This window comes from Biomphalaria glabrata, chromosome 11, assembly GCF_947242115.1.
Source record: "Biomphalaria glabrata chromosome 11, xgBioGlab47.1, whole genome shotgun sequence".
Lineage (NCBI taxonomy): Eukaryota > Metazoa > Mollusca > Gastropoda > Planorbidae > Biomphalaria > Biomphalaria glabrata.
The window spans coordinates 40,194,717-40,305,289 of NC_074721.1; the positions used below are offsets into that span (position 1 = coordinate 40,194,717).

At 35.4% G+C, this 110,573-nt stretch overlaps 2 protein-coding genes across 2 annotated transcripts; both read left to right on the top strand.

Annotated features, from left to right (window-relative positions):
* The first annotated feature begins 4,212 nt into the window (after positions 1 to 4,212).
* On the top strand, positions 4,213 to 14,263 carry LOC106054928 (serine-aspartate repeat-containing protein F-like). Its single transcript, XM_056045598.1, has 8 exons — positions 4,213 to 4,303; positions 6,478 to 6,598; positions 7,292 to 7,494; positions 8,349 to 8,475; positions 9,268 to 9,470; positions 10,439 to 10,565; positions 12,019 to 12,228; positions 13,321 to 14,263. The coding sequence occupies exons 1-8, from the start codon at positions 4,228 to 4,230 to the stop codon at positions 14,261 to 14,263; spliced, it is 2,010 nt and encodes a 669-aa protein (XP_055901573.1). The 5' UTR covers positions 4,213 to 4,227.
* Positions 14,264 to 28,304: 14,041 nt separating this feature from the next.
* On the top strand, positions 28,305 to 108,455 carry LOC106073745 (uncharacterized). The gene is made up of 40 exons (XM_056045599.1): positions 28,305 to 28,484; positions 28,785 to 28,890; positions 35,348 to 35,863; positions 36,867 to 36,937; positions 38,512 to 38,594; positions 45,328 to 45,533; positions 47,212 to 47,287; positions 47,691 to 47,704; positions 48,697 to 48,821; positions 49,727 to 49,879; positions 50,470 to 50,619; positions 54,708 to 54,897; positions 55,336 to 55,431; positions 55,772 to 55,908; positions 57,605 to 57,815; positions 58,295 to 58,416; positions 59,719 to 59,842; positions 69,790 to 69,918; positions 70,212 to 70,406; positions 71,383 to 71,625; positions 79,167 to 79,374; positions 80,353 to 80,516; positions 83,666 to 83,827; positions 84,529 to 84,654; positions 84,772 to 84,900; positions 86,512 to 86,637; positions 87,371 to 87,484; positions 87,591 to 87,842; positions 89,721 to 89,840; positions 91,479 to 91,604; positions 92,750 to 92,872; positions 94,717 to 94,983; positions 95,207 to 95,338; positions 99,792 to 99,913; positions 100,052 to 100,113; positions 101,268 to 101,434; positions 101,953 to 102,063; positions 105,122 to 105,311; positions 106,090 to 106,149; positions 107,327 to 108,455. The coding sequence occupies exons 2-40, from the start codon at positions 28,812 to 28,814 to the stop codon at positions 108,453 to 108,455; spliced, it is 6,810 nt and encodes a 2,269-aa protein (XP_055901574.1). The 5' UTR covers positions 28,305 to 28,484; positions 28,785 to 28,811.
* Positions 108,456 to 110,573: the final 2,118 nt, after the last annotated feature.

A 110,573-nucleotide genomic window follows, 5' to 3' on the forward strand; every position in this document is an offset into this window, starting at 1 on the left:
ACTTGTCACAGCTCCTCAGCTACACGTTCAGTGTGTGATGTGTTACTGCAGTCAGGAGGGAACTATTTTCCGATAATCTATAAAGATGTTCAACACTCACGTTCTCTCTTACTATCTCTCGTTTCCAATTTCTTTTTCTCTCTTTCTCCTATCGCTCTTATTCTCTCTGTCTCTCTCTCTCTCCTATTCTTCCGTTTTTTTTCTCTCTTTTATTTGTTTCTTTCTTTGTATTTTTCTCCTGTTTTTTATTTCTCTTTTTTTTATTCTTTCTCTCTCTTTCGCTCTCTCTCTTTTCCTCCCTCTTCCTTTTTTTCTCTCTTTCTCTTTATCTCTCTGTATCTCTTTTTCTCATGATCTCTTTTCTGTCGTTCTCTTTTCATCATATCTCTTTCTCTCTTTTCTACAACTTTCTCTTTTTAATCTCCTTTTACTTTCTCTTCTTTTTATCAGTGTCTTTCTCCCCCTTTCTCTCTCTCTTTTCTCCCTCTCTTTCTCTATCTCTCTTTTCTCCCTCTCTTTCTCTCTCTCTTTTCTCCCTCTCTTTCTCTCTCTCTTTTCTCCCTCTCTTTCTCTCTCTCTTTTCTCCCTCTCTTTCTCTCTCTCTCTTTTCTCCCTCTCTTTCTCTGTCTCTCTCTTTCTCCCTCTTTCTCTCATTCGGTCTCTCTCTTTCTTTCTCTCATTCGGTCTCTCTCTTTCTTTCTTTCGCTTTCTCCTTTTCTCTCTCTCTCTCTTTCTCTCTCTCCTTTTCTCTCGCTCTATTAATGTCATTTATTAAAGCGACACCCTTCCCGACGAGTGATACTTTTACGACCAGACTCCCTAGCCAACTTGTCAGGTATTGTATGACGGACTACTAACGAAAGAAAACTTCAAAGAAACTGGTCATGAACTAAACTGGGGGTTCTCAGTAACAACACTCAATCATATATGTTTATAGATGTTATTGATTTCGATACTTCAGTGCCTATATAATTAACATTCAAAAAGAGCTAATATCCAGATGTCGGTCAGGAATCTTTGTAAAGGTACATTCCTTAAAAGAAATTTCTATAAATCAAATAAGAACATAAAACTAAAATGTTATTTAACCTTGGTTAGGCCAATAATAGAATATGCATCCTCCGTTAGGGACCCCTCAACTCAAGAAAACATTAAGAAACTGGAACAGACACAAAATAGAGCAGTGCGATTCATAACAAACGAATATTCACATTTGACTAGAGTAACACCTTTGGTAAAATCACTAAATTTAGAAAGCCTTCAGGGCAGAAGGCTCAAAAGTAAAGTAGCAATTATACATAAAACACTGAACCATAATCTTCAAATACAAAAACAAAATTTAATAAAATACTCTGAAAGACACAAAGATAAAGGCACATTCCTCGTCCCATATACTAGGACAAATTTGTACAAATACTCCTTCTTCCCTAGTGCTATTAGAGCATGGAATGGGTTGCCTGAGCTAGCCAGGAAAACCAGTGACTTGCAGAATTTAAGTCATTGGTTAATATGCATGACTAAATGCATGACGCGTAGGACGTAATCATCTTCTTTTTTGAAGTAACGTCTGTATTATATAAGATAAGAAGACAACATTATGGCCAATGTCGTATTGTTATATCAATGTTACCATAAATAAATAAATTATAGCTTTTGTATACCACTACTTTCATGCTTATAGCATGCTCAGAGCGCTCTGGTCCAATCTCATTTGTGGATGCTCAGTAAACACAACTCTGCTCGAGTTAGGTGTCGAACCGTGAGCCCTCTTCATAGGTAGCCAAACCAAGGCAAGTTCAAGCGTACTTAACCTCTCGACCACGCTTCCCATCCTTCTCAACTTCAACCTGGCGCCCGGTGATTTTAGGGGCAACCAGTTTGACAGACTATAAAACAGACAGAGAACGTAAACACTAAAGTAATAAGAACGCACTTTTAAAAAAAAGTAACATTTAAAAAAAAAAAAGTAACATTTAAAAAAAAAAAAAAAAGTAACATTTAAAAAAAAAGTAACATTTAAAAAAAAAAGTAACATTTAAAAAAAAAAAAGTAACATTTAAAAAAAAAAGTAACATTTAAAAAAAAAAAGTAACATTTTAAAAAAATATTTCAAAACAAAGCTTATATTGCGTGAAGGGAGAGAATCATTCAATTGCTGCGATATCTCTCATTATTGCAAGTTTATCTCCCAATTTTTTCTATGTTAAATCAAATTAATTACCACAAGATGATTAACTAATTGTTTTTTTTTTGTTTGTTTGGATAGATTCACGTGTTGTCATCAACAATGAATAATCGTTCAAAGTTTCAACTTGATCCGAGAATGGGAATCGGGAGAAAACTAAAATGTAAATGAATCCACCCAGACAGACAGACAGACAGAGTGAGGTAATTAATATAAGCTTTGTGAAGACATTATAGAGTGTCAAGTTTTGTTGTTGTATCGCATTAGGTCAACAGTAAACTAGGTTACGATTCAATTGTAATAACTTTGTGAGCTGCACATACAAATTAAGAGAGCATGCTGTCTTTAATCAATTGACAAAACTACCTGGCTGTCTTTCATCACGTGACCAAACTTCCAAAAGAGGCTGAGCAAACCAGAAACTCTGTAACGTCATTTCACTTGCATATACAAATTAACAGTAATGTTAACATTATCACCACTACCTTTTTTTTTTCTTTTGGTAGATCAATAACAATAACTTTTTTTTTTGTTGTTCAATATTTGTAACGATAAATTATCGATCTGTTTAAAAAAAAAAGTGTTTTGCAGTCACTATATATGTATATTTGAGTTGAAGGTTCAATCGTCTCGTTAAAGGGATACAAGTAATTATATAAGGTAAAATTACTTTCACCTTTTTTAAAACGATTTTCTTCTAATATAATCCGTAAATGTTCTTAAATGAGTAAACATGCCACACTAGAAAGATTGACGATGTAATTCAGACAAATAATTATCTTTTCATCTTATTTATATATAACAGAAGATAATTATGTCCTACGCATTTCATGTGTCAATCTAGCCTTGCATGTTAATCAATGATTTAAACTCTGCCAAGTCGTTGGTTTTCATGGCTGACTCAGGCAACCCATTCCATTCTCTAATGGCACTAGGGAAGAAGGAGCACTTGTAAGACCATGCTCTATCGTATGGAATAAGGAATGTAACTTTTTCTTTGTGTCTATCTGAGTAATTTATTAGGTTTTGTAAATTATGGTTCAGTTTTTTTTTTTTGTTCTGAAGTGTCTCTATGCTTAGTGATCTTACTAATGGTGCTACTTACAGGCGTCCTAAATACTCTATTATGTAAGTACATACTAAAAGTATGTACCGACTTGTTAGTACTGTGACTCGTTACGTGTTATTTTTACTCTAATTTACGGTTTTATTTACTGGTCAGGACGCGAGACTTACAATGTTGGTATCCTTTTGTAAAGGGACTCACCCAACCATGATGGGTGCCTGAGATTAGTTTGGCAAAGTGGAAGCGGTTGGTCCTTGTGCTTGACTTAAGAGTAGTGACCCTCGTTAGCCGTTGGCCACAGAAATGGAGGATTTTTACATCCTCTTCTCTATAGATCGCTAGGGCTGAAGGAGGAACTTTCCTTTTACTTTACTTAATATTAAATCTACCACAAAAGATGTTGTCACACTATTGGATCTAATTTATTTGTTTCCAGGCTTTATATTACATCCCCCCTCCACCTTTTTGTGTGTTTGAGGTTTCCATAATCGGGTCACATTATAAAGACCCACTCCCCCCAAAGTACTTTTTAGCCCGTTAATTGTTTTATCTGTTGCAGAGAAATGAAACAGCCCGCTCTCTTTCCATCTCTCTCTCTCTTTTGCTGGAACCTCCATTACATCTCTTTTTCTTCCCTGCTTATCGTAATTTCACCGACGCATGTGGAGGGACCCGCTTTATGACCCTACCACCACCACAGCATGCATATACATGAGCTCCAGTATCACTTTTAATTATCCACTCCCTCTCCTCCTCTCTCTGCAAACATAAAAAGGCTAAAGTCCATATGTAATGCTAGAAGCGTATATCAAATATGTGACTATGTAATAATATAATATCTTTACTTTCGGTGTGGTTCTCTGCCATTTCTCCAGGTGTTTGTTTCCAATATATATTTATTAAAAATTTGTTTCACGTTTGATTTTGTTGTTCTGCATATTAATTGTCCCTTTTTTTTTTCAGAAATTAAATAATCATGGAGTTATCCGCTCGTTTGCTTTGGTTCTTAGTACAAGTTCTTTTAGTCGTCTTGGAGACTTTAGCAGGTCAAGGTAGTAGTTACTTGGTGACAATTGCCCCCTAAATGTTGACTTTATCTTTATGTAGTTTTACTTTCTGGCAGCGTCAACTTCAAACATTAGTCCTATCGTGTTACCAATACAGAAATGTTAATTACTGCCCAGTGGCTACTAGCAAAATGGACAAGATAAAGTACATATTTTAGCACGCTTTAAACGCAAAGCTTAGAACAAGGAAAATGAAAAAACAATACATCTAATCGTCCGCAAACTAGGTATAATTATTCTAAATTGATGCCCTTGTTGTCGATATTTATATGTATATAAGTAGCAACACGTTCATGTGTAGGTCTTTCCGATTTCAACATCGGGTTTATACGGACCACAAACACCACTAGAAAGTTACTAGAAATGCTGTTGATACTTAGCACTAACCATAAGCAACAATGTGTCCGGGTAAAAATAACCACAAGCTTAACCGTTTCTTGAAAGCACTACATAATAGTAACTCCGTTTATAGGTAGTATTTAATCTGTAGCCACACTGTAAATGTTTGAACATGTTTTACACTGCTTGCAGGTAGCAATAATAACTAGCAACACCCTTTATAGGTAGAATTATCCAACAGCAGCATCCCTTACATGTAGCTCTAACTAATATAAGAAGCACCTCTAATATTAGAAAATACAGACGTTACTTCAAAAAAAGAAGATGATTACGTCATACGCGTTATGCATTTAGTCATGCATATTAACCAATGACTTAAATTCTGTCAGGTCACTGGTTTTCCTTCTGGTTCTGGCAACCCATTCCATCCTCTATTAGCACTAGGGAAGAAGGTTCATTTCTACAAATTTGTCCTAGTATATGGAACGAGGAATGTGCCTTTACCTTTGTGTCTTTTTGAGTATTTTATTAGATTTTGTTTTTGTATTTGAAGATTATGGTTCAGAGTTTTATTTTTGAGTCTTCTTCCTGAAGGCGTTCTAACTTTACTAAAGATGTTACTCTAGTCAAATGTGAATATTCGTTTGTTATGAATCTCACTGCTCTATTTTGTGTCTGTTCCAGTTTCTTGATGTTTTCTTGAGTTGTGGGGGGTCCCAAACAGATAATGCATATTCTATTATTGGCCTAACCAAGGTTAAGCACTAGCTTCTATTAATAACGTTTATGAGTTGTATTAATCAGTAGCAAATCTGGTTTTAGGTAGCACTAACCAGCATCGATGTGGGTGATAGTAAGCACTAGCCTTTAGAAGCTTTCATTCTCTCTGTCGTTTAAAGGGAAACTCCGATGGTTTTTCAAATTTGCATATTTAAATTCTGCGTAAAAAGTTGTCATAGTAAACATTTTTCCGTTTTTTTATTTCAATGCTTAGAAATATTTATATTTAATAAATTAGTCAGTAAATTCTTGACATCTCCAAACAAAAAAAAATGGGGTTCTATGATATTTTGTTTTTAGGTTAGGCATACGTCACTTCCCTCAACAATACTGAAAAGGGAAACTAGATTAGACCAATCGTATTGCTTCATTCTTACAATAGCTGTTAGGCTTAGTGAAGGCCTAGTCTAGAACTATGGTACAGTTGTATATAGATAGATTTAAAAGCATTAGGACAACCAACTCGAGAAAAAAATTACATTTTCATCTAAGCCCCTCCCTGTCCCAAGAAGTAAATAGATAGCAGGACTGACTGATTTGAACAAACTGGTCAGTGTAAGGCTAGTCTAGACTACGTGTAGTCGGTCATGACAAGACAACCAAGCGATAGTGTTAGTTGTGTGTTGAGTGGTCAGGCGACAAGATACACACTGCCGTGGTTAGTCAAGCATGTAAGTCTACTTTTAACACGCATTTTTTTCTTTGCTTACAAGATCTAGATCTAACTGCATAGACCAAGATATATTTCTTTTACGAGAATGTAAACGTTACTGTATGGTTTTCCGTTATACAGTAAGTCAATAGATTAAATTAATAGGCATGTGTGACGTCACATAGAAACCCGGTGAAAGTCTGACCGTTTTGGATGCGCAGGAAAATTACGTCAGAAAAATATCAATTACTAAGTTATTATTGCAAATAAAAACAAAATAATAATATATTCATTATCTGTAAATCAAAACACATATTATATCAAAAATTGTCAAAACCATCGGAGTTTCCCTTTAATAACATTGTTAGTTTTATTGTTTACCTTTCAGGTTGCCCAATAACGTGTCAAGGGGGCATCATTCAGAGTCCGAATTATCCACACGACTACAACAATAGCCTTAACCTTGAGTGGACACTAACGGCGCCCCCTGGGCAGAACATACTTCTAAAGTAAGTATTAGACAGTCAACTCGGTCCATCATCCGAGCTTTGACATATACATCTTACGACTGAGTTCATGCTTGTTAGGGCACTATTGTTGACTCTGCTATAACTAAGCACCATACTCTCCTAGACTGGTTCATTTTTGTTTATACCCACTGTATCTTGAACAAAGACAATTAGTGTTGAAACACAAACTCTAAATCGGCCCCCGAAGTGGTCTATCCAGGCAGGTAAAAAGGCAGATTTCAATATTTTCAGAAAGAATATCAGAGTGAAATTCTATCAAAAGCGAATGGCAGAGAAGATTGGAGAAAGTAGGTTGACAGATCTTGTGTGGTGCCCCAATGGTCCAGCAGACCAAAAGATAGGTGAAAGTGAAGTTCAATGTGAACCTGACCTAACTAATGTAATATAATGATTAACTAATTGATCTAATTGTTCTGTAAAGGGTAATTCTGTTATTTAAATCCTCAAGCGTTTCGAACATTGAATGAAGTCATGTGAAAAAACCTACTAATGAATGGTCTGTTACAATTTTGTTCTCAAATCACTAAAATCTTATGGTCGGCTAAACGTTTACTATAATCCTCCCGCCCTCCCAAATCTTTGACTTAATATATTTATACTGTGCTTTCATCTTTATTATTGAACTCCTAGTTTACAAAGAGTTATACATTTTGTGTTTGTTCCATTGGTCAGCATCTCCGATCTCTTCCTTGAGTGTGGCTACGACTATCTCGAAGTGTTTGACGGCAACGACTATGACAGTACAAGGATTGCCCGCTACTGTACGCTTGACCACCAGACGGTCATCGCCTCTCCAGGGAACATTCTCTACGTCACATTCACGACAGACGACAGCGTCACTAGATCAGGATTCTCACTGGAATACTTCTGCCTTGGTACGCATATGTTTTTCTACCTAGATCTAGGTTGTGTTAGATTTAATTCATGAGGGAAAATATTTTTAAAAAATAGTGCTGGCAGGGGCTGTGGAGTGATATAGCTCTAGACAGATAATCCAACTCACGCTTGAAGGCGTATTACTTAGAATGATGCAAAATTTAAAAAACGATATAAACTCGCTTCGTTATACACATGAAATTGACTTTAATCAACAAAAGATAACAGCTTCAGAATCAGTTTAGAAATGTAGAAAAACACACCCACAGGGACACCATAAAGTAGAAGTAGATAGACAGACAGACAGACAGACAGACAGACAGATAGATAGATAGATAGATAGATAGATAGATAGATAGATAGATAGATAGATAGATAGACAGACAGACAGACAGACAGACAGATAGATAGATAGATAGATAGATAGATAGATAGATAGATAGATAGATAGATAGATAGATAGATAGATAGATAGATAGATAGATAGATAGACAGACAGACAGACAGACAGACAGATAGACAGACAGACAGACAGACAGATATATATATATATATATATATATATATAGATAGATAGATAGATAGATAGATAAATAGATAGATAGATAGATAGATAGATAGATAGATAGATAGATAGATAGATAGACAGACAGACAGACAGATAGACAGACAGATATACAGACAGATATACAGACAGACAGACAGACAGACAGACAGATAGACAAATAGATAGATAGATAGATAGATAGATAGATAGATAGATAGATAGATAGATAGATAGATAGATAGATAGATAGATAGATTGATAGAATGTGTTATATTTTTTGCAACATACTCTCTGCCACATTCTCAGATTGCAATAAAAACCTCACCAACCCAACTGGTGAAATATCCAGCCCTCTCTACCCAGACAGTTACATGGACGACGCCTCCTGCTCCTGGTATATCAGCGCCCCAGAGGGTCAACAAATTCTTCTCAAGTAAATAAGTAAATACTATTGTATGTCGTTGACGTGCTGTAGCAGACAGACAGCCAGACAGATAGACATTTAATAAATAATAAAGACAATGTCTTCGATTCCGAAGATTAAGGAATAGTATCGTGTTTCGCATGGCTACATGCTAACTGCATGTTCTTCCCCAGCTGATTCAGGCAAAGCCGTTGTCCGCCTGGCCTCTATTTCAGTTTTCTGTCTTCTGTGCCTGTATTCTACAAAGGCTTCCCCCCTTGGCCTCAAATGTTTGTCCCGCGGCCTTCATGAGAGCTATCCAACTGTCTCTTTCAGAGGCCATATGCTGCCGGCTAAATTTCTACATGGCTATGTGCAACTCTCTAGCGCCCTTGATCGTCATGGGAAGTGGTTTCTCTTTGCGACTCATTTGACGTGTTTGGTTTGGGTTCGCATCTCAAGGCACTTTAGAAATTATGTACGTGCACTGAAGAACGAAAAGAATCGATTCCTAATCGATTTTAATAACAACATGTAGTTAATCTAAACTTGGCTAGCTACAAATTGAAGTGAAATCGTGTTTTCAATAGCTTTTCTATATTTTGAGATCTTAACATGACAGACAGACAGACCACAAAAAAACAAATTGTGGTTTTTTGCTAATAATGATAAACATGTTAAAATTTTTATCAGTGTTGTTGCAAGCAAATTTACAGTAAAACTGCATCTCGGTGCATTTTCGCTTGTGATTTAGCTATTTTAAGTTGTTTTTTTTTTCTAAATTGTAACTCCAATATTTATTATTTCTGTTTCGGTATTTAGTTTTACCTACATCAACACTGAATGTGGCTATGACTACGTGACGGGCTACGACGGAAGCAGCGTTGAAGCGAGCCAACTGTTTCACGAATGCACGCTTCCAGACGAGAGAGTCTTCCTGTCGTCTGCTAACCAAATGTTGATTACGTTCACCTCAGACAGCTCCACGGTCTTCCCAGGATTCCTGGCAACCTACACATTCTACAGTAAGATATTCGAATGGGTTTTTAAGGATTCTCGTCTCCTAAATTTGGTCACGTGAAGACAAAATAACTGTTTATAAAATGTTTTACATGTTTTAAATGATTTTTTTAGAGCTAAAGATAGTCTACTTTCTAGTCCAAACTTCCTGCAGGACGACGGGGGATGGCAGCGGCAGGGTATGAACCGGAAACTATGGAGACAACCGAACGACAGCCCAGCGCGCATACTGCACGTGTTTCGTTTTGTACCCTAGTTATAACACGAATTATCAAGAAATAGATGATTAATAACATTAGAATGGAAGATATCTTAGGACGCAATTATCATTTTCTTCCAAGGAATATCTTCTATAATTTATTAGAAAAGACAATATATATTTTGGAAACGTCGCTCGACACTCTTTTCCCTTTGCAACTTCTTGTGTGGCTAAAGAGGCCAATCCTTGATACACAGCTACGGTCACCCTTCTTTCTACTACTGTTGTGTATGACATCTGCAATCCTGGACCCTTTCTTTATGCTTGCTCTCTATGAGGATCTATCCAGTGCCCCTTTTTCAGATGACTTACATAACAGAATTTGCTACCTCTTCCTGCCCGCTAGTGGGCACTGTTAGCCATAACATGAACTGAACTGTGCAACGGATGAACAAATGAGACAATGGTCCGTCCAGCCCTGCGCTATAATACAAGGTTGTTCTTATAACGGGATACATGGTCGAGAGGCTAAGTACGCTTAAACTTGGCTTGGCTAGGCTACCTATGAAAGGGGGCTCAAGGTTCGAGTTGTGTTTACTGAGCGCCTTTAAGAAAGCACAGAAAAACCTTCTCCCAGAAATCCCCCCCCCCCAAAAAAAAAAAAATTGGTCCACAAATGAGATTGGACCATAGCGCTCTGAGCATGCTATAAGCATGAAAGTAGCGCTATATAAAAGTTATAAATTAATTAATAGATTATTGTATTCATTTCAGCTTGCGGTGGAGTACTGAAAGATCCTGAAGGCGTGTTTACCAGCTACAACTATCCTTCTAGCTACTACAACAATCTGAACTGTGAATGGACCATCCTCGCTGGAGACGGTTTTATCATTGAGTTGACGTAATTATTATATTTTTTATGACTGTGTGTGTATACCAAATCTAAATCTAACTTTAAAGAATGTTTGCATGTATGTGATTGTAGAGCATGCATAATGTGCCGATCCAGTGGCGTCGCTAAGGGTTGCAAGGATGGGGACGGCACCGAAAGATTCCTGCGTCGTATATAATGAGAAACATCAAAATGGGAAAAAAAAATAATGATAAAGATAGTTAACATTGAGAAAATATATTTTGGAAAGCTTGAATTGAGTCGGCTTGTCACCGTTGGTAAACCGCACCGATTGACACAAAGCTTAGCAACGCCTCTCCACTGATCATCAGTTTAGCGAGATGTTTGGTTATCCGATTGTCATATTATTTAAAGGCAGACATATTCAAGTTTAATGCTTCCACTTATTTATAGATAATAAAATAACGTCTTCTATTCTATTGCAGACCCCTTGGCTCCCACCAGGGAGGGCAAATTCCACCCATTGAACAGGCTGTAAGTTTTCATCAAGCTCTGGCTATAATTCAAAAAACAGAAATGGAAAAGTGGTTTGAGTGCTGGGACAAGTCCCAAAACGCCCGTGGAGTCTGGGAGCGCATGAGGCGCCCTGACCGCACTTCCCCGTGGTGGAGGCTGTTCAGGCCTGAGCAAGCTATTATAGCACAGTGCAGGACAGGCCATTGTCCTGTTGGCTCATATTTCTCACGGCTATGGCCAAATTTAGATTCATGGTGCCCCCGCTGCGGGGAAGAAGAAGAAACCGTGCCTCATATTCTGTTTGACTGCCCCAGACTTGCTGATCTCCGTCTCGACAGGTCTGGGAAACCACAAATTCTCGACCTGTATGGCGATATTTATGCGCTACGCAAGACAGCAGGGTTTCTGTCGAGGGCTTTTGCAAGAGAGGGTTTGAGCCTCTCAAGGTCTCACTCAAATGGAGTTTGATGATGATGATGATGACGATTCCGAAGATTAAGGATTAGTGCAGTTTTTCACATGACGAAACTAACCTAGATGCGATCTGATGTCGACAAAGCTTTTTCATATATATGGTCAGCACAATGACCAACCGCCTTTATTTTTCCCCAACTTATGTCAGGTACTCTAAAGATCACGAAAAAAAAAACCAGTCTTCACCGAGATTCGATCCCAGGACCCAAGGTTGGGAAGCGAAGCGTCTTACCACTCAACCACCGCGCCTCCGAGTTAATACAATAATAATTATTACTATTATAATCTTTATTGGAAATTTGACTTACAATTTGTGCATTACACCAAACAAAACATTGTAACTAGAAAGAAACAAAATGTACATTCACACCAGACTCACTCATAATTTACATATGAAAAGTTTGTAAGCTTTGTAAGCAAGTGCTGATTGCTATGATTAACCTTTACTTTTAGTGTGAAAATCTAGATATAGAAAATGAATGGATAAAACCCCTTGGTGGTGACATTTCAGACTGGACTTTGTGGACACAGAGTGTCACCGTGACGATGTGACGGTCTACAATGGCAGCACCAAAGAGAGCGGCGTCCTGGGCCGTTACTGCAGGGAGTATCCAGTCACCATCCACACCAACAGCAGTGTGATCCTAGTGACTTTCCACACTGACAGCAGTGTGGTGGCCCAAGGTTTCCATGCCACATATAGCAGTGTCCAGTGTGCCAGGTGAGCCCTAAATAGCCTTAGTTCAAGTTGACCACGTGACATTAACTCTTTCTCTCCTAACTGACGATACCAGCGTTGATTCCAGAATGTGGTAAATGATTACGGAGAGAAAAAGTTAATATATCTTTTTAGTTAGGAATACTATGAGGAGTGATAAAAATAGAAAGGTGCTATTTTAATTCAATAAATGGGATTTTTATGCACGTTTTATTAAATTATTTAAAGTAGATATATTAACTCTCTATGTAGACTTTGTAAACAAATACAATAGCGATATGCATCATTCTCCATTCATAAAACTAATTTACGATTAACCTGTACTTATTACAAGGTATATAAGATAACACAATCGGACCCTAGGGGGCGGGGGGCGCCAATGTGTGGGTACCAGGTCTTCAACAAAATTAGAAGAAGTGGGGCTTTCGAAACAAGTACAACATTATACTCGCACGAACCATAGGGCCTCTCCTTTCGTTTAGTGTAGAATGAATGCTTGGGCTTAATACTTCTGACACCAAATGTAGAAGGCCACTGTGAGTCTACTTCTTCAGCTTCATTAACCTTTGAACCAGAAGATGATAATGAAGTCTAAGCATCGCATTAATGTAAGTCGATTCCGTTCTAGGCACGATTTCTGCCTCTCCTGCGTTAACGCAAAGATTCGAAAGATATCCATAGAGCGTATAGGTATTAACATATCCATGGATGAATAAAATGTCCATGGTTGAATAAGATGTACATGGTTGAATAAGATGTACATGGTTGAAGAACATGTCATTGGATGAAGAACATGTCCATGGTTGAAGAACATGTCCATGGTTGAAGAACATGTCCATGGTTGAAGAACATGTCCATGGTTGAAGAACATGTCCATGGTTGAAGAACATGTCCATGGTTGAAGAACATGTCCATGGTTGAACAACATGCCCATGGCTGTTCCTGGGTTGGAACCTTCATTGACGTCTCAAGTCTCAGGATACGGGGGACAATGGTGGTAGCTGCTAGAGAGGCGAACAGACAAGCTGGGTGCTGTAGTTGAAGTCACATTGAACTAACATGTCACCTTTTTTTTTCTTTTCTTTCCCTTTGCAGCGACGACAATGACGATGGTAGTAAGGACGACGATGATAGCTATGGAAGTGGAAAGGAAAATAAAAATGATGAAGGATATGGCGATGGAGTTAAAGATGATGGTGATGAATATAGTGTCGGAAATGAAGACAACGATGAGGATGACGATAAAGAAGATGATGGTTATGGTGATGGATTCAATGATAGCAATCCAGATGAAGATAAAGATGATGATGGTTTTGGCGATGGAGATAAAGATGATTATAGTTATGGCTTTGGAGAAAAAGATGATGATGGTTATGGTGCTGGAGATAAAGATGATGATGGTTATGGCGTTGGAGATAAAGAAGATGATGGTTATGGCGTTGGAGATAAAGATGATGATGGTTATGGTGTTGAAGATAAAGATGATGATGGTTATGACATTGAAGATAAAGATGATGATGATGGTTATGGCGTGGAAGATAAAGATGATGATGATTATGGCGTTGGAGATAAAGATGATGATGATGGTTATGGCGTGGAAGATAAAGATGATGATGATTATAGCGTTGGAGATAAAGATTATGATGGTTATGGCGCTGAAGATAAAGATGATGATGGTTATGGCGCTGGAGATAAAGATGATGATGGTTATGGCGTTGGAGATAAAGATGATGATGGTTATGGCATTGGAGATATAGAAGATGATGGTTATGACGTTGGAGATAAAAAAGATGATGGTTATGGAGAAAACGTTGACGATAAAGACATCAATAACTACGGCGATGTCATTGATGATGCTGAGAGTAAAAGTGATAATAATTTCGGCAGTGACAGTACAGATAATGATAGCGACGTTGACACCGATGAAGATTACGACAAAGATAGCTATGGAACTGGCGACGATAACAGCAAAGAAGATAACAGAAAAGACGATTATGGAGATGTCAATAACGAATGGATAGACTCGTACAAAAAGTAAGAAAAATAGATACACCATCTCCAGAAAAAAAAATTGGAACAATTAAAAAGAAATTAAATACTTGTTTACTAATTTTTCGAAATAAAAATTAATGTCAGGGCAAGTTGGTTTTGTGTTTTTTTTTTAATTTACAAACTTATATCAACTCTGGTGAAAGGTTTGAACATATTTTTTCTGCCACTAACCATTCTTGGGTTAAGATTTGAAATTTTGCACAATTATACATTCATGACAATACACGAATCAGTCCAAAAATTAACCGATTATCAATTAGTAGTGATAAGTTAAATTTATTTTTAAAATCAGAAAGAGATCTAAACCGTGTCATCTTGAGAAAATGTTAACCGTGGGCCATAGAAACAGATGACCTTTAGATCCTCTGCCCCATAAATCACATTTTTTGAAAGGGGAACTTTACTTTTTTTTTTACTTTACATTTGACCAGCTAAATGAACAAACGCTTTTAGTATTCCCTAACTAATGTCAAATACCCATTAGAGCTAGGTCGGACTCAGAGATATCCCGAAATAGAAAAAAAATCCAGTCTTCACCAGGATTCGAATCCCCAGTTCTGAAGCCAAACGCTTTAGGCTACCACTACACGTGACCAGCTAAATGAACAAACGCCATTAGTATTCCCTAATGTCAAATACCCATTAGAGCTAGGTGGACTCAGAGATATCCCGAAATAAAAAAAAAATCCAGTCTTCACCAGGATTCGAATCCCCAGTTCTGAAGCCAAACGCTTTAGGCTACCACTCGGCCACCGCGTCTCCCTGGTGTGTTGAAGAAGGCTTAAACGTGTTGACCATTGTATGCATCCTCTGAATAATGAAATTCATGATCTACTGCATTCACAAAGGACAAGTATTTAAGTCACAATAAGATTTGAAAGTTAGCACAAAGAAGTTATAATATATTTTTCAGTCAACCTGGACAGAAAACTGAGGCATTTGACGTCTCCAGAGACGATCTTTTCCCTTTGCAAACTTCTTGTGTGACTAAAGAGGCCAATCCTTGATACACAGCTGCGGTTACAGGTTGGGCATCTGTAATCACCAGGCGCCGTTACGTTTTTACCCATCTTTTTGCTACTGTTGGGTGTGGCATCTGCAATCCGGGACCCTTCTTTTTAAGCTCTCTCTTTCTCAATGTGGATCTATCCAGTGCCACTTATTTCCTGTTAGTGGTCGATTTTGAGGAGCTTCATGTCGAGTTTGCGTTCATCGGTATACCTTAAAAGTGGATGAGGAGCGGCTCTCCTGCCTTCTATTAGATCAGAAAAGCTGCCTTTAAATCACGCATACTGTCACTGTCTGAACAATTGATCTTACAGGCTGGCCGAAGATAAAATAGCACAGGCCATGCCTCAAAGGAAGTCGTCATGTGGTCGAGAGGATATGTGCGCTTGAACTTGGCTTGTCTACCTAGAAGGGGGCTCGGGCAGAGTTGTGTATACTGAGCGCCTAAAGGCAGAACGGAAAACCAACTCCTAGATACCCCCTCACCCCCACTGGTCCACAAATGAGATTGTACTATAGCTCTCTGGGCATGCTATAAACATGAAAGTAGCGCTATATGAAAGCTATAAATATATGTAACAGTAGCACGGTAGCCTTGTGAAAGGAAAATCTTATTTGTTAATGGAGAATGGAGATAGCTGAGTTATTTGAGTTAAATGAAAACTAAAAGTGAATTGAAGTTTAGCATCTAGTTATTCAATGTGTATATTGCTTACTGTGTAAATACTACGATACTCAAAAGTATTTAAAAGCAATCATCAAACTCTTTCCCAGCATACATTGTGTCTTTTGGTTATGAGTGCAAAATATTTAGGCATTGTATTAGCGGCACATTACCATCTCTTCTTTGCCGGAAGTGACGTGAAATGTATTTTAGAGATGCAATCTCGATTCAGGTCGGTTCGTACCGAGCAGTTAAGTTCGGAATTTAGTTTGTTTTTGGTTCGACTCCCCGTGCGGAAAGTTTGGTCTAGGATGTAGATAAAAAAAAATTTAGATACATTTTTAACCCTGATGGATCATCCGGAACATGTCAAACATTTTACAAACAAAAGGGAACCTAGAAAAAACGACGATACTTAATTTAATTAATGCATTTTCGAACGTTGACGATGGTACGTTTCGTTTTTGCTTGATTAATACTCATTTATGTATTTAAATGTAAGCTACAATGCAATTAAAAAATATTTTTGTGCTTATAAAAATAATACCGCCTCTTGTCAGTATGTCACACTTGGGGAAGAGGAAGAGTTTGAGAACCACTAGAAATGCTGTAAACTAATCATCTTATCTTATAAAAAGGGCCGTCTTAGGCCACTGCAACTTATGCGGCCGCAGTGGGCCCCGCACTTTCATAGGCCCCGCGCCATGCGAATTCTAGGTGTAAATTATTAGATTAAACCATTTTAACTTATTATTAAAGGGTTCCTGGAATTCTCCTGAAATTATAAAATATAAGAAAAAGTCATGAAAATATTATGAGATTATCAAAATCATCTGAAAACTGATGCAAATCTTAAAACAGACAAAATTGTCATTTCAATATAAGGAAAACGCCAATCCTACTCGCGATTAAAAAAAAAGCATTGTCAGCTTTCATTTAATAAAATTAGCCGAATTTTAACCAAAAACAAGAACTTCAGATACTTAATTTACTTCAATAGTCACTAGCTTACAAATATTAATGTAAATTTATCTTGACCTCTTATATAAAAAACAAAAAGCGATATTTTGCGAGTCGATAGTAAATCTAAAAGGCAGATCTGAATGTTTATCGGCTTTTTGTTGGAAAACTATCCTCTACTGTAGATGGCTCGTAAAGTTAAATTGACAGTGATTAAAGTATGAATAAAATGCAAAGACGAATTTATTTTCTAATACAAAATCTTAATTTTCACTTATTATCCTTATGACAACCAAAATTAGGCCCCGCGCAATCTGTTTCGCATAGGGCCCCGCAACCTGTAGGACTGGCCCTGCTTATAAAATATGAATCTGTAGAAAATAGATGATTACGTTTTAATACCTATTTAACATTTATTTCGTCTTAAACGATAGGTCCTTAGTGATGCCTTCAAAAGTGTAATACGCTTGCATCATTCGTTGCTTCAGCTTCCCATTTGCATTCACGCGTACAGCTTTTGTTGTATTGTTGTTTTCTTACCACAAACACTCATTGTTGAAGCAGGGGGAAATAATAAGAAAATTATCAATTTTGATCTCGACCTTTGTCTTCTCTCCCTTGAGATCTTTGCTAGTACAACTGTTAGGGGGTGGGGGACTTGAAAGATGGTAGACCTTTTGGAAGAGGTAATGATTATTTTACAGGGGCGGACTGGCTATATGGGCAAACGGGCAAATGCCCGGTGGGCCGGTACCAAATGGGCCGGTCTGGTCGCGACCAAAGAAAAAAAAAATTTTCAATGCAGACAACTTTTAAAAAAAAGTGACAGCAGCAAGACACAGAGGCCCGAACACGTTTTCTTGTTGTTGTTTTTTATTTTAAAAATTATTATTGCAATTAATTTTGTTTGAAATTCAACAAGAATATCAAGAAAAATACACTATACACTGTACGTATTATCATTTGCAAAACGTTAGACTGTACTTCTTGCTATGCACAAGCGGCATAGACTGCTTTGGGTCTTCGAGGCTGTGTTTGGCCTAATTGTTTGGCTGGTCGGCATGGACCTCCATGATGGCGCTCCCATTTTTTTTTCTCCTTCCTTCCCCCGTCTTCTGATGGTTCCATTTTCAGTTAACGAAAAAAAGAGGGATGAGAGAGGTTAAGTTAGAAAACATTTGTACAAATACTCCTTCTTCGATAGTGCTATTAGAGCATGGAATGGGTTGCCTGAGCTAGCCAGGAAAACCAGTGACTCGGCATAATTTAACTCATTGGTTAATATGCATGACTAAATGCATGACGCGTAGGACGTAATCATCTTCTTTTTTGAAGTAACGTCTGTATTATATAAGATAAGATAAGATAAGATAACGCAGCAAAAAATAAATTAAAAAAAAACAATAGGCGCTACAATTAGCTCTTTAACAATACTTAATAGAAATTAACCTGAACACATACACACAGCCGCGAAATTGCAAACCGCCCAACTTATTCACAGCTCAATATGGGTATAAAGTTCTACTTTCTGCGATTTGAAAAGAAATAGTAAGTTTCTTTTTGTTTATTTTTAAAAACGTAGATCTCAAACTACTACACTTAAGGCTCACAAAAAAAAATATTTGATTAAAAATAAATCTAGATCTAAATAAATTTCTATACTATTATAATTAATGGCAAATGTATGCTTAGTATGAAGTCATTAATGATGAAAATTATTACAATAATTACAATAATTCATATAGCGCTGTCACATCCGATATTTAATGAAAGGAGATTTAATTTATATTGTAAATAATGGGTTTGGTAAATTCATATATATACAAATCGCGTTTTTGAGAATGTACTGGGACGAAGCAAGAGCTTTTCACATTAAGTAAGTGCCTCTTAAACCGTTCTGCTTTCTCTCATCTTTTAATGGAATGGGTAGCCTGAGTCAGCCAGGAAAAAAATGATTTAATATATTTTAAGTCACAGATCAACATGCATGACTAGACTGACACATGAAATGCGTAGGATGTAACTATCTTATTTTTTTTAAGAAACGTCTGTGTAGTGTAACTGAGATGATTTTCTGCGTGCGTCCAGTGTGTCAGAAGGTCAAGCCCAGTGTGTGTGTTTCATGTCCAGTGTGTGTGTAGTACTGCATCAGTGTGATGCGAGACGTGCTGGTTTCATTCACTGTTTACTGTAGTCTAATTTTGTCGAATAAAGCCATGGTATTGGTAGACTAGTATTTGTTGTTTCATTACAATTAATTCGACAAAATTATGTATATGGATTAGTGTTGGATTCCTTAATCTACAATGGATAAATTACTCAGACCGAAAGAGTTGGACATTGATCCTAATGCTCCTCTGGCCTCAGAAAAATGGACTCACTGGTATGCTTAGTATGCTACGGTTTATATGCTCATCAGTGATGTATCGTCCTATTCGATGGCCATAGACACACTCAAGACTACTTATATTAAGGTAAAGAATGAAATTTTTGCCTCAGACCTAATTGTCTGAAAGGGAAACTTTACTTACAGCCCCAGTGCAGCCAACTTAAGCAAACCGTAGTCATCAAATTTCATGAGCGTAGCCAAAAGGGGTTTTGTGGTTACCCTCCCCTCTCCAATACAAAAACTAAAGCATTTTACCATTTTCTACCAGTCGCTGAACTCCAGTGAATAGCAAATATAGTTTTTGATTTTTTTTTTAGCGGAAGAGTAGCCGGCTAATTGCACTGTATATTATATACCTCAGAATATGCATTTTTTAAAGCTTAAAATAACGGAAATAATGCTTGGTTCCGGCACTGGGGGAGCTCACAGCGCTCCCCCAGACTCCCTAGCTGTCCCTTGGCGGTGTGTACGTTCTTTCCACTAATTATAGGAAGAGAGTATTCTAGGGTAGAAAAAACGTTTGAAAGAATGAAAGATCAGAATGTAATGAAGATTAATTATATACACACACACACACTAATATGTATATATAAATTGCGGAGTGGGGTAAAAAATCCCCACACCGAAAATATATGACAAACTATTTGTGGGCCGGTTTATATGGTAATGCCCGGGTCGATTTTGATACCCAGTCCGCCCCTGCAGCATGTTAGTGTTTTTGAAGTTGTAGACCCTGCCAATCTTTGCTAGAACAATTGTTAGAGGGTGGAGAACTTGGAAGATGGTAGACCTTTTGGAAGAGGTAATGATTATTTTACAGCATGTTAGTGTTTTTGAAGTTGTGGACCCTGCCAATTCAACTCAGTTTCTTGGTCCAGACAGTACCTGACAAAATAGGTAGGGTCATGTCAATTCCTTACACCTCACAGTACCCGATACAGTATATAAAATTATACATTCTCAGTACACAGATTAGCTAACAAACCTTAGCATTACAGAGAACTGGTTGAGACTCTAATCCAGTGTTTCTCAAACTTATGCAGGTGGCGTCCTCCTAAATAAATCTTATATCTTATCTTATATAATACAGACGTTACTTCAAAAAAGAAGATGATTACGTCCTACGTAAATACAGCCAACAAGCTTGTTTTTATGCCCAACAATATTCACTTAGAGCTGAACTAATCAACAAAAAAAAATGTTCCTGTACATCACTCTGTCATTATCACGTTGCGTATAAGTCACGTGTCCTGCGCCATTGTTTACAGGCTGAAAGGTCCAAAGGAAACTTATTACTATGACCTCTTTTTCCAAATCATTAGTAGAGACACCTCCACAAGTTGACAGACTGGTACCGGTGTCCAGATGTTAACTTGTCATCAAACCAAGATTGAAGCTAAACAACACTGTAGGGAGCTCATGAGGAACTTAGAGGACTAGATATAATCTAAGATTAATTAGGCATTCCAGTATGTCTGGTCTGGCGAGAATATTTTCTCCAATGAAGTCCCGGGACAACTGATCTCCACCAGTTGACACCGAGAGGTCCTGGAGTTCTGTTAGAATCCCCACAGGACTGAAAAGATAAAACATAGTATCTGTGAGTAATTATTATTATTATTTAAATAGTCCCCAGTGCAAACAAAGCTACACGAGCCTCTCCAGATTTGATTGTAAATCTCACACAAAGGAAAAGTTTTAAAAAAGCATTACCATGTAAAACCTCCATTGGATCAAACCTTTACTTTACAAAATTATAATAAAAATAATAAAACTTATAATTTAAAAGCAAAGATGTGCTAAATAAATATTGAAACCATCAGAGACAGAAATAGGGTACAAGGATTAGCATATCAACAACTAGCCTAAAGGATAACTAACCAAGAATAAAAGTAAATACGCACCAATATGTACACATTAATATATGCATGATCGTTTGTCTTGCTTTTCTTTTCTGGCGTTTTTCTTCTGCAAGCGTTGTTCTTTTTTCCTCAGCAACCTGTGCGCCAGTTTTCACAGCGCGACGCCATGATGCTCTGTCATGTGCCTCTGTCTCCCAGGTGCCTGCTGAACGCCTTCAGAGAAGCTTTGAGGGTGTTCCTGAAGCGCTTTCTTTGCCCACCTTGCGAGCGCTTTCCTTCGCTTAGTTGGCCATACAAGAGTCGTTTAGGGATGCGGTGGTCTTCCATTCTGTAGACGTGACCTGCCCATCGCAGCTGGGACTGCATCAGGATTGTGTGGATGCTTTGCAGACCACTCTTCGAAGGACTTCTGTATCTGGTATTTTGTCTTGCCATTTGACATTTAGTATTTTTCTCAGACATGTCATGTGGAAGTGGTTTAGTTTCTTTGTATGTTTACTGTACACTGTCCATGTTTCTGAGGCATAGAGCAATGTAGGGAGGATGACGGCTCTATAGACCCCTAGCTTGGTGTTTGTGGTGATACCATATCTGTTCCAGACATTTGTAGACAGTCTGCCATAGGATGCACTGGCCTTGGCGATACACACATGCTAAACATAGATATATACACACAATTACCTTATACATAAACCAGAGAGCTACAAAACAAGGGGTCGAAGACTTCTGAAGGCGCAGTCCATCAAATTAGGTAACTACCCAAAAACGCACACAAATACATCCTAATACAAGCACAACATTTATTTTATGTAAATAATTCCATCATACGTTTGCAATTAGAAAACCACGACCGTAATACTAAAAATACATAAATATATATCACACAAACTATCTTACGGCATACTTCCATATACATAAATACTTATATACATATACCCACAAGCACACATATATATATTCACCAACATACAAAGGAACAAATTTCCCTTTACCATATTAACATTTACTGACATTTACATTCCCCATAAGCTCTCTAGTTGACAGTCTACAATTTGTCTAAACATAATGTCGAGGCCACCAGGAAGGAACTTTTTTTTATTATCTATATCAAATTTCAGTCTAGTGTTCCAAACACGTCTCCTATACCCTGCCAAGATAATGAGATTAAAATTCACAAGAGCTTTATTCCGTAATTTGGGAACCTTGTTTAAAAAGGATCTCAAGATTTACATCCACAGCGGAATCCCAATTAGCATCGAACAGACTTTTAACAGTATTTTTCACCTTAGAAAACAACGGACCATCTAGACACAAATGTTTCTCATCCAATTACACTGACATGCTACAAATTTTACATTTGCAACAGATCTCTACAATATTGACCTTCTTGCACTTAATAGATGTCATGCCAAAAATGAGCCTATAGGTTATTTCCCTAGCCTTGGGCGCAATGTGCTTATAATGAAGGTTTATAAAGGAATCCCTAAACTCTGCTATACCTCTTTTCTATCTCCATTTGATTCTGAGACCCAATTTCTCCTTTAGTGTGCACTTCAGGGCCGTGTACATTTCCTTGAGCTTATTATGTATTATTATTCAAAAGGATTCATGATTCATGAAATCGACCTATAAAATGGGTGAACAAATGCACCAAAAACATGCGGGTATCATTCAGAACTGTAAGTTAACACCCAAATTTATTCTTTAATGATACACTGCCAATAAAGTTTTAAAGGATTTATAACTTTTGACACATCTTGTAATGATTGAAGAACTTCTTCCCTATTAGACAATAAACAATCTGAAAGTAACTGTTTACTTATACTATTGATCAATGTATTTCAACTAGTATACACATACCAGAATATTAAAGAAATAAATAACAATTAAACAATTAAATACATTAGTATTATTATGGAAATGTATTATTATTATGTTAGAAATGAACGAGTAGTTATTATCATTATTATCTAACACGTTTTAGTCACTAAGCATAGGGAGGCACCAGAGTTGACGGACTTTGAACGTGACATTAAGTGGCGTCACTGATTGTCGAGTTTTTGGTTTGTTAAGATTCATTTGTTTTCACTTGGAATTAGGGCTTCAACGTGACGGCAACGACTACCGACAGAGATTCGACTGTGGCCCTTTCGTGTTACACATTGTTCAAGTTATTCAAGAGTCTGGACTCAGTTCTTCACTTGCTATTGTGGTAGAGTTTGTCTGATTCAACAGTCTGGACTTAATTCTTCACTTGTTATTGTGGTAGAGTTTGTCGTGACTTAGTTCTTCACTTGTTATTGTGCTAGAGTTTGTCTGATTCAACAGTCTGGACTTAATTCTTCACTTGTTATTGTGCTAGAGGTTTGTCTGATTCAACAGTCTGGACTTAATTCTTCACTTGTTATTGTGCTAGAGGTTTGTCTGATTCAACAGTCTGGACTTAATTCTTCACTTGTTATTGTGGTAGAGTTTGTCTGATTCAACAGTCTGGACTTAGTTCTTCACTTGTTATCGTGGTAGAGTTTGTCTGATTCAACAGTCTGGACTTAGTTCTTCACTTGTTATTGTGGTAGAGTTTGTCTGATTCAACAGTCTGGACTTAGTTCTTCACTTGTTATTGTGGTAGAGTTTGTCTGATTCAACAGTGTGGACTTAATTCTTCACTTGTTATTGTGCTAGAGTTTGTCGTGACTTAGTTCTTCACTTGTTATTGTGCTAGAGTTTGTCGTGACTTAGTTCTTCACTTGTTATTGTGCTAGAGTTTGTCTGATTCAACAGTCTGGACTTAATTCTTCACTTGTTATTGTGCTAGAGGTTTGTCTGATTCAACAGTCTGGACTTAGTTCTTCACTTGTTATTGTGGTACAGTTTGTCTGGACTTAGTTCTTCACTTGTTATTGTGGTAGAGTTTGTCTGTTACGCCTACACCATTCGTTATAGAGGGCGTGAACACTGACCTGCAACGTCACAACTTGTGGGCCGTTTGGACTAATAGATAGTTGTCACTTCAAATCAAGCACTGAACAGGCTTACATCATGCGAAACTTCTAAGCTCAGAATACCAACAACGGACGAAAATTCATTTTTGGAGATTTAAAAAAAAAGTTTGATAGCGTTTATCGGAATCACTCTCTGGAAAATAGCAAGAGAATAAGGCATCTCAAAACAATTTATCCAGATTCAGCGACATGTCTAAAGCAAATCAATTCTTCAACATCGAGACGGTTATTAGATAAGAATGTATCTTATCCAGTGGCGTAGCTAGGGTGGGGGGAGAAGGGGGGAGAAGTTGAAAATCCCCCCGGGCCCCCACTTTAAAGGGGCCCACAAATGAGTGTTTTTTTACATTAAAAATTTATATTACGCAATATGTAGCTCCCCCCCCCCCAAACGATGGAAAATTCCTAGCTACGCCTCTGATCTTATCCCCATTTCTCTTTTTTTTTGTAGCCATCGACGATGTCATAAAAAGAATACATTAAACAAGCTGCATTCGGGTTTCCACGGCGTAAACCAAACCGAGTTGGATTTAGCAGACGACATAGCATTACTTTGGAATATAATTAAATGTATACACGAGATGATGAATAAAGACGCCCTTAACTCTTTTTCTCCGTAATTATTTATCACATTCTGTTGGAATCAACGCTGGTATCGTCAGTTAGGAGAGAAAGAGTTAAAGTTATGCATCTAGGGTGCAGGTTACCCAGTACCTCCATCATCATTGGTCATAGAGATCTTGAACAAATAGCAAAGTTAACCTGTTTGTTATGGAGATGTATATATTGGTGATGCATGTCGGATTGTAAAGCAGGGGCCGTCTTTCAAAAAGTACGGCCTATCTGAACATACACATCAATTAACTTTTTCTCTCCGTAATTATTTTTTTCACGTTTTCAAGGAATTCTTTATTTTGCTCATTACTATTTCATTACCCTGTTATGATTGGGCTTCAGTAGCTTTGTTGTTTGTTATCAGAAAATGTTGTATTTGGTATAGAATTAAAGGGAAATGAATGCTCTTTTTATATAACACAAAGTCAATTTTAAAAAAATTAAACATTAATTTAATTAATTGAGGTCAAATCAACGATTGTATCGTCGTTTAGAAGAGAAAGAGTTAAGCTGAAGATTAAAATCCACCTACTCAATACAATAATTTCCCCAACGGCCATCTACGCTTCCAGACTATGAAGGCTGCAAAGAGGCAGAGCATTGATGGCTGAGCAGTGATGGCTGAGCTGTGAGGGCTGAGCTGTGATGGCTGAGCAGTGATGGCTGAGCTGTGATGGCTGAGCAGTGATGGCTGAGCAGTGATGGCTGAGCAGTGATGGCTTAGCGGTGATGGCTGAGCAGTGATGGCTGAGCTGTGATGGCTGAGCAGTGATGGCTGGGCGGTGATGTCTGAGCAGTGATGACTGAGCAGTGATGGCTGAGCGGGGATGGCTGAGCAGTGATGGCTGAGCAGTGATGGCTAGGCGGTGATGGCTGAGCAGTGAGTGGCTGAGCAGCGATGGCTACAAATAACATACCGAGATGTTACCAATAGAGAAATCTTTTCGCACACAGACATTCTACGTCTAAGGGAACTGGCGACTGAAGGTGGACATTTGTGAGATATATCGTTAGGCGAGACGAAACCTGTTTACTAAAGTCAGCCTTAACATGAAAGCCGAAGATAGGAAATAAAAAAACATGGCCGCCCACGTCTAACCTGGCGTTACACCTTTTTAGAAGTCCTGAATTTCGTAGGCACTTGCTGAGAAGTGGCTTTGAAAGTCGCATCAGACTGATTTCTGTGGAGAGAGCTTGCAGCCCTATAAGTCGAATGGCGCGCGAGGGGCTTACTTCTATGTGTTTCTCAACATATTGCAATGAAAAAATCTTACGCTCGCCATTCAACTGACCAAATAAGTTGTTTGGGGAGTGCCTCAAATTCGTTCAGAGTTTTCGCCCCGGGCGCCGACTGTTTTTCCACATTTTTGAGCTTCAGAAACACTTTCTCCTGACGTATTCAATGCATAATAAAGTCAAATAGAATAAAATAAAGAAGGTCTGGGACATGTTAATATTACATTGTGAGAGACATTCGAGGTTTTAATTTTAATTTTTAAAAGTTACATTTTGTAAAAGTGCGTTTTTCCCACTTGGGTGTCACCCCCTCACCCCCCCCCCTAGTGACGCTACTGGTTCAGAACCTGTTTATTTTTCCTTAGAGACCTAATTAGGAATTGATAAATATTTAGCTCTGCTATGTCTTTCTGAGTATTTTATTAGATTTTGTATTTGAGATTATGGTTCAGATTATGATTCACAGTTTAATGTATAATTGCTACTTCAGACAGGTCATTAGAAGTTTGAAATGTGTTCATATTTCATTAAATATTCAGAAGGAGTTTATAACTCGTTTATATTATCTTAGAATTAGGAGTTTGCAATTTAGACTATGAAGACAACTTATGTTTTGAATAAACAATGCCATTGATGACCATAACATGTAAAGAAAAAAGCAAATGTTGAATTGAAGATTTGTACTGGTAACTACAGCATGATGGATATACAATGTGGAGATAGCCTTTGACTAACATCTAAAATAAAAAAAATAAAAATTAAAAAAAAAAGAAATTAATTTGAGAAAAACAAAATGTGGGACCAACTAATAAGAATTCGCAGATTTGGCACCCCTCATTCAGTATTTCCTAGTAACTCGGTATCAAAAAAGCTAGGTTGTTAGCTCCTGAAACACTAGAACTAGATTGATTTGAATATTGAAAATTACATTTTGAGGAACTATGACTGAGGAGAGTGCTTGGCCTTCGATCAGTTCATCAGAATAAGCTATGGACTAACTACATTATCACAATTTCCTATTGCTTCGTCCAAAAAAATTTTCCATGTCCTTGTATTTACAGATTTCCTGTTGAAAAGCTGTGGTTGAGTGGTTAAGTACTTTACTTCCAAGCCTTGTATCCTGGGTTCTAACCTTCGTTACTGGGATTTTTAAACTTTTTGATTTATAGAGCACCAATGAGTCCACCTAACTCTAATTGGTACCTGACTTCAGTTAGAGGAAGTAAAGTATGTTGGTCATTGTGCTGGCCACATGACACCCTGGAGTTTGGAATTTGTTAATATAACTTTAGAACGGTCATTGCAAGTTTAGAACTTGTTTATATTTCTATAGAGAGCTAATTATGAGTTTGAAATTGGTTCATATTTCCTAAAAAAGACTCATAAGCACTATCTCTCTGTGGCATTTAACGTTTCGAGAGACGATCTTTTCCCTTTGCAACTTCTTGTGTGACCAAAGAGGCCAATCCTTGATACACAGCTGCGATCGCAGGTTGGGCATATATAATCATCAGGCGACGTTGCATTTTCACCCTTCTTTCTGCTTCTGTTGTGTATGGCATCTGCAATCCGTGACCCTTTCTTTATGTTCTCTCTCCATGTGGATCTGTCCAGTGCCACCTCTTCCCAGTTGCCAGTGTAAGAAGTATAAGCAGTATAATAAGCAGTATAGAACATGTTTATATTACCTAAGACAGCCTATTTTGTGTTTATAATTTTGTTTATATTATCTGAGACATTATGAGTTTGCAATTTAGACATTTTAGACAACTCAGTTTTGTATGAACAGTGCAAGTGATGACTATAGCATGCTAAGGTAAAAACGTGGGGAACTCAGTTAGAGAGATACCAATCGTTATATAAAGCCTCAACACTGACCTACGACGTCGCCAACTCTGGGCAACAAAGATCAAAAGCTCGTTGCCACATTATAGGCCAACAGACCTGTGACTTGGCCACGAGATCTCCACTGCCCACAAGATGCGACGTTACAAGTCAGCTCAGGCCTTCTACGACGATCAGTCTCGGTTGGAGAGAATCACTTAGAACCGAGACGCCCAGACTTTGGCGGGCCTCATTGGTCTTATTGGTTTGTGTGTGTAATTAAACTCTTTGTCATCTTTAGAAACATTTCTCCGCGTGCCACATTTAGAAGGGGTGACACAAGTTAGACCCTACGATATAGCACGTTTTTAATTGTCCGCCGAGACGACCCAGTTCTTGGCAAAGGCTACGGGAATCTAAAAGATTCCCAGGATGTAGCGGAACACAACTGACGTATCCAGAAATATATCTGACGATGCGTTCCGCTTGACTTGTGTTACGTGACTTGTGACTTACTCTATAATACATAACACAGAAATGGTTTAGGACACTATGCTTACATTTTTCTATTTTGATACTAAACGTAAGCTCTCTCATCCCGGATGTATAAACTAAATTGTTCTAGATATGTGTTAAGTCTTATACATGTAAGTTACTTTAAGTTACCTTTTGCATGTTTTATATGAATCTAGAACCATATTTTATAGATGCCAAGAACTGGATTGTCTCGGCTGACAAATAAAAACGTGCAATATCGTAGGGTCTAACTTGTGTCACACCTTGTAAATGTGGCATACAGACTTAATATTTATAAATTATGAATTCGATGTTATTCATATTTTTTACGGACATCTTTCAGTTTTCTTAAGTGAATTTGATTATTTATACCTTTATTGTATTAATGGATATTTTCATAATCATTTTCACAAATATAGTTTTCTATCCAGGGTTGATATAGCTGCGGACCCGGAAGAATGTACTCTGCAAAACACTTAATAATCATTTCACTTTGCCTCAACCAGCTTCTACACATCAGTGCTGAGTCAGTATTTAGTAAGTAACATTGTTTACGTCCAATATGTTTGTTATTTGTAACATTTGTTTTGTTATAAAACGATGTTGTCTATTTACAGTATTCCGTGATCCAGTTAGTATTGTAAGCCTTGCGATCTATGGGGCAGATGATGTAAAGGTCATCTGTTTCTGTGGCCCACGTTTTACGAGGGTGTCATGTGGCTAGCACAACGACCAACCGCTGTAACTTTTCCCTAACTAACGTCAGGTTCCCATTAGAAGGCGCATTGAAGAAATCTAGGAAATTTAAGCACTGGAAATTTAGGCACCGGTATTTTAGGCATCAGATATTTAGGCAAAAGAAACGAGGTCCCACCCCTCCCCTCCCACGAACACATCTTAAGGGTTAAGGTAGATGGGGACAGGGCGATTATATTTATCATCCACACTCCCCGATCAGACAGAGAATCTATCATCATATACTTTTGCTTTATTGTTAATGTGAGGCTTTGGGCTGTTTTGGTAGCATTTACTACCCTCCCCACGGACTTGAACTTACATTTACTAAGGATTTAGAAGTTGCTAAATTTTACATTATAGAGGGGAAGCGATTTAATATATAATAAACTTTTTTAAAATAATATTAACAATTAATCTTAAAGTATTCACATTAGTAGCAAATTATTTACACAAAATGCTTAATTATAAATACCAAATTATCACCAATTAACCTTAAGGGTTCGTGGTGGAGGTGGAGCGATAAGCAAGGAATCATCTCTACCTCCCCTGCCCCGAATCATTTGATGACTACATTATAGTACGACTCTTCATCCGGAGCCATTTTTTTTCCGCTGCATTCTCATGATTGTAATTTTTCCCCGTTTTGTCAGCTATTCGTTTGTATCATGAAAATGCAGTTAAAAATTGTTACTAGTTGGTGTTTCTGGTGTCATCAATATTCCATAGTCTAAGGATAAAATAAAGGCTACCTTAAAAGGTCGCTATTAAGTTAAAGAGTGCCTAATTTTCCAGTGCTAATTTTCCGCCTTGTCAAAAAGTGCCTAAATTTCCGGGTGACTAAATTTCCAGACACTGCCATAAAGATCCCGAAATTAAAAAATCCCAGTCTTTACTAGGATTCAAACTCGGGACCAGAGGCGTAGTGAGGGGAGGGGCAAGGGGGCAAAATGCCCCGGGCGCCAACTTCAGGGGGACGTCTTACACCATCTATGTTTCTAAGAGATTTTCATGGAAGATTGATTGGGGGGGGGGGGTGCGAATAATGTACCTTGATCCGGGCGCACGTTTTGCTCACTACGCCTCTGTAGGTACAGTAGGTAAAAGCCTTTGTTCTCTTCTTTCTGTTCCCCCCCCCCCCACCATACACTCGGCTGTTTATTGAAACGAAGCTGTGTAGATTTAAACCACTAGAACGAATAGGAAGCGTTAGCAGTTCACAGATATGGGCTTGTGACCGCAATACTTAACATGGGTTACATGCATGGTTGGCTGTGTTTGTGTGAGAGCATTGATATGTGACGAATTGTGTCTATCTATCTATCTATCTATCTATCTATCTATCTATCTATCTATCAGTCTATCTACCTATCTATCTGTCTGTCTATCTAACATCTATATATCTATTTAACATCTATCTATCTATCTATCTATCTATCTATCTATCTATCTATCTAACATCTATCTATCTATCTAACATCTATCTATCTATCTATCTATCTATCTATCTATCTATCTATCTATCTATCTATCTATCTAACATCTATATATCTATTTAACATCTATCTATCTATCTATCTATCTATCTATCTATCTATCTATCTATCTATCTATCTATCTATCTATCTATCTATCTATCTATCTATCTAACATCTATATATCTATTTAACATCTATCTATCTATCTATCTATCTATCTATCTATCTATCTATCTATCTATCTAACATCTATCTATCTATCTAACATCTATATATATATATATATATATATATATATATATATATATATATATATATATATATATATATATCTAACATCTATATATCTATTTAACATCTATCTATCTATCTATCTATCTAACATCTATCTATCTATCCATCTATCTATCTAACATCTATCTATCTATCTATCTATCTATCTATCTATCTAGGTCTATCTTTCTATCTATCTATCTATCTATCTAGGTCTATCTATCTATCTATCTATCTATCTATCTATCTATCTATCTATCTATCTATCTATGTATCTAGGTCTATCTTTCTATCTATCTATCTATCTATCTGTCTATCTATTTATCTATCTAGGTCTATCTATCTATCTATCTATCTATCTATCTATCTATCTATCTAGGTCTAACTTTCTATCTATCTATCTATCTATCTATCTATCTATGTATCTAGGTCTATCTTTCTATCTATCTATCTGTCTATCTATCTATCTATCTAGGTCTATCTATCTATCTATCTATCTATCAAGGTCTAACTTTCTATCTATCTATCTATCTATCTATCTATCACAGATAGTTTATCCATACTTATTTTCTAACGCAATTCTCTCTGTGTAAAAGAGACCTATTAAAGTGTCACCATGTCATTCCCTCCCTCTCTCCAGTCATTTGTCTCATCTCACCCTTCTTACTCTTCCAAAATAGTTTTCACTCCAAATTCTCTTCTCTCTGTCTCTTTCTTTCTTTTTCTTTCTTTCTCTATTTCTCTTTCCATTTCTCTCTCTCCTTCTCTTTCGCTCTCTCTCTTTCTCTCTCTCTCTTTCTATCTTTTTATCTCTCTCTGTCTCTCTTTCTCTCTGTCTCTCTCTCTTTCTCTCTCATGTTTGTTTTCTCTCTCTTTTTCTCTCTTTCCCTCTCTCTTTCTCTTCTTTCTTTCTCTATGTTTCTCTCGTTCTCTATCTTTCTCTCTCTCTCTCTCTATCTCTCTCTCTGTTTCTCTCTGTCTTGTTATTTCTCTTTTTTTTCTCTTTCCCTTTCTCTCTCTCTGTTTTCTCTCTTTTTTCTTTCTCTCTCTCTCTCTCTCTCTTTCTCTCTCTCTTTCTCTCTCTCTTTCTCTTTCTATCTCTCTCTTTCCCTATCTCTCTTTCTCTCTCTCTTTCTCTCTCTCTTTCCCTCTCTCTCTTTCTCTCTCTTTCTCTCTCACTCTCTTTCACTGTCTCTCTTTGCTTGTCTCCATGGGAAGAAAGAGTTGAGAAATAAAGAGTCGCAATAAATCTAAAAATAGATCTGGAGTCACAACGTTTATTGCTATTTACGTGTGAATGTGTGTGTGTGTGTGTGTGTGTGTGAGAGAGAGAGAGAGAGGGAGAGAGAGAGAGAACATATCCACTGTTCTGAAATGTTACTATCCAGTTTCATAGTTACAATGTAACAGATCTCTTTGCTGTTGCAATGCAAGCTTGACTCCAAGTCTCCAACAAACAAAACTGGCTACCTCGCAGTTGCTTTCCCTGTCTCTGGTCTTATTTCTTCCATGCACCGTAAAGGATTGCAGACCTTTCGATCGATAGGGCAGATGATGTAAATGTCATCTGTTTCTGTTGCCGACGGACAAAGAGGGCGTTATATGGCCATCTCAACGACCAACACCAACTAATGACATGTATCCATTAGAGTTGGGTCGACCAAGTCCCGAAGTTCAAGATCGAACCCTAGACTCCTCGTTGCGAAAGCCAAGCGCTTCACCATTCAACCAACCCGCCCTCCCCCACCCAATAGTTATTTTGTTTATTGGTAAATATATTTGTGTATAGGCCTACTTGCGTGTGAAAGAGAGAAAGAGAGAGAGAGAGAGAGATAAAGAGAAATAACGATATGAAGTTTATCAGCACCTCAAATCACTTTAGAGAGAAGACTCAAAAGTAAAGTAGCAATTACACATAAAACACTGAACAAGAGGCTAAGTACGCTTGAACTCAACTTGGTTTGGCTATCTATGAAGGGTGCTCGAGGTTCGACACCCGACTCGGGCAGAGTTATGTTTACTGAGCGCCTATAGGCAGCACGGAAAAACCTTCTTTCAGATACCCCCTTCCCCCACTGGTCTACAAATGACATTGGATCACAGCGCTCTGAGCATGCTATAAACATGAAAGTAGCGCTATATAAAAAAAAAGCTATAATAATAATAATAAAAACAAAATCTAATAAAACACTCAGAAAGACACAAAGATAAAGGCACATTCCTCGTCCCATATGCCAGGACACATTTCTACAAATGCTCCTTCTTCCCTAGTGCTATTAGAGCATGGAATTGGTTGCCTGAGCCAGCCAGGAAAACCTATGACTTGGCAAAATAGAAGTCATTGGTTAACATGCATGACTGAATGCATGACGCGTAGTGCGCAATCATCTTTTTTTGAAGTAACGTCTGTATTATATAAGATAAGATAAGAAGATAACAGATTATCAAATGACATTCTTAGCCCGTACACGTATATGTTTTATCAATTTCACATATTTGTTTAAGATCTATGTATCTCAACTCAGTGACATCTTATTATCTTATCTCTTTCTTATCACTGTAGATCAGCCGTGTGGCTACTCTATCGGTCTTGTCCACGTGTTCTCATTTGCTCATACATGTGTTTAAGTTCTGAGACTCTCTTGGATACTCTGATCGCAATCTGTGTCTTAAGTAGGACACTACTCATTGAGTCAATTGTTTCTCCACAATATTCTGGCATATCGGAGGCGGGGTGGCTGAGTATTAACTCTTTCTCTCCGTAATTATTTTCCACGTTTTGATGGAATTCTTCATTTTGTCATTAGTATTTTTTCCCCTGTCATGGTTAAGCTTGAATAACTTTCGCGTTTGTCACAAGAAAGTATTTTTATATAACACAAAGTTAACTCTTTCTCTCCATAATTATTTACCACATTCTGGTAGAATCAACGTTGGTATCGATAGTTAGGAGAGAAAGAGTTAAGTATATAAAATCTAATTTAATTTAATGAGGCCAAATCAACGATGGTATCGTCAATTAAGAGAAAAAAAGAGTTAAATCTCTTGCCCATTACTCTTCCTGGAAAGACTGGGATTCTTAATTTTCTGAATCGTAGGGCCCCTCTGAGTCCACCGATCTAGTGGGTACTTTACATCAGTTGGGGAAACGTCAAGGCCGTTGGGCTTTGTGTTGTCCTATTGAACGCCAGGTCTGAAAGAACTTTACTTACTTTACACAAAGGAGGCGCGGTGGCTGAGTGGTAAGGCGCTAGGCTTCCGAGTCCGTGGTTCGAATCTTGGTGAAGACTGGGATTTTTATTTTGGTTTTTTTTCGGGCGCCTCTGAGTCCATCCAGCTCTAATGGGTACCTGGCATTAGTAAAGGCGGTTTGTCGTTGTGCTGGTCACATGACATCCTCGTTAACCGTAGGCCAAAGAAACAGATGACATTTGCATCTTCTGCCTATAGACCAAAAGGTCTAAAAGGGAAACTTTCCTTTACTTTAGTACACAAAGAAATGAAACAGTGTTTATATATACATATAGTTCATCTATCGTTCTATCGTGGTGCTGAGGGCTTTGCACTGGCTTTTTTTTTCTCTTCATGTGGCTGGTGAGACCAATGTGAGCCCGGAATGTTTTGCTGCACACTGGGCAGGTTATTCCAGCTGGAGCTAGTGTCATTAGAGTTGCTTTTTTTCTCTGAATCTTTTCTTCTGCCAGCTCTGTTTTCTTGTCCTCTGCAATTTGTGCGGCAGTTTTCACAGCGCGACACCATGATGCTCTGTCATGTGCTTCCTTTTCCCAGGTGGCTGGGTCAATGCTGAACGCTTTCAGAGAAGCTTTGAGGGCATCCCTGAGATGTTTTCTTTTTCATCTTTGTGAGCGCTCTCCTTCCCTAAATTAACAGGAGTCGTTTAGGGATGCGGGGGTCTTCCATTCTGCAGATGTGGCCTACCAATCGGAGTTGGGACTGCATCAGGATTGTGCAGATTTCAGAATAACGATGATAATGATGATTAAAGAAACTAACCAACAGTGTACAATGACTCTCTAACTTCACTTTTTCACTAACTTGATTAGCGACGTCCCAACCCTTAAATGTTTCCGTACCTTAAAGCTTTTAAAATATTTTTCTTACTATCTTAGTATCAATCTTGACCTTCACCTTGAACTATATTTTCATGTATCTGCAAAAAAAAATTATTTTCTAGAAGATTCTGTCTGGCATTTATTTCCCGCCTCTTGTAGCATGACCTGAAATGACCTGATTTTAAGGACAGTTTTTCTTGTGCTGTCATACACCAGTGACCGGCCTTGAACTTCTCGTCCATTCTGCACGCGTAAATGTGAACAAGAAAAGTGTCGGAAGAAATAACTTAAGTTTCCTTAAAACGAATCATTTCCCAAACTAAAACAATCGTCCCTTACCATAATTCATGTGTACAAATTGTAAGAGTGACGTCCCCTAAAACCGCCATGTTAAAAATATAAATAACTTTTGTTTCGCTCCATTTTTTTTTAAAGGATTGTTCGCTAACCCAGCAAGCAAGGTCAAGGCCACACAAGGCGCAGAAGATACTGAAGAGCAGAAAGGCAGAGAACAAAACGTAGACAGATTTGGACAAAGTCGTGTAGCAACGATCGAGGTCGCCACTGCGCCCTTTCTAAGATCCACTGAGCCCCCAGAACAAATTTGGTCCAACCATGAACACTACGTGGCGCCCGAGGTCATGTTTGTGCTGCCGACACCGTTGGCATCCTCTAGCTGGCCTCCGCCGGGTAAAGAGCCCGCCGACGAGGATGATCTCCTCCTGGAAGAGCAGCTGAGCGACAGAGAGGGGAATGAGGAGCTCATAAGAGCTTTGACCAACACGAAGACCACCCTGTCACGTGACGCAGCCAATGTCTTGACCACGGAAGAGGCTGACATTGGGTTGGCTGAAACTCTAACCCAGTCAAGTCTAGAGAAGCATGGCAGATTTCGAAGAGAGGTGTGTTCGGGCGAAAGTGGTAGCGGAAGTGGTAGCGGTGATTTGACAGGTAATTTAGTAACTCTCGTGATTCTTTTTTTATGATTATCTTTGTCCGATTAATTTTTATTCATGTACAGGCCTACCAATTAAACTTCAACATTTTTTTCTCTTTCTAATTGTATACATTTTGTTGGTGTGATTGCCACATCGTATATCTCGTAATCATTCATTTTTCTCATTAGCGTGAGATTTAATACCTGAATGATGTATAGGAACTTGTTTTGCGTCGATTAGCCTACTTTGTGGACTTGAAGACAGTTACAATAGGAATTCAAGCTTGTCGGCTGGTAAAGGCTCCTGCAAAATCACTAATATCTAGTGGAAGCTTTGGGCTTTCATAGGAAATAAAGACAGATCCTTCCGAAAGAGTCCCAATGTCAAGGACCTCGTTCGTGCACGTACACTTGTGTCTATGACAGAGGACATTGGACAACCTAGTGGTCGTCAAGTTCGGACAGTTTCGGAACAATGTTGACCATAATTGTTGTGTAAATCGTAAACTTGCGGTTTTTTTTTGTCGTATGTGTTGTTGGCAATGTAATCTCGTCTACTGAAAAAAATGTCATTAGCCAATATTTTATTCCTCTTTCTTTCTTTCTTTCTTTCTCTCTTTATATTTTCCATTGTTACTCTTTTGATCTTTTTCTTCTTCTTTCATTATCTCAATTTGTTTGTCAGATGTTTTTTTTTTGTTTTTTCATAACAAAGCTTAGGCCTATATATCAACTCACTCTGTCTGTCTGGTACACGCGATTTCTCCCACTTCCCATTCTCGGATCAAGTTGAAACTTTGCACAAATTATTCATTGTCCCAACAAAAACACGAATCAATGAAAACATACATTAATTAATTAGTGGCAATGAATTAATTTTGTTTTAGAAATAGATAGGAAATAAATCTTACAGTATTAAGATATATGACTGTAAATGTACAGTTCTTTTCCTTATCTAAGCATTGTTTCTTTGAAAAGAATAATGGATATTGCTTGGTTTTTTTTTTTTCTCTGTAGTATCCATCCAACTGACACTGAACGGAACTGTTGTGCGCACAGATCAGTTCTCTACCAGCTTGGCCAGTGCTGTAAGTTCAAGAAACATAACTCTTGGGGCTCGAATTTATGCCGTACAAATTTTAAAAAAATAATGCATTTAAAAAGTTACCACTTAACCTTCACTCAGATCTCTCTTCTTTCTGCCCCCCCCCCCTTTCAATTTTTCTCCCAACTGGTTCAGATAAGTGATAGGGTGGCTGCTTGGTCGTGCGGTTTGCGCTCTGGACTGTCGCTCGGATTTATCGAGGGTCCCGTGCTCAAACCCTGCCCGGTCCCATCCCCCGTCGTCCTGTGGGAGGTTTGGACTCGGAAGTAAATTATTTTCAACTCTAAAAGAACATTCGATACATGTAAAACATTTTACAAACATTTTATCACATTGAGAAAAAGCTATTAGCATGAAATTGGCTAAAACAAAAACCATTTGTAAGAAAATTCTGATCGCTCAGATTTATTATTGTTAGTCTAGATCTATTACAAATTTAATTACATGACTGATCCAAACAACTACACTTAATGTAAGATTAATTTTTATTAAAAGAATTTTTTTATCAATAGGCCCTATATTTCTCTAGTTGTAAGTACGTGATTAAGGTTTTTATTCAAAAAGTCGTTTACCATGTCGATATACTTATTTAGTCTAAATCAAATGACATTACATTTTACTTAAAATAAACTCCAACCATTGTATTGTACAGAAATGAATTTAATACAAATAGGAAAAAAAAAAGAAAAGTACCCCTTTTAGACCTTGCTATCTGTGGGGCAGATAATGTAAAGGTATTCTGTGGCTCGTGTTTAATAAGCAGGGTGTCATGTGGCCAGCACAACGACCAACCGATTTCACTTTCACAAAGTAGTGTCAGGTACCCATTAGAGCTGGGTGGACTTAGAGGCACCCAAAGATCCCGAAATTCAAAATCCAATTCGTCATGGAGATTCGAACCCTAGACCCCCCTACCACTCAGCCACAATTACGCCGATATCACTTTTACTAATCATTATTACTATTAGTATTTTTAGCAGTAAGATATATAACAAACTAATATTCCAATTTGATTAGATTAACACAAATAGGAAAATCACTAAACTTAGAGACACTTTAGGACAAAAGAATAAAAAGTAAAGTAGCTATAGTACATAAAATATTGAACCATAATTTACAAATATAAGAACAAAACCTAATGAAATTCTCAGAAAGACACTAAAATAGAGGCACATTTCTTATTAGAACAAATTCGTACAAGTGCTCCTTCTTCCCTAGTGCCATTAGAGAATGAAATGGGTTGCCTGAGCTATCCAGGAAAACCAACGACTTGGCAGAGTTTAAGTCATTGATTAACATGCATGATTAGATTGACCATTCGAAATTCATAAGACGTAATTATCTTCTTTTTGAAGTAGCATCTGTAATCTATAAGATAAGATAAGATAAGATGTAGACATGGAATGCATGTATATTTGTGTTTCATAGTTGTTTTTTTCAATTTATTCACTTTGATTTTAAAAGTAGAAATGACATTGCATTAGTTCTTTGCAGGTTCCTCGATCAACCTAAAAATGTTGGCCAAATTTAATTTTTGTCTTTTTTTTCTTTGGCCAGGTAAAACAACGGCTATCAACAACGCTGAAAGCTGAACTATGTGTTGTACCAAACATCCATGCCATCGAGGATATTAAATATATGTAAGTAAGCCATATACACTTGAATAGGAATCAAAGTGTAGGCTAGATTAAGTGCTAAAAGTGAAGACTAGATTAAGTGCTAAAAGTGAAGACTCGATTAAGTGATAAGAGTGAAGACTAGATTAAGAGCTAAAAGTGAAGTATAGACATTAAAGTGCTAAAATTAAAGACTAGATTAAATGCTAAACGGGAAGACTAGATTAAGTGCTAAAAGTGAAGACTAGATTAAGTGCTAAACGTGAAGACTAGATTAAGTGCTAAAAGTGAAGACTAGATTAAGTGCTAAAAGTGAAGACTAGATTAAATGCTAAAAGTGAAGACTAGATTAAGTGATAAAAGTGAAGACTAGCTTAAAAGTGCTAAAAGTGAAGACTAGACAAAGTGCTAAAAGTGAAGACTAGACAAAGTGCTAAAAGTGAAGACTAGATTAAGTGATAAAAGTGAAGACTAGACAAAGTGCTAAAAGTGAAGAATAGATTCAGTGCTAAAAGTGAAGACTAGATTGAAAGTGCTAAAAGTGAAGACTAGACAAAGTGCTAAAAGTGAAGACTAGACAAAGTGCTAAAAGTGAAGACTAGATTCACTGCTAAAAGTGAAGACTAGCTTAAAAGTGATAAAAGTGAAGACTAGACAAAGTGCTAAAAGTGAACACTAGCTTAAGAGCTAAAAGTGAAGACTAGACATTAACTGATAAAAGTGAAGACTAGGTTAAATGCTAAAAGTGAAGACTAGATTAAGGGATAAAAGTGAACACTAGATTAAGTGCTAAAAGTGAATACTTGACTAAGTGCTAAGCTAGATTATTGTCTCCCACTTCTCAGTCTCAGTGTGGCGACCGAATGGAAGTAGTCTTTCAACCTTCACCGATCCCTTAGTCATGGGTTTGGGGCACCACGCGAGACTTGTTATCCATCTTTCCCCATTCCTCTCTGTCTTTTGCCTTGTATAGAACCTCTTTCAATAGCAGGCCTGTCCTTTTTTGTTGTTGTTGTCTGCCCATCGCTTTCTCTGTCTGCCTCTTCTTTTTTTCCCTGGTACAGTTCCCTGAAGGAAGGTATTTGAACACTCAGAAGACATTATAATATGGCCATTAAGTTTTAGTTTCCATATTTTTTAAAAATAAGTTAGCAGGTCATCGTGGGTTCCAATCGCTGTAGTAACCCCCTGTCTCTAGTCTCTTCATTTGTGATGCGGTCTTCAAATGTGATACCTAGGATCTTTCTGTAGCATCTCGATTCCATTGCTAGGATCCTCCTCTCTAGTTCTGTAGTCAGCGTTCAAGACACACAAGCTTACAAAAATTTGGCCATGACCAGGGAGCGCTCCAGTCTGACTTTGGTGTTAAAAGCTATGTTTTTGTCATTTCTTATTGTTTTGAGTTTTCCCAGCGCTGCTGTGGACTGTGCAATTCGGGCCAGTAATTCGCGTTTGGTTCCCTCATCTGAGACAATAGCTCCGAGGTATTTAAAACTACTGACACTTGTCAGCTTTCACCTCAGTGCTGATTCTCCTATTAAAGTCCTGTTGGCTATTGGTCATAATTTGGGTGTTTTCGGCATTGATTTGCACACTATATGCTGTGAAATTTCATTTTGTGGCATCACCAAGTCAGCTAATTCTGCCTCTCTCCCTGTCAGACCATCTATGTCGTCAGCTAAACGAAAGAAAAGAACTCATTAGAGGAGACAATTGGACCAATAGGGAAGCAAAACAGAAGCCTCGATGTGGTGTCTAAAGACCAAGTTTAAAACACTGGTGGGGATGAAAGAGAGGCCAAATAATCATGTCATTATCCACACATCGGTCCTCAATGGACCTCATTCACCAATCGTAAACAAACAACATTTAGTCACGTGATCATATTGATAAAACAAGGGGGGAAAAAAACTGTCACGTGACAGCCATCATGACTTAAACATGATGTCGTAAATTATATAGAAGAGATAGAGCACCACGTGGCTAAATATTGTTTGTTTACGGTTGGTGAATGAGGTCCATTAGCTGATTTATAGTGGAAATCCGCACGTTTAATGTTAGCCTAGCAGAGGGCAAGAATAGGCCTATTGGGGAGTTTCCTTAATGCACTCGTGTAATGAAACAACAAATACTAATATACCAATAGCATGGCTTTATTCGACAAAGTTAGACTACAGTAAGTAATGAACTCTGTGTAATGATACAACAAATACTAGTATACCAATAGCATGGCTTTATTCGACAAAGTTAGACTACAGTAAGTAATGAACTCTGTGTAATGATACAACAAATACTAGTATACCAATAACATGGCTTTATTCGACAAAGTTAGACTACAGTAAGTAATGAACTCTGTGTAATGATACAACAAATACTAGTATACCAATAACATGGCTTTATTCGACAAAATTAGACTACAGTAAACAGTGAATGAAACCAGCACGTCTCGCATAACACTGATGCAGTACTACACACACACACACACACACACACTGGACAAGAAACACACACACTGGACATGAAACACACACACTGGACATAAAACACACACACTGGGCATGAAACACACACACTGAACATGACCTTCTGACACGCTGGACGCACGCAGAAAATCAACTCATTTACACTACACTCTGCCTTCAGCCTTGGCTCTCACCAGAGCGTCCTAGGAAACAAGCCATCGGTCTTAGGGATGTAAAATTAATGTTTGATTTCCTCTCAGACAGAACAGTTAGGGGCTTCTATGGAAATTCCAAAAGTCCTTGACTCAACTCTTGCGACGCTGCATGATTAGATTGACACATGAAACGCGTAGGTCGTAATTATTATTATTATTATTATTATTGAAGTAACTTCTGTAATATATGTTAAGATAAGATAAGACACTTGCAAAGATCATGTCTCTATTGTTAATCAAACTATTTGAAAGGTTGCAGCATTTCATGGTGTGTTGAGTGTTGACCGTAGTGTGTCCGCAGAAAGATTCATGCAATTAAAATAACTTCTTCGTTAAAAGCTAACTTCTTCTTCTTATATAATACAGACGTTACTTCAAAAAAGAAGATGATTACGTCCTACGCGTCATGCATTTAGTCATGCATATTAACCAATGACTTAAATTCTGCCAAGTCACTGGTTTTCCTGGCTAGCTCAGGCAACCCATTCCATGCTCTAATAGCACTAGGGAAGAAGGAGTATTTGTACAAATTTGTCCTAGCATATGGGACGAGGAATGTGCCTTTATCTTTGTGTCTTTCTGAGTATTTTATTAAATTTTGTTTTTGTATTTGAAGATTATGGTTCAGTGTTTTATGTATGATTGCTACTTTACTTTTGAGCCTTCTGTCCTGAAGGCTTTCTAAAAATATAATACAGACGTTACTTCAAAATAGAAGAAGATTACGTCCTACGCGTCATGCATTTAGTCATGCATATTAACCAATGACTTAAATTCTGCCAAGTCACTGGTTTTCCTGGCTAGCTCAGCATAGAGCCAATCTTATTACACTCGGAAAATCTTATCAAACTTATCCAAGTCATTAATTTAAAAAAAATGTTTTTTAAAACCAAAGTTATACTTTCTTTAAACACTCCCCTAACAAAATGTTGTTGTTGTTTTTTCGATTTGTAACTTATATAGGCCTAATATGCATTTATGTAGGTTTTTTTTATAGGCCTACTTATTGGTCCGTGGGTAAATCCCGACTACATAAAGGGGTCCCCTGATCAAAAACGTTTGAGAACCACTGGTTTATTTAATTTAAATGTGGGTTTTTAGTTGATTTTTATTTAAATGGTAGCTTTTGAATGGCTGACTGGTCAGTGGTATGCTCTCTGGACTGTCATATTGATGGTCCCGAGTTCGTATCCTGCCAGCCACCACCCCAAGCCGTCCTGCCGAGGTTAGGGCTAGGATTAACTAATCATCAATTGACTTCATAGGATGTAGGCTACTAATCATCAATTGACCTCATATGATGTACTAATCATCAATTGACTTCCTAGGATGTACTAATCATCAATAGACTTCATAAGATGTACTAATCATCAATTGACTTCGTAGGATGTACTAATCATCAATTGACTTCATAGGATGTACTAATCATCAATTGACTTCATAAGATGTACTAATCATCAATTGACTTCCTAGGATGTACTAATCATCAATAGACTTCATAAGATGTACTAATCATCAATTGACTTCGTAGGATGTACTAATCATCAATTGACCTCATAGGATGTACTAATCATCAATTGACCTCATAGGATGTACTAATCATCAATTGACCTCATAGGATGTAATAACCATCAATTGACTTCGTAGGATGTACTAATCATCAATTGACTTCATAGGATGTACTAATCATCAATTGACCTCATAGGATGTAATAACCATCAATTGACTTCGTAGGATGTACTAATCATCAATTGACTTCATAGGATGTACTAATCATCAATTGACCTCATAGGATGTACTAATCATCAATTGACCTCATAGGATGTAATAACCATCAATTGACTTCGTAGGATGTACTAATCATCAATTGACTTCATAGGATGTACTAACCATCAATTGACTTCGTAGGATGTACTAATCATCAATAGACTTCATAAGATGTACTAATCATCAATTGACTTCGTAGGATGTACTAATCATCAATTGACTTCATAGGATGTACTAATCATCAATTGACTTCGTAGGATGTACTAATCATCAATAGACTTCATAAGATGTACTAATCATCAATTGACTTCGTAGGATGTACTAATCATCAATTGACTTCATAGGATGTACTAATCATTAATTGACTTCCTAGGATGTACTAATCATCAATAGACTTCATAAGATGTACTAATCATCAATTGACTTCGTAGGATGTACTAATCATCAATTGACTTCCTAGGATGTACTAATCATCAATTGACTTCATAAGATGTACTAATCATCAATTGACTTCCTAGGATGTACTAATCATCAATAGACTTCATAAGATGTACTAATCATCAATTGACTTCATAGGATGTACTAATCATCAATTGACTTCATAAGATGTACTAATCATCAATTGACTTCATAAGATGTACTAATCATCAATTGACTTCATAGGATGTACTAATCATCAATTGACTTCAATATTGAAGGACAGTTCGAAATATACGTAAAACGAACAAGTCAAAAGCCTCCACTTTAAACCTTATCTTAAAAATTTTTAAGTAAACTTTTTTTTTCCTTATTCAAACTTCCATGGCGTTTCACAAACAATGCCCTGCAGGACAAGATTTGTTTATTAATATTGAGAGCCATGAGAGTCACTGCTGTTGTTAAAGTAAGGTGACCAGACGTCCAGCCTTAGGCGTGACAGTCCCGCTTTGGACCTTCTGTCACGCTTTTCATAAAATGCTCGGGCTGGACGACCAATGTCCCGCTTTCGTAAAAAAAAGTCGATCAATGTCACGCTTTAATTTTAAAATATTTCTTAATCTTTAAACTATATAACTTTTAACGCTACCACCTTTCTTCTTGGTCTTTACTTCATGTTCACTTCCTAACAAACTTTTTTTTAATGCGGCCCTCGATACAAAAATGTTGCCCACTCCTGTGCTAGAGGAATGGGATTTACTTTACATTGTGGTGTATTGTAATAACGTCCAGGATGTTGAAAAAAAATATTGCTCGAAAAAAATCTGTTTTTCTTTTAAAGTCCCATAATCAACATGTGTCCCGCTTTGGCTCCCTAAATATCTGGTCACCTTAGAGCAGGGGTTCTCAACCTATGGGTCGCGACCCCTTTGGGGGTCACATGCCCATTTGTTAGGGGTCGCCTAAGACAATCTGAAATTTTTTATTTTTTTTTGTCTATTTATCATTGGAATTTATTTATTTATTTATTTTTGTCGTTTTCAACAAGCATATCTCTACCATAGTTGGTATACATTTTCATTTCTAATTTTAAAAAAGGGGGTGGGGGACATTCCGCTATAAATATAAGTTTCATAAACTATGAAACGGCCGTGAAATATAAATTTAATAAAATTAAAAAATGAGGATGACATATTAAGGAAGACTGATATTTATTTTGCTAGAGTTAGAGGATACATAGGGCACTTTGAGTTAGTGTAACATCATTGTTTGGAGGTAGACATGTTTTGTTTCATCGATAGTTACTTCTTCGAAATGAGCTTGACGCGTTCAATCTGTTCTTCTAGTTCACACTGATGTGACAAGGTTGTCGAGAGGGAAGGTTCTAAAAAGTTTTTTTTTTAATCTTCGTGAAATAGTTTTTTTTTTTTAATCAGTAAGCAAAAAATACACAGAAAATAGCCGACGTAGTAGATATTTGTGTCGCCTTGAATAATTAAATTTGTCAATGCAAGGATCAAGTAAATTATGCCTCGATGAAATTCATACGCCATACATCAGGTATAGAAATTACGGTAACGATATAATAACATTAGCCAATGTCCATTTACCTAGGCGGCACTAAGCCCACGAACGAGACAAAATTACGGTTGGGGGTCGCTGCTTAGTGGGGAATCGTAATAGGGGGTCGCGGCACTAAAAAGGTTGAGAACCGCTGCCTTAGAGGGTTTTGCTAGAAGAGGTGCTTTATTTTCTCTGGGAATAGTAGCCTGGCAATTAGTCTATTTGTTCCGATTATCTCCTAAACTAGTGTTGTTTTTAATTTTCCATAGTAAATCTTTTGCTCCTCGTTTAAAAAACTATAGAAACACAAAGTCTGCTTCGTGTATTCCCCAGTTCCAATGATACAGTCCAGTTAGATTTGACGTTTGATGGCAACAGCAGCCAGGCCTGTCACAGTCTCCAGATCACCAGCTTATTAATATCTCTGGCCAAGTCTCTAGTACAGCTTGATGCAGAGGACCACCTCTTAGTGGACAGTGTTATGTATTCAGTCAGTAATCCACAAGTTGAGGACAGCGCGAGTATTCCAGCCCGGTTTCGTGAGTATAATAATTATAAATAATAGACAAATAAGACATGCATAGTGCAGCATAGTAATTAAGTAAATAATAAGTATAGTCATTATTAATCATTATTATAGACCTAGACTCTAGATTCGATACTAGACTAGGAGTAGATGTATTATAATAGTAGCCTATATAATATAGGCCTATACAAATAAAGTTTATCTTATCTTCTTATCTTATATAATACAGACGTTACTTCAAAAAAGAAGATGATTACGTCCTACGCGTCATGCATTTAGTCATGCATATTAACCAATGACTTAAATTCTGCCAAGTCACTGGTTTTCCTGGCTAGCTCAGGCAACCCATTCCATGCTCTAATAGCACTAGGGAAGAAGGAGTATTTGTACAAATTTGTCCTAGCATATGGGACGAGGAATGTGCCTTTATCTTTGTGTCTTTCAGAGTATTTTATTAAATTTTGTTTTTGTATTTGAAGATTATGGTTCAGTGTTTTATGTATGATTGCTACTTTACTTTTGAGCCTTCTGTCCTGAAGGCTTTCTAAATTTAGTGATTTTACTAAAGGTGTTACTCTAGTCAAATGTGAATATTCGTTTGTTATGAATCGCACTGCTCTATTTTGTGTCTGTTCTAGTTTCTTAATGTTTTCTTGAGTTGAGGGGTCCCAAACAGAGGATGCATATTCTATTATTGGCCTAACCAAGGTTAAATAACATTTTAGTTTTATGTTCTTATTTGATTTATAGAAATTTCTTTTAATAAATCCTAATGCTTTGTTTGATTTTTTTGTAGTTTCATCAATATGTGGATTCCATGACAGTTTTTCATTTATTATAACACCTAGGTATTTTGCGTTTTTAGTCTGTGTTACAGGTTTGCCATGAATAAGATAAGTGGAATTAATTTGTTTTAGTTTTTTTGTTACTCTTAACAACTGACATTTTTCTGGGTGGAAATTTAAGACATGCTCCAATTTGATTCCCATTTCTGTAATTCATCTAATTCTCTTTGTAAAATATCTGTATATTATGCAATCGTCTGCAAATAATCTGACTTTTGTTCCTGAACTAATGCAATTTGGTAAATCATTTATGTAAATTATAAAGTCGATCATTTCCGCTTTTACTTTAGATATGACAGTTCAGATTCTAAACTAATTCAAGTTTTTTTTTTTACAGAAATACAGATTTGGTTAATTATATTTTTAGACACTGGGTCAGACTAAAGTAAAAGGATTAATTATAGGGGGATTAACCCATTTCTAGTAGTTAATTTAAATAGCTGACTAATTGGTACATACTACTGAAAGGAACGTAGATCTAGGATGAATAGATTATATGGTGGTAGAGACAATTATCCAGATTTTTATTGCATATGAAGATTTATGCACTCACTGCATTCTGTGAATGCAAATAGATCTATACTTAAGATTAGAATCTATATAGACTATAGTCAATATAGTATTGACCTATTATTGATTCAAAGAGTCTAGAGCTAGATTTAAATATTGTCAGATGTAGACTTCTCAGACTCCAACTTGTTTGACTTGCCTAATATCTTGATATTAATTGGCTCCAGATCTGGTTGAGATTTAATGCTGTTCTGTTAAAATCAATATCTGCCAAAAAGTTTATGATTGTATACCCTCTCCAATGTAGGTTTGTTACTTTCTCTCCTGTCTAAATAGAGCCAGCAGTGTGTATTCTGTGTTCTTATAATCATCATAGATGTGTGGAAAGCTCAACCAAAGAATGGATTTGCGAGTAAGTCATTTGATAAATTAGTATTAAAATCACTTAAAATATGTGTAGATCTAAATGAAGGTAACTAGATCTAAGCTTTAGAGAGATGTTTTATCATTTAGTTACTAAATCAACTTCAAGGCTTATTGTTTTGTTTTAGTATATAGCTGTTTTTTTTTTTTAGGTCTTACACATCTAAATCTATATATTTCTGCAAGCTAAAAAAAATCCCTAGCTGAAAAAATGCACAATGTCCAAATATCATCATCTTTACTTTGCGTATCTCTTGGAACATGATTTCAGTAAAAAACATGCCACTCTCCTCGGTCTCTTGCTAGTTTTTTAATGGTTTTCCAGCTCTTTCCTGTCCTCTCGGCTCCCAGATAGCTTACTCTATTTACTAATTGCTCTTTTTCTTTTTCAGGTTTTTCAATGAATGTAAGTATTTTTTTTTTCAATTTTTAATTTAGATTATTGATATTAAATTTATTAAAACTTGTTTCTTAAAGCATTCAGTCATAATATTTATGTTTTAATTCTTATATAATACTGTTATGTATTTCTCTGGTTCTGGCTTAATCTACTTGTAGACACACAAGTAAAATCAATGCAAAGAGCTTCACAACTCCAATTTTAGTTTTATCTAGCTTTATTTACTATAAAATCTAGCGATCTGTCACTGTATACAGGTGGTGTAGAAGTCTGTACAATATCTTGACTTCATTTTTATTCTCTGCATTCCACTTGACCATACCAAGCACCACTACCACACTACTGAACTGTTCCCAGTTGTACTAAACTGTATCCAAATCTCTACTCAACCATACTCATCACTCTTCAACTTGCATCAAGCTATTTGCAGTAAAGTACTCTCGGGGGGGGGGGGTCAATAAAGTTCAACAAAGACACCCTTAAGAGCTCCTTCAAGGAGTGTGAGATTGACATTCATGGCTGGGAGACACTAGCTCTTGATCGCTCCTCATGACATGAAGCAGTGGGTGTCAGAGTCTCAAGAAATGAGGAAAGGCAATGGACCTTTATGAAAGGATGCACATCTAAAAAAAAAAAAGGCTGAGAAAAGAAGACAGCTTCTTATAGTGAGAATTTGAGTTCCTAGGAAATGAGAAATGTGCTTTTCTTTGACTGTGAAGGAGAGAAGCTATACTGCACTTTTTAGCCAGGTGCATAGGATAGGAATATCTAAAAGTTACAAGTTAAAAGTTTCCCTTTAGCCAGAGTCTAATTAAATAATTTTATTCAGCTAGAGTTTCAATTACTAAATTTTAATTAAATAAGGGATTTATCAACTGGCTAAATAGCACTAGCCTTTCACTTATGAAGTTTTGTGTTGTAAAGGTTATTGATGAAAACATTATATCATCACAGTCGACAAATAGGATGATAATTAAAACGTGGATCTTTTATTTCAGATTTCTATCCCTTTGGCATCCAACAGTCAGATCAGACTATGCCAAGAGATGTAGAGTTAGCCTCTGTACAAATTAATATTCCATATTCTCTGCCTTTTGATAATGAACTCTATGATACATTATGGGTAAGTACTATGTATTGAAACTTAGGATGAGTTAATGGTATAAAAGGTGGAAATAAAAAACGAAGTTCCGTGAGTTTAAAGTAAGAAATTTTTTATTTATTTTGTAAGATTAGCTTTCATTAAGCATTCAGTTTTTGCAAAGCTTATATCAAATCACTTTGTCTGTCTGTTTGGTAAAAATTTTAAACATTCTCTGATCAAGTTGAAACTTTGCATTATTATGCATTAGAGAAGGCAATAATACATGAATCAATAAAAAAAAACAACTACTATTAGTCAATTAATTACTTCTAATTAATTTTTTTGCTTGATTCCAACAATGGAAATTAATCCTTCTGTAATCCTTCAGTATTCACAGTTATGGCTTAACTCTTTCTCTCCTAACTGACGATACCAATGTTGATTCTATCAGAATGTGTTAAATAATAACGGAGAGAAAGAGTTAATATGTGCATTTTTGACCCCCTTAGATAACTGAACCTGTCATTTCTCCCACACGTAGAAAATTTATTCATTGTACCTAACAAAAAATAAATTAGTTTTAAAATTAAAAATTAGTATATTATTGGTAATTCATTATTTTTGTTTGACATTGAAAAAAAGGGAAATTTTGACATTACTGATAGATAAGTTGTAAGTGTGGAGTTCCTCCTCTTAGATAAGCTTTGTTTTGCTTTTTCTAAAGTATTTTTATACTTCACTTGTTGTCTGAATGCACCAACATCGGCTTGGAAGGCGGAATAAAGGATGCCAAAACTTTTTTTACTATTAAATCTAGAGAGTGTAAGATTTGTAAAATAACATTTCTTTAAATCAATTTTCTTTTTGTCTTATTCATGAATGTTAATGAATTGACTTATAAGGTATGAACTATTACTTTATAGTTTTACAATGTTTTTTTCTAGATATCAATCAACGGCCTAATTAGTTTTGGCCAAGACAATTCCAGTTTCTCACCAAAACAGCTTCCTGTGGACACACATTCCAAACTGCTAGCAGTTTATTGGTCTGATCTAGATCTTTTATCTGCAGATAAACAAGCAGAAATATATTATCAGGTAAATTACTTAATATTAAGAGGTTAACATATAGTCAGGTCAATGTCTTCTCATTATTTTGTTTTCATTAAAGATAAATGTTCCTAATATCATTGAAATATATCACTTATCATGTTAGAAGTTTCAGATAACTAACCCAATATCAGACATGAATAGCACAGTGGTGTCCAGATCAGGAAGCTCTCCATGTAGTTTTTCTTGGCCAGAAGAAAACTGATTGAATTGTTTAGTTTTAAAACATAAGCATTACTTTCAGACAGTCACAACTGAACAAATTATTTTATAAAGTTAGTTTTTTTTTTCTAGGGCTTCATTTTTGCTGTTAATTTAGGGTGGCCACTACATTATAATTGTCATGAATAACATCTGCTTAGAGTCGTCCTCTAACTTCCTGTTGGTGGGAATCTTAAACTTTGTAATTATTAATATTTTATTCTTACTGCCAACATTTTTTCCTACATATCTCTGTTAAACAGAAAACAGGTCTACATTGACATAAATTAGAGATTAAGTTAAAACACTTCTTGGAGATCCATTTCTTTGTTTTTTAAATGTAAACTACAAATTTCTTTCTATTTAATTATCCATAGATATACAATAAAAGTCAGTTGAACCAAAAGATTCTGGACCAAGCAAACTCTGATGTGGTGCAGAATATTGAAGGGCTGAAGTCTTATGATGCAACTAGTGTTGTTGTAGTGACTTGGGTAGAGGTTCCAGCTCACAGAAGCACTGTGGAGGTGGGCACTTTTAGACTCTAATTGCTAAATAAAAATGGGTTTGACGCTGACAACTTAGACCGTTTTTAACATGCTTAAAACATCACAATTCCTGAACAAAAACTAATACAACCTACATGATACATGGGCTAACCTAGTCATGCATGTATTTTAGAGACCTGAAAACTTATAAGTCTTTTTGTTTTTTGTCGGTTGTTTTCATGCTTTAATAATATTTAACAAGATTACAAAGAGAGTTTGTGTTACACAAACTCAGAGGCGGCCCCCGTCGAAGTCGGATCCCTGTCGGATCTGCATATTCGCAAATAATATTCAAGAGGTGATTTAATTTTGATGTAAAATGTTTTACACGTTTCGGATGTTCCTTCAGAGTTGAAGATAATTACTTCCTAGTCCAAACCTCCCGCAGGACGACGGGGGATGGGAGCGGGCAGGGTTTGAACCCTGGGCCATCCATAAATCTGAACGACAGTCCAGCGCGCAAACCGCACGACCAGGCAGCCATCCGATGGTCAAAAGTAATAATGTTTCAAAGATTCATTTGCCGTAAATTTAAATTTAAATTTAATAAAAAAATAGTAGATTAGTTTTAGTATATTAAAACATTACAATATTGATCAAAACGTTTGGAAATGAAAATCTACACTTTTTTTTTACACTTTAAGTTTAGAAATTTAAATTCTACATCTTAATCTAGTCTATTTTAGTCTAAACTAGATCTAGAAATTCTAGATCTAGACTCTAAAATAATTTTAATTAGAATATAAATCCAAATCTAGATATACTGTAATAAAAATCTAGATCTAGTTTAAAAAATCTAGATTAGATCTAAATCAAGATATCATTCCTTTTTTAAACGCGAGTCACATAACGAGGCTTAATAAACATTACTATACCGAGTTCTTTTTTTCATTTCATTTGAAGAATTAATTCCATATAACGTCAGAGGGAAAAAAACCACTACGTCACACGGCCTAGCTAGACTAAAAATCGCCTTCATTTATAAGAGCCATTTATCGAGTGTTCATAGACTTTGGTGCACCGAGTGCGTTCTTTAAGCATTTCATTTAAAGAATTCATTCCATATGACGTCAAAGGAAAAAAAAACACTACGTCACACGGCCTAGCTAGAATAAAAATCGCCTTCATCATTACGAGCCTTTTATCGAGTGTTCATAGACATTGGTGCACCGAGTGCGTTCTTTTAGCATTTCATTTAAAGAATTCATTCCATATGACGTCAAAGGAAAAAAAAACACTACGTCACAAGGCCTAGCTAGACTAAAAATCACCTTTATCAACACGAGCCATTTCTCGAGTGTTCATAGACATTGGTGCACCGAGTGCGTTCTTTTAGCATTTCATTTAAAGAATTCATTCCATGTGACGTCAAAGGAAAAAAAAACACTACGTCACACGGCTTAGTTAGACTAAAATATGTTTTCATTAATACAAGCAATTTTTTCGAGGGTTAATAGACATTGGTGCACTGAGTGCGTTCTTTTAACATTACATTTAAAGAGTCCATTCATATGACGTTCATAAGAAAAAAAATTCCATTACCTCACAATAGGCTAGTACCGGTACCATAAAAAAAATGTCTTTATTTACACGAGATATTTAACGAGGGTTCATAGACATTGGTGCACTGAGTTCTAATAGATATTATTTAAAAAGGATCAAAGCCACATTGTTTTTGCGTTTTGTCTGTCAGTCGGTCTGTCCGTTATCTTGATATAAAAAAAACAACTAAAAATTATTAAAAATTGATTAACCTTTATTTTACGTTTCAAAACATCGCAATAATTTTTAGGTATGAACACAATTGAAAAGTTTATATAATAGATTGTTCCGGATGTTTGTATAAATAGTAAAAGAAAAAGAGAATTTCAGATAAATGTAATACCGTTAATTAAATTTTTTGGATGGTCTCGTATAAAAATTAGATGTACTACAGCCACGTGGAGAGATTTTCATACCTAACTTTGATGTTTGGATTCTGTTTTCCTTAAAAATCGGAACATAATATTAACGATAATTAGATTTCTTAATGTTTTAGGTAGAAAGTTAAATGTACTGTAAGAGAGTAGTGAGTTAAAATATTTTTCATAAAAATCCGTAAAAACATTATTTCGTAAATGAGAAGATTATTTGTTTATTAATTAGAAGAGGGAGTTCAAACAATTATTTGGCGTTAGTAGATTTTTAAATAAATTCGGAAATTTCTGGCGACGATTTGTAAGAAACAAAATCCGGAACTTTCTTTATCGATTACAAAACTTCTATGTTATGTTTTACAAGAAAATTAAATGTCTAAAAAGTAATTTTCAGTAATCAATTCTAGTAAATTACTTTTTTTAAAAGCCTTATGCGATTTCAAACAAACATTAGGCATAATTCATATTTTATAAAACAATATCCAGAACATTTTTACACTTAATGAAATATAAGTCAGTATAGAGATTATGATTTAGCATTAATATGCTATTTACATAAAAAACGGAACAACATATTATTGATAATGTGTTTTTGCAACGTTTAAGCATGGAAATTGAATGTAATATAAGTTAGAAGAGCAAACAAACATTTGTTGGCGTTGATTAGTTTTGCACAAAAAAATCCGGAACAATCAATTTTAGATACTTAAAACTATTGAGATGTTATGGGAGGAACATTAAAGGGTAAATCAGATTTTCAATAGCTTTTAGAGTTCTAGTTTTTTAAATCTAATCGTGACGGACAGACCGACCACTAGACAAAACGCACAAAAATAAGCTTCTTTTATTCGGATGGGGACACTAAACAAAAAATAAATAAAATCTGATTTTTAAAAAAAGTTTAAGGAATTGGTTTAGCACCTGATCATGTTGCGACGTTACGCTACTGCACGAAAATCGCTGCATAAAAAGTCCATTTAAAAAAATGTGCGTGATATTTACATACAAAGTGCATTATTAGCCTTTATAAACAAACAGAAATGTTTTCTTTCAATTTTAGCAGCTAGTTGACCAGAAAAAACGTCTTTAACTATTATTTGTATTTGTTGTAAACATTTCCTGTACATTTTTAAAATATATTTGACTTAGTGATACTGAAAATACACAAAAATTGTCCATCTTTGTTAGCATATTGTAACATTGCCTCCCTTACATTTACGTAATTGTTTTAGAATTGGTGTATTTTTATGAAAAAATCGCTTGCATAATTAATTTTATAAATTAAACGGTTTGCTTTTAGAAAACCAAAAGTAGCCGTTGCACCTAAACTTTTCAAGCCGGATTTAATGATGAAATAATATTTTTCATATCTCTTCTAGTTTTCGAGATCTGAGTGTGACAGACGGACAGACGGACATTTTGCACAAACCTAATAGCGGCTTTTTCCCCTTACGGGGGCCGCTAAAAAGTGCTGTTGACCCTTAATTATCTGACATGAAATAATCTGACACACTTTCAGTATCCAATGCGGCCTCAGTATAAAATTATATAATTAATTAATATCTTTTTAAAATGTTCTTTATTGCAGTATGTCAAGGCTGAAATTATGTTTTTTGGTATTTTTAGATCAATAAATGTTTCTATCTTTGTCACTTGTTGATTTTATACCCTTTAAAGTCTAAGAGAAAATCTTATTACAATTACAGAATAAATAGAATTTCCTTCACACATAAGTTTAAATTCATTAAGGTACAGATAACCTTTTATAATCCATTTTTGGTAATCAACACTCCTCCAAGTCCACTGTACTTATAATAACTTTTCCTAGCATTTGGAATAAGAAATGTGCCTTTATCAGTCTGTCTTTCTGAGCATGTTATGAGGTTTTGTTTTTTTGCACTTCTAAGTTATGGTTAAGTGTTGTATGTATTATTTTTATTAAACTTTTTAGTTCTGGCGTATTATTTGTGATACAAATCTTGTCTCTATTTTGTGTCTGTTAACGTTTCTTTATTATTTCATGAGAATACAACTATTATTTGTCATCAAAGCACCTTAAGCTTATCTGATGGTTGACAAAAGCGATATATACATTAAATTTTGGTTATTATTATAATATGAAATCAATTATCCATTACCCTTTGATTTCAGAGAGTCTCTTTTCAATGTGTGATCATCACTGATGGCTTCACAACATTTGCCCAGTACAGATACACTAATGGAGGGATGAAATTTAACCCTGCTCTGGCCAGACCTCTAGTGGTTGGATGGGGAGACACAAACTTTGATACTCAAATCTCAAACTATTACGTATTTGATACCGTTCTAGGCAACAGCAAAAGTATGTCACGTTGTGTCATTTTAGTTCTGTTCAAGTACTGATTCTTTTTAAGAACAATGTGTGGCCAAAAGGCAAGGCTAATTACGCTTGAACTTGGCTTGGCTGCCTCTCAAGGGGGCTCAAAGTAGTTGTGTTGACTGAGTGCATAATGGAAGCATGGAAAACCTTCTCCCAGATAACCCCCTCTGGTCTACAAATGAGATTGAACCATAGCACTCTGAGCATGCTACAAGCATGAAAGTTGCGCTATATAAAGACTATTTTAAAATCTACATACATTTTCATATCTAATTGATTAATGTTTGTTAAAAAATAATTTAATCATTTTAAGGGTGGTCCTAATCATTAGTAAGGAAGTGTTTACCTTGTACTGTGCTCAAAACTTAGAGCTATGTTTTCAGTAAGCTAACATTTGATGAATGTCTTTTTGTATTTCAGATAGCACAGTTGGTTTTTGGTTTTTTAAAGTTGGAGAATCTGAAAATTTTAACAGCAAATGTCAGAATTGGTATCTGAGAAATGTAAATGAAACAAGTATGTAATATGTTAGGTAACCATGCATTAAACTAGCTACTAGTGTTTCAAAAATAACATTCACAGTTGACAGTTATCGCAAGTTTCTTTGAACAAAAATATATCATTTTCAGACTATTGATTTTCCAAAATTAAACCAACCAAGTTAAACTTTATAAATTCTAAACTTATATACAGCGATATTGATAATGAATAAATACAGATTTATCAACCTTTTTATTTAGTATATATATATTATTTTCTTTTGTTTTGAATTAAACAGTTATATGTTATCATAAAACTTTGTTACATCTTTTCTCTTAATCTATGATTAATGTTAAGCTAATCTTAATCTTGACAGTAACTGTACAGCAGTGGATGAATGTCTTACCTCCCTGTCCATGTCATGAACTGATTGTGACATCCAGTGCTCTATGGAAGAAAACTTCACAGGGCCACTGTTATGACACAGTACCCAATTATGGAGATGTTGGATTGGTAAGGTTTTGAAAACAATTATGTACTGGGAATTATTTTGTTTTTTCATTTTCTGTTTCCTTCTAGAACAGACTTTTTCAGAAGATGTGAAAGTACCATAGTATCATTTTCACACTTTAACCCTTAAAACGCATGTGGTAGGTTAGCATCTAAACATCAGAGTTGTAATTCCATTTTGTATGCACTCAATGTAAAACAGCTCAGCACTTTAAGGGTTAATGAAGTTGGAATGAAGTTTCTCTGAGTGATATGAATTTATGTTTTTATTCCCTTGCAGTCTAAAAGCTTTATATATTTGTAAAACAAATTTCCATACAGATAATAAAGATTATTATTATGTTAGAAATGAACGGGTAGTCATTCTCTGGCGCTGCCAGGGTAGACTTTCGCTAAAGAAAAACAAAATTCATCGTAGTCCCTTTAACAGTTTCCACTGAGGAATTTTCTGGTGATGTGGCAGGTCTGCAGCAGTACCGCCCTCTGACAGGCAACGAAGATGTTCCTAGGAATGTTAAGGGCCTTGAAGGTGTCTGTGAGGTCAGTTGTTATTATCCCCTCGGTTGATATAACAATGGGGTATATTGTTATTTTGGACAATTTCCATAGACCCTTAATCTCCAAGCCTAGGAGATTATTATTATTATTATTATTATTTAGTAACAAAGGAAACCGGAGAGTGCCTATAAACCAGAGCAGATTGACAATTATGGTATTATGTAAAGGTAACTGTGAAGAAACAAGTCCCTTTACGTTTAAAGTGCCTTTTAATTGTGAAGCATTTCAACATAACATATATACACGGCAACCATTATATCCAGAGAACCAACTCCACTAGATGACTTCCTCTCTTCTTGTTTACACACTCGTCACTTCCCGCAAGTCCCCTAACTCTCCGATACCCAACACTTGACCGTGTGTCACGGTTGACCACACACAGTAACCGTGTCGCAACAGTAACAAACCATAAAATTTTATCTGCTCAGGAAAGTTGATATCAGGAAGTTCTTCAAGCTGCTATCTTCAACAGTATTTTTGTATTTGATCACTTTTAAAGTTGTTGCGTTTTGTTATAAAAAGAAGCAACCAAGTTTCTTCCCTTTTTACACAAGTAAAAATCATTTCCAGGGAAACTTAAGGCAACCTAAAGAATATTTTTTATTTAAAATAAATGGTGATTGTCGTCATTATAACTATTGGGTCAAGATTACTGAAGCATTATTTTGAGAGTTTAGTCCGTTGTATAGCTTATCATTTCGTACAAATTTGCCTGTTGAAACCCAAATAGATTCTTTTGGTCCAGTACTTAATAAATTTTTATAAAATATGACATTTAAAAATAAAGTGTAGGCTAAGTGTTGAGGCACTTGGGTTTTAAACCAAGTTGGGTTTTAAACCAAGGGTCCTTATGCTCAAATTATGTCTGCAATATTAATTTTTGAATGGTAAGATGATTCAAATGGGTAGCAAACATTTGTTGGGTAGTGTTAAGGTGCTTGTGCTAGCTATTGGGCATCCTTCTAATCTATTGGTCACAGAACCAGCTAAGCTTTGCATCCTCTGTCCAAAAAACTGCTAATTCCCAATGAAAAATGTTGATACCTTAAATAAAAACAATGTCATCTTTATATATTTACACCTCTTTTTAGAAACTACCATTGTTTAAAATGACATTTCAATTTTCTAACATACTTTCTAGCAATGTTGCTATAGGGATGGAGGTTTCTTTGAAAACCGACCCCATCTAGCTGGCTCATTTCAAAGGTACAATGCTCTTGGAACAAATCTCTATGGACATGCTTTGAACGATGTCCTACCTTATTCTTGGTGTTGTGAACAGTCAAACATGTGTGAGAAATATTACCAACTTAGACCAATCAGCACTTGTAATTCAGACTCATTTCAAAGAGGTAAGCTGAGCAGTTTTTAGTTGTCAATACAGAAGTTAAAACTACCTAAAGTAAATTATTTACTAATTTAACTTGCTGCCATATGCACTAAATGCCATTGGAGGACCTAAGTCTTAGTAAGTCCTAGTATCCCTCTCATGTTGGCATAACTTTTTTATATTCTTTAACAATGTTTTTCATTGAAGTTGATTTCTTGGTAGTTGGAAACAAATCTCTTATCTAATGAAGAATTGTGTAATTGTACTAGATGCTCTATCTTCTACTCTTCAGTTTTTTCATTTACATACAGGGGGAAAAAAATTATTATAAAAAGAAATTTTTAGTCTACACAGTTTGAAAATAAATACAATATTTCTAAATGTCATCCATATCTTGTTGAAGTTAGACCATAACATTACAGTTTAGCTGACAATTTTTAGGGCTTGGTTTCTATTTGAATCAATCCATCTAATAATGTTTTAATTATATTTTTTTTAAAGCCCTTTTGTTTGGTGATCCACACATTATTACACTAGATCAAAGTTTGTTTACTTTCAATGGGCTTGGGGAATACAGACTTCTGGAAGTTGTTGTATCACAGGAAAATTATTTTATCATGCAGGTATGTGTTGAAGTTACATTTAGAATAATTGTTGGCTCATTTATGTTATTGCATGTTCAGTGTCTTGCTTACTTGAATAATCATATTCCATTGGAGTCTAAAAGCTTTATATTTTGAGTATAAATCAATCAGATAATTGTTACAGAAGGGTACCTTATAGTAGATTGTACTTTGTCTTGTGTGAGGCTTGAGCCCTAGACCTTCTTGTATTATTGGTTTGTGAGTAGCTTGAAACATACGTCCATTTTCTTGTGAACTTTTTGTAAGGCCTGAAACATAAGACCTTCTCTTTATGTTCTCTTTGTAGTCTTGCCTTGTGTGAGGTCTGAAGCAATAGACCTTCTTATGAACTTAATGTGATTTCTGAAATGTGATCCTATTGTAGTCTTGATTTGTGTGAGGTCTGTATGATAGCCTCATATAAAAGACCAGAAAACGTGAACTAGAATGACAATACAGTTCCAAGCAGTTTTAACATGCATGTCGAGATTGACAACTGAAATATGTAGTAAAAAATTATCTTCTCTTTTGAAGTAATGTCTGTAATCTATAAGACATAAACAACACAGTACACACACACAGATGGCTGCCTGGTCCTGCGGTTTGCACACTGGACTGTCGTTGGGACTTAACGATGGTCCCGGGTTCAAACCCTGCCTGCTCCCATCCCCCATTGTCCTGCAGGAGATTAGGACTAGGAGACTAGGAAGTAAATTATCTTCAACTTTGAAGGAACATCCGAAACATGTAAAACATTTTTACAAACAAACAAACAACATTTTACAAACAGATATGAAGCAAGCTTGACTGACCAGTACAAACTAGTTGACAATACAAAAGATAAAATAAAATTATAGTTTTTATATAGTGGTACTTTCATGCTTATAGCAGCATGATCAGAGCGCTATGGTCCAACCTTATACCATTGGGGGGAGGGGGTATTAAGGAGAAGGTTTTCCATGCTGCTTTAAGGCGCTCTGTAAACACAACTCTGCTTGAGTTGGGTGTCAAACCTCAAGCCCCTTTCATAGGTGGCCAAGACAAGCCAAGTTGAAGCGTACTTAGCCCCTTGACCACGGTTCCCACGCTTCCAAAGATAAAGTATAAATATACAATAATGCCTGAAACATGCTATTCTTCTTGCCCTAAATTCTTATTTCCTTGTCATGTATGCTCTCAGTTTATTTATTTAGGCTATTTTTTAACTGTCATTGTAATGTTAAATAAAGTTGTTTTCTACTATCCTCCAGTGTGGTGTATAATTCAAAACAATGACTATGTTTGTATATATTGTCTTTGAAGGGTCGTACCTGTAGAGCCCAACACCTTAATGGAACATTTACATCCGCTACAGTTTGGTGTGCCTTGGTTTTTAGAACTACAAATGGAGATAAAGTCAGTGCGGAGTTAAACACAAACAAAACATGTGGGTCTTTTTTTATATAGAATATTTAAACTAGCAATTTATTTATTTTTATTTACGCCATATAAATGATGCCTTGGTTTTATAATGGCGGACCACAGTAGGCCTACTCATCTTTTTAAAAGTATTGATGAATGTGTTTGTAGTAAAAATTTCTAACAATTTTTTTGCTATAACATTTTCAAAAATCATAAAAAACAAATGATCTTTGTTGACCTAATTACAGTGTATCAATATCTTAAAAAATTACGTTGGACAACATAATATTAATGAAGTTTTTCTTAAACATATTTAACAACAATCAGTAAAAACTATTCTGCCGTTGAGATATTAGCTCTTAAATCTTGGCAATGATATGTAATAAAAATTGGAACAAATAAATGAATTAGGCTGGGAGATCTCATTTAAATCTAAACATATTGTTAGGTCGTGGCTTGAAACAATAATAAAAAAAAAAGAACTCACTAATTCCACGGACGCTGCTATCACTCTGATAGCAGACCTATCGCCGAAGCACAATACAGTTGTAATGAGTAAATAATCCCAGTAAAAGAAATACTTTACACTACTCCAAATTAAATTTACATACATTTATCGACAAACACACACAAAAAAAAAGAAAACATTCCTCAATATATCAATTAAGAAAATCCAAAACTAATGTGCCGTAACAGTAACATACTCCAGAGATCAGTTTAAGCCCTCCAGTGTAAAGAAAAAAATTACACTAGTTTACATGTGGAATAAATTTGTTAGTCATGGGTGTCACAGTCCAGTTTTAGAACCTCTGTGACATGAAGTGATACTCAGTCACCTATTGTAATATTCCGTGCGGGCAAGCACGAAGTCATGTGAATAAGTTAAAGGACTCTAAAATAAGGGTCAAAAGTTAGTTAGTGAAGAACTCCAGCAGAGAGTGGATGTACGATTTTCTCTGTCTGTAATATGTACCTTAATGAATTTGATTTAATGTTAACTTGAGAGTTTTCTTCGGACTTATATTTTGAACATTTCATTGATGTGCTCACTTATTCTACGTGGCAGGAACAGCCAGTATTTATTTGTGTATATTTTGTGACGGCTGAAGTCGCCAGTATTTTCTGTAATTTATCCTATATATAATAAACGTTCCGTCTGCTACCAGTGTGTTCATCAGTAATTCTAAATGTTGTCGTTGGAGACCTTAGTATATTAGTAATGTTGCGCACTTGCAAATCTAGTGCGTCTAATAAAGTACATCGCTAAGAGGAGCATTATAGCCGTACCAGAAGAGGTACCTACAACACACGGACGCACCCACGCCGCTACGCCTACAGCCAAAACCAGGTAGCGACATTTGGTGGCCAGTATGTCTTAAATGACAGAACGAACCTACACTCTTTAACAAGTAAATCGTCGATCGTCTACATTCCATCTGGCGTAGAAGTACAAGGACTATTTTTCTTTCACCATGGCAGCGAAAACAATTCAACGAACTTAGAGGGCTAATAAACTTTTCTTCAATAAGAAATCAACTCAGGTGGCCTTGCTACAACATGATCTCAGAGCGATTCCTAGATCTTAATATGCTATCTTAGATCGGGAAGTTGAAACAACCAGAAACCAAGATCTGATGCAGATTGATGATAAACAACAGTCAACAAAACAGGTCAAGGCCCACTCATCTCAACTCTGAGATCCACTACCTTAACATCATCATACACATAAGAGTCGATTTAATTAGTATGTATGAAACTGAATACAGCCATGCCTGATGAGCCGCAATATGGGTGAAAACAATTACTGAAGAAAAGCCGAAGCCGGAGTACAGCTACCTGTCTGTACTAATCAATTCCGACGTCATTCAAGTCGACGATTCATCGTGGTGTACGTCTTTTGAGACTCACCTAATCATTTGTTCACTGTTCCAGTAGCAAATTGTGGTACACTGGGGCACGTGATACCACCATATCGTCCTAACTGAAGAGAATCTTCTCCACAACATCTTCTGAAGAGAATCTTCTCCATAACATCTTCTGTGAAGAACTTCTCCTGTCTTATATTGCTAATTAAGTCAGTCATAGACTATTGGATTATCTTCTAAAAGATCAAGTACTTTGGATTATATATACATATACTATTTGTCATCTTAGTCATCGTTGCCCATACTATTTGTACTAAACCGTTATTGGATCACTAGCTACCAGTATAATTAATTCTGTTTGGATTATTGAGCTCGTTATTGGATATATTATATATTTGTGACTGGACTATTGGATATATTACCTTATTTCACTGATTTATTCTATGATTCGATTATAACTGGACTATGGATCTACACTAAGAGTATCGAGCTTATCTACATCAGACTACACTAGAAAGCCCCTGTAAGTTTTGATCAATTATTGAATATATTTGTTATACATTGATATAATTTAAAGCATCCAACTAAGTATTGTTGAATTTAAAGTATCCAATTAAGTATTGTTGACTATTGAAGATAGTCACTAGTGAATAAATATTTTCATTTTTCTAAGTGTCTTTTAAGGGTGGCTGGAGAGGGACTATTGCATGAACTATCAAAACAATAGGATCTATTAGGGTTATCCTATTTGTTCTTTAACCTCTATAAGGCCCAATGCGTTTGAGGCTCTCCTTGTTGGTACGGAGGTCATAGAATATAGTGGGAAAATATTTATTTAGCTGTTGAGTCTTGTTTGTATTTCTGTCAGTGTACTCAATCTGTATCTATATTGTTGTTTGTTTAAAAGTCTTGTATCCATATATCTGTATTTCTCCTGTCACATTTCTACTTTTTATTAATTTCTTTAAAGGCAGACTGTGTTGTTCTCTATATTGTTTCTGTGTTTGTCTCTTTACTTATACTGTACATATATTTTTCTTTCTTTTATTAATTTACATTTTTTTACTATTTTACTTTGGCATAACAGCACACTTGTATAATATATATTGAAATTTATGACTATTGAATTTGAATTGTTCATAATTGAGTAACTGAGTAAATTTTGATCTAGATCTATACATTTGTTTCACAATTATCACTACATTCTTTCATTACATTGTAACCATTGATTGAATTTTTTATATTATTGTGTAATATACACATGTTAAATAATTGACACACACTGTATTGACAAGTATAACACAGTACATTTTTTCTTTTCTCACTTAATTAACTACACAAAGCATTAAACATGTCTTCCTATGACAAAATTTTAGAGCTAGTGAAAGTCATGGAACTAGAAGGGGATGAGAAAAAGGAATTTATCAAAAAAGAACTAGAAAAGGCTGAAAAGAAAGAAAGGGAGGAAAGAGATAGGGCTGAAAAAGAAAAAGATAGAATAGAAAAGAAAGAAAGGGAAGAAAAAGATAGAATAGAAAGGAAAGAAAGGGAAGAAAGGGAAGAAAAGAAACAAATTAGAGATAGGGAAGAAAGAGCTGCTGAAAGAGCTCATCAGAAAACATTAAAAGAACTAGAAACTAGACAAAAAGAACTAGAACTAGAAGCTGCCAAAACAAATCCCAACATTAATACCCAACAGTCCACAACAAAGCCATTCATCTCCAAATTCCATAAATATAATTCAAAAGATGAAACACTTGAAAACTATTTAGTCCAATTTGAGCATATAGCCTCAACCTATAGTCTTAACAATGAGGACATGGCCAAACACCTACTAGCAAATTTGTCGGGAGAACCCCTCAACATCATTTCCACTCTAACAATAGACCAAAAGAAAGACTATGCAGCAGTAAAGACTAGATTATTAGAACACTTTGGAAAAAACTCAGATTTCTATCGTAAGCTATTCAGGGACACTAAATTAAAAAAAGATGGGGACTTCAACAGAATAATATTCGACATGAGGACTAACATGATAAAATGGTTAGAGCTAGCAAAATGTGACATCAAGGACCCGACACAAATCCTAGACATGCTACTCATTGACAATGTCCTCAACAACGTGACAGACCTAGTATTTACTTTCCTTAAAGAAAAAAAGATCAAGACAGAGACTGAACTGATAACGAATCTAAATCTATTTAAAGACAGTCACCCTGGACACACGATTGACAAAAGAGACCTACACCAACTAGTAGCCACAGCAACAACATTCAATAACAACAACAATGACAAATTCAAATGGTCCAACACCAAGACTTGTTTCAATTGTGGGAGAAAAGGTCACGTGAAAAACCAATGCAAAGCTCCTATAAACTACAATAACAATCACAGATACAGAAGTTACACTAGTTTCTATAACCCAAACAGCTACAAACAAAACAACAATAATTACAATAATAGACCATATAGACTACACCAGAGTGCAAGTCCCAATGAAAGAAGAAATTTTGCAAACAGTTACCAACACAATAATTATAATAGAAACAACAGGCAATCTAGAAGGGACCAATATAACTACCACACAAACAACCACCCAAACAACTACAATAGAGGAAACAATAGAAACAACAGTGGCAATAACACCAACACCCATAGAGAGGAAAATGTAGCCTACATGCAAGCAAATAAGTCCAAAATAAAAGTCTTTCCATCCTATGTTAATTCTAAAGAAGTAGGATCAATTCGCGACAGTGGAGCCACGGCAATAATAGTTAAAGCCTCTTTAGTCGAACCAGGACAGTATCTAGAAGATACAGTAAAAGTGACCTATGCAAATATACAAAAATTCGATATTTGCAAGACCGCTAAAGTCCTAATAGAATCACCCTGGATTACAGGAGAACTAGAAGCCATAGTCATGGACACCCCAGCACAAGATCTAATAATAGGCAATGTAGATGGTGTAAAAGATCCAACACTAGAAGAAGTTATGCAATGGGCGGAAGATAGACAAAAATACTCCCTATTTAAACATGAGGCACTATTAGCTCAAACCAGATCACATAAAAAAATAACACCAGAAATAGAATGCCCCACTGTATTACTCAATGAAATAGGCATAACTAGGGAGGAACTAATAGCTATGCAGAAAAATGACACCACAATACAAGACCTCTTAAGCAAAGATTATAACAAGATAAATTTAAATAACCACCACATAGAAATTAACAACTTAGCCATTAGATATAACAGGAAAGAAAACTGTACTAGACTTCAAATACTGATCCCTAAAACTTTAAGAGCTAAAATATTAAATATGGCACATGATGACCCCACAGCAGGACACTTAGGAAAAAAGAAAGTATATGCTAAGATAGCCAACAAATTCTTCTGGCCAAAGATGGGAAAGGACATTAAGAACTATGTAAACAGTTGCACAGAATGTGCCAAACAAAAAACAGTAACTAGAGCCCCATTAGAGAAATCAGATAAATCTCACTATTTTTGGGACAAAATTGCCATGGACATAATGGGACCCCTAACTACCAGCAGTAAAGGGAATAAATATATTCTGGGTATCATTGACATGTCCACTAGATGGGCAGAGGCATTTCCTCTAAAAGATATAAAGGCTATTGACATATGTAATTGCTTAAAAACACTTTTTCTTAAATTTGGATTCCCTAATAAGTTACTGTCAGATAATGCATCAAACTTTAAGTCCCACCTTAACCAAGCATTTGCAGAAATGACTAACATCCGCCTAGTCCATAGCACTATCTATTCACCACAGGGAAATGGAGTCATAGAAAAATGGAACAGAACTGTAAAACAGATGATATATAAGCTAGAAAGAGACTCAATGAGTACCTGGGACCAGACTCTTAGCTATGCTATATTTGCCTACAACACTAGCATCCATGAAACCACCAAATTCAGCCCCTATGAGCTTGTATTTAACAGAAAACCTAAAGGACCGTTAGAGTTATGGGCTGACAACATGTTAGACTTAGAAAACATAGAACAGTACCATCCTTGGATAATTCAGACCAAACAACAGCTTAGACAAGGAATAAAACTAGCAGAGATAAACATGGACAAAAATCTAGAAAGGCATAGGAAAATAAAAAACAAAAATAGAAAACTAAGAACACTAAATGTAGGTGACCAAGTTTTTGTTAAGATAGAAAACAAACACTGTAAAGATAAGAATGAGGGACCATTTAAAGTTATAGAGAGAATTAATAACAAAGTATACATCATTGATAAAGATGGTAGAGAATGCAAACTCAATATTGACAAACTTGTAAAATTGGATAAGAGACAAATAACTGACACAGACATAATTGAACTTGATGTAGAAACCAAACACAACATACAAGAACATATAGCAAGCACCATAAACACCACACACAACAATAGTCCAAATGTTGAAAATGATATGTTACAGAATTTGACAGTTAAATATAGTGATGTAATTACACAAAAGCTAGGATGTACCAATCTGATAGAACACACAATAAAACTCAACAAAGCACTACCAACTAAGACAAAAGCCTATAGTATCCCCAAAGCATATGAGGACTTAGTTAGGACAGAAATGACCAACTTAATTAAAGATGGGAAGATAGAGAGATCAGAAACATGTAAATATGCATCACCCATGGTCATTGTAAAAAAGAAAGACAGTGGAGTAAGAATCTGCTGTGACTTTAGAGAAATAAATAAATGCACAGTCATAGACCCAGAACCCCTACCAGACACTGACAGCATAATTACAACTTTAAGCAAATCATCCCTATTCACAACAATGGACTTAAACAGAGGCTTCTGGCAGATTAAAATGGACCCTGACTCTAAGGAATATACAGCATTCAAATGCACTATGCCAGGCCTAGAAGGTATCTATGTCTGGAATGTCATGCCATTCGGCTTAATAAATAGTACAGCCACATTTCAGAAATGCATGTCAAAATTATTAGAAGGCATAAATAATGTATTGTCTTATGTAGATGACATTTGTGTTTTCACCAACTCACAACAGGAACACATTCATGTACTAGAGCAAATATTTATAAGACTAAGAACACACAATATGACATTATCCCCCAAGAAATTAAACCTAGCCAAGCCTGAAATCCAATTCTTAGGATATTGCATCACCAATGACAAAATTACACCCACTGAAACAAACCTAACAAAGATTAAAAACATAAAAGAACCTAGGACTAAGAAAGACATGAGATCATTATTAGGACTTTGCAACTTCTATAGAAAGTTCATTCCAAATTATGCACAGATAATTGAACCCCTTGTTGAATTTACTAAAAAGAAGCATGGAAACACAATTTGTATGGATGAAAAAAGTAGACTAGCATTAAGCAACTTAAAAGATAAATTTAATGAGAAACTAGAATTAGCCAGCATTGACCCAACATCAACACTATCACTATACACTGATGCCTCCAACACTGGTATTGGGGCATGCTTATTACAGCAAAGAGAGTCATTTTTTAAGCCAATAGTACATATCAGTAGAACACTGTCTGAAACTGAAAGAAAATACTCAGTGATTGAGAAAGAATTATTAGCCATTGTATGGTCAGTTGTAAAACTCAAGAATTACTTGTTAGGTAGATTTTTTAGCATCAAGTGTGATCATAAACCATTACTGGCACTAAAAAGAAAAGAGCTAAAAAATGACAGGATAAACAGATGGACACTCATTCTCTCAGATTACAAATTTGATTTAGAAAGCATTCCAGGACATGAGAATGTAATAGCTGACTTTTTATCCAGATACATAATACATGAAAATGAAGCAAGTGAAAATAATGACATTAAACACATTAGCCAGGACATTCTGATAGAATAAATAACCAGTACAAAGCACTTAGAAACAAGTAGTAGTAGTCAACTAAGTCAAATTAACATTCTACACATTTTAAAATAGGTCATGACACTTTATTGTTACACTTTTCTTTTGGGTCATGATGACATTTATGCTTATGATCAATAACAGATCATCTATTTGCTCATTGTATTTTATTGTCAACTTGTAATATGACAAATACCAGATGTGTTTATTTTGTGTGTATATATTGTATTTCATTACTGATTGTGCACAGCAATGTAAACAATGAGATGTAAACAGTGAACTACTTGAACTGTTGACCTGAATTTTTTTTCATAACAACTCACAGATGTAAATATTGTCTAAAATTTTTTACACACCTGAATACTACAATGAATGTTTATAAACATGGAAATTTGTTTACTATTGTACTTCAATACTACACTCAGACTATTTATAGTAGTCTTATGCAAGGTCAACCTTGAACTGGATTGACATGTATCTAAAAATTTTTTTTTTTTTCTTTTCATTTTTCTTGATGATGGCAAAACTTAGAATAATATTTTGACACAGCACATCACAGTTGTAAATAAATATGAAATTTTTTTTTTCTGTAATCATTTTGAGTAAATTTACTCAGTGTGTCAAATGATACACATTGATAATGTTGTGCATCTACAATTATAATAAAACATTGGATGTGGAATAACTTGTATATTTTTTTCCTTTTTTATATTGATTAGCATGTGATCGTTTGTACACATTTTTTCTTTCAGTACAAATGTATGTATAAAGTTTGTTAACACTTGATGGAGGTACTTTTCATTACAATTAATGTGACATTTCAGTGATTTTGCTCTCAGTGAATTAAGTATATAAATGATTATACATTTTGGACTCAGTAATTTATATGATGTGATACATAATTACTAAGATTATATAAGATGATATGAGCAATTGGAGTGAACTTACAGCACTTGATAGAATAATGGACTAAACTCATAAATATATTTATACAGTGATATTGATGTAAAATATATTTGTCAAAGATTTTTGGACAAAAATCTTTTTGGAGTGTGGGGCGTATGTCACAGTCCAGTTTTAGAACCTCTGTGACATGAAGTGATACTCAGTCACCTATTGTAATATTCCGTGCGGGCAAGCACGAAGTCATGTGAATAAGTTAAAGGACTCTAAAATAAGGGTCAAAAGTTAGTTAGTGAAGAACTCCAGCAGAGAGTGGATGTACGATTTTCTCTGTCTGTAATATGTACCTTAATGAATTTGATTTAATGTTAACTTGAGAGTTTTCTTCGGACTTATATTTTGAACATTTCATTGATGTGCTCACTTATTCTACGTGGCAGGAACAGCCAGTATTTATTTGTGTATATTTTGTGACGGCTGAAGTCGCCAGTATTTTCTGTAATTTATCCTATATATAATAAACGTTCCGTCTGCTACCAGTGTGTTCATCAGTAATTCTAAATGTTGTCGTTGGAGACCTTAGTATATTAGTAATGTTGCGCACTTGCAAATCTAGTGCGTCTAATAAAGTACATCGCTAAGAGGAGCATTATAGCCGTACCAGAAGAGGTACCTACAACACACGGACGCACCCACGCCGCTACGCCTACAGCCAAAACCAGGTAGCGACAATGGGGGAACAGGTTTCCAACAATATTATTGTTAGTGGGAAGCATGTTCAAGAAGCCAAGTGCGCTTGAACTTGGCTTGGCTTGGCTACCTAGAAGGGGGCTCGAGGTTCGACACCCGACTCGGGCAGAGTTGTGTTTACTGAGCGCCTAAAGGCAGCACAGTAAACCAACTCCCCCCCCCCCCCCCCCCAACTGGTTCACAAATGAGATTGGACCAAAAGCGCTCTGAGCATGCTATAAGCATGAAAGTAGTGCTATATAAAAGCTATAATAATAATATTGTATCTAGAAATATATTTTCACATTTTAGTATTAAAAGCAATCTCTAAAACCACATTAGATACTTTCACCTAATTTTTTTGTTATTGCTCATGTCAATTTAAATAGCCTGGTCTTGTGGTATGCACTCTGCACTGTTGTTTTGTTGGTCCTGGTTTTGAACACTGCAGGTCGCAATCCGCCACCATCCTGCGGGAGGTTTGAGGCTAAGATATATCTTCAATTCTGAAGAAAGAACTGAAACAAGTAAAACAAACGAAACCAACATCTAGACATTATCATAAAAGCATTTTATTTTCTCCTTTACATCTAGCCCTGATAGTCTACATAAATGAAGTGGACATGTCCAGACGGTTACTAGAAGAAGACCATTTGTTTGATGTGATCAGTAATGTGATCGTAGCCAAAGATGGAGAATTTCTTCAAGTAGTCACAAAAGATGGTAAATTAGTAGATTCACTACGCAGTCTTAACTAATAGTGTTAGACCTCCAGCCTGCATTAAGTATTTAATATTGATAAATTTACTACCACAGGCCATACCACTCTAACTAACAGGTTGAATTATGTATCTAGTTAGATCCTGTTACTTTAAATTTGCCATTTAGTTCTATGTTATTTTGTTCAAAAGATTTTTAGATTATTCACACAATCATTTTAAGTTCTAACATTTCTTGGTTTATAATCTTAAATATATCAAACTAGAAAAAACAAACAATAATGTTTGTTGTTTCAGATATCAGTGTCCGAATAAGACTCATGAATGAAATGTTGGATTTCTCTGTTGATCTACCACACAAGTATCAACAGTTGACTAAAGGCATGCTGGGACATTTCAGTGGCAACAGTGAGGATGACTTCCTATTTCCCAATGGAACAATGTTGTCTAACAACTCAGATGAACGTCTTTGGTTTGAGTATGGGAAAACTTGTAAGTACAATTTGTTGTGTCTCGAAGGGGTTAGACATCAATCCAATTAATACAGGGCGCCCTTCTTCAATACGCACACATATATATACGTGTGGGTGTACTAATATGTACTTTGTAATTTTGTTGTTTTTTTTTTAGCATAAAATAGAAAACTAAAGTTTTTACCTATTTTTCTTGAGATTTTGTTAATGGTATAAATCCTTGCAAGAGTTATGACTACTGTTACATTAATTACTGCAAATAGCTAATTTATTATAGTAAGAGTGAGAGGGTAGAACAGAAGATTCCAATATACTTTGTATAAGGGAGGGAAATAATAATGTCACTACTTAATGATGTGACGTCTTTAAAAGTGAATTGTTACTTTTGTACAAAAAACAACTTTTTCTTTTACATTTGTCAGTGTTTCAGAAAGAAAAGATATTCTAAAGAGAACATGACAATCTCTCTTAGAAACTACACATGTCTTTTGATAGAATAGAACTTGGACATCAAATAGCACCTTTTGTTAGACCAATAGAGAGCTGCAAGTAAAATTGCTGAGCAGCTCCGTCCATTCCTAAATATCCCATACGCCATAATGCCTCATATACATTTTCTTATGTTATCTACATACTGTTCAGTCTAGAGGACTTTGTGCTAGGGCCATGCTACCCGAGCTTGTATTTGTTTTTTTACAAATGGTTAGAAGAGGCTTTTAAGATCCATTTTACTATTTCATTTTTTTTCATGAGTGTGTTTCAATAAATTACACACCAAATAACAAATAGCATCTCATCCCCCCCCCCCGATGGTGGAAAAATGTCTTTCCAAGGGCATATGTTGTACAACTTAAACAAAAAAAAAAGGCATTTGACAGAATATAACTTACTATTTAAATGTTGAAGATGGATGTGCTTTTCATTCTTGGGGTAGGTTGGTGGATGATACTAAAAACAAAAAATGTCTTGCACTTTTTAATTTTTTTGCTTCAAAGGGAGTGTAGTGGACTCTATCTTCCCCTACAGCTATGGCCAGAACTTATCAACCTTTATTGACACTGGCTTCCAGCCTCTTTTTTTGGTTGATCATCATGAGTATATTGATAATGCTTCTCAAGTTTGTAATGGGACCAGATCCTTGCCCTGTCTCTTTGATTACATTGCTACTGGTAATGTGGAAGTGGCAGTCAGCTCATTAAATACACTTGAATCGCATGAAATTTTTGTGAATGTTAAAGGTGAGTTATTTTTCAAAGGCTTCTTGATATGCAATGCTTTCCATATTTTTTTTGATACAGTTAGTATAGAGATGCACCATAGTTGATGGACTTTGAACACGACATTTAGTGACATCATGGCTTAGTGGGATATTGATGTTATTATTAGTCAGCTGGTGTTGGGATTTCAAAGGGTTGACTTCGTGTTATGGACAGACTCTTCAACTGTGGCCTTTTCAATATTAAACTTCATTCAAGTATATAACAGTTCGGACCTGGTCTCTCTACTTGTTACCACTTTAAAAAAACTTTTAGAACCATAAGTTATGGATGCAATATGTCAGGACTGAGTTCTGGTCAGCCTGGGTCTCCTGTTTACTGTAGAGGAGAAGGGGGGCAATCCAGGTTGTTGGTTTCAAAACTGTGATTGTTTTGGGTTGTGTTTTATTTGGTGAGATGTTTTGAAAAACATAATGTAACTCATGATAAGGGGTGTGTTTTTTGTTGCTAGTGCAGGACGGTTGGTTTTTTGGAGAGATAGTCGAAGTGTAGAGACTCTAACTATTTTTGCTGTATGAGAGTGAAAATAATGGAATTAAAGATGTTTATATGTCGGTAAAGTGGCATTCTGAATCTTATTTTATCGTTGTATGTGTCATTATGATATTATCCAGGACTTGGGTACATTTAGCATGAAAATGAGTCTTTGACATTTTGGGGGCCCGTCCAAAACAACTACATGCGATGGATGCATCAATCTCCAGTGAAGTATCTGCTGTATCCAGACAGCATATATCTCTGAGTACTGCAACCTGAGGTATCTACTGCACCCAGACAACGCATATCTCTGAGTACTGCAACCTGAAGTATCTACTGCACCCAGACAACGCATATCTCTGAGTACAGTAACCTGAAGTATCTGCTGCACCCAGACAATGCATATCTCTGAGTACAGTAACCTGAAGTATCTGCTGCACCCAGACAACGCATATCTCTGAGTGCAGTAACCTGAAGTATCTGCTGCACCCAGACAACGCATATCTCTGAGTACAGTAACCTGAAGTATCTGCTGCACCCAGACAACGCATATCTCTGAGTACAGTAACCTGAAGTATCTGCTGCACCCAGACAGCGCATATCTGAGTACAGTAACCTGAAGTATCTGCTGCACCCAGACAGAGCATATCTCCAAGTGTGTACTAATGAAAGAGTTCAAGCCCATAAGGAGCGGAAACTCGTCGTCTGTATTTTAGGCTGTTACTATCTAATAATAATGATTTAACATGCCGAATGTGTTCACTATTAGCAAGTAATAGTAGCACCCCTTCGTACGTCTAAACATAAGTGTATATGCATGGCCAATTTCGTTCCTTATAATTGGATTACCAATACGCTCATTCCTTAGATTATACTGAAGAAGCTGCTGCTGGATCTCATACTTATATGAATTTAACTTTTGTGGTACATTCTATTTGGATTATACTGAAGAAGCTACTGCTGGATATAATACTTATATGAATTTAACTTTTGTGATACATTCCAAGTACCGATAACGCGCGTAGGTATAAAGCCATGTTGGGATTACCTGTTGGATTATCTACCTGAAATAGACTAAGAGAAATCACATTATTGGATAACCTTGGACAATTGTCTTTAACCTGTTGGAGTACCAGTTGAACAACATAAGTAGGAACAGAGGTATTAGTATTATTTTAATTTTGCTTTAATTTTTTTTGTATGTATATCATTTTGTGAGGTAATATTGTAATAAAGGACACTGCTCTAGGAAAATGTCAGAGTTTATACCTCGTCCATTTGAGGAGATAGTAGCCCAGGCTCAGATGTTGGGGTTTAAGGGCAAAACGTTAAAGAAATTTATAGAGGCCCAACAGAAAATTGACTCAGATAGACTGACAAGGGAAGCGGAGGAGAGAAGACATATAAGAGAGATGGAGGACAAACAACTAGCAAGACAACATGAAATGGATAAGAAAGACATGACAGTTAACGACAACCCACAACAGAATAAACAGTTAGACAAAAACCTAAAATGCATGACAGACAACGAGGACTTGTTAGAACTACTTAGAACTGTTCGAAACGACTGCTACTGCTAACGACATACCCAAGACAAGATGGCCACTTGTCCTCACTCACAAGTTAAATGAAAAACTAAAATTGTTTATGATACAAACAAAACTGATACATAACACTGACTATGATTTTGTTAAGGGGGAGCTCCTAAAACAAGCCCAACTCACAGAAGAAGCCTGTCGAACACTGTGGCATGAACTTTCCCCAAAGACGGACGATATGAAAGATTTTTATGTCCATTTGAAAAGGACATTTGACAACTGGCTTAAAACATCACAAACCCCAATGACAGTAGACGGTATAATTGACCTTATAATGAGAGACAGACTTTACAGTGTGCTATCTTCTGAGGCCCTGAAAGATATTTTGCTACGAAAGCCTACTTCAGCCCAAGAGGTCTTAGACTGTATTGATCAATTTAGAGATGCCACGAAAGGCTCCACACATATTGTAAAGGGAAGTAACAAAGTAACTAGTAACGATATCCCATATGTAGCTTTTGGTGCCACTGGTCAATCTAACAGTCGTCGCCCGAATAATATAAACACAGAGGGTACACAAGTGATATGCTATAGATGTGGAAAGGGCGGACACATTGCTCGATGGTGTCGGGTAAAGATAAATGAGAATAGAGGGCCAACACAGCAATGACTAAGAGTATTACCAGAAAGGGGGCAACAAGTGGGATTATTTGCATGTCACACTGATACATATAATTTTCTAGATTATAAAGATAAATCAGTTGGTGGATTGAAAATAGTTGAGGGATTTTTAGGAGATCGAAGGGTATCTGTCCTACGAGATACAGGGGCGAGCATAATTGGGGTCCGAGAAAGTTTGATAGAAGAAAGTCAGAAGATAGATGGGTTTTTCACTTTAAAATTAATAGATGGACAAACTTTTCAGTATCCACTTGCTTGGATAGACATTGATACTCCATTTTTAAAAGGAGTCTTTGTAGCGGCCATGTTCAAGGACCCAATAGCAGATATTATTATTGGAAATGTTGATCAGGCTAAAGCATTTTTATATGGGAATGCTGTTACTAGGGCCATGGCGAAAGCAGAAGACAATAGGGTCAGATCGGAAGATAATGACAGGATTGGTCTAAGTAAGTGGATGGAATTGGACAGTGATTTTAGAGAGGATCAAAGAAATGATAGTTCGTTAGTTAGATTATGGGAAAAGGCGAAAGCAGGAACGGTCGAAGATAAGAAAAAGGGATTGGTATCATTTATAGTGGAAGAAGGTCTACTTTACAAAGAATTTGAGAGAAAAGATACCCCTGGGGTAATAGAAAGACAACTTGTAATCCCTTCGAATAGACGTGAACTAATATTAGAAATAGCACACTCTACACCTTTAGCTGGACATATGTCTATAAATAGAACCAGATATCGGGTATATTCGCATTTCTTTTGGCCTGGGGTAGATAAAGATATAAAAACATACATTAAATGTTGTGACCTTTGTCAAAGAGGTAGACACCCAGGAAAAGCTGGAAAGGTAGAACTAGGGCGCATGAATATTATTTCCACTCCATTTGCTAAAGTTGCTATTGATATCATCGGACCACTCCAAATGACAGATCGGAAGAATAGATTCATTTTAACGTTGGTTGATTTGGCAACAAGATGGCCGGAAGCTGTACCACTACCTAATACAACAACACCAGTAGTAATAGAAGCTCTAAGTGCTATTTTTACTAGAATAGGATTCCCGGAACAGATACTCTCTGATAATGGATCTCAATTCAGATCCGAATTATACAAAGAAATATGTCAGTTTTTTAAAATAAAGATTGTTAAATCAACACCATTTCACGCCATGTCAAATGGGGGCGTAGAACGCTTTAACGGGACTTTGAAGTGCATGCTGAGAAAGACGGCCGAAGCAGAACCTAAGAATTGGGATAGAGTTATAAATGCACTTCTGTTTGCGTACAGAGAGGTACCAAATGAGTCTACTAACATTTCCCCTTATGAAATGTTGTATGGAAGGAAAGTCAGGGGGCCTATGTCAATTCTAAAAGATCTTTTTACTAATCAACAGGTAGAACCAGAAATAAAGAATGTGTTTGACTATTTATTAGACCTAAAAAGTAGGCTGGCTGTGGCTTGTCAAATAGCTCAGAATAATAGCTCAAAACGTAAGGAAAATTATAAAAGGTATTATGATAGAAATAGCAAAGAAAAAGATATTCAAACAGGTGATTCTGTGCTTTTACTGAAACCACAGAGACAGAGTAAGTTAGCCTTGCACTGGGAGGGGCCTTATAAAGTAGAAAAAAGAATTAACAAGTTTAATGTAAAAATAAAGAAAGGCAATCGAGTAAAAATCCTTCATGTTAACAGATTAGTAAAATATCATGAAAAAAACAACACGGAATGTACGGGTAAGGAAAATAGTGATCTACAACTCTCGGGAAGTGCGTCTCATGTCTTGTATGGGGGTCAAGGGGAAGAATTATTACATGCGTGCATAGCGTCCCTTGTAACCGACCAGGAAGGTGATAACCAAGAGGATGAAGTTACTGAGTTACCTACTCTTGAGAGTACAAATTCCAGGGAACATATTAGTATCAATACTGAATTAACCGAATTCCAAAGAGAACAGATTCAGACGCTAGTTGAGAAGTATAAAGATATAATTACTGATATACCGGGTAAAGCGAAGGTTAAATCATTCAACATTGAGCTCACAACAGAAAAGCCTATTACACTGAGGCCATACGCAGTTCCTATTCATATGAGAGATGTCTTAGACAAGGAGATAGAGAACATGATTCAAATGGACATTATTGAAGAGTCTCAATCGCCCTATGCATTTCCTGTCGTTTTGGTTAAGAAAAAAGATTCAACAGTACGTACTTACATAGATTTTCGGAAATTAAACGCGGTTACCAAATTTGACGCGGAGGCTATTCCAGACCAAGAAGATCTTTTCCTACAACTTAATAGTGCCAAATTTTTTACAAAGATAGATCTAACAAAAGGCTTCTGGCAAATACCAATAGAAGAGAATAGTAGGAAGTACACTGCATTCAGGGTACCAAGTGGTCACTTTCAATTTAAATATCTACCGTTTGGTCTGATTAATTCTCCTAGTTTTTTTTAATCGGACTATTAGGACCATTCTTAAAGGACTGGAAAATGTTGTGTTTTATTTTGATGACATTTGTGTATTCGGGCATGACTGGTCATCACACTTAATAGCACTAGAGAAAGTGTTGTCCAGGCTAAAAGAATATGGGTTTACTATCAAGCCAAGCAAACTTGAAATCGCGTATCCTAAAATAACTTTCTTGGGTAATATTGTAGGTGAAGGAAACATATACCCAGAACCCAATAACAGAGACAAGGTATTAAATATAAAAGCACCAAAAACGAAAAAAGAGGTTCGATGTTTGCTAGGTATTGCTAATTTTTATAGCAGATTTATACCAGCGTTCGCGGAAATAGTATTTCCAATTACTGGATTGTTAAAAAAAGGGACACCGACGAGGGTCAATTGGACTCCAGAATGTGACCGGGCATTAAGAAAAATTCAAATGTGCATGACACGGGATCCTATACTGAAATTACCAGACGTTAATAGACCATTTATTGTGCAAACAGACGCGTCGGACATAGCCATATCATGTTGCCTTTTGCAGGAAGTAAAAGGAATATTCCATCCTGTTAAGTTCTTGAGCAGAAAACTGTTGCCCAGAGAACAACGGTATTCTGTAATAGAGAGAGAATGCCTTGCCATTGTTTGGGGGGTGCAACGCTTGTCCAGATATTTATATGGCGCTAAATTCACAATTCAGTGTGACCATAGACCACTGGCCTTTTTGAAGAGCGCAACATATGGGAATAATAGAATTTGTCGTTGGGCTCTATTATTACAATCATTTAACTTTAATGTAGAACATCTAAAGGGCAAACTAAATGTAATTGCTGACTTTCTATCTAGACTAACAGAATAGACCAACATGACATTGATTACAGATAACTGACATTTAATATTTATTCATTTCAAAGTTATTTGTTTGCTAGGATTGGGGATATGTAATTAACCGCCTTCTACAAAAGGTAGAATATATGTTTGCACAATATTTTTTGTTTACATGTTGATATGTATATATATATATATATATAAATATAATTATAATTGCTTAGTATGTTGTATATAACATTTACATTTCGGAAAATATGCTTGTTCACTGACTAATTTTTTTGTTTACATATAATTATTATTGCCTAGCAGGTTGTGTATAGTATTGACATTTCATGTGGATACATCTTTTTTTTTTGTGTTTTTTTTTGTACAAACTGTAGGCTATGTTTTAGTACCAAGATTACTTTTATTTGCATGTTGATATATGTACGTTTGGAAAATCTCTTTATCGGAAGTTTGTCTGTTTTAAACGAACCCAGAAACAGACAAAAATTAGAGGGGGGAGAAATGTCAGGACTGAGTTCTGGTCAGCCTGGGTCTCCTGTTTACTGTAGAGGAGAAGGGGGGCAATCCAGGTTGTTGGTTTCAAAACTGTGATTGTTTTGGGTTGTGTTTTATTTGGTGAGATGTTTTGAAAAACATAATGTAACTCATGATAAGGGGTGTGTTTTTTGTTGCTAGTGCAGGACGGTTGGTTTTTTGGAGAGATAGTCGAAGTGTAGAGACTCTAACTATTTTTGCTGTATGAGAGTGAAAATAATGGAATTAAAGATGTTTATATGTCGGTAAAGTGGCATTCTGAATCTTATTTTATCGTTGTATGTGTCATTATGATATTATCCAGGACTTGGGTACATTTAGCATGAAAATGAGTCTTTGACACAATATATTATATCAGTTGCTGATCTTCTGTTTACATGTGCTTGTAATTTATCATGAAAATGTATTCACACCATGTTAGATATGTGCAATATGTTCAATTAGTCAGTGTATTAAGGTCTATGAGGACCTAGTTTTTATAAAGTGTATTAAAGTCTATATGGCAGACATGGTGGCTGAGTGGTAAAGCGCTATGTTTCTGAACCAGCTTCCCGGGTTCAAATCCTGGTGAAGACTGTGATTTTTAATTTCGGGATCTTTGAGCGCCTCTGAGTCCACCCAGCTCAAATGGGTACCTGACATTAGTTGGAGGAAAGTAAAGGTGGCTGGTCATTGTGATGGCCCACATGACACCCTCGTTAACCCTAGGCTACAGGACACGTTAACTGTAGGCCACAAAAATTGATGACCTTTATATCATCTGCACTATATCACAAGTACTGAAAGGGGGGGCTTTAGTTTTTATTAAGGTCTATAAGGACATGGTTTTCATATAGTTTAATTTGTTAATTATAAATGAAGTCTTAGATGAAAAATTGGTTTAACTATTACATTTGAAACACTTTTTTTAAAAATGTGATTTTTTAAAAATTGATAATCAATGAAAGAGATCAACTTTTAGTGTTTGTAAATCTTTTGCTTGGCAGATCAAAGACCACTAGTATTTTCCAAAGTCCAGGAAACACTTGTGAAAGTTGGTGATAAGTTTAGTGTCACTGTATCTGGTCAGAGTTCTGATGGTCAGAATTGGACATGCATTAGTGTCAGTGGCAGTAATTACACTGTGTCTAGAGCTAATTTGTCATCCTGTGTAGTACAAGGTGAAGTGAACAATGTACTACAAGAAGTCATCCAGTAAGTCTTTTTTTTTGTTTCCTGATTGACATGTTAAGTATGGTGTACACATATTAAATTTTTATATTTATTACAATGAATGAGTTACTTCTTCTTCTTCATCATTCTCATTTTTTATGTTGGAGTGTCAACTCCAACATAGATGAGATTGCGTGTCAATGTGTTATGCGCCAGGAGGCCCATTGACTCTGACTTTAGCCTGCTTTTCTTTCTGGGTGTGCTCCCATAGCCTTTGATCATCCAAGATCATCTGTAAGGCAGCAGGTGTTTATTTTCGGAGTTTTCTCTCCTAGATGAACTGCTATCCCTAGCTAACGAGTTTCATCTACCCTGGTTTAGAGTTAGAGCGCCCTATACTCGCTTTGTGCAATCATTTCCCTGGATTTCTGAGATGTTTTTGGTAAATATTCTAATCACTGGAATACTTCACCTCATCCTCCATGACTGCAAACCAGTTGGTCCGCAGCTGTTTATTTGCTATTCACAGCTAACTCTTATATCTAAGGGTCTTTCCCCTATCTGACACCCGGGGACGCGCTTAGTAGAAGGTGGTAGCTCCCCCAAGAATGAGTCACTAATACTAGACTACTGTAAAAAAAAAGTTTAAAAAAAATAGAAATTAGAGACATTAGATTTCTCTTGTAAACTTTCAGGATAATTTCCTCTTTATATTAATACAATTCAAGAGTGACGGTAGTTGTTTGTTTTAAAAATATATTTTAGTATCTGTTTTATCGTTAACATTTGTTGAGCAAGAAGTTAATCATAAGGTCCACTTTGTTTGTTGAGTCTATATATTTAGAAATGTGTATCTATTTTAATACAATATCAAACTAATTTAAAACTGTTTCATGAAGGAATGTCTCTGGGAGCCCTAAGAACCTTGTGATGTTACCATAGAGTTTGAATTTATGTTTTTTTTATTCAAAAGAAAACAAGATAATTATTATTCAATAAATGTAAACGTTTTTATTTTAGAATAGCCTTAATGTCAGAAAAAGGGCTGATTTCAACAGTTGTTGGCATTCCACTAATCATATGTGACTGTCAAAATAATGGCTCATGTGACTTTAAGATTGTAAAAACTTTTGGAACTAAGTTCAGCCCTGTGGCTGCATGTGTCTGTGGTCCAGGCTATACAGGTCAGTGGCTTTTAGTGAGCAGTATTTAGTTTCCCAATGAAAGTTGAAAGCTTTCCGTTGACACAAAATAATTTTAAAAAAAAAGATGTTCATTTGGTCTTCCCTCTTAATATTCTTTTGGTCTATCTTTCAAAGTGTCGTGCATTAAAGAATATTCACAGCAGTTTTTTTAAGTATTTGAAAATGGTATTTCACTCAGACTAGACTAAGTAGCATTAAGTAGTTAAGTTCTTGTTTAAGACATTATTTTCTGCAGTTTTATGGTTTTGTAATAGCTTATGCAATATAATACTTCCTGGTCATGTGGTATGGGCTTTGGACCCTAACCCTAACCCTGTTCCACCATCCTGTAGAACCCTGAGGCTAAAATGTACTTATCTTCACCAAATCTGAAGGAGCATAAAACCAATAAGATAGAATCCTCCTGAATAGCTGTGAATTAATATTCTTCTATACATACATACATTTACAAAATAGTATGGTTGAAACTTTAGAAGATAGACCCAATGAATAACAGAGGGAACACCAATTGTCTTTCTTAAATAGTATTTTTGTATACAATAAAATACTGTGTATTAAATAGTTTCTAATGATTACTCCCCTACAAAAAGAAATAGGTCTCCATACAATGTAAAGATTACATCAAGTTAAAAATAAAAATATCACCAAACTCAGTATAACTGGAAAAGGTATAGAGGCCATACAATATTTAAAATACAAAAGTAACACAGTTTCCAGTTAGCCTTTAATAAAAGAACCAATCTTATCTTATCTTATCTTATATAATACAGACGTTACTTCAAAAAAGAAGATGATTACGTCCTACGCGTCATGCATTTAGTCATGCATATTAACCAATGACTTAAATTCTGCCAAGTCACTGGTTTTCCTGGCTAGCTCAGGCAACCCATTCCATGCTCTAATAGCACTAGGAAAGAAGGAGTATTTGTACAAATTTGTCCTAGCATATGGGACGAGGAATGTGCCTTTATCTTTGTGTCTTTTAGAGTATTTTATTAAATTTTGTTTTTGTATTTGAAGATTATGGTTCAGTGTTTTATGTATGATTTCTTCTTTACTTTTGAGCCTTCTGTCCTGAAGGCTTTCTAAATTTAGTGATTTTACTAAAGGTGTTACTCTAGTCAAATGTGAATATTCGCTTGTTATGAATTGCACTGCTCTATTTTGTGTCTGTTCTAGTTTCTTAATGTTTTCTTGAGTTGAGGGGTCCCAAACAGAGGATGCATATTCTATTATTGGCCTAACCAAGGTTAAATAACATTTTAGTTTTATGTTCTTATTTGATTTATAGAAATTTCTTTTAATAAATCCTAATGCTTTGTTTGATTTTTTTGTAGTTTCATCAATATGTGGATTCCATGACAGTTTTTCATTTATTATAACACCTAGGTATTTTGCGTTTTTAGTCTGTGTTACTGGTTTGCCATGAATAAGATAAGTGGAATTAATTTGTTTTAGTTTTTTTGTTACTCTTAACAACTGACATTTTTCTGGGTGGAAAGACATGCTCCAATTTGATTCCCATTTCTGTAATTCATCTAATTCTCTTTGTAAAATATCTGTGTCTTGTGTTGTTTTTATTGTTCTATATATTATGCAATCGTCTGCAAATAATCTGACTTTTGTTCCTGAAGTAATGCAATTTGGTAAATCATTTATGTAAATTAAAAATAGTAGTGGACCCAAGACTGTTCCTTGAGGTACACCTGAGTTTACTGTTATCGGTGTTGATTTAGAGCCATTTATTATTACTGTTTGTTCTCTCCCTATCAGAAAGTCTTTAATCCACTGATGCAATGGACCAACAATGCCAAAATATTTTAATTTTTTAAGCAAACTATGGTGGTGAACTTTGTCAAAAGCCTTAGAAAAATCTAGTAAGATAGCATCTATTTGTTCACTATTATCTAAACCTTTTGAGAAATCATCAATTAGTCCTATTAGTTGTGTTTCACATGATCTATATTTCCTAAAGCCATGTTGGTATGGTGTGAGGACATTATGTTTGTCTAAGTGGTTTATGATGTTGCTACATATTATGTGTTCTAGGATTTTACATGTGATGCTGGTAAGTGGTACTGGTCTGTAGTTTCCTGGGTCAGATTTTTCTCCTTTTTTAAATAGGGGGGTGACATTAGCTTCTTTCCAGTCCTTTGGTACTCTGCCCTGGTTAAGAGAAGCCTGAAAGAGTATTTTGAACACTGGGGCTAGCTCATTACTTAGTTCTTTGAGTAATCTAGCTGGAATACCATCAGGTCCAGAAGCTTTATTTGGTTTGGTGTTGGCTAATAGTTTTTGAATTCCATTTTCTTGTACTACTATATCTTCTATGTTGTCTACTTGGTTCAAATTCAGTAATATGTCTTTGTCTCCTGGGGCTGAGAATGCTGATGCAAAGTATTTGTTTAGGATGTTTGCTTTAGTTTCATTATCATTATGTATTATGTTATGTTCATCTTTTAATGGCGCTACGCCTGTTGTTTCCATTTTCTTAGACTTAATGTATGACCATAGGTTTTTGTTGTTATCTTTAGATATTACATTGTTTATATATTCACTCTGCAGCTGTCTGCTTACTTTTTGGGTTAAGTGTTTAATTTTTATATACTTTTTGTAAACTCTTTCTGCATTAGTTTCTTTAAATTTTCTATATAGGTTTTCCTTCTGTTTACAAAGCTTCTTTAGTCTATTATTAAACCAGCATTTATTTATTTTGTTTGATGTGTATTTAGTTGGTATATGATTTTCTATAATGCTTTTAAGATGGTTTTTAATGAAATTCCAGAGGTCATCGACTGGTTGGTTAATGTCTTTTTCTAATAAGAATGTTTGTTGAAAGTTTAATGCAGCTTGGTGTAGTTGTGTTAGGTTACATTTATTCCAGAGTAATATTTTTCTTTTGGGTTTTGTATTGGCTACTGCTTTTATCTGACTGTGTATTTTTATGATCTCATGGTCTGATAGACCAGGGATAATATCATAATCAACTCCAATCACATTTAAGGCATGATTAGATTGAGCATCGTTTAGTATGGCTAGCTATATCTCTTTATTTCTTTGCGTGGCTACTCTTGTATTGTTTTCCTAGCATTGCCAGGAATAGTTTTAATTTTTTTTTCCAATGCCAGGATTAAGCTGTGAGAAAGAAAAAGATGGCTGTGCCTCCAGACCTTGTCAGACCAACTGTACAGATGTTCCTGCAGACCTGGAGGTAATCACAGGCCTGGCCTATCAGTGTGAAGGCTGTTTTGATGGATACATCTTAATTGACAATAAGACCAAATGCGAAGGCATGATAACATTTTTTTAAACATTATTTTATTATTGTTATGAATTATGAAAAGCAAAATGAATCAAACATAGAACTTAAATAAAACTTAATCTTGGAAATGTAAAAGTCACTTGTATATAGAAAATAAAGACTAACTATACTTTTCTGTAATCTTCAATTTTTAAAAGATGCAGGTTAACCTGCACAGCTAACAGATGTTGTTGTTTTCCGTAAATACTCAGCAACATTCAAATTGGGCTAGAGAACTCCTTATAGATCATGCATATAAAACTTTTTTTGGTCTCAAGATGCTTGAATTAAACTTGGAGATTAGTATCTTCAGAATACATCTCTATGCTACTAAATGTACTTTTATAATCTACTTTTCAGGCAAAAAAAATGTGTAATGTAAATCTGATACATCATTAGGAAGTCAGCATCACTTAAAATTGTATATAGAAGATAAAGACTATATACTTTTCTGTAATCTACAAATTTTAAAAGATGCTAACAGCTAACATGTTTATTTTTCTCCAAGTACCCTTAAGCATACAAATTGGACTAGAGAACTCCTTATAGATCGTGCATATAAAACCTTTTTTTGTCTCAAGGTGCTTGAATTAAAATCATAAAAGAAATTAAACTTTAAAGTGAAAGTTCATGTCAAAACTGTAGAACTTTATAACCTGTTTAATTTTAACCCTTCTTCTTTCCTAACAGATATCAATGAATGTGAAAACAATCCATGCGATCCCAATGCACAATGTATTAATTCAATAGGCAGCTATTACTGTCAATGCAATAATGGTTTTAGACTAAATGAATCGAATAAAGGCATTTGCACTGGTAAGTCTATGGACTTATGGTAACCAGGTTACTGGTTCTTAAACTTTAGTCTTTACGAAGCTGTATAGTTTTACAGTAACTCTTTCTAGTTTCAAATAGTATGACTATGTTTTCTAGATATCAATGAATGCAATGAGAACAGCCATAACTGTATTCAAGTGTGTATCAACACCAAAGGATCATTTTACTGTGACTGCCAGTCTGGCTTTGAACTCAGAGATGGCTTCAATTGTACCCTGGTATTTGGTGAGTATGATGATAGTTTTAGAAGTGTTTAGTATTGTTCAATATAGATGCCTGTTTCATAAGTTTCATTGTTCAATATAGATGCCTGTTTCATAAGTTTCATTGTTCAATATAGATGCCTGTTTCATAAGTTTCATTGTTCAATATAGATGCCTGTTTCATAAGTTTCATTGTTCAATATAGATGTCTGTTTCATAAGTTTCATTGTTCAATATAGATGCCTGTTTCATAAGTTTCATTGTTCAATATAGATGCCTGTTTCATAAGTTTCATTGTTCAATATAGATGCCTGTTTCATAAGTTTCATTGTTCAATATAGATGCCTGTTTCATAAGTTTCATTGTTCAATATAGATGTGTATGATGATAGTTTTAGAAGTGTTTATTATTGTTCAATATAGATGTCTGTTTCATAAGTTTCATTGTTCAATATAGATGTGTATGATGATAGTTTTAGAAGTGTTTATTATTGTTCAATATAGATGTCTGTTTCATAAGTTTCATTGTTCAATATAGATGTGTATGATGATAGTTTTAGAAGTGTTTATTATTGTTCAATATAGATGTCTGTTTCATAAGTTTCATTGTTCAATATAGATGTGTATGATGATAGTTTTAGAAGTGTTTATTATTGTTCAATATAGATGCCTGTTTCATAAGTTTCATTGTTCAATATAGATGCCTGTTTCATAAGTTTCATTGTTCAATATAGATGTCTGTTTCATAAGTTTCATTGTTCAATATAGATGCCTGTTTCATAAGTTTCATTGTTCAATATAGATGCCTGTTTCATAAGTTTCATTGTTCAATATAGATGCCTGTTTCATAAGTTTCATTGTTCAATATAGATGTGTATGATGATAGTTTTAGAAGTGTTTATTATTGTTCAATATAGATGTCTGTTTCATAAGTTTCATTGTTCAATATAGATGTGTATGATGATAGTTTTAGAAGTGTTTATTATTGTTCAATATAGATGCCTGTTTCATAAGTTTCATTGTTCAATATAGATGCCTGTTTCATAAGTTTCATTGTTCAATATAGATGTGTATAATGATCGTTTTTAGAAGTAATTTTTTTATTGTTCAATATAGATATCTCTTTCATAAGTTTCGGTGTTCCTATAGAGAATTTTTGTTTATATGTCTTAGCCCAAACTTTCTTTAGGATAGCAGAATGCAGAATTTTTCTGTTTCCTAATATAAATCAAATAATTCAACATATGTTGTGACTTTGAGTGTAGAATAGAATCAATTAATTGGTATTTTTTTCTAAGCTATTTACAGCTTGCTATTAATTATATCTCTAGCAAAGATCCTCATGTAAAGGATAATTTTAAATTTATTTTTTTTTAGAGTACAATCATTTATTTTGTCTGTGTTTCTAAAAAAACTGAACTTGTAATTAAATATTACAATAAAATTAATTAATTTTCTAAAGATAGTAAGTAATGAAGAATTTTTGTTAGACTGTTGCAAAATCTCTGTTTTTTTTTACATTAATTTGACAATTTTGCAATCATGGATAGCACAAAAACTGGTATGCCGACTTAAAATTTGTTGGATTGATTAGATCATTTTGTTCAGGGTTCTCTAATTATATTGTTTGACAGATGCCTGCAGTAGTTTTAATTTGACTAACAGAAAGTGTGACTATGGATGTCGCAGTGTTAATAACATGCCAGAATGTTTCTGTAAGACAGGATACAGTTTGACAAGTGATGGTCTGCACTGTGAAGGTAGGAAACAAAATTTTTTCTGGGCACCATTTAATAAGAGGGCAGTAAATGCTGAGAATTTAAAGCATTGTTCAAGTAAAATATTTCAGATGAAAGAATATATTCAACAAGTGAACATGTTATAGTTTTCAAAATTTTAGAACTAGTGGAGCTTAGTCTATTAAACAAGCTCGGTGGATAAGTCTATTAAACAAGATCATTGCATGTTGTTCCTTAGATACCTGTTCAAGTGAAATCATGTTTTGAACAACTATTGTTTCTGTAATGATCAGATCAGTTCTCAGTATACAATTTGAGACCAAGTTTGAAGCTTTGTTTTTCTATTAAACTTTCCTAACAATACAATTTAATAGCATTGATTTTTTTTTTCATGAACATTTTTTTTTCTTATTATTAACTTTATTTTCAACAAACTTTTAATTTGCTGGTAGCATTGAAAGACTTTTGTTAGGACTAATTTGTGCCAATGCTCCTTATTCCCTGGTGCTATTAGAACATGGAATAGGTTGCCTGAATCTGCCAGGGAAACCAATGACTTGGAAGAGTTTAAGTGATTAATCAACATGCATGACTAGATTGACATAGCAATATGTCTAGAACGCAATCATCTTCTTTTTTGATGTAACGTCTCTATTTTATAGCATAGAGATATCTGAGCTGAGGCACACTATATTGTAAATTTTATTTAGGAAGTTTAACTTTTTGTCTGTTTCCACAATCTTCTTGCTGACAGATATTAATGAATGTGATGAAAGACTTTGTTCACAAGGCTGTAACAACACCATAGGCAGCTATAGATGCTCTTGCTACGCTGGCTACACACTTATTGACCATCACACTTGTGAAGGTATTGTTACAGGAAATATTTTCAGCATTGTTTCATGTCTTAAATGAACTAGACAGTTTGGTAACCACATTGTTTCTCAATGTTTCCATTACAATTACCTGCTTAGAATGTCCTGAGACAAAATATGGTGTTGGCTGTCTCAAGACCTGCAACTGTAAAGGCAGAGCTTTGGGCTGTGATAAAGTGGAGGGATGTTTATGCCGCAGTAACTGGAGGGGAGCTAGCTGTGAAGTTGATGTAGATGAATGTGTTGAAAGACTTGCCAACTGTCGTCCAGATCAAATCTGTCAAAACACAATGGGCTCTTTTGCTTGTCAGTGTGATCAAGGATTTGAGGAAGTGAATGGAACTTGTGCAAGTAAGTTCCTACCATTTTGTTTCTTAGTGGAAGTACATTCAATTGGATTAGAACTTTAAATTGAATGCTAAGAAGTTTCTATGTACTTGTTGTGTTGTCACAGATAGGTATTAACATTAACATAATGTAGACATTAATTAATGGTAATGGTATTAACGGAGACTGTGATTATCAAAGTAGACATAGAAGACTAATCTTTTTATTTCCGTCAAATCCTTTGCTTTCGAACAAAACATAAACAACAAACAATGACGCTATATACACATATTAGCACAGCACTAGTATGAATTATATAAATATGTAATCTAGCACCACTTAAATAACAATATTCAAATATATTCTTTCTTTTGAATAATACAATTTGAAAAAAAAAGTTGTAAAATCTCAGAATTAAGAATGTATAAATTGTGTGAGAAAATAAATATCAAGCCTGTAAATATAACAGAACTAGGAAATATAGAGGGATTTGGTTATGCAAAACTGTCACAGCACATGTACAATGAAAGTCAAGGACTGATGAAATGAGAAATAGTAATTACACTTTCTTTGTTACCAATCTACCTGGTGTTCCTAGTTTAGATGTAAATACATGTATTAATACTTAATTAACTAAACTGTGTGTTCCTAGTTCAGATGTTAATACATGTATTAATACTTTACTAAACTGTGTGTTCCTAGCTCAGATGGAAATACATGTATTAATACTTTACTAAACTGTGTGTTCCTAGTTCCGATGTTAATACATGTATAAATACTTTACTAAACTGTGTGTTCCTAGTTCAGATGTTAATACATGTATTAATACTTAACTAAACTGTGTGTTCCTAGTTCAGATGGAAATACATGTATTAATACTTTACTAAACTGTGTGTTCCTAGTTCAGATGTAAATACATGTATTAATACTTAACTAAACTGTGTGTTCCTAGCTCAGATGTAAATACATGTATTAATACTTTACTAAACTGTGTGTTCCTAGTTCAGATGTTAATACATGTATTAATACTTTACTAAACTGTGTGTTCCTAGTTCAGATGTATATACATGTATTAATACTTTACTAAACTGTGTGTTCCTAGTTCAGATGTATATACATGTATTAATACTTTACTAAACTGTGTGTTCCTAGTTCAGATGTAAATACATGTATTAATACTTTACTAAACTGTGTGTTCCTAGTTCAGATGTTAATACATGTATTAATACTTTACTAAACTGTGTGTTCCTAGTTCAGATGTATATACATGTATTAATACTTTACTAAACTGTGTGTTCCAAGTTCAGATGTATATACATGTATTAATATTTTACTAAACTGTGTGTTCCTAGTTCAGATGTAAATACATGTATTAATACTTTACTAAACTGTGTGTTCCTAGTTCAGATGTTAATACATGTATTAATACTTTACTAAACTGTGTGTTCCTAGTTCAGATGTAAATACATGTATTAATACTTTACTAAACTGTGTGTTCCTAGTTCAGATGTATATACATGTATTAATACTTTACTAAACTGTGTGTTCCTAGTTCAGATGTAAATACATGTATTAATACTTTACTAAACTGTGTGTTCCTAGTTCAGATGTATATACATGTATTAATACTTTACTAAACTGTTTGTTCCTAGTTCAGATGTAAATACATGTATTAATACTTTACCAAATTGTGTGTTCCTAGTTCAGATGTTAATACATGCATTAATACTTTACTAAACTGTGTGTTCCTAGCTCAGATGTTAATACATGTATTAATACTTTACTAAACTGTTTGTTCCTAGTTCAGATGTAAATACATGTATTAATACTTTACTAAACTGTGTGTTCCTAGCTCAGATGTTAATACATGTATTAATAGTTTACTAAACTGTGTGATTTCAGATATAGATGAATGTAAGGATGCTACATTAAATTTGTGCCAACAAATCTGTGTAGACACTCCGGGTTCCTACGTATGTAGGTGTAAAGATGGATTTACACTTGACAGCACAACTTGTCAAGGTAAAATAGGTTATTCTTCTGCTTATGTGCTTCAGTGATTATCAAGGGATGTTTTTCAAATTTAAAACTAGTGATTCCCAGTCATTTGTACCTGTCCAATATTATCACTCAATCATCTTAATATTTGTCTGTAGCAGAGCTGAGCAGTATTTTTTTTTTCTTAAAATTTTTTTCACCCCCAAAGCTGGTGCTAGGTGCTAGGTAATTTGTGCTAGGTAATTTTCACAGTTCTGTCATTGATTTTAAAATTTCCTTTGCTTTGATCATGTATGATCAAAACATGTCCACAAGTATGGTGCCCCCAACAGACTAAGGGATAGGTGAAAGTCAAGCTGACCTGAGAATGGTGAACATTAGCAGTGCTGCCCCAAACGGTCCACACTCTGGTAACAAAAACATGACAATAGTTCCATAAAATCAATTAGCAATGCCAACTTTGTGCATATGTGGATGTCAGTTCCTTATGATGAAATTATTACTAAATTTGACTCTAAAAAGTAAGAAGTTGATTGGCATGAAAACTACTGTGCTTTATTTACAGTGGTCTGTTAGAAAGCTGCATATGAAGCAACTGCACTATTAGTAGTTCCCTCGGAAGTTGTTAAGTTGTCATTGAGTTTGTCAACAACTTGATGTGTGCTTTTGTTTGTGAAGATACATTGAAATTCTAATGCGTGAACCAAAGACTTGAGATTTGAACAAGTGCCATTTATATCCAGCTTTGTGAATGTGTGTATCAGACTAGTCAAAGCTTTTCATTGTTTTAGTTTTCATTTGTTTATTTCTTGAGCTTATATTTACATATGCTTGAAAGTGTTACTTCTAGAGCTGGGCTCAACAAGGTTTATTGGTGTTAAAGTTTCTTCTTTTTGGCATTACACAAACTACTAGGAACGGTGTAGGTGTCTTGTGCCAAGCATTAGGCACCACTATCAATGGCAGTTTCACAGGTTTAAAAATATATTCTTTTCCCTTCTATTCCCATAAAACACTGAAAGAATCATATCTTTATTCAGTTTGATGAATCTTGTGCATCTTTCATTTTTATGGCATTAAGCAAATCTTGTTAAGAACATTGGTTTATTTATTCTTGAGCTAAATGCTATATGTTTAGATTTGTGGGGCATTAGTTTGTGTACTCTTGAGCTAAGAACAAATCTGAAAAAAAGGTTGAACTCTGCAGCATTTTATTTTTGAGATAGGGAGAAAATTAAAGTGAGATTATTAGTAATTGTGAAGGCAGAACTTCAATTATGAAAAGCAACATTGAGTGGGTACTTCATACAAACTTTATAAAAAATTAATGTAAAAAAAGTAAAAATCTTTTTTCAGACCTTGTGAGCTATAAGGCAGAATGTCATATGATGTGAACATCAACTGTATCTTTGGCTGACAGTTAACAATGGTGTCATGTGGCCAGCACAATGACCAACTGTCTTTACTTTCTCCATTTAAAATCAGGTACCCATTAGAATTGGGTGGACTTAAAACAAACCGTAAAAAATGAAGTATTTTTTTTTATTTAAAAAAAAAAGTGATCATGAAGAAATAAAAAACTGTGCATTAGTAAAGGACATCTTTGTCCCAAGATATTTTCCATCTGTTTGAAGTAAAACATGCATCTCTGTATCTGGTCAGATGTGGATGAATGTGAGCTGGACACATCAGAATGTCAACACAAGTGTATTAACAATGTGGGTGGCTACAGCTGTGGATGTTTTGATGGATATACACTAAGGGAAGACAGAAGGGCATGTTTTAAAGGTAGGTACTTTTTTTTAAAATATCAATGCACATTTCTATGACTAAGTAAATTAATTAGTTTCTTTTACCCATACCTTTTAATTAAATCATACTATCATCTCAGCATTTTATTTTTAGTATCTTTTTACACAATCTTTCTTTCTTTATGGAGTCAATTTTTTAATCATCAGACTCCTTCACTTGTAAGATAGGTCTCATCTCATAGCCTGGGCATTGGCTATGGTCAAAACCTTGCCCACACAGCAGTTCTTCAACCAGCTGTTTAGTCCAAAGGGACAGAAAATAACCAGTACAGTTTGAGGTTAACAGCACCTCGAGGTCTGCCAGAGTTTGTTTGTAAAATGTTTTACATATTTCGGATGTTCCTTCAGAGTTGAAGATAGTTTACTTCCTAGTCCAAACCTCCCGCAGGACGACGGGGGATGGGAGTGGGCAGGGTTTGAACCCTGACCATCGATAAATCCAAACATTAATCCAGCGCGCAAACCGCACGACCAGACAAGCTACCTAACTGTCACTGGCTCGGGTCACTGGATGTTTTCTCATGGTTGACTCATCCCCAGAGCCTTTCCCATGATTTGGTTTAGTGATAGGGCTGTGGGTGTTTGGATTTTGAGTTTTCCTTTTCCTAATTGAGTAGCCAAACAAGGTTAATGAGTCCCTCCTGTACCAAGCTTTCTGGTATAGGTATCTAGATACTCATCTGCCTTCTTTCGGTATTTAATAACTGTTAGAACCAATGTTAGTTGGTTGTCAGAGGCTATTTAAAACACACACCATTGAAAACAATTTATAAGTTGTGGAATAATTATATCCATAACCACTTCTGGCAATACCCGAAAAACGGCCAACTCCTCTACCACCCAAGCAAAAGCCACCATAACCTGCGCTATCTGTGGACGGGAGTGTCTCTCCAAAATAGGGCTCCACAGCCACATGAGGAAGTGTGCTCTGAGATGAACCACAGTCGTTCTACATCTGAAGGAGGCCAATGATGATGATGATATAACCACTTCTGGCAATACCCTTACAGAACCAATGTTTTTCTGAATTCTGTGAGCCATTGAAATCTATTTAGACTATTCCTTAAACATTGTTCTATTTGTCTGGATGAAAGTCCTAGTCTGCTTTTGTTTTCCAACCAGTACTTGAGCTGTGTAAGAATGAACACCTCAACTGCAGCCAAGGATGTACCCTTGTGAATGGAGCTGAAGTTTGTTTTTGCAACAAAGGTTTTACACTGGCTGACAATTTGATGGATTGTATAGGTTAGTGATAGAAACAGTGTTATTTATCTATCTTATATAATACTGACGTTACTTCAAAAAAGAAGATGATTACGTCCTACGCGTCATGCATATTTCAAATATTATCAATGGTTCAGAACTGAAATAAACATGAAAAGTGGTAATGATTGCAATACCACTGGTCACATTAAATCTAGAAACAATTTGTAAATATCCAGACAATTTATAGGATCATAGCATAATGAGAATGCTAAAAGCATGAAATTGCGCTAAACAAAAACAATTGGTAAAAATATTTCTAATCACACAGATTTATTATTGTTAGTCTAGATCTTTACACACTGAATTTCATGACTGATCCAAACTAATTGATATGCTTAATAGAAGTTATGTTTTAAAAAAAAAATGTTTTTTTTGTGTTTTTTTTTTTTGTATTTTGCTTGTTTTTCTTTTTGGTTTGTTTTCATTAAGTAGTCTCCCCTTGTCATAATGTTCATTGTGTTGACATTTTTTCCTCAAGTATGTTATTAGTATGTTGGCATTCTACTGCTTGCATTTCAGATGACCTCTGATAACCTCTCAAATGACCTATGATAAATAGTCCACCTCATGGCATTCACTTAAGCAAAGTACCTTTCTTCAGACCCTATGATGTATGGGGCAGATGGTGTATAGGTCTTCTTTTTCTGTAGACATAGTTAACAAAAGTTTCATGTAAGTCAATCTTACTTTTCCCCAACATTAGAGTTGGGTCGACTCTGGGGGCACCTTAAAAATCCTCAGTCAAAATCACTCTCTTCACTTGAATTTGAACCTGAGACCCCTCCATTTAGAAATCAATCTCTTTACAACTCAGCCACCAATTCCAACCCTGATGAAACTTCAGGAGCCAGTGACCCTTAGGCAGCTTGATTCAGCGAATGCTACATCCTGGCAGAGCCCGCAACTCCACAGATCTCTAACTGTATTCCATCTGCTGTTTCTTTGGATACATCGGCTACCTGGAATTGACAGAATGGCTGTAGTTAACCACATTTTTCAGACTATTGCTAATGTTCAAGGTTTCATCTCATTTCAATGAGATGATCTACATTGCTTGGTGACTGAAGGAGGCCATTGATTTTATTCAATGTTAGTAATTTAGACTTATTTAGACTTTGGTTTTTCCATATGAATTGGGACAATATGCTACAAAATTATTTCCATTGAGATCAGTCTCCAGCATCGATTAATTGTTAATACATTACATATATATCATTAGGGGTCTGTTCTTTCCTTGTTTCAGTGTCAATGCCTTTCCACTGTATGTGAATCATAGTATTTGAATTTCGTAATTTATTCATATGTTGTTGTTTTTTGTCATTAACTCTTTCGCTCCGTAATTATTTTTGTTAATCTTCATTTTACTCATTACTATTTCACTACCCCTGTTATGATTGGGCTTCAATAGCTTTGTTGTTTGTTATCAGAAAATGTTGTTTTTGGTATAGAATTAAAGGGAAATGCATGCTCTTTTTATATAGTTCAAAATTAAAGTTTAAAAGTTAAACATTAATTTAATTTAATGCGGTCAAATCTACGATGGTATCGTCGATGAGGAGAGAAAGGGTTAATTCATTTCCCCAGTGATGCATCAGTATTTTTTTAATGCAGCCTTTAAAGTTATTATAGCCTATCCCAAGGAATTCATCTCATTGCCATGAGATGATCCACAGTCATCTCACTACTGGTTGAAGCCATACATAGAAATGAGTAATTTAGTCTGATGACATTTTTGCACATATGGCTCAGCAGCAAGAAGCAGCATCAATTCAGCAACTAAAAATTCACTGATATATTTCTTTTTTTTTTTTTTTTTTTTCTAGAATGTGATAAGTGGAACTTGGGAGTAAACTGTAGCAGCTGGTGTGACAGCGTGTCAGACAACACCGTGGACTGTCATAATGTCACTGGGCAGTGTCTTTGCGAGCCTGGCAGGGATGGCAACAAGCGTGATGTAGACTATAACGAGTGTGATGACCTCACCTATTGTCCAGGAAGCCATGTCCAGTGTCATAATCTGAATGATGGTTTGGTTGAATGCAGATGTACCTCTGGATATGAGAAAAAATTCAATGAGACTCTTTGTACAGGTGTGTCCTCTTTGTTTTGAAAACCTATAAAGTATAAAATTTGGTTTTATGTTAAAGATGTAGCCATTGCTGAATGCTTTGACTTAAAATGTGATTGCAGAGTGATATAGACCTTCGTTAGCATCATTGGGGCCAAGTACTTTCAGAAATTACTTTGATAATAAATATTTCTGTAATGATGAAGATAAATGATTCAAACAAAATTAAACTTTTTTTTCACTAGATGTAGATGAATGTTTTGATCCATTGTTGACCCACTGCAACAGTACTTCGCAAGACTGTATCAACATGGATGGAACATTTGACTGTCTCTGTAAAGCAGGGTACAAACTGGGAAGTAGTAGGACATGTATTGGTGAGGACATTTTCATTTTGTAGGACATGTATTGATGAGGACATTTTCATTTTGTAGGACATGTATTGGTGAGGACATTTTCATTTTGTAGGACATGTATTGGTGAGGACTTTTTCCTTTTGTAGGACATATATTCATACCTGAATGAGAGTTGTTGATACAACTATTGGCCTAAGGATGACATGCTTGTAGATTAAATGAACTTGTTAAGATTAACTTTTGAACATCAATATATTGTTAAACTCTGAGGGTAAGGAAAGACTTTTCTATAAAGTGTATTTTGGGAACATGCAAGATTCTAACTTGTAGTTTGGGAACATGCAAGATTCTAATACTTGTAGTTTGGGAACATGAAAGATTCTAATACTTGTAGTTTGGGAACATGAAAGATTCTAACTTGTAGTTTGGGCACATGAAAGATTCTAATACTTGTAGTTTGGGAACATGAAAGATTCTAACTTGTAGTTTGGGCACATGAAAGATTCTAATACTTGTAGTTTGGGAACATGAAAGATTCTAATACTTGTAGTTTGGGCACATGAAAGATTCTAATACTTGTAGTTTGGGAACATGAAAGATTCTAATACTTATAGTTTGGGAACATGAAAGATTCTAATACTTGTAGTTTGGGAACATGAAAGATTCTAATACTTGTAGTTTGGGAACATGAAAGATTCTAATACTTGTAGTTTGGGAACATGAAAGATTCTAATACTTGTAGTTTGGGAACATGAAAGATTCTAATACTTGTAGTTTGGGAACATGCAAGATTCTAACTTGTAGTTTGGGAACATGAAAGATTCTAATACTTGTAGTTTGGGAACATGAAAGATTCTAATACTTGTAGTTTGGGAACATGAAAGATTCTAATACTTGTAGTTTGGGAACATGAAAGATTCTAATACTTGTAGTTTGGGAGCATGAAAGATTCTAACTTGTAGTTTGGGAACATGAAAGATTCTAATACTTGTAGTTTGGGAGCATGAAAGATTCTAACTTGTAGTTTGGGAACATGAAAGATTCTAATACTTGTAGTTTGGGAACATGAAAGATTCTAATACTTGTAGTTTGGGAACATGAAAGATTCTAATACTTGTAGTTTGGGAACATGAAAGATTCTAATACTTGTAGTTTGGGAACATGAAAGATTCTAATACTTGTAGTTTGGGAACATGAAAGATTCTAATACTTGTAGTTTGGGAACATGAAAGATTCTAATACTTGTAGTTTGGGAACATATAAGATTCTAATACTTGTAGTTTGGGAACATGAAAGATTCTAATACTTGTAGTTTGGGAACATGAAAGATTCTAATACTTGTAGTTTGGGAACATGAAAGATTCTAATACTTGTAGTTTGGGAACATGAAAGATTCTAATACTTGTAGTTTGGGAACATGAAAGATTCTAATACTTGTTGAGTTACAACATTTCATAAACAAAGTTAAGCATTTCCTTAGATTTTTGTGAACTAAAGAACTTCTTTAAGTAACTGCAGAAAGGGAGAGTTGGGAAAACTTTATTTATAGTATCATATGAATGGTAAACATTTAGGCAACTGTTTTACACTATCAACTGAGAAACATTTAGCAACTGTTTTTACACTATCAACTGAGAAACATGGAGCAACTGTTTTTACACTATCAACTGAGAAACATGGAGCAACTGTTTTTACACTATCAACTGAGAAACATGGAGCGACTGTTTTTACACTATCAACTGAGAAACATGGAGCAACTGTTTTTACACTATCAACTGAGAAACATGAAGTGACTGTTTTTACACTATCAACTGAGAAATATGGAGCGACTGTTTTTACACTATCAACTGAGAAACATGAAGTAACTGTTTTTACACTATCAACTGAGAAACATGAAGTAACTGTTTTTACACTATCAACTGAGAAACATGAAGTAACTGTTTTTACACTATCAACTGAGAAACATGAAGTAACTGTTTTTACACTATCAACTGAGAAATATGGCACGACTGTTTTTACACTATCAACTGAGAAACATGGCGCGACTGTTTTTACACTATCAACTGAGAAACATGGAGCGACTGTTTTTACACTATCAACTGAGAAACATGGAGCGACTGTTTTTACACTATCAACTGAGAAACATGGAGCGACTGTTTTTACACTATCAACTGAGAAATATGGAGTGACTGTTTTTACACTATCAACTGAGAAACATGGAGTGACTGTTTTTACACTATCAACTGAGAAATATGGAGCGACTGTTTTTACACTATCAACTGAGAAATATGGAGCGACTGTTTTTACACTATCAACTGAGAAACATGAAGCGACTGTTTTTACACTATCAACTGAGAAACATGGAGCGACTGTTTTTACACTATCAACTGAGAAACATGAAGCGACTGTTTTTACACTATCAACTGAGAAACATGGAGTGACTGTTTTTACACTATCAACTGAGAAACATGGAGCGACTGTTTTTACACTATCAACTGAGAAATATGGAGTGACTGTTTTTACACTATCAACTGAGAAACATGGAGTGACTGTTTTTACACTATCAACTGAGAAATATGGAGCGACTGTTTTTACACTATCAACTGAGAAATATGGAGCGACTGTTTTTACACTATCAACTGAGAAACATGGAGCGACTGTTTTTACACTATCAACTGAGAAATATGGAGTGACTGTTTTTACACTATCAACTGAGAAACATGGAGTGACTGTTTTTACACTATCAACTGAGAAATATGGAGTGACTGTTTTTACACTATCAATTGAGAAACATGGAGTGACTGTTTTTACACTATCAACTGAGAAATATGGAGCGACTGTTTTTACTCTATTATTGATTGGACTTCCATCTTGCTTTTAAAATGAGGATTTAATTTGCGTAATTCCACACATCTGGAAAACTTCAGAGATCATACCAGTGCCTAAGAAACCAAAAATAGATTGTTAAATGATTTCCGCCCAGTAGCACTAACACCTATTGTTATGAAATGTTTTGAAAAATATATGCTTAAACAACTTGTAGCAAAAGTCAATAACAGCCTAGACCCTCACCAATTTGCATACAAAGCAGCTAGAGGAACTGAGGATGCCATTCTATTGCTTTTGGACCAGCTTTATAAGCATCTCGATATACCCAAAACATACGCACGAGTCCTCTTCTTAGATTTCTCCTCAGCTTTCAATACCATACAGCTACATCTAATGATAAACAAACTGAGTAACTTAAATGTAAGCCCTTACTTACAAGCATGGGTTCTAAACTTTTTAACCCAACGGCCCCAGTATGTTAAAGTCAACAACTTCAAATCGTCAACTCGAGTACTATGTACAGGTGCTCCACAAGGTTGTGTACTTTCTCCTGTACTATACACTTTTTACACTAATGACATAAGAAGCATCTATGACTCAGTTAAACTCATTAAATTCGCTGATGATACTGCCATAGTCGGTCTTATTTCAGGAGACGAAACTCAGTATCGAAGCTCAATAGAAGAGTTTACAAACTGGTGCACCGACAACTTTCTAGAACTGAATGTAACAAAAACTAAAGAACTTATAATAGATTTTAGAAAGAAGAAACAAACTATACGTGAACTGCAAATAAACACTACATCTATAGAACAAGTAAAGGCATATAAATATCTAGGCGTTATCATCAACAACAAGCTTTCATGGGAAGACCACCTTGGAACTCTGACAAAGAAAACAGCCCAGCGACTCTTTTTTCTATACAAACTCAATAGCTTTAAACTAAGCAAGAAGATCCTTGAGACATTTTACGGCGCGACTATACAAAATCTGCTAACATACGGAATAACTTGTTGTCAAGGCAACGCCTCATCTAAACTGTTGCGACGTCTAGAAAACATCATTAAAAAAGCATCAAAAATTACACTCACAACATTACCACATTTAAAGGAACTTTTTGAACAAAAGTGCCTAAGAAAAATTGAAAAAATCTTGGAAGATAACGGCCACCCGCTCCATCAGAACTACGCCAGGTCGTCGCAAAGTGGGCGACTGCTGTCAATCGAAACAAGAACGGAGCGGTACAAAAACTCATTTGTACCTCACTCGGTCAGACTCTATCACCGCCACTCATTGATCAGGGAATATGAAATGCACCAAGATGCCTGTGTGTAGTCGCTGAATGAACTCTTTATGTTGTCTGTTGTATTTATGTGTATTTTTCTGTTGTGTTGTCTTTATATGAGAAAAGAGTCCTTGTAATCACAACAAATTTCCGTAAGGATCAATAAAGCAGTCTTAGTCTTAGTCTCAGTCTTAGTCTTCACTCAAGAGGTGTTTGGGATGATAATGGAATAATAGATTGTTCACCACTTAAAGAATCTTAGAAGTGGACAAAATCTAAAATTATTTAACTGTCTTGCATACATTAAAAATATTTCTATTACTTCCTTCATTTAAGCAAAAAAAACTTTTTTTTTATCAGCAAATTTCAGGAGTTATTCACTTGTTCTGAAACTGGATTATCCTTACAGTCTTATAAGTGAAAATCTATTAGACAGCAACACACATGAATTTATGGTCATAGCCAAACAATTAGAACAACAGGTAATAGCTTTGAGAATCATCTCATCAATTCTTATACATTAACTTCAGTCCATTAACATTCAGTTCAGATTATTGTTAATAATTGTCTCTTGAAAAATGCATAGTTTACTTTTTAAAAATTCTATTTTTCTCTCTCAGTTAGTGAGTTTGTATACTGGGACCAAAGAAGCCTTTCTTCCTCCAAAGATTGTCAAATTTGTGTGAGTATTCATGTCAAAAGTAAAACTGCCTTGACTATTAATTATCAAATAACACTACTTACCTTTAGGCTCATTGAGACCTAATTTTGTTACACCTCAAATATCACTTGTACCACATCTGACATTGTTTGTAGCTTGTCCTGTCAACTATAAATAGCTGTTTTTCTTTCAAAACTCATTTGTCTATATACACTGACTGATCAGCTTCACTCTTTGACAATGACAATCATTGGCAAAAAACAAACCCCATTTGGGAAGTTGTTTGAGACAAACATCTATAAAAAAGCTAACAAGATCCTCGAAATAAAAAATCACCCTTTGTGTCAGGATTTTGTGATTTTACCATCACAAAAGAGATACAAGACACTGATAGCAAAAACAAACAGACACAAACACTCTTTTGTTCCCCTGGCAATCAAATCATTAAATAAGTACAATCTGATATAAACTTTGTCACATGTAAATTATGAGTGAGTCTGGTGTGAATGTACACTTTGGTTTCTTATAGTTATAATGTTTTTTGTTTGGTGTAATGCACAAATTGTAAGACAAATTTCCATATGGAATAAAGATTATTATTATTATTATTATTATAATGTACGGCTCACACATACACATTACACACTTTTCATGGCAGACAATGTTTCTATGCCTTGGATTAATGAGGGTGTCACATGGAGTCAGCAACAATGATTAACTACCTTTACTTTACCCAACTAATGTCAGATACCCATTAGAGTTTGGTTGACAATGTACTTATACTTACAAAAGCCACACCACCAATGAAGTGATCAGAAACAGATCACTATAGCAATTGAACGCCACGATGACCTGCTAACTAATGTCAAAAATGCAAACTACATTTAAGTTGATTATATTTAGCCCTGCATAGATCAGACACTGTTAATGCAAGAAGTGTTTTACTAATAGACTTATATTATACAGTAAAATAGAGTTTATAGACCTAATAGAAATAAATAATTAGATATACACATTGAAATACCTATCATGCATCAATTCTTCTTTTCAAAAAGACTATCTATTATTGAAAATATAAGATGTAATATACACATTATAAAGCCTTATCTGAATATTTAGACTTAGAAACCTTTATTGATTGCCAAATCATCCAAAATATGTTTCTCGACTTTCAGCAAAGGTTCTCTCATTGCTGATGTATTGCTGCGGTTTGATTTGAACTATTCCACCAACCCAACCAATGATGTAGCAATGTATGTTCACGTTATTCAATCTGCTAAACAGTTTACTGTAGGAAATACGACTGTACCGATCTTGGACCTTGCTGTCGATAACCAAACAGGTAACACCCATCATGTAGTTGAAATTGGTTAGTTCTTTTATTGTTTACGATCATATGCCTTGTGATATGTTATCTTGGCAAAACATTTTTTTTTCTTACTTTCTATAACATTGTATATTAATAGCTTGTAGTATTTATTTGTTGCAGTAGATTTCTGTGTGTAAAAAATGTGAGAAATTCTAGACTATCATCACTTAATATTCTGTTCCTGTCAGATAAGGGATATAACTATGATGCTTGAGTTCACAAATGAACATATCCAGATTGAAAGTATGTAAGATGTGGGATGAAATATTGTTTTTAAATAACAATTTCTAAAGTACTTTTTAAAAGTACAAGAGATGCACACACATTTCATTATTTCTTCAAAGGGAATTGTTTCTCCTGTCTATTTGGTCAAAGTAGAGCTTAGAAAGTATTGCTTTTCAAGTCTATTGCAGCGATTAAGTTTATTTTAGCTTTGGTTTTGTATATCACAATTTCTTACAAGTTCTTTGTTTTCATTTTTTCTCCCCCAGTTCCAAATACCGACAACTATTGTGATGTATACAGTGTGATCAAGAAAGCATGCCTCACTGGGAACACTTGTGAAGGAGACACAGGAAATTTACAGTGTGAAACAAACAACGGTGAGTCAGTGTTAATTACATTTTAAACACTTTAGAAACTACCTAGCATTAGCTTAAATGTTAAAGTAAAAAAAAAATATTTCCCTTGCCATTCTATTTATCCCTCCACCCACTGATCTGGCTGTAAGCTTTCATCAAGCCCTGGCTATAATACAAAAAACAGAAATGGAAAAGTGGTTTGAGTGCTGGGACAAGTCCCAAAAAGCCCGTGGAGTCTGGGAGTGCATGAGGCGCCCTGACCGCACTTCCCCGTGGTGGAGGCTGTCCAGGCCTGAGCAAGCTATTATAGCACAGTGCAAGACAGGCCACTGTCCCGTTGGCTCATATTTCTCACGGCTATAGCCAAATTTTGATTCACGGTTCCCCCCGCTGCGGGGAAGAAGAGGAAACCGTGCCTCATACTCTGTTTGACTGCCCCAGACTTGCTGATCTCCGTCTCGACAGGTCTGGGAAACCCAAAATTCTCCACCTGTATGGCGACATTTATGCACTACGCAAGACAGCAGGGTTTCTGTCCAGGGCTTTTGCAAGAGAGGATTTGAGCCTCTCAAACCCTCACTCTAACGGAGTTTGATGATGATGATGATGATTTATCCCTCATGCTTTTTTGTGTGTGTTAAGAAAAGTGAAACTCCTATAAATTTATTGTATGAAAGAATGCTACATCTTTGTGCATTTTTTAAAGAGGATTAAGAAAGTAGCACGCATGCAGAAACCTGGAAGTGCCTGTTTTGATGGCTTATAAAGCTTTGTTTTAGAAACCAGTTCTTCTCCATGATTTGTCTCCATGATTACTTCTTGTATGTAAAGTCATCTTAGCTCTCTCTCTCAGATTTCTAGTCATTAACATTCTGTGCATTGTTTGAATTGGTAATTTCATGACTCTAGAAATTTCATGACTAGAAATTTCATGACTCTAGAAATTTCATGACTAGAAATTTCATGACTCTAGAAATTTCATGACTCCAGAAATTTCATGACTCTAGAAATTTCATGACTCTAGAAATTTCATGACTAGAAATTTCATGACTAGAAATTTCATGACTCTAGAAATTTCATGACTCTAGAAATTTCATGACTCTAGAAATTTCATGGCTAGAAATTTTATGACTAGAAATTTCATGACTAGAAATTTTATGACTAGAAATCTACATTCCTATAACTGCTTGGTTGTGAGTTTTGTGCTGTCATCACAATGATCCAGAATTAATCACAATGATCCAGAATTAATCACAATGATCCAGAATTAATCACGATCCAGAATTAATCGCAATGATCCAGAATTAATCACAATGATCCAGAATTAATTATAATTATCCAGAATTAATCACAATGATCCAGAATTAATCACAATGATCCAGAATTGAAGCCCTGCCCGCTGCTACTTCCTGGCATCCTGCTTGAGGTTTGGGCTTGAATATATTAATCTGCTTTACTGAAGTAAGATCCAAACTTTATAAAACAAACAGCACCAGTGTGGTCAAATGGTTAAAAGGAACACCATCAAAGGGGGTCATTGAAATACTTGTTGGTAACCTTTATCTTATTCTGAAATCAAAAAGTAGTAGACATTTATTCCAATGTATTTTTGTTCTCTGCATCTTTCGTTTCATGTGTTAGAATGAGTACTAATTAGCATAGCGTTTGTTATCATTGACCTTTGCATCACTTAAAACAGTTTGTTTTGTTCAATCTTGGAATCATGGTTTTTCAATCCTTAAACAAAAAAATAAAGAAACAGGCCAGGCCAGTTCACTTCAAATTGGCCATTGAATTTTTCTTCATGTCACTATTTCTGCTTACTAGCTCCTTCTAGAGCACTGGTCTGGCTGCCTGGTCATGTGGTTTGTGCGCTGGACTGACATTCGGAATATGTTTGGTCCCTGGTTCAAACCCTGTCACTCCCATCCCCATCGTCACGCGGGAGGTTTGAACTAGAAAGTTCTTCAACTATGAAGGAACATCCAAAACATATGATGCATTTAGTCAAGGTTTTTCTTGAACTAAGAATCGTGTTTCTTTTTCATTGCTTCAGAGTTTTAAGCTCCTTACTTCTGCTTGTCAAATGAGGAATTATTCAAATGATCAACTTGTATGATTGTTCTTCCTGATACTGTTAGCAAAGACGCATAAAAAGTTTATTTTCTAGTTTGAACTTCTTTAAAGAAATTACTTTAAAAAAATATTTTTGTATTGCCCATCTTTAGTGGTATAGCATGGCCAGGTGCACTATGGCCCAAACTCTTTGGTGGACCAGTGGGGGAGGAGAAATCTGGGAGATGGTCTTTATGCCCCCTTTAGGCGCTCAGCAAACACAGCTCAGTTCAAGTCAGAATTTTAACTTGAGTCCCCTTGATAGGTAGCTATGCTGTTTAGGACACTCACACATCCCATTGTCTAGAAAGCACAGTTATTGGTTTGTGTGTGTTTTAGCAATTGATGCAAATTTTGTAGCTTGGTACTTGGTATATTTCTTGTTCTATATGGTGTGTTTAATTCTAAGTGCTCTTACTTCCCTTGTGCCATTAGAGCATAGAATGTGTTGATAGAAGTAATATAAAGTGATATAAAGGTTATCTGTTTCTGTGGCACAAGTATAATGAGGGTGCCAAGCAGCCAGTACAATGACCAGGGTGCCAAGCAGCCAGTACAACGACCAACCTCCTTTACTTTTCACCAACTAATGTCAGGTACCGATTAGAGCTGGGTGGACTCATAGGCACCCTAAAGAACACAAACTTAAAAATCCAAGTCTTCACCAGGATTCAAACCTGTTTCCCTTGGTTCAGAAGCCAAGCACTTTACCACTCAGCCACCTCGCCTCCACTTAGTCGAGTACAGGTCTCTAATAAACATCTAATTAACATGCACAACTAGGTTGCAACTTGGGTAATAGTAGATCAAAATTATTTTTCTATTTTAAAGATACATTGTGTAATTTATAAGATTATGTGATAATAATAGAATAGGGTGTTGATAGCAAATTTGGGAACAAAGGATAAATAGTTTAATGACTAGGAACTTTGTTAATTTGTATTTTTAATTTGTTTTTGTTCAGGACCAACAAGTCACAGTGTGATAGATATTTCTTCTGATGTCATTCCAGATAACAAAGATTTAATCATTGGCCTTGCAGTTGGACTACCACTAGGAGGACTTCTTATTGGTGTACTAGTTGGACTTATCCTTTGTCACAGAAGAAAACGTCATCGAAAACCAGAGGAAATGAGTTTAGTTTTGACTCAGCGGTAAATACTCTTGCTTATCAATGTTTTGCATATCAATTAAACCAAAATGTATTCAGGATTTTAATATGTCCCAGAGTGTATGGATAATTTAAAGATGTCCCAGAGCGTATCCAGGATTTTAAGATGTCCAACAGTGGATCCAGGATATTAAGATGTCCCCGAGTAGATCTGTAGGTGCAGTGGCTGAGTGGCAAAGCGCTTAGCTTCAAAACCAAAGGTCCTAGTTTCAAATCCTGGTGAAGACTGTGATTTTTTATTTCAGGATCTTTTGGGCACCTCTCCAAAAAGCTCTAATGGGTACCTGACATTAGTTGGGGAAAAGTAAAGGTGGTTGGTCTTTATGTTTGTCACATGAACTGATGACCTTTACATCATCTGTCCCATAGATGGCAACATCTGAAAGGGAACTTAACTTTTTTTCTACAAAGTGTATCTAGGATTTTCTGATGTCCCTGAGTTGCTAGTCATATAAAGTGTTGGACACAGTTGCCAATGAAATATATAAGAAATGTCTTTACTTCTGTACAATGAAAACCTTTCTAAGCCCTACCAACTTAAAAGAGTATTTTTCATTAAAAAAAAAACAACTCCTGGGACTTTGAGATGTTACACAGTTAAAATAATCACCCAAGAATAAAAACAACAAACCTAGAAAAAAATCAGTCATAAGTTTAAAAACCTATTTTAAGTTCTTCGGTTTTTGTTTACATTAACAATGTAGTCTACTTTTATAGTAGTACTGCACCTTTACTCTTTTTTTTTTCACTTTGTCTTTTAGTTTTCCTGCTGAAGCGAGAGAGTATGTTGATGCACCAAGAAAATATTTCACTACCTCAATGTAAGTTAGTCTTTTTTTTTTTTTTATTTGTGTTTATGTTAAAAACTCAATTAATATAGCAAACACTTTGACAGGCTATACAAAAAAAAATCATAGAATTTTAATTTAACTTTGAATAATTTTCACTAAAATTGGACTCAAGATTCTGTAAAACGCAGCCAACAATAGACGGAGAATGGATTTAGCTTACTCTCTAAGAACCAAATGTTGTCTGTCTGACCTAACTTCCTAAATCCTTTTGTGTCCCAGTGGAATGTAGCGCTACTTTAGTAATTCTCCGTCCTTTCAATGCGATTCCCCTTCAGTTGACTCTACATCCATCTTGCCAACTTTTCTTCTTGGTCTAACAATCTTCTCCATGTTCGCTTTGGTCTCCCAGCCTTTCTCATTCCCTGTGTGTTCCAGTAGGCCTACAGAGCTTGCTTTGTCTTAAAAAGTGCTAAGTAGTATTGCTCTACTAAGAAATGTTTTTTTTTTGTTTGTTTTTTTAAAGCCAAATCTCTCTAAAACAGGGCAGGTCTAAAGTTAATTCAGTTTAAAAAATAAGTTGAAAGCTGTAACCTCCCTTGTAACTGTTGTTATCAACCAAGATGGCGTAAGAATAAATGGCTGATTTGGCGTCTATAGTTAGCACCTAGAGTTTTGTTATTATTTGTTTATGATCCTCATCCCATACGCTAGGACAAATTTGTACAAATGTTCTTTCTTCCCTAGTGCTATTAGAGCATGGAATGGGTTGCCTGAGCTAGCCAGGAAAACCAGTGACTTGGCAGAATTTAAGTCATTGGTCAATATGCATGACTAAATGCATGACGCGTAGGACGTAATCATCTATTTATTTGAAGCAATGTCTGTATTATATAAGATAGGATAAGATAACCAACAAAAGCATTAAAGAAACATAAACTATCAGAGAATGGGATCTTGTTTACCTTTAGTAGAACAAACTTGTATAAAAATTACTCAAACTACTTAAAAGATTGTCCAATGTAGATAAGGATACTTCACGCATGAATGCAATCAAAACTTACAAATAATTTGTATCCTCATAAGATAGATACTTCTAGACATTGATTACTTTTTAATGACTTTTGTTTAATATCACTTTCAACTAAGTCAAAAGATTGTTGACCATAAATTACTTTAAAAAATACAAATGTACACTTCTAACTTTCAGATCACATGTTGTGAACAGTGACTACAACCAGTTGTCATTTGAGAATGATATCAATGAGGATGCCTACAAGAGCATTCCTGAAGATATACCAGAATCACTAACACAAGATACAACATTGACTGTGCCAGAAATGGAATTTGACTATCAGGAGATTCCTGGACGCCAAACAGAAAATGAACACTTGGAGATGTACAGCAGCAGAGCAGATGTGGAACAACCGTACCAGCGCATTTCTGATATTCCAGGCCTAAATGTTGCTACCACAAGACTTCCAAACACCCGTTTGGATATAAACAGCACTGACAAGGAAAATGCTGAATACTCTTCATACATTACAGATGGCCACTCGGAAGTCTCTAGAAAGAAGTCGGGTGGTGCCAAGAGCTATGTGAATGTTTCTGACAACAATCCAGAAGTAGGGAAGTCTGACGTAGCACAAAGTGGCACTGTGTCCGAAGTTCATACAAGACACAATCAACTGCGACAAGTTCATTCAAGTGGATTAGAGCCAGAACAACCTTACCAGCGCATTTCTGATATTCCAGGCCTAAATGTTGCTACCACAAGACTTCCAAACACGCGTTTGGATATAAACAGCACTGACAAGGAAAATGCTGAATACTCTTCATACATTACAGATGGCCACTTGGAAGTTTCTAGAAAGAAGTCGGGTGGTGACAAGAGCTATGTGAATGTTTCTGACAACAATCCAGAAGTAGGGAGGTCTGACATAGCACAAAGTGACACTGTGTCCGAAGTTCATACAAGACACAATCAACTGCGACAAGTTCATTCAAGTGGATTAGAGCCAGAACAACCTTACCAGGTCATTTCTGAAAACATCCCAAGTCCTAATACTGATACCTCCAAAAGGCATACTAACCCATACATTAATGATGGTAAATTGGAAGTGGCTAGAAGCCAATCAGATGCCAAGGGTTATATGAACATCCCTAGACACATGCCAGATGTGCAGGAGACAGATTTGATAATAGCAGAAAATTTGTCAGATAAAGATAGTGACTATCAGGAGATTCCTGGAAATAAACCAGAAGATGATTACCAGGAAATTCCAGGCAACTGGCTAGGTCAGAGTTCTTGGAATAATTCCAACATAACTTTTTTGTAAGGGAACTTCAAGAAGTTATATTGTAATATTTTTTAGAAGTTTATATATTATAAAAAAAAAGAACAAAATTAGATATATTTTCTGTGAGTATAATGTTAGCTGTACCAATATCTCTTCTCATCTCTTCTTATCTTATATTGTAAATGTTCTTTCAAAAAGAGATAGAGCCTATACCCATTCATGTGTTAATTTAGCAGGCATGTTAAAATCTTCTAGTTTATTATTTTTCCTAGCTGATTCTGGCAGCCCCTTTCAAGCTATAAACAAAACAAAAAGCACTTGTTGAAATTTATCCTAGCATATGGAAGAAGAAATATGCTTTTATCTAAAGCATGTTTGTGATGTCTGAAATACTGTATTTATATGACTACACTTTAGGAATCTACATTAAGTTGACTTGTTGATATTGATATAGCCCCTTCCATGCTATAATACCAGTGGTTGAAACAAAAAGCACTGTAAAAATTTGTCCTAGCATATGGAAGAAGAAATATGCTTTTATCTAAAGCATTTTTGTGATGTCTGAAGTACTGTATTTATATGACGACACTTTATGAATCTACATTAAGTTGACTTGTTAATATTGATCAATTATTTTTGTGCTGTATTTAGAAATGTTGGCTTAAAATGTAAACTACAATTTATTTAAAACAGTAATTGCTGATTCCAGTGTTTAAATATCAAGAGATATTTACCATAGCCATGGTTCAAGAGTTAATAAAGAATTGTTGAGTCTAAAAAAAAATATTCTAGCTTTAGGATGTTGGCATATGTTTTCATGAGAAATAAAAGCCTCTGATAACACACCATGCTGAAAGGATAAATTGCAAATGTCAAATCAACGTTGCCCACTAGGAAACTTTTCTTAAGGAAGCAACTCTCTAACAGGCTATTTATAGCTCAAACTTGAGTAAAAATTCCCTTTCAGTCCCTGTTTTCTATAGTCTATAGGGCAGATGATATTAAGGTCATCTGTTACTTTGGCCTACGGTTAACGAGCAGGGTGTCATGTGGCCAGCACAACGACTAACCACATTTACTCTCCCCAACTATAGTCAGGTACCTATTAGAGTTGGGTGGCTCACTGGTGCCCTAAAAATCCATGTTTTCACTGAGTTTCAAACCCAGTACCCTATGTTCTGAAGCCAAGTGCTTAACCACTCAGCCACTGCGCCCCTGTAATGAATCCAACTTTGAAATATTTGACTATCATTGTATAATAAATGTTCATTATTTATTATATTAATATCATATATATCATGTGTTTTTTTTTTTATGTCATTGTGTTAAATGTGGATTTAATGTGAGAAACATACATATTGTACATTGAATTTCCTTGTGGCAATAAGACATTTTATTTTGACTCCCTAATTATTATCATGTCAATTTAAGAATCTTAAACGAATCATTTTATTCTTATAAGTGATTTGCAATATTTATTGACTGTCTGTGGCTACTACTTGCATTGAATATTTTTTTTTAATGTCAGTTTCTTTTACCACTTAAAGTAGAAAAAAAAAATCTTTATCAATATTTGTTGTTTTTTTTTTTCTTATTACTAAAATGTTTCTATTACTTTTCTTGTATGTTGGCATCATAACTCATGAGGACGTCACAGGTCTGTGACAAAATAGTTTTTGTTTTTTTTAAATTCATAGCATATTTAAATTTGTAAGCATTTACTTCAAAATTCAACATTAAAAGTTTATTTCATAAAAATTATATATATATATATAGAGAGAGAGTTCTTCCATCGTAGTTGCAATACTTTTGTGGGGCTTTGTGCTGGGTTTATGTGCCTTGTGGCTGGTGAGACCAATGTAATGGAATGTTCGGCTGCACACTGGTTGGGTTTTTCCAGCTGGAGCTAGTGTCATTGGCTATGCTTTTTGTTTATCAGATTCAATGCTGCAATTTAATAATTGGAAAAATATTGATACCAAAATAACACTAGTTAACTCCTTACACTTATAGCGACAATCTCGGAACTCTGTGTTGCTAGTGAATCATAAGATAATTGTATGTCTAAATTTTACTTTTTAAAAAGTGCATTAAATGTTAAAATTTTTGTAAAGGCTACTAGACTCATAGATGTTGTATATATTGAATAAGCAATGT

Bases quoted from the DNA above. Each gene is read 5' to 3' on its own strand.
- LOC106073745 (XM_056045599.1), top strand. From the start codon at position 28,812: ATGTACTCTGCAAAACACTTAATAATCATTTCACTTTGCCTCAACCAG. The intron at 84,655-84,771 runs GTAAGTCTATGG...TATGTTTTCTAG, and splicing joins GAATAAAGGCATTTGCACTG to ATATCAATGAATGCAATGAG. The intron at 101,435-101,952 runs GTAACACCCATC...TTTCTCCCCCAG, and splicing joins TGCTGTCGATAACCAAACAG to TTCCAAATACCGACAACTAT.
- LOC106054928 (XM_056045598.1), top strand. From the start codon at position 4,228: ATGGAGTTATCCGCTCGTTTGCTTTGGTTCTTAGTACAAGTTCTTTTA. The intron at 4,304-6,477 runs GTAGTAGTTACT...TTTACCTTTCAG, and splicing joins GGAGACTTTAGCAGGTCAAG to GTTGCCCAATAACGTGTCAA. The intron at 9,471-10,438 runs GTAAGATATTCG...TATTCATTTCAG, and splicing joins GGCAACCTACACATTCTACA to CTTGCGGTGGAGTACTGAAA.